Source organism: Dermochelys coriacea, chromosome 8 (assembly GCF_009764565.3).
Source record: "Dermochelys coriacea isolate rDerCor1 chromosome 8, rDerCor1.pri.v4, whole genome shotgun sequence".
Lineage (NCBI taxonomy): Eukaryota > Metazoa > Chordata > Testudines > Dermochelyidae > Dermochelys > Dermochelys coriacea.
Genome location: NC_050075.1, coordinates 24,931,150 through 25,075,328, shown reverse-complemented (window position 1 = coordinate 25,075,328; position 144,179 = coordinate 24,931,150). Strand labels below are relative to the sequence as shown.

General features: G+C 39.5%; 1 protein-coding gene across 4 annotated transcripts; it reads right to left on the bottom strand.

Moving 5' to 3' along the window:
- Positions 1-39,027: 39,027 nt before the first annotated feature.
- Positions 39,028-133,916, bottom strand: GABRG2 (gamma-aminobutyric acid type A receptor subunit gamma2). Of its 4 annotated transcripts, XM_043490870.1 has the most exons (11): positions 133,911-133,916; positions 131,585-131,686; positions 99,565-99,713; positions 97,962-98,029; positions 96,080-96,300; positions 93,284-93,366; positions 92,491-92,628; positions 49,058-49,210; positions 44,694-44,899; positions 42,730-42,753; positions 39,041-41,232 (listed from the first exon to the last, which is right to left on the bottom strand). In XM_043490870.1, exons 2-11 carry the CDS (start codon positions 131,680-131,682, stop codon positions 40,957-40,959), a joined length of 1,416 nt encoding a protein of 471 aa, XP_043346805.1. In that variant the 5' UTR covers positions 131,683-131,686; positions 133,911-133,916; the 3' UTR covers positions 39,041-40,956. The 4 variants fall into 4 exon arrangements, with proteins under 4 accessions (XP_038270553.1, XP_038270554.1, XP_043346806.1 ...); XM_038414625.2 differs by lacking the exon at positions 133,911-133,916 and having other exon boundaries at positions 39,028-41,232; positions 131,585-132,255; XM_038414626.2 differs by lacking the exons at positions 42,730-42,753; positions 133,911-133,916 and having other exon boundaries at positions 39,028-41,232; positions 131,585-132,248.
- Positions 133,917-144,179: the final 10,263 nt, after the last annotated feature.

Genomic DNA, 144,179 nt, shown 5'->3' with positions numbered 1-144,179 from the left:
TCAGATGGCACTGCTGATCAAACACTCCTTTGTGAAAATGTTAATGTAACCTTGCCTGCTATGATAATGAACTCTCTCATCTTGGACCTGACAAGCAGGCTTGGTATGGGATAAGGGGAAGTTTTCTGGCCAACAAGAACAGGTTGTCAGAATGACAAGGGAATGGTCAGAGGTGGGCAGTTGATTCCTAGAGAGAGAATTTACTTATTTTTTCCTCTAACTAAGTTAAGGGCAGCTACCTGTCTTGGCTTTGCCAAGTATATCGATCAGGGATCGGCAGGGTAAGCCTCCTGGTGGGCTGGGCCGGTTTGTTTACCTGCTGCATCCACAGGTTCAGCCAATTGCAGCTCCCACTGGCTGCGGTTCGCCGCTCCAGGCCAATGGGCGCTGCGGGAAGTGACACAGGCCTAAGGATGTGGGAGCTGCAATTGGCCGAACCTGCGGATGCAGCAGGTAAACAAATCAACCGGGCCCTCCAGGGGCCTTACCCTGGCGGGCCATGTGCCAAAGCTTGCCGATCCCTGATATAGATGTTTTATGTTGTTTTGTTTTACTAGCAGGTTGTTGGTAAAAGTTGGGAAATTGAGTCACAAGTCCACCCAATTTAGGCTTCATCAATTTTCGCCTTTATTTATACAATTTCAGATAGAATTAATGTCACTTACAGTGTCTGAACATACATACATACTTCATGCCAGGCAAATAACAGACAGGATAGAACTGGCACTGGGAAGTTCTTCCCCCTTCCTTGATAGGTTTCAGAGTAGCAGCCATGTTAGTCTGTATTCACAAAAAGAAAAGGAGTATTTGTGGCACCTTAGAGACTAACCTTCTCTGTTCCATTGGTCTGGTTCTTCAATCCCATCCTTCAGTTTCTGGTCCGGTGTGTCTCCAGTAGGGGGCCATGTTCACTTAATCTGTAACATAGAACTGTATAAAAAAAGCTAACTAATCTTTATCCAATTGCCTTTTATCACATTAACACTTCGGGTTTTAGATAGCCCGTATATTACGCATGTGCAAGCTGCAATTAATTAACTTCTGCATTTTTCATGCTGGTTTTTGCACTTTGAGTCATGTCATTTTATCACCCTGTCCTGGGTCTCTTTTGTTACAGGCTTGTCTGTGTTTACCTCAAAACTTCCCACACAGAATGATACATTTGCTCTGTCATCAATAATATCATTTTAAGCAGTTTAACAATTCTGCGTAAAAGAAGATTTGGGAAAACCACACTTATGCCATCAAGATCTTTGCCTAAGTGTTACCTCATCTGTACTCATTCACTATTCATAATTACAAATTATTAAAATATATCTATCAAAGCTTTTAATTTTACTATTTAGCAATCCTTCATTTTATATTTCAATGTTATAAGTTAGTATATGTTATCTCTTTTATCTGTTTGGGAAGGGGATTTTGGAGAGCATGCTATGATTCTTTAATGTCAGCATTTCTTATCCTCTTTAAATATGGGTTTTCCATACAAAGTCCAGGTTTGTTTGTGAATCATTAGAAAGAAACTTCATTTGAGTTTTTCTTGTGAATGCATTTTGAGGGGTGTTGCAATTTTAAGGCCTTGATATTTAGTTGCTTCTAATGGTACCACAACAACCATTTTCTCTGTATTTTTAACTAATCTTGTTTTAAAAATTAGTATTGTATCAGGTATTTTCATGCAGATTACCCCCAAAAGAGATGAGAATCCATCAATGCCTAAAGAGAGATACTGAAGGATAAGGAGATTCTGAAACTTAACTCACTATTCCTAGTCTCAGACAGAAGAGGTACAGTATAGTCAGAAACCAGGATCTCCTGCCTAGTCATTAGCATCTATGGATGCAGTCAGACCTAATGGATATGGTTCAGTGGGTGGCAACTCTGCCTAGTGGATGCATTACTCATGGCAACAGCTTCACCTGGTGGATAAATGCAGGGGGAAGTAGGAGAACCTGGGCCCTCCCACTCTACCAGGTTCTGACCTAGGTTCCTGGGAGGCTGGTTTGGCTGCTCACCTGTCGGTGTCTTGTGTCAGCTTCAAGTTAGCTTACCTGGGTTACTTCCTACTTCAGTCTGCACCCCATCTGGCCACTGCCAATCTCTGAGAGGAGTCACCTTCTGGGTTTCCAGCCCCAGTCCTAGTTGCTGTGTGTTGTGGCTCCTCTGCTCACTGACTCAGTGTGGGCTTAGGTCATATTCTCCACTGGAACTCCCAGGGCACATCCTTCTCCCTGGTTTACAAGCTGCTGACTGAGCTGCCTGGCTGGCTTTTAAACCCTGCCTCCAACTCAACCATGCTCAGCATAGGTGGAAGGGTGGGGCCTCCATAGCCCAGAGTTGCTCATTAACCCCCTCCTATCAAGTGAAGGGCTTGTACATCTTGTCACACATGGACACAGGTGTCCTTGTCCAGTAACGTGTATCACCAAAAATGCAGCAAATGAACAAAGGGGAGACACAGAAAGACCAGGTACATTTGTGAGTTGGCATGAAGTGTAGGTGACAAACAGCAGAGAATGAGGAGAGGGATCATCTAGTATCACCTTCTAAAAAGAAAGAATGAATGAAAAAGAGAGACTAGTGAAACAGCATGATCAACAACTTAGCAATATTAATTATGTGACAGCATTATCAACACCTTAGCTATTTTAATTATGTGACAGCTTCCAATCCACCTCTTCAAACAATTGTCTTTGTCATGTTAATTCATGACAATTAATTCAGCATAGCTGTAATATTTGAAGTGTGAATAGATACTGTTTAAAAATGAGTACTTTCAGACTTGATTCCTTGTTCAAGCTGTAGAGTTTAAGGCCAGAAGGGACCACCTGATCATCTAGTCTGACCTCCTGCATATCATGCCACCAACACACCATGCCACCAACACTAAGCCCAGCAACTGTAATTAGACCAAAGTATCACCGCCCATTTATGGATTGTACATATTTAAACAAGGGACTTCTAACAAAATATCTCCCTTTAGCCTCGCTTAACCCCATGTCATGGGACATGCACTTGCAGAGAAAAGGGATGAGTGACTGAGACCTCTATTCCTTTGACTTCCCATTTAAACAAATACACTTTCTCATAACCACCACCAAAGCTGAGGCATACCAGCTGGTATTCAAACTAATGTTAACTGCCACTTGCTAGAAATGCTTCTACTTTGTTATTAAGAACTAGACTTACTGTTCAACTTCTGTAATTTAATTCTCTTCCCTTTGTGATTGCCTGACACAGGGCACATTCCACAGGCAAAATAATTGCTGGTCTGAATTAATTTTATATACCCATGTGTTGGGATGGTGCCAAATTGTTATGAATTGCTGTGATTGATACTAATAAATGTGGAAAGCATGAGTCTGGTATGGCTTGGTATGTCTGAACCTGATCTCTTAGCATTAGATGAATGAAGTGGAAAATTACTAGAGGTGCTGAAACTGCACTGGAATGGTTTATAACGGCTTGATGGGGATGTATGTTTCAACCCCGAACTTTGAATATCAGCTGAGAACGAGTTTACAAAATAAAGAACACATAAAATCATTCGATCAGTGGGCTTGGTGCAAGTTGATCTGGGTCAAAGTGACCAGTTCGGATGGCATCACGCTGACAGCTTCAGTGAATGACTGATGAGAGGGTAAACAATGATTAAGCTTTGGTCTGTCTGTGTCCGCCTTGCAGGCCCTTCGAAAATATTAATTAGGGTATATCAGTTACAAATGCTCACAAAGCATATTTCTGGGACATGTGATTCCTTTGAGAACAAAAGGTATAATTCTAAGCAAAGTAAATTAGTTAGATTAATTCCCCAATTAACATCTGAAGAGGATCATGATGTTGTGAGATAGAAGGCTTGGAGTGGTGTAGGCTCTGCTTTGAGGGATCTTTGTGGGATCCTGGAACCAGAGGGCTCAGAGTAACCAAGACTCTGCTTCGGGGGAACATGGACAGACCAAGTGCCTGAGAGGGGAAGGAAAAGAAGAGAAGGAGTCTCCATCTAGAATTGGTAGATATGCCTGCTTTGTTTACCAATCAGGATACTGCATAGAGCTAACATACTTATTGAGGGTTTATGCTTGGGGAGCTAAGGCTTATAGGAAAAGATGTGTATTATGTAACCTTAATTGCTTGTGTGATTCTTTCTCAAATTAATTACTGTGCATTAATCATATTTGTTTCTGCATTCTCACTGGTACCGGTAACATCTGCCCAGCTGTGGGCCATAAATGATCCATTTCAACACCATGGGATAATAGTCATCTCAAGCAGGGATGACTCAGCAATATCCAGAGGGCAAGGTGGGGGAAAGGGTGGGGGAGTAACTGGGCAGGAATCAAAAGTTGGGAAATCCCTCTAACGCTCCCTTCAACATGGCTACCAGATTTTAACAAAGGACTCCCAAAAGTCCCCTCCAGCATATGACTGCAATTCCTGAAAGGAGATTGGAAACATTCTGTCACTCCCAGGAGACAGCCCATTAAAATGGTAATGTAAATGAAAACTCTCCCAGTAAGTGGATGAAACATTAAGAATTCACTGAATTTTAATCATGTGCTATTGAAGGATGTTCTGAAGGGAAACTGTCAAACCAATTGAGAAGTACTGGAAAATTACTGCAAAAGAAAAACAAATCCACAAATATTCACTGATATTTCTAAGATGACTCTTATAGTTTGCTTGCTTCTTGTTTGTATTTACTTTCCTTTACTATTCTAGGAAAGAAATTTTACTAAAGTGAGTACTTATGAATTGCTAAGTTTAAACTCAAATGCTCAGCTTTTCACTGAAAGTGAATGTGCAATTAAATATTTGATTGTGTATTTTTTTCAGTGTAAGCTGTGTTGGTTATTGACATAAAGCATCCAGTCAGAGATAAGAAATGCTACCACATGACTTATGCTTCTAACCAGCATGGCACACATTTTGAAGTTTGAATATTTGCAATGAACTCTTCATAAATGACCCACAGACCTAGCATTCTTTGCTAAACAAATTGATAAATAATATTAAATAACAAAATAGAGAAAAACACAAGTTGTTTATGGACAATTTGTGAATCTAAAAAGAGCTGACATTGATTAAATTATCCTTTATGATTTATTATTCAAGATGGATCCGCATCAGCCAATCCAGAGAAGCAGAAGCATATTTTTGTGTCCATTCTAACCATGGGATGATGAAAAGCATTTTCCTCTTTAGGGAGACACATTTTCAGCAAAAAAAGTTTAAAAAGGGGCCTAGTATCTGTCAGTTAGGAGTGTTTTAACATGGAGGATAATTACATTGACAGTTATGAAAGTGCTTATGTTTCTTTGCTAAATATAGGCAAGAGCTGTTGAATGGATAGCAGAAAGAAAACCAGAGACTGCCTGTTTGACTTCTTCCTCACAATGGGCAATCATCTTTGTGATGCAGCATATATACTGACACTTAGGCCCTGATCTTGCCTCTGTGTTGCATGCAACTGATCAGCTTCATCCATGTGGGGTTGCATTGAAGTTAACTTGACATTAATGATCCTCCATGGAGACGCAGCTGTCTATCTGTGCATTACACAGCACAGGATTGGGGCTCTGCTTTAGATCTACCCACAACGGACTATTGGGTGAGATTAGAGTAAATCTAGCCGGCAGCATAATAAACTCGAACACCTGGGGAAATGCCTGCGTGAGGGGAGTGTGGGCTGAAGACAAGCCAGGCACATCGAGCAAATCATTGACAAGGGGGTTGAAAAACAGACCCTTCCCTGTTTCTCAGGTTTCAGAGTAGCAGCCGTGTTAGTCTGTATTCACAAAAAGAAAAGGCGTACTTAGAGACTAAAACATTTATTTGAGCATAATCTTTCGTGAGCTATTTCTCTACTTTCTCTATTTTCTCTCTATAAATCTTAGACTTTGTGTAATTAATCTTCTCAAAGAGAGCAAAACTATCTCCCTCTTGGGAAAAGTAGGCAAACGCATCCAATGAAGTGAGCTGTAGCTCACGAAAGCTTATGCTCAAATAAATTTGTTAGTCTCTAAGGTGCCACAAGTACTCCTTTTCTTTTCCCTGTTTCCCAGGATCTCTCTCCTCTACCCTCAGTCCTAACAAATTTCTAACAGATTGTCTTTGACAAAAAAGGGGTAGGAGATGGGCATTGCTTTCTAGAACCACCACTTCTGCAACCAAGCTGAAGTGTCTTATTTTGGGAGACGTTTTAATCTAGATAGATTTGGCAAATCATTTCTTTTTTAGCTATAATGTTTTCTCTATTTCTCTCTATAAATCTTAGACTTTGTGTCATTAATCTTCTCAAAGAGAGCAAAACTATCTCCCTCTTGGGAAAAGTAGGCAAGGAGGTAGGGTGCCTGGAGCATGTCTCTTCTCATCAGGTGTTTCATAAAAGGATTCAGACTAAAGGGAGAAGCCCACCAGCCAAAGAGGGATATGAGTGGTAAGGGTGCTGGGGCAAGAGTGCCTGAGAGCAACACGGTCTCCATTTTGGGAAGAGAACTCCGTTCACGTTACCGGAGTTTTGATTATATGCTTAAATTTGGCCCTTACATAAGACTACATTCAGCAATACTTTTAACTAGCAAAAGAGGAATAGCAAATAGTATTTCTATGATTAAATACTAAATATATTTGCAACTTGATCAAATTATCTTTGCTTTTGAAACTTTACCATCACATTATAAATAAAATGATGATTAAAAGGGATTTGAACTCAACATACTTAAATAGTTTTCTGCTCTAAAATTCTTATAAAACATTTTTAAAAGGTTACTGGCACATGAAAGACAGAGAGCTTACGTGAATGTTAGGCACCATGCCTCAATTTGCTTTGCTTGTGTTTAAGGCTAGTCCTTGGTAAATGAATAAAAAGAGACCTTGAAAAATAACTCTGGAGATTGATTTTGTTATGTTAATCCCAGTCCTTCTAGTATGAGTGATGCAGGTAGAAGAAGGAGTGAATAAGGAATATTTTCCTTTGTGCTGAGAACTCAGGTAAGTATACTTTATTATTGTGTGTTTGTGTTTACATGCAAGGGCATCACTTAAGGCAAGATGATGAAAGTCCAAATTGATTTTTTACACATTAATTTTATCTTCCCCAATGTTTCTTTTTTCCAGAAAAATGTGACACTCTCTCCATCTTATGCTACGACATTTAACTTGCATTCATCATATTGGAAAGTTATGAAGGCAACACTCCAAAACTGCTTTAACTTTTATTGGCAATGCTTATTAGTGATAATTTCTCCATCAGGTACCTTTCTACTATCATGCAACAGCAATAACTTTCAATACCTAACAGCCACTGGGCAGTTGGCCCAAAATGTCCTTCAGTCATTTACAATGACCTGATTTTAAAAGTGCTCTGCAGCTGTAGCCCTCACTGAAGTCAATGAAAGCTGCTCAGCACCTTTGAAAATTAAGGCCAGAATTAGCTAGCTGGCATTTAGCCCATAGTACATTTTCAGCTGTATAAAGGATTTCAGTTTTGCTTCCAAAAAGATTGTCTTTCTATGTGCCTTCTTTTTGGCATGCAGTTCGGTGCAAAGCACCAAGTAGGCTTGTCATGATCCTGCCATTTCTAGAGCTCAGTTATTTGTATTTTGGGGTCATTTCCCTAATGGATTTAGAAGCAATTAATTATGGGGAGAAGGCTTTACTGGACTAGAGTCAGCGTTTAAAGTTTTTCTGACAATACATTTCTGTAGGTCTGTGAACTTTCTGCCCACAAAAGGTGAAAACCTTGACGACTGAAGTCCTATTCGTCTATAGAACAGATGCAGCCAAGGCAATAGTAGTGCTTGCTTCCCCTTACACTGCCCTGCCAATATTCAACAAATTTAATTTGGAAGGCCCACTTCTTGGAGAGATAAGGGTAGTTCAATCTCCAATGCCTTTTTAGTCCTTGATTTTTCTCCTTGGAATCTCAAAGGTCTGAAAGTGCCGGACTCATTCTCACAAGTAGATACAAGAATAGAGAACAGTGCTGTAAATTCATGATAGCAGAGTATACTGAATAGTAAAAGTAATGTTAGGTTACATACTTCTGGAGGGAAACTATCTTAAAAATAACCCAGAAAATTCCAAGCGCTTGGATCTCTAATTCATTAATGCCATTTTATGTTGTTTACCCTATGCAAAATGGCCTTTAAGCAGCTGGAAGATGGCCATTGGAGAGTTCCCACTGTGCAAGAGAACTCTGAGCATGTGGATATCTGGTGGAGGCAGTTTCTGAGCCAATCATCTTGCACGGACATGGCAGGGGAAGGAAAGGGCATGCTGGGGATTTTAAAGGATAATATTTGGATGGAGGAAGAAGGGGTGATATAGCATGATGGAAAAAAACTCTGCTACACTTGATCATCCAATGGCATAATGTCCCTGAGTAATAGAACTGGTCAGAACATTTTTGAAGAAATGAGCTGAAACCCTTCAATGGAAAGTGAATGCATCCGATGAAGTGAGCTGTAGCTCACGAAAGCTTATGCTCAAATAAATTTGTTAGTCTCTAAGGTGCCACAAGTGCTCCTTTCCTTTCTGCGAATACAGACTAACAAGGCTGCTACTCTGAAAAAAGTTTCAACTATATTTACAATGGGAAGGTTTCAGAGATCTCAAGTGGACTATCTGGTTACTTCCAGAGCGCAAGAGAGACCTGAATTGAAAATCTGATCTTTTAACCTGAAAACTGACCTTTTCACAATTCCATTTTGTGAAATGTTTGTTTTTTGTTCTGAAACAAAACATTTCAGAGTTCAACACCTCAAAAGTTTTCAGGAAATGCAATGGTCTTTCTGTGGCCAGTTCTACTGAAAGACCTCTTGCTTGTGGCATAAGTTTATCACTGCCCTTGTGCAGCTGAGAATTTGGGAGTCTCAACCATCTCCTTGTATCCTCCCTACTTCACTTTGTCTGAATCAAGCCCTAAATATTTATCTCTAGTTCTGTTCTTTCTGGGATAGCCAAAAGGCTGACAATGCCTGGATGATTTTCTCTCTTATTCTGGTAAGTGACCTGCCAGAATTTCAGGATTTCCTGTTGGGGAGGATGAAGAAAGGATTCTAAACATGTGGGGAGCACTTCTTTCTCCAAGGAATCACTTTTAGAGTCACCTATTTCTCAGACCTGTTCCTTGAAGACCTTTAGGAGCTCACTCAGAAGGTGTCTCAAAAAATTGTGGTAAAGCACAGTGTTGTTAGTTTGTGAATGTGATGATGATAATTAACACCTGCCAAAGGCCTTAAAATACTCTAAATATTTGACCCTCACAACACTTTGTTGATGGAGGTAAGTACCAATCACAAATAAACTGGAGTAAATAAATAGTCAAAGAGGTAAAATCTTTGTTGAAATTCTATGACTGGGGAGAAGGGGGATCTTAGGAAGAAGCTTATCCCATTGGACTATAGCTACCTGAAATATCCAGATCTTACATGCTGTGTAGTTCCTACAAATGACAGTTACCCCAGAACACACTGCCTCTCACTCCATCTCTCCCCAGTCAAGGAAAAGCCCTGGAATTCCTGAGATTTGAAGGAAGCAGATAGCCAAGGCTAGCTACATATTAACAAACTGTTACCTAGCAGCTCTATGTTCTTCGGGAACCAGTACCCAGCCTGTCTGACTCAATGAAAGACCCACCCACCCCAGCCTCTACTTGAACCAAATCTGCATCAGAAGAAAGACTTATGAAAAGAAATGAAAAGGCAGGGGGAGACACACTTAAACCCTTGGAATAAGGATGACAGAATTAAGGAAACTCCACTAGCCTCATTTGCAGTGAAGATGGGACAAGGCGGCATCTCCATTAGTATACAGACTGGAGAACAAGGCAAGAACCACATGGAACTCTGGGACCAGAAAAGCAGGGAAGCACTGTATGATGGAGGAATCTCTGCTCCAGATGTTAACGAACCCATGCCTGCACACACCCAGCTCAGTAATTATCAGACCAATTCTAGTAATAAATCCTTTATTGGTATCCAAAATAATGATGTTCCCTAATTGCATTGTGAGCTCCCTCCAAGGAACACAGCCTAGAGCCAGGAATGATCAGCTCCCATGTCTAGCCTGAACAAAACAACTTTGGTGTTCTCCCTTGTTTACGCATAAACAAATCTAGTGTTCTCCCTTGAACCATTGTTGTTTCTTTACAAAAACTCCTACCCATGCTCAAGTAAGTGTTCTGATGCCTGGATCCAAAATCTGCAGCAGTTTCATTGGGACTTCATCTTCTCCTGACTGATCATTCTGGGGGCTCTGCCTATCTCCAGCACTCCGGACCTTCAGCTACCACCACTACCTGGGACCCCCAATCTATTAAAGCTTCACAGAGTGGTGAGAACCCAGCTCTTGCTCTCTTTCACTCTCTTTCTAAGTATAGCCTTCAGACTCTGACTTGTGTGATCAGTTATAGTTTTCTAAACCGACTTTTATAATCAAATTTAAGTTAAATTTAATATTATAACAGTTTTGTTTGTTTGGCTTCCCTATGGTTATTACCTGGCAATAAATAACTTTCATGTTTAAGCTGGTTGCTTCTCTCTCTCTCTCTCTCTCTCTCCCCCTCATGGGTGGTTTTTTGTTTTTTTTTTTGGTTTCCTCATTCACTCTTCAGTAACGCTCCTCGTAACTAAGCTAAAAGATCCCTGCAGCACCCAAAAATCCTGTGGGGTTTGCTCATCAAGTAGGTTACTACCAGAACAATTGTAATATGAAAGTGGGGATAGAGACGTGCTGAACCTGGGGCATATGAGGGTGGTAGATTGAAAGTGCTGCTCGACCCAGCCTGCTCCGGCATGCTCTATTCGGGTGCAGTACCAATGGCACATGAGGGTAACAGTTTGGAGGTGCTGTTCGACCCAGCCTGCTGAGTCCAAGGGCATATGAGGGTGACAGCTTGGAAGTGCTGCTGAACCCAGCCTACTGAGGCCAAGTCCTTGAGTGTGCTGATTAACCCAGTCCTCTTGGATGTGTGTGTGTGTGTGTGTTAGTCTGATTCTGTGGCTGGAAAAACCTAGCCCTGGGGAACCTAGGTCCTGCAGGATAGCTCCATTGGGAGGGAACTTGCAGAAGGGAGAAGTAGAGCTCTGTATGAAAACACAAGCAGTACATTGATAGAAGTACAGACCCCTCTCCCCCAGAAGAGTAACCCTAATAAATGAGCATACCACGAAGTAACAGGCAAAGCTGGTAACAAAACCAGCTGGATTTTTGCTGGATGATAGGAAGGATTCTGTATATTCCTAATCTTTTAATCAAAGAGCCAAAAAAGGTTTATTTCAAGATTAAGGATAAAGGTTAAAGACAGTTATTATTTACCAACATAATTTGCCTAGTCAATTGCTAATATAAAGATTCTCTATGGTTGTGAGAAACAAAAGTATGGGGGCCATATGATATATAGTAGACACTACAATATTTCTTATCTGAGTTCAGTGTTTTAAACTTACCTGTTTTTTCCAGGCTTCCCAGCAATAACTGGACATTTTAGCTATTGAGTTAAATAATTTGGGAAGTATCATGAAAAGCCTCAAGTTATTATTATTTTGAGATGTACATATTTACATATTTTTGTACTTCATCTTTTTGCAGAAATATTAGAAATTATTCATAGAAGTTATGTATCACTGGTATGGAATTGAAGAAGAATCTTGTATTTTCCCCCCTTTTTCACTGTGCCCCAGATTCCCAGCTGTGGCTAAGGAACGCACATCACAGCTGAGGTGGAAGTGAGAGAAAGGTGACTTTAACTCTTCTTTACACTTATCTGATCCTAGGCTGGCTGTACACCAGGCTTCTCCCTTAGCACAAAACCAATGGGACTACAAGCAGGCTTAAAACTAAACACATACTTAAATGCTTTGTAGATCAGGGCCTTAATAGTCTACATTACATTAGCTGTTAATGGCCAAGCCAGGCTGTTTTAGCAGCCAGGGATTGCTGGAACACAAGTAATCTCTACCTACATTCCCTTTCCCCTGGCCTCATCTCATCATGCCAGCTGAAGGGAAGGAGGTGGTATAGAAGCCATTATGAATGTGCCAGTGGAAAGCAGGATTCCTGTGTCTGGCTACCCTGGTTTTGGGGGAGGGAAGCTTTGCATTGACAACATGTTGAAAAGGGGCGTGTATGCAGGGTAGAATCTGGGTTTATTCCTTTATCAAGCACTGCTGTTAGGAAAAGGAAATAGCATTGTACTGAAATGGAAACTGTAATACAATGATAATTGTACATAACTTATACACCTTGTAACCTATTTTCGAGGCTCCTTTCCCCCTCGCCCCCATACACTGCACTCTGGTCTTAATAGGCTAATCGTCCTTTCTCAGGCTAGTTGAGTTAATTCATGGGCATCCAACATGCCTTTTTAAATCATTTTGACAGTATAAAAAAGGGCATTCTCCCTGAATTGTACTCAGCTCTTTGATTTATTAAGAGTGTGAAAGTGACTGTCATCTTTCTCTGGGATAATAGCCACTGCACTGATACAGAAGTACAGGCTTGGTAGCAGTAAAATAATGAGTAGTATGTATGGTAGACGTCATTTTCAACAAATAGAATCTCTGTGTCTCTGTAGTAGAGCAAGATACATAGCAAGAAAAATTATTTGTGAATGTTTTGAGGACTTCTAAATGAAATTTTGCTTCCCCCTTTTCTTCTTTGTTCTTCATGAACATTTGAGCGAATGCTATTTTTTTTACATGCATGCTGATCAAAAGAAAATTTTAGCCATGTAGCCAAGATTTGCTTAATGAAAAACTTAAAATAATTTCAATTGGAAGTAGGAGTAGCTTACAAAGTTTAGGTCACCCAGTCAGGGGAAGAAACAATACCATACGAGTTACATGGTCATAATACAAGTACTGAATACTTGAATAGTCAAAATGTGTAGAGTCCTGCTCTACCAGGAACTGTAGTGACAAAAGCAGCAGCATGGCAGGCCTCTACTCAGAGGAGCCAGCGTCCAGCCCAGGCAGCTCCTCCAGCATGACTGTAGGACCCCCAGCTTGGTCCACTGGAGTGAGTAACAGGCTAACCAGCAGCCACTTGCACACACTAGCGTTACCAGGGATAGCTGCTGGTGAACCTGATGTCCACCCCAGTGGGAAGGACAAGGGAGAGTACAAAGAAAAGGAGTACTTGTGGCACCTTAGAGACTAACAAATTTATTAGAGCATAAGCTTTCGTGAGCTACAGCTCACTTCATCGGATGCAGAAGATGACCAGGTTGGGTGTTGGCTCCTGTGAGCGGTGGCCCAACATGCTGTTGCTTTCACCACTTGTGGTTCCTGGTAGAGCCCTTCAACTCCATAGATATCCATTTTATATGCATAGATACCCACGTCTGTAGAAATACATTTTGTGTCTGTGCAGGGCTCTAAAATGTGCAAATTTTGTGCTCTCTAGAGGATGAAATGTGCTTGTCCAAATGAATTAATGGGTGAATGAATTAACAAAAAAACCAGTTTGTTTGATGGTAGGTTGTGAACAGAAAAAGGGCTAAATTAACCAAATAAAGTATTCATTGCAAATTGTTTGCACAGTTCCATTCTTTAATATCACTGTAGTCTATTTGCATGTAACAGTTAAATTAGCAGAGCCTTTTTTTCCCTTTTAACATGTCTAGTTAATGTTGCCTACATCAAGTAAGGACGTTAAAGTAAAGTGAACTAAGACATTTTCACTACATTAATAGCATACTTAAAGTTATCAAGTGAACAATTGTAAAGAATATGCAGTGAGTACACAAAATATACAGTATGTCAAGTTAACTAAGAGAGTTTAGTGAAATAATATAGTGAACAGGACATTCCCTGATACATAAATAGGCAATATGGATATTGTAGTATTACTCTGTTTATACTTACAGTACACCAAACAACATAGTGTTGGTACTGGATAGTCAGACTGAAAGTAAACTGTTTGTTAAAATAGTTGTGTTACTATTCAGGCACAGTGACAACTGATACAATTTAGTTTCTACATCAGGCTGGTATATTATAAGTAAGGGGCTAATCCAGCATGCTATACTAGACATTATCTTTATAGCAATATATAATATAAAGAAGAGTATGATCTAGTATAATTGAAGAAGGAGAGGAAGAATTGTGAGTTATCCTCTTTTACTAACCAGAGCCCAGATCCAGCATTAAAATCAATGGGATTGCTCATGTGTTTAAAATTAAGCACATGCTTAAGTGTCTTGTTCAATAAGGGCTTGGGTATATTTTGAAAACTTCCAGGCTCTTAGCTCTTATCTACAAGTAATAAAATTGCATTTGAGCTCTTTATCCTGTCAACTACAAATGCTTCGGTAGAAAATGTAGCAACTGCATATTTATTAAGAAAACCAGCCATGTATAAGCAGCAGAAGTTTCAGAAGGCCAAAGTGGATGAGAGGTTGTTGTGGCTCAAACTACTTAAGAGAAATCCCTTATTCTTTGTCATGTGATTTTTAAGATGCAACATTTCAAAGCATTTAACTTCCATATTTGGTGGAACAGAGCGAGCCAAGATCTATTCTCCCTGTGGTGAAAGCTATGAAACCCCATTAACTCTGAGAGGAAGGGTTCTCCTGAGGTGGCACTGAGGCTGGGGATAAGGTGAATTGCGTTCAATTCCCTCTGTTGCCTCAGAGTTTGTGCACTACAGCATCTAGCAGGGCCAATCGCGGGGGGGGGGGCAGCGCGGGGGGACAGGAAGGCCATTGGGCCTGGGCCTCAAGCTCAAAGGGGGCCTCAAATTTAGACACTTGTTAATTTTTTGGCATATAAGAAGTTTCACAACTTGTTTTTATGTGCATCCCTATTGGGCCAAAATGTGACATACTCTCTTAGCTTAGAGCTGCAAATTTAAGCAAATAAGAGATGTGATTTGGTAAAAGACATACTTTTTTTGTTGACTGATATAGATTTTGTCATATTAAAGAGTTTAAAATGTTCATAAATATTAATAAAAATATATCGGTTGTGATGGCACAAGATTAGACCATGTGTTGTCATTTTTTATTTTTATTATGGCTAGGGGCCTCAAAAGCTGAAAGTTGCACTGGCCTCTCTGGACCTCTGTGCCTCTAGCACAATGGAGTCTGGATTTCTGTTGCGGCTTCTTGGCCCTTTCCTACCGCTAATGATTTTATGGTAGATGGTTGTAATCAACTCAGACTCTAGAACAGGGATCAGCAACCTTTGGCACATGGCCCGGCAGGGTAAGCCCCCTGGCAGGCCAGGCCGGTTTGTTTACCTGCTGCATCCACGGATTCAGCCGATTGTGGCTCCTACTGGCTGCGGTTCGCTGTTCCAGGTCAATGGGGGCTGCGGGAAGCGGCACAGGCTGAGGGATGTGCTGGCCGCCGCTTCCCGCAGCCCCCATTGGCCTGGAGCAGCAAACCGCAGCCAGTGGGGGCCGCGATCCGCTAAACCTGCAGATGCGACAGGTAAACAAACTGGCCCAGCTCACTAGGGGGCTTACACTGGCTAGCCACATGCCAAAGGTTGCTGATCCCTGCTCTAAAACCCTAAATTCACCTAAATCTATACAAGGTTTGCTACTGTAACCCACACACTTCCTGGGTGTGGTGTTCTGTCCCATCTAGTGGCACCGAGACCACTTAAAGAGAGAGAGAAAAAAATGAATGTGCTCTACAGCCTTGGCTAACAGCCAGTTGGCTTTTACTTCATGCTGTAGAAGCTCATGTACTAAGCTCCCGAGGTCCCAGATTTGATCCCACCCACTAACAATCGGGGTCTATCGGCATTACACTACCAGTTCCTCCTAAATAAAGGCTAATCTCATGGTAAATTGAAGCTCTCATGGATTCTCTGGATTACATGAAACATATGTTTCTTCTTTGTTTTATTTTAACTACATAGTTTCATTCTTTAGTGTCCTGCAATTAGTTAAAAAGAAAACGATAGAATGGACAGCTTTTAATAATAATATTATTCTTCAATTATATAGCCATTGATTCAGGTCTGTTCCCTGTATAAGTGCATGTCTGTAAATGTCTTCTTTGTTTCAGGCATGACTGCACAATACACTATTACTACAATGCTACTAGTGATTCTATAATTAAAGGGGAATTTGTCTCACAATTGAACATGCATGTAATTTTTCAGTCTACATACCAAAATTGTTAGTTTCTGAATTTTCTTTTGTCTACCAAATTTTTATTAAGAAATAGTAAAATATTCTGAGTAGACAATCCTCCAGTCATCTCTTCCACTTACAGTTTGAACTTTTCTCATGGCACTCAGGCTCCGTGCACACCATTATATTTCAGTTTTGCCTATCTACCACCAGCCTCCATTGGGGGTCTGTGTGGTGTACTCCTGGGGGAATGAAAACAAATCCCCCGTCAGATTTCTTTGCTTCTGTTTAAAAAGTGAGGGAGAAGCAAAGGGAAGCAGCCAGGGGTGGGTGGGTGTGGCTTGGAATGCCCAGGGTCTTAGTTTGGGGGGCATTGCCCCCAAACAGATGTGAAGCATGGGGGACACACAGGGTCACATGACACTGCCCCTCCTTTTTCAGAGGGGCAGCTCTGCACTCACAGAAAAAAGGGTGCTGCTCAGCTCTGCTGACTTTGCAGCTGGATGCCACCTTCTATCCTCTTGTTGGTTGAGCTCCCATTCTGTGTGCTGGGAGCCATCCTGGTTTTTGTACAACAGTGAGTGACCAGGGTGGGGCATGGGGACAGGCTGGGGATGAGGGGAAAGGGCAGTGCGGAAGGAAGTGGGTGGGCTGGGGAGGGGATAGACCAGTGGAGATAGAGGAAGAGGGAGCCCAGCATGTGGCATCCCCTTGGTAGCAGTTGAGGCTCCCCTGTTAAGCAGGCCCATCACACCGCTATTACTACCTACATGCCTCTAACTTTCATCCAGATCATACCACACGATCCATTGTCTACAGCCACGCTCTACGATATAACCGCATTTGCTCCAACCCCTCAGACAGAGACAAACACCTACAAGATCTCTATCATGCATTCCTACAACTACAATACCCACCTGCTGAAGTGAAGAAACAGATTGACAGAGCCAGAAGAGTACCCAGAAGTCACCTACTACAGGACAGGCCCAACAAAGAAAACAACAGAACGCCACTAGCCATCACCTTCAGCCCCCAACTAAAACCTCTCCAACGCATCATCAAGGATCTACAACCTATCCTGAAGGACGACCCATCACTCTCACAGATCTTGGGAGACAGACCAGTCCTTGCTTACAGACAGCCCCCCAATCTGAAGCAAATACTCACCAGCAACCACACACCACACAACAGAACCACTAACCCAGGAACCTATCCTTGCAACAAAGCCCGTTGCCAACTCTGTCCACATATCTATTCAGGGGATACCATCATAGGGCCTAATCACATCAGCCACACTATCAGAGGCTCATTCACCTGCGCATGTACCAATGTGATATATGCCATCATGTGCCAGCAATGCCGCTCTGCCATGTACATTGGTCAAACTGGACAAGCTCTACGTAAAAGAATAAATGGACACAAATCAGACGTCAAGAATTATAACATTCAAAAACCAGTTGGAGAACACTTCAATCTCTCCGGTCACTCGATTATAGACCTGAGGGTGGCTATCCTTCAACAAAAAAAGCTTCAAAAACAGACTCCAAGGAGAGACTGCTGAATTGGAATTAATTTGCAAACTGGATACAATTAACTTAGGCTTGAATAGAGACTGGGAGTGGATGAGTCATTACACAAAGTAAAACTATTTCCCCATGTTATTTCCCCCCCCCCCAACTCACCCCCCTCTGTTCCTTAGATGTTCTTGTCAACTGCTGGAAATAGCCTACCTTGCTTGTCACCATGAAAGATTTTCTTCCTTTCCCCCAACTCCTGCTGGTGATGGCTCATCTTAAGTGATCACTCTCCTTACAGTGTGTATGATAAAACCCATTGTTTCATGTTCTCTGTGTGTGTATATAAATCTCCCCACTGTATTTTCCACTGAATGCATCCGATGAAGTGAGCTGTAGCTCACTAAAGCTTATGCTCAAATAAATTTGTTAGTCTCTAAGGTGCCATAAGTACTCCTTTTCTTTTTGCGAATACAGACTAACACAGCTGTTACTCTGAAACCTTTAAATACTCAGATGTGATTGGGGAAGGGGTGAAAGTAAAACCTGTAACACTTTGCTGGATGGTTAAGAGACATCAGCACATCCTTTTTGTTATTCAGTGGTATATTTAAATCCTGATCAATACAAGCTGATGGAATTTGGGAAATGGCACACTGAGCAACTGTGAAGACAGATGTCAATGCAAAAGGGCAGCAGCTCAGTTCAGAAGCCCCTTGACCTAATGAGAAGGCATGTATGTTTGGGTGAGTACCAGCTGCAATTACTCTCCCTTCTAATTTTCTATCCTTTGTATCAGTGCCAGTGCATGAGGAGAAAACCCTGAAATCTCACCAATTCCAAAGCTCATCCTAAATAATTGCATGCATCAGGGAGGGAAAGGCAACTTTTGAGGACAGTGGAACATGCAAAGCAAAATCCAGAAAAGAAGAGGAATGGGGCAGACGACAAATACATAAAACAAGAAATGGGCTCCCTTTGACCCTGTATTGTCTGTGCTCTTTGACTCTTATTTAAAAATTATTTGGAAGTTGTAGTCTGAGGCCTTGCTAGGGAATCTTTCTTTCTTCAAGTAAATCCTTAAGGTGGAAATATTTCTAAAAGATGATTTCTAGATATTCTTTTTTGCCCCCTATTGGCTCTGTTATTGTTTATTTACAAATAAATGCCCAAATGGAATGTGTTCTTCATCTGTAATATAGGGCAATAATCCTACTTATCAGTAGGATGAATGCTGTACTATGTCAAATCTCCACCATGAGTTGTCGTTGGGGACATAAAAATCATCTCAGATTCCACCCATACTTTGTTCAAATCATTCCCAAAATACATTTACACTCCTGAGCCTCATTCAAAGATTCCAATTGGCTTCAATGAGCTTTGGATCAGGCCTTTTATCCATGTGTGCCCCTTTTCTCCTTCAACCCCCACCCCACCCCTTTTCACTTGTATGTTCTACCCTTTACTTGTCAAGTTATTTATTTATGTCCTGTTTCAGAGTAGCAGCCGTATTAGTCTGTATTCGCAAAAAGAAAAGGAGTACTTGTGGCACCTTAGAGACTAACAAATTTATTTGAGCATAAGCTTTCATGATGCATCCGATGAAGTGAGCTGTAGCTCATGAAAGCTTATGCTCAAATAAATTTGTTAGTCTCTAAGGTGCCACAAGTACTCTTTTTCTATTTATGTCCTGATCATGTAACTTGTTCCATGCAGGTGGACCCCTGCACACAGCACCATTGACTTCCCTGGAGTTCTGTATAGGAGCAGGAGTCTCCCCATGACAAGCTTATTGCAGGATTGACACATTAAGGGATTGTTATATTGAGGGGGGTGTTATTTCAAACTGAGTTTGAACATACTGGCTGGTGTGTAGTAGGTAACCTGCAGTAAGAGCATGCACACGCACTACTTCCTGTTTCACTTCTGTTTCAATCCATATAATTGTGTACACATTACAGGGACTTTGTATGGAATAAACATGCAACATTCTGGGTGTGTATCCCATGGTCCTTTGCCTTGCTTTTGGGCAGAGTGCATTCTGGGACTTTTCTCCCAGCGCATTGCAAGATACATACCAGAAGTCATAGAATCATAGAAGATTAGGAAATCTTCTAGTCCAACCCCTGCTCAAAGCAGAACCAACCCTGTCTTTTAGTGTTTCCTGTGAAACACAAAGCACGTAGTGCAATATAATGCAATATAATAATTACAGTGCAAGTTAAAAGGAGAGGTAGCTCTAGGGAGGTTGTTCTAAATGGCAGAGAAAAGAAGCAGCAGGTCAGAAATGAAAACAGGAGAAATGTAGCTGCAGTACTCGGAACACCTGTCTTTATGTGTTGGATCATATTAAAGAAGTTCTGTATTAAAATCACAAATGAGTTTGATTTCCCATAGTTTAAATTCCAAGGTATTACTAATTAAGAGGTCTTTTGGTTTTTGGTACTGTTTCTCTCCTTCTCTGTGTTAAACTTGCAAGCTGCTAATTGTGTTAGTACATCCTAAGACAGTCTGTTCTCAAAGCAATACTTTGTAACAGAAACAGCACACAGAGACTCCCTGCCCTTGTGTTGTATTTATCTTGCTTTGTTAACAATTGTGATTAAAATAGAGATAGAGGATGTATGTGGATGGATGCTTGGTGTGGATAATAAATGAATGATCAGGGAGGTGTCCATCTGCCGAAGAAGGCGTCAAGTGGAAACAATCAGAGGACCCCCAGAGGGCAGACTGGAATCCACCCAACAGCCTCAAGGATGGGAGAACCAAAGAACAAGATAACATCTGGCAGCACAGAGCTGTCAGGAACGTGCTGTCTGCTGATTGATTCAGCAACAGCATGATGAAGCAATTCCCATAGACTGGCATAGGAATAAATTCCTATAAAAATGGACTCTAGAAACTGAGAACTTTGGGGTCTGATTCTGCAAACCAACTTCCAGGAGCATCAGATGTGCATCTGACAAGGTCCTGCTCCCTCCTCGTGTCCAGGCCACCTGGCCAGTGGCTTGGCATGAGCAACTCTAAGGCTAGTAACTATGATAACAATCTTGCAGAACTTGTGTGTATGTATGAATGAATGTGTGAATAAATATGAAATTGAATGGAATGTTATAACTATAACTAACTGCTTACTATGATTCTTTCTTTATTCACAATAAATGTGGCAGTTTGCCTTTTCCCCTTTAATAAGATCTTGCTGGTTTTTATTTTATTGGTATAACATATGCTGCAAGGTTGTACAGTAACTAATATTTGTTTATTCCACAGGGTATTTATAGACTTTGTGGCTTCCTTTAATTGCCTGAACCCCTGTACTGACTGTATGTAAAGGGCATGACAGAAACCTGTGCTAGAAATTAAGGATGAGTCACAAACCCATGATTTCAGCATTTGCCAGGATTCATCTGTGAGTGTTTGCAGAAATTTGAGACAACACAGCCCTATTGATAACCCATTAAGATCTTCGCTCCAGAGAAACAACAAGCAATTGATTCAAAACTTGCTCTGCTTTTAGCTGATGCTTCTGGGTATCAACAAGGCCCCACAGAAGCATACTGTAAAATGGAGTAACAATAAAACATATATTTTATTTGGAAAAAGAATATTTAAAAGGAGAAAAGAGAAAAATGCAGGATTGAGAACGCTAATCTTCCCAACACCATTCTCCTATTGGTGTGGCTACATTAATATGTCGACTCACAACAGATAATATTGCACTGTGTCTTGCAAACTTGAAGGTCACTTTAAGATTGAGCATATGGGGAACAAACAATTCTGGTTAGGTTACGTATGGAATGCCCGTGACCTCTCCTAGTTTTTCACTAAAGGACCACTTGGCAAAATGCAAGGGGAAAAAAAAACCAGTTAACTCAGCCAACCTTTCATAGCTATTGCATTTTGGCATGGGGTATGACAGCAGAGCCATGAAAATGAATGCCAGCAAGAACCTGGAATGGGTAACTTGGCTGTTGCAACCAATTAAGGAATTCACTAAGCTCACATTGAAATGCTTTGTAAAATGTAAAAGTCAAGGAGTGCCAGCAGAGTCAGTACATTTATAACATCCCATCTCCATTGAAAAGAAGCATCATCTTGAGTGCTGCTGGGCAATCCTAAAGGAAATCTGAATAATTTCCAACTCATAGCTTTATCTTTTTTCATCAGTGCCAGCAAAGAGTAAGCCTGAGATGAAACTGAGCCAAATACTAATGTGGCCTCTTTCAGCTCTGAGTTGCTCAAGTACCAGCAGTCTCAAGAAACCAGAGTGACATCACCTGTTCACCTCCAAATTACTTAAGCAAAATACAACTTGCTGGATTTCCCTCAGTGTTCCTGATCTCAATACAGTTCCTTACCACATCACCAATGGGTTTTGTTCAAGAAAACATTTCTTAAAAAACAACTCCAGCATATGGTGTCATAAAAGGATATACAATGTGAGTTCAGACAGAAGTCCAGTATAGAGAGAATAGACTCTCTATATTTTTAAACAAACACAAATAGCTTTTTAAAAAAAATATTAGTCTCTAAAAACTAAACTGAGTTGCCTTCAATTGGCGTACCAAAGATCCCACATTTTTACTTCATGTAAATGAAGCAAAAATGTAGCCTCTTGAGCTGCACTCTTAACCTTCACTTAGTGCCTTTAGAAAAAGAGTACAAGAGACTAACAAATTTATTTGAGCATAAGCTTTCGTGAGCTACAGCTCACTTCATCGGATGCATTCAGTGAAAATACAGTGGGCAGATTTATATACACACACACACAGAGAACATGAAACAATGGGTTTTATCATACACACTGTAAGGAGAGTGATCACTTAAGATGAGCCATCACCAGCAGGAGTTGGGGGAAAGGAGGAAAACCTTTCATGGTGACAAGCAAGGTGGGCCATTTCCAGCAGTTAACAAGAACATCTGAGGAACAGTGGGGGGTGGGGTGGGGGGGGGGGAGAAATAACATGGGGAAATAGTTTTACTTTGTGTAATGACTCATCCACTCCCAGTCTCTATTCAAGCCTAAGTTAATTGTATCCAGTTTGCAAATTAATTCCAATTCAGCAGTCTCTCCCTGGAGTCTGTTTTTGAAGGTTTTTTGTTGAAGGATAGCCACTCTCAGGTCTGTAATCAAGTGACCGGAGAGATTGAAGTGTTCTCCGACTGGTTTTTGAATGTTATAATTCTTGACGTCTGATTTGTGTCCATTTATTCTTTTACGTAGAGCCTGTCCAGTTTGACCAATGTACATGGCAGAGGGGCATTGCTGGCACATGATGGCATATATCACATTGGTAGATGCGCAGGTGAATGAGCCTCTGATAGTGTGGCTGATGTGATTAGGCCCTATGATGGTATCCCCTGAATAGATATATGGACAGAGTTGGCAACGGGCTTTGTTGCAAGAATAGGTTCCTGGGTTAGTGATTCTGTTTTGTGGTGTGTGATTGCTGGTGAGTATTTGCTTTAGGCTGGGCGGCTGTCTGTAAGCAAGAACTGTCCTGTCTTCCAAGATCTGTGAGAGTGATGGGTCGTCCTTCAGGATAGGTTGTAGATCCTTGACAATGCGTTGGAGAGGTTTTAGCTGGGGGCTGAAGCTGATGGAAGTGGCGTTCTGTTATTTTCTTTGTTGGGCCTGTCCTGTAGTAAGTGACTTCTGGGTACTCTTCTGGCTCTGTCAATCTGTTTCTTCGCTTCAGCAGGTGGGTATTGTAGTTGTAAGAATGCATGATAGAGATCTTGTAGGTGTTTGTCTCTGTCTGAGGGGTTGGAGCAAATGCGGTTATATCGTAGAGCGTGGTTGTAGACAATGGATCGTGTGGTATGATCTGGATGAAAGCTAGAGGCATGTAGGTAGGAATAGGGGTCAGTAGGTTTCTGATATAGGGTGGTGTTTATGTGACCATCACTTATTAGCACCGTAGTGTCCAGGAAGTAGATCTCTTGTGTGGACTGGTCCAGGCTGAGGTTGATGGTGGGATGGAAATTGTTGAAATCATGGTGGAATTCCTCAAGGGCTTCTTTTCCATTGGTCCTGATGATGAAGATGTCATCAATATAGTGCAAGTAGAGTAGGGGCATTAGGAGACGAGAGCTGAGGAAGCGTTGTTCTAAGTCAGCCATAAAAATGTTGGCATACTGTGTGGCCATGCGGGTACTCATCGCAGTGCCGCTGATTTATAGGTATACATTGTCCCCAAATGTGAAATAGTTTTGGATGAGGACAAAGTCACAAACTGCAGCGAGAGACTGCTGAATTGGAATTCATTTGCAAACTGGATACAATTAACTTAGGCTTGAATAGAGACTGGGAGTGGATGAGTCATTACACAAAGTAAAACTATTTCCCCATGTTATTTGTCCCCCCCACCCTACTCCCCACTGTTCCTCAGACGTTCTTGTTAACTGCTGGAAATGGCCCACCTTGCTTGTCACCATGAAAGGTTTTCCTCCTTCCCCTCCCCCCCCCGCTGGTGATGGCTCATCGTAAGTGATCACTCTCCTTACAGTGTGTATGATAAACCCATTGTTTCATGTTCTCTGTGTGTATATATAAATCTCCACACTGTATTTTCCACCGAATGCATCCGATGAAGTAAACTGTAGCTCACGAAAGCTTATGCTCAAATAAATTTGTTAGTCTCTAAGGTGCCACAAGTACTCCTTTTCTTTTTGCGAATACAGACTAACACGGCTGCTACTCTGAAACCTGTCATTCGTGCCTTTAGTATCCCATTCAGCATGACCAACATTTTAGCTGCTCTGCTTGAGATTTATACACAAAAGACAGCACTTTTTAGAAACCAATATTCTCCACACTTGCTAATTAATGTATCAAGTTAATATCCACCCAGAAACTGAAAGCTACTTCCTTGTACTGATGATTGTTATCATTTCCACAACTTCAAGGCACTGCCTCTGTGATGAAGAGAATATCTTTGCATTAGCCAGAAATATTATTCCAGTTGTTCAATACTAACCCTCCACTTAGACCAGTTATTTACATAGATTTTTAATGTTCTTAGTGGGGGAAAAAAAGATTTCTTATTGTATTGGAAGAGGAAAAACCTGAATGCTCTTTCCCCAGTGCATTGAGTGCTTGTCGAAATGTTCCAGGTTTATTTTATTTGCTTTTATTTGTACACAGAACAGAGAAATCATGGAGGCAAATAAGGCAGTTTCTCCACATAACCATCAGTGCCACTAATGTGTTTCCACCTCACCTAAAGAGAATACCATGTTAGCAGTGACCAGGGTAGCCCAGTCCCCATCCCATTCAATCCTCAGCCTCCCTGAAACTTCCATCAAGGGTGTCAATTTGTGTAAATGTGAGAGCAGACTTGGGGAGAATAGGACTGATAACACCCACACATTTTCACATGCTGTGGGCCACCAAACAGATCTAACAGTTTTGAGAGCTACTGTTAGTGTCAATTTGCATCTGTGACCCAGAGGCAGAATGTTCTGTATGCTACTATCCTTAACTCAGCCATTCTCCTATCTCGGATAATTGTCACAATGTTTAAGATCCTAATAAGAAAAGGAGTACTTGTGGCACCTTAGAGACTAACAAATTTATTAGAGCATAAGCTTTCGTGAGCTACAGCTCACTTCATCGGATGCATTTGGTGGAAAAAAACAGAGGAGAGATTTATATACACACACACACACACAGAACATGAAACAATGGGTTTATCATACACACTGATGATAAACCCATTGTTTCATGTTCTCTGTGTGTGTGTATATAAATCTCTCCTCTGTTTTTTTCCACCAAATGCATCCGATGAAGTGAGCTGTAGCTCACGAAAGCTTATGCTCTAATAAATTTGTTAGTCTCTAAGGTGCCACAAGTACTCCTTTTCTTTTTGCGAATACAGATTAACACGGCTGCTACTCTGAAACCTAAGATCCTAATACGTTTCTATCCACAATTGGGTCTACCTGTTTTCTCCTCTTCTCTCTCCCCTACCCCCCTCCCCTGCTAGAATAGCTTTAACATCAAGAGAATAGAAATTAACTGAGGTTGCTTGATTTAATATCACTCTTAAAAGCTTTAGGGCCTTGATCACTTTGAGTGATACTTTATTTGGTGTGTAGTCCCAATGAACTGAAAGGAACATGTGTAGTATTCAGCACAGGTAGCATATTCTCTCCTTTAATTACCAACTGATCATTTGTTCAACGGCATTTGTATGAAACATTAACTTTCTTTGAATAAGGGTGAAATTCTTCATATATTTTTAATTAAACTGAAAGACTTCCAGGTTTACATAACATGGTGTTTTTTTTCCTTTCTATTTTGTATATCTTTGCCTATTCTTTTTAACAGTTTAAATGAGTTCTTATTCTTAGCCAGAAAACCTGCACGGCTTCTCTTTTCTATCTCTGAGCAATTTGTTGTTCTCCACAGTCTGATCCTCCCTGTCAGTTTTCTTGACTCTATTTTCTGTGCACAAAGAGAAAAACATGCACTTCAGTCTAGATGACTTTCATTTTAGATTAGGGAAAACAGCAATACAAAGTGAGAACAAATATAAAATCTTCATGAGAGAGAAAGCAGAATATCTGTACAATCGGTAATATAAAACACTCTGTAAATTCTTTCATCTCTAATCTTTTTGGAGCCCTGTCACTAGTGGAAAGGCAGTTGGAGAGACTTTTCATTTTATGGTGTAGGCAGAATCATTGTGTAGATAAGGTCCAGGACTGGGATTGAGTAGATCTAGGTTCCTTTCTCTGGCACGGGCTTCATGTGTGTCCTGAGGCACATCATAGACATTCTCTGTGTTTCCGTTTCTCATCTGTAAAATGAGAAGATTAATACTTCCTTTGTTTCTCTTGTCTATTTTGATTTTTGCTCTCCAACAATACCTGCACAGCAAAAGAAGAAATGTCTGCCTGATATCATTCAACTATTACAACATGTGCCTTAAGTTGTTATAATAACAGCCCAAATTCAGCAAAGCACTTAAGCATATACTTAAGTTTAGTCAAGTGCTTAAATCCCATTGACATCAATGAGACTAAATTACCATTACTGAATAAGGATGGTTTCAGAGTAGCAGCCGTGTTAGTCTGTATTCGCAAAAAGAAAAGGAGTACTTGTGGCACCTTAGAGACTAACAAATTTATTAGAGCATAAGCTTTCGTGAGCTACAGCTCACTTCATCGGATGCATCCGATGAAGTGAGCTGTAGCTCACGAAAGCTTATGCTCTAATAAATTTGTTAGTGAATAAGGATGCTTTCCTGAATCAGTGCCCCAAGATTGCAGGGCATTTAATACCTTACAGGGGAGTATCACATATACAAAATAAAACTGTGGTAGATATAACATGATAAGAATATGAAATGTCCATAGCAAAATGTAAACACTAGATTTGTCTCCAAATTAAGGTAGAGCTGAAGATGAGGTGAGAACAAGGATATTTTCATTTGTTTATATTTATTTTGTGTTGCCAGCCCAAAACTTTAAACACAAATGAACTTTACCTTTTTGATGTTGCATAGACATATGCTGCTGTTCAGGAGATAGTTTCAATAGTTTGAAATTCCTTTTGTAAGCAGGGGAATAGTCCTGCTCTTGTGGGGAACTTTCCTGGCTTCTGCACTACCCCGGTGAACTGGGATAGCGAAAGGATCTGAGTCCTCGCTCCCATTTCCTTTACCCAGTGGCCTCCCTGCCCTTGAGGATTCCCCTTCCACTCTCCTGTCTGGCAGAGTCCTCGTAACCCCAACAAGGATTCCTGGGGGACTCGACACCCAACCCTGCTGTGGTCACCTAGGACAGGGGCTAGGGTGTCCCCACTCTGGGGTACTCTCTCTGCACTGGGCACTTCTCTGACCCACTGACCATTACATACAAGTTAAAGCAAATGCAAGTTATTTAATCAACAATTAATTTTAAAAAGAATAAGGAAAATGGGAAAGGTTAAAGGAAACACATCAATCCGCTCTGTGGCAGGGAACATCACAAACAGTGTCTCTGGAATGTCAGGCAGTTCACAGTCTGTTCCTTGTAAGTCCCAGGCCTTCTTCTCAGGCCCTGGCTGTGCTGCAGGGATGCTGTGGGTTGGACACTCGCTCTGGTGGTGGCCACACGCTCTCAGGCTCTAAGTGGTAGGACCCTTCTTCCCAGTGTCGCCCCCGCCCTGTCGGGATTACAATCCAAGCCTGGCCTGCAGAGCCTCTTGGCTGAGGCATCTCCCTGTGCTGGGCCTGCTGCCCAGGGTACCCCTCGGCCTCCCCAGCTGCTCACAGCACACAGCTCCAGCCCCAGCTGCACCACTCCGTCTCTGCACTGCTGCTGCTCTGCCTCCAGCTCCCTGGGCTGCTTCTTTGGCCCCTCTGGCTCTGGTTTCTACAGCTCTGCTCCCAGGACAGTTCTGCTCTGCAGGCTGCTTCTGTGACTCTGCTCCCAACACTGACCTGCCTCGTGGGCTGGTTTTCTGGCCCCTCTGGCTCTGGTTGCTGCAGCTCTCCTCCCAGGGCAAGTCTGCTCTCTCTGGGCTGTGCCTCTGGCTTTGGGGCTGCAGCTCTGCTCCCAGAACAGGGTCTGCTCTCTCTGGGCTGCTTTTCTGGTCCCTCCGAATCTGACACTGCTCTGCCCCCAAGCTCAGCTTGGTCCCCTGCTTTCTCCTCACCTCGGCCCCACTCTGTCTCTGCACTGCTGCTGCTGCTCTGCCTCCAGTTCCCTGGGCTGCTTCTCTGGCCCCCCTGGCTCTGGTTGCCACAGCTCTGCTCCCAGCACTGACCTGCTTCCTGGGCTGTTTTTCTGGCTCCTCTGGCTCTGGGTGCTGCAGCTCTCCTCCTAGGGCAAGTCTGCTCTCTCTGGGCTGTGCCTCTGGCTTTGGGGCTGCAGCTCTGCTCTCTCTGGGCTGTTTTTCTGGTCCCTCTGATCTGGCCCAGCTCAGTTTAGGCCCCCACTTTCTCCTCAGCTCAGCCCCACTCTGCCTGACCCAGGCAATTCCAGCTCACACGGAGGACGGGACCCCCTGGCCTCCTGACTCCCTGCCCGTCCTGTCATTCAGGCTGACCTGGAGCATTGGCCTCTCCTCATTGTTCCTGGGGGCTGTCACTCTCAGGGTCCTGATTTTCCATAGACCCTTCCCCTTTTAGTACTGGGAGCTAGCCAACCAAAAACCCCACTGAATGTTAGTAAGGGGGCAACAGTCCCCTTACACTTTCATCAACATTGTTCAAAAATTCCCACCAGAACCTGCTATTTTGACTGAAGGGCTACCTGACATACAGATAAATGCATCCGATGAAGTGAGTTGTAGCTCACGAAAGCTTATGCTCAAATAAATTTTAGTCTCTAAGGTGCCACAAATACTCCTTTTCTTATTACAGATAATAATGTTCACATTTTTGTTTGATGACTTGATGTTATCTCCTGTGTTCCTTGTACATTTCAAGGTAAATAATTTATTGTGAAACTGATTTTGTTCTCAGCAAAGAGGTATAAGTCTCACTTCATTTTAGCTCAGTTTCACACTGGCAAAAAATGTGCTTTTTGTATGAAAATTCTATGTTCGCTGTTCTCTTTGAACTGGGTCAGTTTTTCACTTTGTGGATCTGACCACTGACGTCAGGGGATCAGGCATTTGCACTCTGCATAGAGTTTATTCACTTAATGTGGAAGACTGCACAAGCCCCTCTGCCTTATTTAATCCTTCATTGCTCCTGCTGGGTGAGGGGGCTATGAGCAGAACACCTGCACAGGGGGCTCTCTCAGTCGGTAGGTAGTATTGCTACTTCAGCAGGATTCCTAAAAGTAGCAAGATGTCTAACTAATGTCTACAGAGATACTGTAGATAAGGAGATATCCAAGAGAACATACTCAGTGCCCTGAGCATCAGCACTGTGCTCTCCGCTGCATCTCCACCCTCGAGAATTCCAAAATCAGGAGTCAGGCCCCTAAAAATTATGAAATTGTCTTAAAAACCAGAAAAAAATAGTTATTTTTAAAAAATGTGTCTGCTGGTTTTCAAAGCTTTGGGATTCATATTTCTAGTTTTTCTCCATAGCCTTGTTGTCTAGAGTAACAGTTCTATAAACCCTGCACTAGCCTGGAAGGGGTTAAGGAGCTATTTTGGGCTGGCGTGATCCTGCCTCTCTGCACCTGTATATCATGCCAGGACTGGAGGGGGAGTTAAAAGGAGGGAGTCCTCGTAAGGGAACAGGCTATTGAGCTTTTCCAGCCTGAAGACAGGGCTGACAGCCTACAGAGTCCCTGTCCTCTCAGAAGAAGGGTGCAGTTCCCCTAAAAAGGACAAAGAGACTGAGACTTGCACTGGAGACCCAGTGAAAGCTGAAGTGGACAGTGATACTGAAGCCAGAGCCCCATATGCTGGCAAGAGCTGCCTGCAGATTCTTGCCCCCCCACACCTGCTTTCCTTTCCCTTATACCCTTATTTCATTTCATTTGCTGTGTGCTATGTTGTTGTTACCCCTGGAGCCACAAGAAGGCAAGAAATAGCCGAGAGGTCTTGGCCACAGGGCTAAGTGCCGGGCTGCTAGAAAGACACCTCCCTCTTGCAGCACCTGCTAGGGTGTGAGTAATCAGAATCACATGTGAGTGCTCCCCAAGTAGCCCCTAAAGGAGATACCCTATCACAGACTGATCAAGACAGCTACAAACTTGCTTTTTTAGAATATGAATGTTGAGATTCTGATGCGATAACATGACTGCAAGACAAGAGCTGAGACTTGGAAGAAAAAGACCAAATATTATGAAGTTCACAATAACATTTTGAGGGTTAGTTCACATTTGCGAGATTATATATGTGTGATAAAACTGAACAAATAAAAATTAGAGATAAAAGCTACCCACTTGTACTAAACTAGCTTCTAGAGCTGAGGCATGGGAATCTCTCAGTATATATCATGGGATTCTGTTAATTTAGATTTAAAAATAAAACTATTTTCTAATCATAGGAGAAAGGGGTTCAGGAACTGGAACTAGTTTGCTAACCCTAAAAAAGTAGTTTGTAAAATCTTGTACTCCATTACTTTACTTATCCCTTAGGACTGCATCTTTTATAAACATGTTTCTTTCACCTGCTCTTCTAATTACTCTTCCGTATCTAATACACAATTACTGTTTTCCTCAGGGATACAGCGTTGGAATAACAAGAAGGAAGGATTCCATTTATTTTAAAGTATATTTTGAAAAATTACTGAGTATCTCTAGAAAACTTGTCCCTACTGTACCTATAACAAAATATATTATGTATGAATTTTTATGTTATAAATTGGATGGCTTTTGAGTGGTTAGCAGTATTGTCTCATTTACATATGGATTATTGTCTCATTTACATCTGGATTAAATAGCCATATACATGTTAATGAGTTTTTTATTGATATAACTAGAGAATCAATTCAGTCCATTTTTATTTTTTGAAGTGTTCAGGGAACACAAATATTTGCTGGGCAACCGGACTGTGTCAGCCCATTCAATGGAACTGTAATAAATAATTTACACATAGTAGAATTACTTAATTGTACTACCACTAGAAAGGATGTAAGTAACTTCTGTTCTTTAAGGACAAGTGACACTCTGAGTTGGTGAAGGGTATCTAAGAACATGGCTTTTAGATATTCTGTGTCTCAAATAGCAATGTTAATTACCGAATTAATTTAAATTCTTCTTTTTTAATAATTTCTAACATACTACTTCCTAGTTTTATGTTTCAGAGTAGCAGCCATGTTAGTCTGTATTCGCAAAAAGAAAAGGAGTACTTGTGGCACCTTAGAGACTAACAAATTTATTTGAGCGTAAGCTTTCGTGATGCATCCGATGAAGTGAGCTGTAGCTCACGAAAGCTTATGCTCAAATACATTTGTTAGTCTCTAAGGTGCCACAAGTACTCCTTTTCTTTTTGCTAGTTTTATGTGTCATCATTCTTTCTGATATTTTAACACTGGATAAAATGTAGGCATCTGTGAAAAATTAACCATGTCACATTATATTGCTCTTTTGTAACTGATGAAGTGACAAGAGGAATCTTCCATGAATTTCAGACTACTAAAGCCTGAATACATCCTTTCTATAGGAAAGACAATCCCTTACCTAATACTATTACTTAGAACATATAGGGCTAAATCCTTGTAGAGAGTTTTGCCACTGACTCTAATAGCCATTACATTGGCTTTATGTAGACAACACCTTGTATATCTTAACTACTTAATCCCTACAACAGCCCTGTGAGGTAAACATATATTATTGTTTTTCCCATTTTTAAAGAAAGGAAAACTGATAGATAGGAAAGGTTAAGCCCAAGGTCACATAGTGAGTGAGAACTTCATCACTTCTAGCTCATTCCTCCTATGTGTTCCTTCCTCAGAATGCTCCATCACAGGAGCTCCCAAATATGTATCTTGTAGGGTTGGGGTGAATTTTGAGAACTTTCAGAGGGGCAACTGCACCTGTACCCCCCCTTTTAGGGTCATGGTCCCAGCCAGCATCACTCTTGGGCAGAGACCTGCATCGCTCTCCTTATAACTGGGATTTCTCCAGGCTGCACAGTTCCCTGCCACACTGTGTAATCCCAGCAAGCCAGACTGCCTAGACAGGCCAGCGTCTTTGTGCTTTGTCCACTGAATGCATCCGATGAAGTGAGCTGTAGCTCACGAAAGCTTATGCTCAAATAAATTTGTTAGTCTCTAAGGTGCCACAAGTACTCCTTTTCTTTGTGCTTTGCTTTCTCCTCAGAGGCTATAAACAGAGTAATTGCCCACAGTTATACTTTACCACACTGCCATTTCTAAGCAAGCACATGTACTCTTAAAGTGAAAGCATTACTGAGAAAATATACTAAAAACAATAAAAGAACCTACATGCATGCTAATAATCTTATCAGAGATCACCCCTGCTCCCGCCAACTTCAGAAGGAGTCAGTTCGTCAAACCCCCACCGAGGAGTTCTTCTGTGGTTACAAGTTCATAAAGCTTTTTCTCAGAACAATCACTGCTATGGATATATCAATCTCTCCTTTATATGTCTTGAGTGTTTGATCTTCAGAGTCTGGGGCTAGGAAGTCAGCAGACAATGGTTCTCTTTTCAGGGCATAACTTTGTTTGCAAAAGGTCATTCTTGTCTAGCATGTTGTTTCAAATAGTCTTTTCAAGTTCATAACACTTCCCAGGATTTACATTGGTCACATCTCCCCTCTAGAGAAGTTCCACACAATCCTACAGTGATATATAAATTTTGTATTTTTAATACAATGGACTCCAAAGCTACTTAACCTTAATTTAATAAGGTTTTTCAAGGACATTGCAGGAAATAGCTCAATCTGTCACATACCCCATACACTCCCTGGTGGATGAGACAATGCAAGAATATAAAGCGTCAGACTCACAACTACTGACATGTTTGGGCAGAGCTATTCAATCGCTGTTTCTTGGGACTCCTCTCTCACATAAGAGAATGGCTGTGCTGCTGTTGGTTTTTCTACTGCACCTGCTCCTAAACCCTCCCCCTCTACATGTCCCTTCCTACAGATATTACTATGAGAGACAGATTGGTAGAAGCAGGATCAATTTCTGTTGTGCCACCACTATATATTTTCATGCTGTAAACACTACCCATCATAAAATCTGTGAGAGGTGGTGCGAACCTGGGCCATGGCTGCACTGGGGCAGGAGTTCATCGCCAAGGCAGCTACTCCCAGTGCAAAGGATAGACCGTCTCCAAGATCAAATAGTTGAAGTCAACAGTCTACAAGCAAGCCACAATCTGAACATTGATCCAGCGCAGGGATCGGCAAGCTTTGGCACACAGCCTGCCAGGATAAGCTCCTTGGTGCGCTGGGCCGGTTTGTTTACCTACTGCATCTGCAGGTTCGGCTGATCACAGCTCCCATTGGCCATGGTTCACCGCTCCAGGCAAATACGGGCTGCAGGAAGTACTGCGAGCCAAGGAATATGCTGGCCGCCACTTCCTGCAGCCCCCATTGGCCTGGGACGGCGAACTATGGCCAGTTGAAGCTGCGATTGGCCGAACCTGCGGATGCAGCAGGTAAACAAACTGGCTTGACCCGCCAGAGGGTTTACCCTGGCGGGCCGTGTGTCAAAGGTTGCCAATCCCTGATCTAGAGCATTCAGAAAATATTTATGAATATTGGAAATATTCTTAGAAACCAGGATCATTTCACAAATGATCCACAAATAATAATAAAATTATATACAGATAAATTGCTGGATTATTTGTTAGCAATAAATAATTCAATTACTTTTCCACAGCTCTAGAATGTTTGGACATTATTTATTTATTTGCTTGGGTATATTGTTCTGTTCTTGTCAGCGTCTTACCACCGGTGGATCTGAGTATCTTAGATAGCGTAGGTGCCAGTAAGTCAGTATGTGTAGCACCTAAGAAATAATTCAGTAAGACAGTGAACAGGTCCTTCTGGTGGTGAGCCTGGCTTCTAAAAAGAATTGCATCACAGTTAGGAAGAAGCATTTCTCCAGTATCTAAATGCCTGCACAGTCAGTTAAAAAGAACTCATAAAACTACCTGTGATAGTGCCATTTAGTGATTCTCAATAATATTAGCAAAAAAGAAAAGGAGTACTTGTGGCACCTTAGAGACTAAAAAATTTATTTGAGCATAAGCTTTTGTGAGCTACAGAAGTGAGCTGTAGCTCATGAAAGCTTACGCTCAAATAAATTTGTTAGTCTTTAAGGTGCCACAAGTACTCCTTTTCTTTTTTGCGAATACAGACTAACACGGCTGCTACTCTGAAATTAATAATATTAGAAATTTCTTTTGGGTCTTCATTCAATCATATTGTTGGAGCAATGTTTTGGCTTTGTGTTTGTTTCTTTATGCAGGATTCAGGGTATATTTGATATTTTCCTTTGTTTAATAGGAATTCAGGGACCAAATTTATGCAAGCATATACATTCACAATTATCTATAGAGAATGGGGGCGGGGGACTTTTTATTGCCCATATCCATTTCCTAAGCAGATATCTGGATTATATTGTTCTGCATACTTATTCAGAAACAACTGCAGAGCTGATATTGCTTTAATACCCTGAGGAGACTGTCAGATCCCATCCTCCCAACTTCTTCTATTTATATAATCAGAGTGTAGGAATAATGTTGTGTTACTGTTCCATACATTTTTAACAAAATTATTAGTATACTCCTCACTACCAGTTGTCAAGATCCTATATTTCTATCATTTGTAAGGTAAGCTTATGCCTAGCTAGTCTGCATCCAAGATTCCCTGATATTCTGAAGCCCCTTAAGAACCCTCCAGGGTACATTCTGCTTATGTGTGTATATTCCCTAAAGAATAGTTGAAGCTTCATGAGAAACTCTGAAAAATTATTGAAACTAGAGAATATGGGGGGGGAAATATTCACAGATTGGTTCACAAAGTTTAAAATAAATTCACTGTGGCCACACTCAAACTCCTTTGGTTTTGCTTTCTGTAGACATTCAGGTGGTATGAGCATTCATGGAAAGGAAATGTCAGGCTTCAAGCCCAGTGAGGATCACTACTGTAGTAGGGAAAAGGAGGTGTGGCCATAAATAAAGATGGGACATCACTACATCAGGCCAATCTAGGATGTTTACTGCTGGTATAAATTAAGCCAGCCTCATATCTGCCCTAACACAGTGCGGAAATAGCCTGCCTTGCTCAGAGCTGACACCAGGATCAAAAGAGTACAAAGCCACTAGTGCACATATGTGCCCCGACCTATGCTGTAGCTCCATCAGTGATAGTCTAGGACAGTGGTGGGCAACCTGCGGGCCATGGGCCGCATGCGGCCCATTAGGGCAAGCTGCTGGTGGGCCGGCAGACCATTAGTTTACATTTGCATGGCCGCTTGCAACTCCCAGTGGCTGTGGTTCACCGTTCTTGGCCAATGGAAGCTGCAGGCAGCCATGCAAATGTAAATAAACAGTCTGGGGGCCCACAGCGGCTTGCCCTGATGGGCCACGTGTGGTCCACAGGCCACAAGTTTCCTATCACTGCCCTAGGATCTAGTCCACTAGCTCCTAATAGTTCACCTATTATTTCTCAAAACTTATTTCATAGTATTGTTTCAAGGGATAAAATTAAGTTATTATTATAATTGTTGTTAAGTGCAGAAGATTCAGTATAGCTGTAAGGAACAACAAGAGTTGCCACTGGAGTTGTATTGGTTGTGTATGACTGTTGGGGGTGGGAAAGTGGACTCAGTAAAATGCATATTTCATTGCCATTGTCATATGCATATATCATTGCCACAAGAAACCTCATTCTGGCAGCAGATTAAAGAAGTACAGCTTTTAATAGAATAGCCAATAGGAAACTGAGAACTAGTAAGGCCTCTGATAGACTTTTGAGATTAACAAAATGGAAAAGGCTGGTGGATTTGTTAAACTCTTTCCATTCTAGCCTTAGCCCTCCATGGCTGTAAGTGTGTAGAGAAGCACTGAAAATAATATAAAAACCTAAGGGACCTTGTGGAGTGTTCTTTTCAGTCAAGCTTGCAGGTTGTTTCTCAGATAAAAGAGACATCCTGACATAATGTGAAGAGTGCTGACTTTGCAAGACTTCTTTCACACTATAAAGGAGCCCTTAATGAACAAACCTCTCTGCATTTCAAGAAGCTAGTTTATAACCCATCTAAGTTAATATTTTTATGGGGAAACCTGCAATTAGTAACCAGTAACCAGATAGATGGATTATTTCATGTATGTTCATCATATGAATGTTAGGAATGAAATAACAAAGGATCAGCATTTTTCCCTGTGAATCAATTAAGGTGATTTGTTTTCTGAAGCTCTACCTCATCCTCCAAAGAAAAAGATGGCATTGATCGTTCATCTTACAGATCTCATCTCTAAACTGTAAAGAAAAACAGAGTGGTAGTAGGATAAAACTAGGTCTTATCAGATATAGATTTCATTATGCTAGCAGCACAAAGCATGTGCCTGGTGTGAAGATCAATACTTTTAATGTGCTTTAATAGTGAGTGAATTAAAGCTTTGTGAATTAACTCTTTCTTTCTTTGATAATAGATATTAATTTTATATAAGGCGAAATGAGAGATGCTTTTGCACTCTTGCTGTCCTCAGATTTTTTTTCTATAAAAGAAGCAATCTTATTTACTTTTCTGAAGAAATTCACACTTGTAAGCAGAACTATAGCACAGTGTTCACACATTAGTACTCAAGATGCCTGAAAGCACATGAACTTTCTCTTCTACAAGAGAAATCACTGCGATTAAAATTAAAAAAAAACAACAACCCTCAATGATGTGTCAGCTGGGAATTCAGAGCTTTTCATGCATGGAATTCTCTATATATGCTGAATATGAGCACCCAAAGTGGTTATCATTGGGAACGTTGCTTTTAACTTTTATGGGAGGAGGATCAGGCCAATAACTGACATAATGATACTTATTAATCTGTGAAGGCTTCCATGAGATTTAATTAATCATTGTTTGAAAAGCAGTTTGAAATCTTGTATTAAGGATAATACAGATATTTTAAAATATTATTGTTTCTCCTAGGCTTTGGTTAGCACTGGTCTGGTTTGTGCTTCTTGCATTTGCTTTATTCTCATTACAAATGCATCTATATAGTTGGATTCTGCCCTCTCTGAGTGAGGATTCTTCATGAAATGGTTTGTAAAATCCGTTATTTATTTACCATGGGTGACACCACCATCCACTCAGTCACACCGGCCCGTAACTTGGTTTCATTTATCACTTGGTCCTATCACTAGACTGGCATATTCAGGCCACTTATAAATGTTGCTGATTTTTTTTACATATTGCTTCTAAATCTGGCCTTTCTTCCATTGCCACAGAGCTTAAATCCTTGCCCCTGCTTTCATCATTTCATATCTTAACTACTGCCACCTCCACATTCCTGTTCTCAACTATTGCTACCTTGTTCCTCACCAGCCTATTCAGGATGCTGCTGAGGGAGAATTAATGTGAGCAGGTGGTAAAGATGGTGGGTAATGAGATCGGAGAGACAGGTGGGATGAGTGAGCCCAAAGCAAGGACAATTTTGAACTGAATTTTCATTTATCATTAATAATGGTAAAAACATAAGTTCAGTCACTCTGTCTGTGGTCAGCTGCCCATCTGGGTATAAGAATAATGCTCCTTTTGTCTGCCTTTTCTACTGAAATTTCAAGTTTTTTAGGACAAGTTCTCATGCTATTCATCTGTAAGTAACTGGCACAATAGGGCCTTATCTTGGCTGGGGGCTCTAGGCATTATCGGAATACAAATAACAAAGAAATAATAATTTTTGGCCATGCTCTTACCTACCATATGGACATCCTTAGACGTGTCCCAATGCAACAGTGGCAGCCTGTACCATATTGGACTTGAATGTATTTTAGCAAGTGTATTCAGTCAACAGGCAAAGCGCTTCCCTGGAATACAGCTGGCTATTTTCTGTTGCAGCAGATCTCTGTGGAGAGCAGAAAAACCCACATTGAGTCCTTTGAAATGTCACTTTGCTTGTTGCTTCATGTTTGCTTTGGTAGCCTAACATTACAACACAAAGGTTATCTTTGAGTCTGTATTGAATAAGCAGCAGAGCACATGTTCAGAGGAACAGGTCTATTCCTGCTCACTCTGAGACAGATTCTATTTCCCTTACTACCGCTGACTAGTATTTTACTCTGTGAATCGTCCTAGTGAAACTAATCAGGTTGCTTGAGGAGTAAGTTAGTACTCAGCCCAATTAAGGCTACCAGAATCCTGGCTGTTAGGCAGTGTTTGAGATGGTGGTTGTTTTTTTCCCCCCTTCCTGTAGCTATACATGCTGAGATAAGGATACTCAAATCTCATGCTTCAGGTGTAATATGGTTACCACAAGGTCCTGAAAGGAATATTTTCTTCACTTGTATCACTGTACACTCTTGAAGGCTTGATGCATTATTGAAATGGGAATGTATTAGCTTTTATTTAAAATATTTATTGTCTACTACTGGAAAAAGGATGTCAGGCTTGATGATGGTGAGTGATCTGCTCTGGTATAGTAAATCCTAAATCATAATAGTTTTATTTTGGTCAATATTTGGCCTGATTTGCTCCTGCCATGCACCTTGTATAGTCATACTTTCAGATGGAGAATCAAACTAATATCCTTTTTTAGACCAATACATCCATTCCACTGGTTCTCAAGAGTGGGGTGAACCTAAAGTGGTGATCTACTTTAAGGCCTTGATCCTGCAAACACGTCTTCAAAAGCCCATTTTCTCATTTTGAGTCAAAGAGCCTATTCACATACTTAAAGTTAAGCACATGTATAAATGCTTTCTGGATTGGGAGCTAAATCATTATTATTTCACAATCTAGGCAGTTTAAAAATAAAGCCTTCTCAAGAGCAAACCGTAATACTGTTCTAATATGCTTTAAGCTACTTTTAACAAAGTAACCACAAGGATACTGGAGAGTGGAGTGCAGCAATTTTATTGAAAAAGTCCACTAGTGTGTGCAGTTCCTTTATTAAAAGGTTGTCAAATACATTGGACAAGGAACAATTGATGATCAAGTATTAGTTATACCTTTCTATACATGTTTATTTCCAAAACTATACAAACAGTGGAAAACTGTCTTTATGTCTCCATATAATCTAATAGTAATTGTATAATAACATACATATACATTTCTCATTGCAAACTCCAAACCCATTTTCCTAGAGTTGACATTTTACATCTTTGACAATAAAAAAAAAATGTCAGTAATATTTACATGTGCTTAACATTGCATAATTGAGCATCATACAGGTTCTGAAAACCACTGGCTAAATGAGTTTCAAGATTCACCCAGGTGGGTTAAATAGTTTTTAATACACATAAGCTATGCACATATGATTTATTAGCAAAGACACTCTTCATTTCCTTTTATTGTTTCAAGGTTACCTGTAAATTGTGTGCTAGCCAGGATTAGAGTCTGTATTTTTGGAAAGGTACACACAGAACAAAAAGCAGTACTGACTGATATTGCTGTTCAGAAACATGAATGGGTGGTGAATGATAGGTGTATACATAGTGCAAAGTATAATGAACCAAAATGAACCTGAAGTTTACCTAGAGAATAAATATTTGTTGTGGTTGCTAAGAATCAAAGCTGTTTCTAATCCTTCTGATTAATTCAAATTGATTGTGTATTATTATTATTATTATTTATTTATTAGTGTATTTGTATTACTGTAGCACTTAGGTGCTCTACTCATGGGCCAGGACCCCAGTGTGCTAGGTGCTGTTCAAACACACAACAAAAAGATGGTGTCTGCTCCAAGGGGCTTACAATCTATTTTCCCAAAAACCCTATGTGAGAAGAATAATCAAAGTTCAGGCTCAATATGGGAAAAGATTCATTAAAAACGTATGTATTAAAAGACTACAGTTGATCTTGCAATATATAATAATTGCAAATTCAGCTGAGACAAAACAATGTTTTCATTGGAAAATGAGAGCTAAAACAGCAGCAAACACATGCAGTTACTTTATAAACTAAGTATTATATTGGTCATACAGATTGTTCTGTCGACATGTTATTTGTTTCAATCCTTAACGCTTCTCTAAAGTCTTACATGAAAGTGTTGTTGTCTGCTTGAATCTTCCATGCATGAGGGAGCGGGGCAATTTTTCCAAGGAAAAAAAATTATCCACATTTCAGTTACAATAGCACAGCCAGAGACACAAAATAAAAGACAATACTTTATGGTACCTTTGCTTCATTTATTTTGGCCAAAAGAGATGCATGCACTAGAGACTTTAAGTACTACAAGGTATTGAAATATTTACAGCATTGTACATGTGTTCTTAACGGGATGGCATAGCGAAATGTCTATTTTTATTTGAGAGGGAAAGTTACTTTGCTAGCCTACTAACATTTATTTGAAGTGAAAGGTGAAAGATGACTCTTCCAAAAAGAAAAGCCTACAGAGGACAAAGATATAGCATATTTATAGTAGATGCTAACAAAGTGTACAGTACTTTACCTTGAAATTCTAGCCTCAGTCACTCATGATTGAAATGACAATATCCAATCATTAATGAAAGTTGGCATGTTTCCCTCCCTTTTCCCCAATACTGCTCTATTTGTTTCTATTCTAGCTGGTAGAGCTGCATGTTACTTGCTTTATTTTTTGTTTCAAATCACTTAAACATATTGAATGGAATTATTTAAATCACAATAATTATATGATAGTTTTAGACGAATGATATGATTGATATTTATTGGGTTATGGCACTAGAGAATTCAGACCACTATAAAGCATGTCATAAATACTTTAAGTGGACTTCAAAAGGAAACCATCTCTCTAAGAAATTCAGTGAGTAAGGCTCATATCACCTATTTCCTTTCTGATTTTAAAGGTAAAGGTAGGATACCCAGTACACCAGGTTAAACAAACAGAAGGCAGTTGGAAAGAAGATTCGGGCATAGGAGTCCATTTTGGCAACACGGATGTGTATTCTTCCATGCCGCCACGCCCCTGTTCGGCAATCCTCAAAGCAGCAGAAAAAACTTGCACAGTCCTTGCCATCGAGACACTCATACCCATACTCTTCATCCCTTTCTTGGAGGTGTGTGGCATTGTTCATTTGAATAGTAGCTGATCTTGGTCGGATATCAATTGTAGGTGCCTGTGATGAATGAGGGACAAAATATGGGATCAGGAAGAAAGAGATTGTTACACTCTTCATAACAAAACTTGATTTAGACTAATGATCAATCTTTGCAAAGGATGGTTCGACTTAGGGGTAAATAGGGACTTGCTAAAGAATAGGAGCTCTAATAGTAAATCCTTATTTTTAAACTATTAAAAGAACATTTTCATATATATAGCTTAAATTCTGAGATAAGCAATGCAGATTACTATTACATATTAATAAATATGAGTAGGTAGGTTTAATGCCAAATAAATTAAAGTTTAGAGGTTAAAGGAAACATTCAGGAATTCAAATTAATGGCAATTTGGATTGCTTTTGCCTTTTATATAGTAGTTGCATGATATATGAAGACAATTATTGGTGTTGCACATGAAAGGAATTGCAGTAATCAACTGGAAATGCAGGATTTTCTTTAATAAAAGTGTGACCATGCTTAGGCATTGGCAAATAACTGTAATTTGCTGAAAAGAGCGAAGAGAATGTTAACTGGTTCTTCTGAATCAAGGGGTTTGAATCGTCTATGTAACAGTCTCCAAGTTTGCTTTTATTAATCCATACAGCTCGGCATCTACCATTGTTCACCATCTGGAAGCCTCTACATGTCCAACACTGTATACAGTAGCTGTACATGTATGTACATTTGCTATAAATTGAATTAATTAGGCATTTTCAACTATTTTGAGCAATTGGTGAACATAGCATTGCATAATGCATGCCACCCAAACTTTTGGCTGACACCTGGCCAATTTTTTTAATGATTCTAGAAAATTATGACATGTCAATTTCCACAGAATATGTCAATTCTATTCGCTTCAGCTTAAATATTCTTCTTTTTTCCCCCCTCAGACTCAATCTCTGCATTTCTGAATGAAGATCAGAGTCAGATGTAGTATACAGCTATCTATATTTGCTATTTTGGATAACAGCAGCATGTGGATCCAGTGACAGTATTAGAAAATGTATGCATTTAAAACCCTTTCAAAACTCTGACGTTAGACATAAGAACACCATACAGGTAATCAATGATGACAGTGAATTTTGAAGAGTTCATCATTAGAAGAGATTTTGGTTTTGTTTATTTAAATTAGACCACAAAGGTTAAAGGGGGTCAGAGTTGAGTTCTAAAAGGGTACATTACTGGTGCTTAGTGTGGCTGGTGGTATTGGATCCCATGGGTAATTGATAAAGAGAGAAATACAGATGCTTTAAACACATTAGGCTCTCTTAGCTCATGCGATCCAAAAATGTTGGGCTCTCTTGAACTTCAAGTTCAAAACCGTGAGTGAGTCAGGGTTCGGGCTGCTGAATCAACTCTACAAATTTGTTTAGAAATCTGTAGCCATTCTACTTATTTAGGATATTGTCTGAGTAGAATGCTTAAATGTCTAATTAAAAAAAAATCTCATTTAAGCTCTAATAGTTAAATTCAGCAGTCGCATGCAGTAAATTTCCATTCCAAAAACTTTATACCTTGAAGGAAAACATCCGAAGAAGCTTTTGTTTTGCAGACAGAAAAGAGAATCAAAATTTTTAAAATAAAGAAAGAAAGAAGAGGAAGAAAGAGAAAAAAAAATATAAATTAAAGATACTTTTTTAAAAATATAGCAGGTAAAAAAAGAAGTAAATTATAAACAGGAAAGGGGAACAGCCTTTTAAATAAGAAACTCTGTTATACTACGGACAAGAAAATATTTCTCTCATCTCAGTGACATGTAATTAAAGTGGACAAAGCCACAAAATAGGGAACCTGGTTTCAATCTTTTCATTGTTCAGGGGAATTAAGAGCTGTCATTTGGGTCATTCTATTTTAAAACTAAGGGCTAGCTGCAAAGTTTGGATTTACATTTCGGGGCCAAAGTCTCTGCTATTGGAAATTGGCCCTTCAACTCTCCACCCTAATGTTCAGGGTTTCTTTGAGCCTTGATTTAGTATCAGGCCCATCCCTACTTCTGATCTGAGGAAAGAAAACATAATCTTCTGTTGGACTGAAGAAAAGAAATGTCCCCAAGTGCCCACAAACCTTACTGTTTACATGACTTCTGTTTGGTTATTTATCTAGGACAAACAAATTCATGTTTTGTTTTGTTCTTTTTGGTAAATCAGCAAACCATTGACAAGCTTTTAATTAATGTAACAAAATTATTTACAATAAGATAAAACTGTGCATTACAATGACAAAAATGTTAATCTTTATTTGCTCTCCTGTGTATTTGTCCTCCTATGCATAAGTGCCTAAAGGATTAAAGTAGTGTTCAGAGCCATGTTATTCTGTATCCACAAAAAGAAAAGGAGTACTTGTGGCACCTTTAGGAGTACTCTTTTTCTTTTTTCTAAAGGATTTAGGCGCTCAAGTCCAATTGACTTAGGTACATTTGAAAATTTCCATTGATGTACTCCACGTACCGTGAGTGTGTGTAGAGGGAATGCAGAGGAAAAACTTCAAATGCATTTTCTTTCTTTTTGTATTTTGTCTTTTTTGGTTCCCTCCCTCCCCCACACACTTAGATTCTTTTGCTCTAGAAGAACAGAGTTTTGCTTCAGCATGGAAGGGTAAGGTACCAACCTCACTGAAACCAAACAGTCTGCAAATACTGCACTGACAACAGGGGATTTCCAGTGGCCTTCACTGCAGCTGTTATAAAGGCTGTTATCATATACTTGTTATTGCTAGCAGGTAACGCTATATGTTTTAATAGAATCACATTCTGAGGTACGAAATAAAAAAGGGATTCAGGAGAGAGAGTACAGTAAGGAAAATAAAACAAGGAAAGAATAGAAAGGAAAGAGAGACAGGGATTTGCAAAAAATACATTTTGTGCTTTGAAAATAAAAATGAAACACTCAAGTGCTCTGTATTCTTTACATTGCCTTTGTCATTCCCCATGAAGTAATGGTACATAAACAGGTATTTTTCCCTACATAAATGAATCTAACGGAGAAAATTCCCATTGTGACCAAGAAGTTTTGATAATCATGCAACAAGATGGGGACAGCAATAAAAAACAGAATAGCTGAATTTTTAAATCTGCCTTGTGCAGTAAAGAAAAGATAATCATTTCAGCGTACAAACAGAAAATCACTGTATAAGGTCACAAGATACTGGCAGAGCTAAGACAGAGAAATTGATTCTCATGTCAGTGACTCTATTTACCATAACATGAAGGCATGGTTTTGGTAATAGTTGTAACTTTGGTTAGATGGAGCCTGCCACTAAGAAATCAATCTCTAGGCGCCCAGACAACTGTACTATATCAACTATTCATTCCCCAGGGTTGACTGAGTTTGTATTCCCATTTACGTCTATGAACGGTTTACAGCTATAGCACAATATAATGAAAAGACAAACACAAAGTAGGATTTAAATGCTCTCTCAGAAAACATAACTGAGATCTATATAGAGAAGTTTTCAGTCTTGACAGTAAAACAATACATACTGGGTTTTTCTTCTTTTTGTCTTTATCCTTGCTTGGTTTTCTGTTGCTGACAAAGTAGTGCAGGGTCCCATACTCCACCAGTGCAGAAAAAACAAAAATAAAACAAACTGACACAAAAAGATCCATTGCTGTCACATAAGAGACCTTGGGAAGAGATTTACGAGCAATTGTACTGAGGGTGGTCATTGTCAGAACAGTTGTAATACCTGGTAAGGAGACAGAATTGAACAAAAAAATGTTACTATTTAAGGTGACAAAGAAACTCTGTCACTTGCCACATGCTGACTGGTTTTGAAGGATGCCCTGGAGTCCTGACATACAGTGAGAGTGTTAAAAAGCAGCATGCTAAGCATGAGAGACTTGTGTATTCAGTGAGAGACTCCAGGTACTCACAGGAAATACGAATTACAATGCATTGTTTCCTACAAAGGGACTCCCCTGCTGTAGCACCTGAAGAATATTAGGAAAAAAGATAACTTTTCAGCAGAGGTAGCCAAACTCAACTGGGAGAAAAAAAGATCATCCTCAAAAATTTTGTCCATCTTTAGAACTGAACTTTTTGAAGGTTCTTTATGTTGAAATAAGTTTCCTTCATTTTCCGTTTCTGGGCAGTGCTGAAATACCCAAAGAAAAGTATTAGAAGCTATTACAAGAAATTGAAATGCCTAAAATCTCTCAAGAAAGTATTATGAAAAAAAAAATAGTGGAAAAAAAGGGGGGGCTAGAATCTTAAATGTCAACAAAAAGCCAAGATCTTTATTTAATGTCTCAGATGAATATCTTATATGAATGAGTTTGATGTTCATTAAATGAGGGATTAAGGATGCCATCTAAAACTCCCACTCATTTCATTGGGGTTTGCATCTGTTCTTCATAGCAATGACCAACTGACCACAGTCAAATATGTAGGGAAACTTGCACCTCACTATCCACTGTAATTCTGACAATTCCCCTTAATTGTAACTAATCCACCGTCTGTGGGACTATTTTATAATTTTAAAGTTTTTGATGCAAAATCAGAATTTCCATAGGGCCTAATTCAGAGCCCACTGAAATCAGCGCAAAGACTCCCATAGTCTATGATGGGTTTTGGATCAGGCCCATAAAGACTTAACAGAAAAACAAACCCCACAAATTAATCCTCATAAAATGCTTTTATGGATTGAAAATACAAAAAAAAAAAAAAAAGGAGAGTTAAGGGAAATTACCATTTTTCTCTAATTACAAAAGCTAAAATTATAATAAATAATTGTCAGCTTGAACCTTCACACCTGCCTACATTCTTATATTTTGAGTTTACATTATGAATACCTATATATTTTGAGTACAGAAAACTGCTCATCCACGCACAAGAATTGAAAGCCAACACTGATCACCAAATAGAGACTGAATTTGTATGTATGTGAAGTGACTTCTCCTGTATAATGTTGAAGGTGAACATCAATGATGGTTTCCCACAATTGAAATAACTCCGAAACCCACATACAAACTGACAGAATCTCTGCTGATCCTTGTATGACATTAAGAACCTCTGTGTTCACACCCAGCACACGATTGAAATAATCTTTGTACAAAATGTGTCTTGTGAGGTATCATTAAAAAACTAACAAGACACAGATCATTAATGTTCTTCTGTGATGTATGTATGCGGTGGGGTATTAAGAGTTCTGGATGTATGTATGCTAGAATTATGACTAAAGTGTGTAATCCTGGAAGGTCAGGGGGAGTTGTTAAACAGATCTATGTCCCATTGTTAATAAATTTGTTTTGCTTTGTAAAAACAAAACAAAACATAACTCCGTGCTGTGTTTAATTGGAAGGGTGTACTTACCTCAGGTAAATTAATAAATTGTGTCCATTTATTCTTTGACAAATGGTGGACACAAATCAGACGTCAAGAATTATAACATTCAAAAACCAGTCGGAGAACACTTCAGTCTCTCCGGTCACTCGATTACAGACCTGAGAGTAGGTATCCTTCAACAAAAAAACTTCAAAAACAGACTCCAACGAGAGACTGCTGAATTGGAATTAATTTGCAAACTGGATACAATTAACTTAGGCTTGAATAGAAACTGGGAGTGGATGGGTCATTACACAAAGTAAAACTATTTCCCCATGTTATTTCTCCTCCCCCACCCCCCACCCCCTACTGTTCTTCAGACGTTCTTGTTAACTGCTGGAAATGGCCCAACTTGATTATCACCATAAAAGGTTTTCCTCCTCCCCCCCCCATTCCTGCTGGTAATAGCTCATCTTAAGTATCACTCTCCTTACAGCGTGTATGATAAAACCTGTTGTTTCATGTTCTCTGTGTGTGTATATAAATCTCCCCACTGTATTTTCCACTGAATGCATCCGATGAAGTGAGCTGTAGCTCACGAAAGCTTATGCTCAAATAAATTTGTTAGTCTCTAAGGTGCAACAAGTACTCCTTTTCTTTTTGTTCCTGTGAAGTTTCCCTCCTACTTTTGCCAGACCCAGAGGTTTGGAGATTCTTAGAAGGTTGGTCTGAATTTTTGGGGGGTTTACTTGAAAGAAACCCAAACTTGGGCCTTTAGAAGTTTGCCCATCACTAGTATAAAATCATGTGATAAAAACTGCCATGATAAAAACTGCCATTCACATGCCTGCCTTCAAAGGTGATATGTCCCATTCTGTAGGTGAAGTAAACCCCAGGGATGAAGTTCATCCCTGAGGGAAACTTGCAAAGCATAGACAGACTGCTGGAAGTACACAGAACCCTGCTGAAATCAATGGAGCAGGCTGGCTGTGCATTGTAAATTGCAGGATCACATCCTTAAAGTCTAATTTAAGACCTTAACAGAGGTCTTATATGGTGTATAGGCCTTATGTGTGCCATCTGCAGAGGGCTGTCTGAAGATGGGTGATGTTCAGAAACAATAACTTTGACAACAGCTGAATATTTTTTGTGGGAGCAGTGGGGACAGGAGAGGTCACATAAGCTAACAGTCAGGTATTAAAACACATAATCATACAGAAGTAAGTATGGAATTAAAATACACACAACTGAGATACCAAAACATGGTGAACAATAACTCTTTAGATACAGACAAAAACAAACCTTATAACTAAGCACCACCACTTCTTAATAGAGGTAAAAGAACAGCTGATTTTTGGTGCTTTTGAGACATACGTATGAGATTTGGTAAAAAGAAAGAATGTCCAGATAGCAATATAATAAAAATAGGTTTATCTTTTAGAGCAATAAATTTCTCTCATGCATGTATGTTCTTTACTGAACCAGATGTTCATACAAGAAAACTGGGAGTTAGGCTATTGTGCAGTTATCAAAAGAAAAAGGGATGGAATCCATTTTTCTAAAGGGAACATACATCTTTTTGCAATAATACATTGTTTCTGCTACCATTCTTATTAAGCAGAGAAAGGAGGGTAAATATCCATTTTCTTCATGAATACACATGCACTACAATGGCGAGTACAGATGTGACAGGGAGATCTTGCAGCACCCTTAGAGACACCTCAGCAGAGAAAACTCAGGTCTTCACACATGATACATACACCTCTGCCATGCATGTATCTTTGTTCACGGTATTACATGGATAACTGGCCAGATTAACTCTTCCTTGGCATTGACTATATTGACAGCATTGGATGTTTTTGTGTAAAAGCCAAGCTGCTCAAATATCAGAAAAATGTTCCCCAACATTGTTATGGCAAAAAAAGGATGAATTTCCAACTAGCTCTTCAAAATATGCAAGATCTTGAGTATATAATGGAATCCAGGTGCTCTTGAAACTCACTGCAGTGCAGGCTTCCACTGCAATTATTTGAAGTATGCAGTCCCTTTGCAGGACCCAATATAGTAAAAGGGGGAAGAGGAAGAGATGCAAATGTTGCTTGACTCACATTATATCTTGACAAGAGACATACATTCCAGTTGCCATCTAAGCCCTGGTCTACACTGGGGAGGGGGGAAACTGATCTAAGTTACGCAACTTCAGCTACATGAATAACATAGCTGAAGTCGACGTACTTCGATCTACTCACTGCGGTGTCTTCACTGTGGTGAGTCAACTGCTGATGCTCTCCCGTCGACTCCGCCTATGCCTCTCGCTCTGATGGAGTACCAGAATTGACAGGAGAGCGGTCTGCGGTCGATTTATCGTGTTTAGACTTGACACAATAAATCGACCCCTGCTGAATCAATCGCTGCCCGCAAATCCAGCGGGTAGTATAGACAAGCCCTACGTGACAAATGCAGTTCTTTCACATGTGATGCACAGAGAACTATACTAGACCTGCAGGCAGATCTCCCCTATACTGGAGCTCTGCTAGATACATAAATCATATCATACATGCTGGAAGACACAGCAACTCACCCAGAGATGTTCTGGCTGGAACTGCATCCTTGTTAATCCAGAAGGAGACCCAGGACAGCACTACAATGAGTGTGCAGGGGATATAGGTCTGAATAGTGAAATAACCCATTCTTCTGCTCAGGTCAAAGTAAACTGACATGACTACGTAGTCCCCTGTAAAACAAAGAAATACATAGAATAGCATTTAAAAACCCTTTAGATTTACCATCTGTTACCTAGGTATATACATACTGAGTTGTGTTCAGCATGTTTGGATAGGTGTTCTAGAAACAGGTACACACACACATTCTGTAGAGCTGTGAGTTTGGTTTCCTGCTGTTCTTTATTAACTGAACACTGTTCACTTCTGGGGTATGGAAGGAAACATCCCCCATGACCCCACATGTATGATGAACTCCAACCTTCAAGAGGAACAACTGACTACACAGTACAAGTTGCTCCCTCCCCTACTGTTTTATTCCCCTCAACCTACTCTCCTTTCAGCTGGATTTATTAACCAATCTGCAAATCCCTAGCGTAGTGCTCCATGTATCCTAGCACCTGTCTCACTAGTGGTCCAGCATGTCTCCAATCACTGTATTCTAATGAGCAAAGTGTTTGTGCTCTCAATTGTGCTTTAAAGTGCTTTTCACAACTATACTAGTGCAAAAAATTTGGCAGGAGAAGATGGCCCTGGGTCCAATAAAGGCTCCATTCCAATTTGTGGAAATCTGTGTAAAGAGAAGCCCAGGACTAGAATAGCAGGGAGGATTGTTAATCTATATTGAGGTACATTTGCAGAGCTGTAGGAGGGAAGGTCGACCAAAACTTACTCTTGCTCAAGTCAGCGTAGTTTGTTGTTCATTTTGAATACTAAATTTACAGGCATATTAAAATTAAAAACCTGTTCTTAATCTTCATTAGAATAATCCCTAATAAACTCTAAACATGAAAGAGTTTAGAGGTAGCCTTTCTAGGAGCAGTGTTTTTTGCAATAGAAATGTCTCCATCCTACTCATTCCTCACTGCCCATACTAACCAGATTGACTATAACTGTTATTATAGTCTTTATCAACTAAAGCCACAGAAACCTCCTTACTACCATTAGAATACTGAAAAAACTAATATAATAAATATCTGGTATATACTGAGGAGTCATGGCTAAATGCTAAGGATCCGTTTTATTACTTTTTTTTATTACCCTAATTCTCATATCATTTCATGGACAGGCTAAAGTTAAATATTTAAAACATACATGGTTAAAGAGAGCTATAAAATCAAAACCCATATAATTGTATTATCAATTATTCTTATCTCCTGTGAGTCTAATTGGCCACTTTGGGAAAGATGGTTATTTTTGTCAATTTGAATTTCTGTATTTATTCACTTTAACATATGCTATTAACAGCCCTGGCATTTCTAAATTGGCTATCTCCCTGCCATGCTATGGTAGAGATTACACTACGCATTAGCTGCTGTATTTCAAAGGAAACATCCTTTAAGAGGAAGCTCTTTTCATGTTTAAAGTTATAATTTTTTTTAAAATGAGGCTAAAATCAGAAGAGGAATGAGAGGTAAAACAAAGACCAAAAAGTCTGACAAGGAACAGATACACAACAAGGGTTCATAATAGAACTAACGGAAAACCAGTTTTCCATGTGCCTAGATAACGCATCAGAATATTAGAGTCCAAAGATACATCTCCAAGGACATACATAGATCATAGATCCTATGAATGTTGAAAATTGTATTTATATTATATAAAATTACAACAGTCCACTGCATGGTTTCTTGTTTCTTTCCCTGAAATTGCTGGGCTTGAGCCAGTATGTTGGAATGGATGGGCTGGTATGTCACTAATGATTAACCCCACATTTTATCCTAGTTTAGAACTGATCTCTTTTGGCCCAGAGCTCCAGAAGCTGCAGCACTCTCAGCTCCAAGCACTTTTTACTCATAAGAATAGGAAATGGCATGGCTAACTCATGCAAACACCTTTTTTGTAGACCTTCTAGGACAAAATCCAGACCTCAAAATCCATCCTGACAAGATGGGCACATTAACTTCACCAACCCAGGTAGCAGAACTGCTGTGAAGTCCCTGTGCAAAGCATATTCAATAGGATTTTATGCAACATGCCCCCGACTCTCACCCCTTACCCCAACTTACTGGATGGGGGAGTGAGGAATGACAGGAGAATATACTGTTACCTATATTTCCCCAGCTTGCCCAGGTCCTACCCTGTGTGCTGAGAACCCCCCCTATACAGCTGTCCACATCCAGTCTTCTATTGTGATACTACTATCTGGGAGCTAGAAGGATGGGGCTTTGTTTGCCCCTTAAGGCAAATATCAATTATTACTTTATTATTATTTTATAATATAGTGCATTTAATGGACATATTTTCTTATTTCTTTAATTAAAAAATAAAATTATGTCATCCCTCCATCCTCCTCTTCCCCCGCCCCCCCCCCAAAAAAAAGTATATAAGGACACTCAAGAAGTCAATAAACTAGTTGAAGTCTTGACCCACTGAGCACCATTCAAACATCACTCTGATGTCAACAGTTCCTCTCCATGAACAATTTATTTCTAGGGAAACATGAGTTCACTTTCATCTGGCACTTGCTATACATACTGGAGACTCTCCAGGGGGCTAATGTTTTGTATTTAATTTATCAAGAGTTTTTGATGCTTTTTCTGCTGCTGGATTCCTGAACTGGAAATATTGGTAAATGACACATTTCAGTCAACATGTTCCCTTGAATCAGACACTGATCTAAGCTTTTAGATTTTGTTCTCCCTTCACAAACAGCTTTTTCTCTTTCCTGCACTAAGGATCTTGATTAGTGTCCCTGAATGCATCAGCTTGTGGCAACATCTGCATAGTTCCCAGGTCTCACTGCCAAGTTCTGGGTGAGATTGGGGGAAAAAATCCTTAAGGGCCGAAGCAGCTGCACTCATAAAGGTAAAATGCGAGCTAAAGTCAATGAGAATTCTACCTGAAAAAGTGCTGCCAGACTACATCTCCAATGGTAAAGAGTGTTTATATCCATGCAGCTGCTTTGAGGTATTTGTGGGGAGATGATGATGAAGGACTATCTACCACCCAGGGCACTGGCTTGGCATTCAGGAAAGCTGGGTTCAATTTCGAGCTCAGCTATAGATTTCTTGTAGAAAATGCTGGCCCTGTTGAAGTCAAGATGAGTTTTGCCATTGGCTTCAATAGGGCCAGGATTCCACCCTTTTAAGTGAAACCCATTTATTCTAATCTATCTTGCCTCTGTTGTCTATTTGTAAAAAGAGGATAATACTTCTCTACCTCACAGTGGTGCTGTGAGGATGAAATCCATTAATGATCACACACTACAGTGGGTGGTGATCGTTCATATAAGTAGCTAGTTAGGGAGACCCTCTGCTGTATATTTATATAGGACCAAGCTTTGCGACATATAGACAGCAAAGTGTTCTTTACACTGTAAAGATATCAGTAGTATCAAGGATCACTTTTTAATAGCAGTCACTGTGACCCCACACTGCTAAAGTCCTCTGTTTGAGATGATAGGCTTGTTTCTCCTCTCACACCATTTTCACACTAAGATATCATTCTATTGACTCCTCTGGAGTTATTCTTTATTTCCAGATGTGTAAAAGTGTGAGAGGAGGACAATGCAGGGTATCTTAGCGATAAAAAATAATGTCTACACTTCATCCAAAGTGCCACTGACTCCCAGTCCAGTATTCTGCTCCATATATAATTCCGTAAATTAAATATATATTTGCCTATTTTATCTTGAACAAGGAGTGAAATTGTATATACTGATAAAGAGAGCCCAAACTGGGCAAACATATACATTGCAACTAAAATATTTCTCAGTGAAAACTCTGAGATAATTGGTCCCATAGCATGAAAAAGAAAATAACTGTTCACTTCAAGAATGTTCACTTCAACTGTTTACTTATATTTATAAACAGTTTCTTGATTGATATTCATTGGTAGTTGTTAAAAGCCAGGATGCAGTCATTTGAGATATTGCTAACACAACCATATTTGCAACCATGTATGAACACTCGACAACATATCTTATATATCAAATGCTAATTCACTTCAATTATTTTAATAAGTAGCTCTCATATTTTGGGCAATAAAATTATGCTTGCCTTTTGTTCAACCCTAGATCCAAAGTGCAGGCTAATTACATACCTGTGTTGAAAGTGTAGTCAAAGGAAACAATAAAATATTCTTTTTATGCAGCTTCTTTCAGAGTACCATATTATTGTGACACTAGAAGGGCCATTAATTAGCCTTCATGACTGTTAGCTATACATTGTATCCCCATTTCAGAAGAAATTCTTCAAATGCTACCTCCAAACTACTCTTTCACAATTGTCTCATTTTCCATCCAGCGTATGTTTGGCTTTATTTTTAGATTTCTAAAATACACCTGGAAGATTCTGTCTGAGCACAGGTATATGATATGAAAAATAATTGCACAACTTGCAGATATTTCAGCTATCCAGATTTCTAATGTTTCTCTCCCCACACTCCTTTTACTTGAAACTGAAACCAAAGGAAAAAATAAAACATGATTTAAACTTTTTAAATGTATGTTTGTTATGGAAACATGGAGATATAGTTAGGAATAACATTTTATTTCAAATAAATAGGAACAAAAGAATGCATGATTTAGAATGTGTGGAGATCACAAATTTTTCAATTAGTATGGGCTATAAATGCTAAAAGTTAATCACTAGGAAATATTTCTGCAAGAATACATGTTTTTGACCACGGGAGGGCACTGTCACCTCAGAAAGGAAACAGGCAAAAACCATAAGTCTGTCAATGGAAAACAGAATCTTAAAGTTATCAATGACTACTCCTTAAAATGATTTGCATAAACACAGCAATGGCATGACACATTCTGTAAGTATATTGACACTGATGCTCCCCCAAAAGAATGTACTACAGCTCTAAGACAACCCAAATCCTATGTGATAGAAATGTTACTAAAGTAATGATGCCATCATAATATCAGTAATTGAATATAAACTCCATGTAAATTGTTAATGGGAATATTGTTGTCCTGTGTTGGCAGACCTTACCTTCATTTTCCCCATAAATAACTAAGTTAATGGGCAATAGGTCCATCAGTAGTTATTAGCCAAGATGAGCAGGGAAATAATCCCATGTTCCAGTTATCCCTAAACTTCCAACTGCCAGAAGCAGGGAACTGATCACTCAAAATTGCCCTGTTCTGTTCATTCCCTCTGAAGCATCTGGCATTGGCCAGTGTCAGAGGACAGGATTCTGGGCTAGATGGACAATTGATCTGACCCATATGGCCATTCTTATGATCTTAATAGATACATTCTTGATCTGTCTCTTTTATTGTTATCACTACCAAAAAAGTCTACCTCCAGCATACAAAGATTCCATTTCATACAGGGTTTAAAGAATTAACTGATTAGGCAAAATACTGGGGCTTAATGGAAAAGGCATATTTTGTTAGTTTTAGGATATATTATATGAAAATACCATCACTATCTGAAGGGTTGGCTTTCAAGGTAAAGAAACAAGTGTTAAGTGACTACAAAGTTCCCTTAAGGGTGGCTTGGAACACAATTTAAAAGGCTGTGGAGCCCCAGTCGTGGAGCCCATTGTACTAGGTGATGTACAAACACCAAACAAAAAGAGAGCTACTGTCCCCAGGAGCTTACAAGGTAAGTAAAAGACATGTGTAGACTTCAGTAGGTGGAAAAATTAGTGTAAACTCTTTGGGACATGGATCCTCCATTTTTCTCAGTGTTGGTACAGTGCCTTACGTAATCAGACCGGGGTTTTCAAAGACATTGAAGGGAGTTAGCTGCCCAAATCCCATTGAATTCCAAAGCGAGTTGGGTGCAAATCTCCCATAGGTTCTTGAAAATCCTATATTAGTGCCATTGTATTGACTGGAAAAGTTTGGTGCCATTGTGATATAAATATTCAATATTATAACTAGCAATTATTGGGAAAGATTGTGGAGGGAATGCAAATTCCCCCCTTACTCTATGGAGTCAGTATGCCAGACTGCCACTTCCAACTCATTGGGGAGTAGAAGGATCATCACAGCTGCTATAACTTCCCTTCTCACAGGAGCATATGGGGTGGGGATGCAGCTTTGATTCCACCATCCCAACAGACCTTGAAGCATAACTACACTGGTGCATGGGGGAGAGTCTGCTGTGCTAGATGCAGGTTCAGTGCAGTTAGTACCTTCTCTAGAGCACTGGGAAGACTGGGAGGTAAGTTGTGTCTCCTTAAGTCACAATATCCACTCTCTCCCAAGCTGTTTCAGGGTCAATGTAACAATGAGCTGCCCCCTGTTAAGGGCTAGATTGCAAAGTGCCAGTCTAACCCATTATTACTAATGACATAAATCTGGTAAGATCTGATGTATCTGCCCTGATGTTTCTTCACTTCATTATTAATTATTACATTTAAAAAAAAATTGAAAACCAGAGACTCTCCTACTTATTTTCCAAGACCTATATATGTTTTTTTGCAGGAGTTTGCTATATTTATGGGGAAGCTGGTGGGAACTCCATAGTTAAGGTACTACTGAAAAATGCAGTTAAAGAGACATGGTGGTTTTGCAAGAAAAATAAAATAGTTATTTTCCAAACTCACACAATTTATGAAAGGGATGTAGATTTAATATCTGTGAAAAATGTAAATGATTCCACTGAATAAGTTAAAGTTTAGAAGCTGTTCAAAATCACCCATTTCTGATTTTTATAAGTTTTATAAAGTTCTTAGTTTAATACCTTTAAAGAGGTGAAGTGTCAAATTTACCACATGAAGAGATATTGATAGTATCTTGTCTAATGTAGCATGGTTTTGTTTGCATTTTTCACCATTTCTGCCAAAGCATTTGATGATAAATGCACAGGATGATGGATGGATTTTAATATAAATGGGACAATGAAGCTACAATGAAGGTGATATATAATGCATTTAACCAGGGCCACTGCCAGGATTTAAAGAGCCCAGGAAAAAGAGCCCACCAGCTGTTCCATCTGCACCCCGCCACTAAGTGGCAGACCCTCCCATCAACCTTAGAGCCCCATCCTACCCTTACTTTTGTTTCTGTCCCTCACAATAACTTTAATTCTGCCCCTCAGTCAAAAATGACTATTTTACTTACTAGTTCCAGGCTTCACTATATTTGTTCATTCATTCATTTTTCAACCACACAAGAACTAAACAGCTTAAAAAAGAATTAAAACATTCATCTGCTGAAAAAAATAACATTCCCTTTCCTTACAGTTGTACTGCTGCCAAACTTCAATAAAAGACCAAACAGATTTCTGTTTTGGAGAACATTAATATTTTGGGGGAGGAGGGGGAAATCTGCTGCAGCACCGAAGATAGTTGCTTAAAACAAAATAAAATCCCTCAGAACCTCTGGAATCCTACAACTGAATGTTCAGTATTTGGTGTGTCTGTCTGTTATGTAAGGGACAAGGCAACCCGTGATTATCATTGATGCTGCATGGCATCTGTACTGAGTGAGTTCCATCCCTGTCCATTTCAAAGCCATGATTATAGTTTGATTATGTAATGAAGTAAAACAACATTAAGCTTTGCAGTGTAGTCCATTTATAGAAGTTATCTCTGGGATTCAGCTATCCACAAGCCTGGTTTTCAATGTACATTCCAAAAGATGAATGAATCCTAATTACATTCTACAACATGAAGAGAGAGATAGGTTGGGGCGGGAGGAGGGGGGCTTGTTTTAAAACAAATTCTGTGTGTGTGTGTGTCTGACAACAAACACATTCTGATCATGGGGAAAAAACTGGTTTGTGATTGTGTGTGTAATGACAACCCCAGCAGATGAAACTATTGTAAAATTAGAAGAATCATATGGCTATCCAAAGAAATGAAATAACTGTACTACTAGCTACCAGTCTGACAATTCATGGAGTTTGTTCAGTCCTTGGCCACTCATTTCGTCTTGGATTTTGACATCTCATTTCATTTCACAGATGGTGTTCCAATGTCATTTAGTTTCTAATTATAGGAGGGACCACTGTAATGATGCCAGACTATAGCTAAATGTCTTTCAGTTTCATTAATGGAACTCTCCCTTCTCCACTTTGAATCTATGGGAACAAACTCAACCATAAGAATTCACTGTGACCTGAAAATGTTGGCATGTGTGGGGGTTCTCATTGTGGGTTGTGTGCATGTGTGTGTTTTAAATAGTCCATATTTGAACACTAAACATTTGAAGAAATCTTGACGGTGGGTGGCTTTGTATAGTCCAAACTATTTTCAAATGCAATTCTGTGAGTACTTTTTCCTTCCTGTTTGAGATGTAATTAAAAACAAACTAACTCTTTTATTTTGAAAAGCAGCAAAGCAACTGAGCTGGCATTAGCAAGCACTTTCCAGCAAAAACAGGAGGATTTTTCATGTGCAGGATTAATGTGCATGTGTGGCAGTGGCATTGATATAATAGATTGTAACCACTCTAAAGGAACCATTCTGTGTAAATAATCTGCAAATTAAAGAACCTTCTGCTTGCTCTGCCTTCCCCCTTCCCACTAAGCTTAAATGTAGGATGAGAGCTCTGTATTTCACTTCTGAGGTGTTCAGATTGGTTAGAGTATTTCTTTTCTCATTAACTTCGGGGACCCAGAGTGATAAATTAAATAATGAAGCAAATAGCTTAGCAAATTTAAAATAAATGCACATGTATATGACTAACATCTGCAGTTACAGCAGCTAGAATAAAAATAATATGGACAGATTTTCAAAACAGCTCAGCATGTAAAGTGTGGAGTTCTTTTGCAAATCTGGCCAGACATGTCACATTGGGTCCTCAGCACTTTTGAAAAACTGGCCCCTATTTAGATGCCTAAATAAAAGCTGTGCTCTGTAAACCTGGCCTGAGGATGGGTGCTGAACACTTGAAAATCTGGCCTTAGATTTATTTTTGACATTTGGACCAAAAGAGTTATCATTGTAAGTGTGAACGCTCCAAGAGATAACGCAATTGTGAATGTGCGTAAGGAAGAAATATTGTCCGATGATATAATCTTGCATAGGTAGAAGCTCTGAGGTGGAGTTCCAACCTTGCTGCTGTTACAGGGAGGTGACATGGCTGGATGGACTGTGGTGGTCCTGTATGGATGTTTCAATGTTTATGAATTTATTTACTGTCCTTGTAGGTTTAGATTAGATAATATGCTAGGATTATGGAACTGCATGGGATGGAATTTGTAAAGATGTTATTAATTTTGTCATGATAAAAACATAACTGTTTCTTTGGATAGACAGTGACAAGGAAAGAAATAACCTAAAATGGTGGATTTTTAAAAAAAAATTGGTCGGGAGGGTGGTGGATGAAGACAAATTATTAAGAAATGGTATTATGGGGGAGGTTTTGCATTTATGGATTTCCTAGACAAGAATGTATTTTCAGGAAATATTTGAATGACAAGAGGGAGGGAATCCACTGCACTAAGGGTATGGAGATTATTCTGAGTATAGCAGGATGCTTCAAAGAAGGCATGGAGGTAGGAATGACAGAGCAGGAGAAGACTTGGTACTTCCACAGTGGAAAGGGTCTAGTTCTTGCATCTGAGAATGGCAAATGGGGAGGCTTCTTAAACATACATTTCCCCATGCACTTCCTTCCTCATTCTTGCCCAAAACCTCAGGAGAAGGTGCTGTAAAATAAATATAATGCTGATCTCCATAATAGGAGAAATCAAATTCGCTTTTGCTCCAACTAACAAACTACTTGCATCTAGTGTCAGCAAAGCTCCCAAAAACCAGCATTACTGTTGAATGAACAGAATTTTGTGCATGCCATGAGCACCGATGTGACCATTGGTGAGTGGTATAGTTCATATAATATGGCCTCATGGATTCTCTTTAAAATCTTTGTGGATTGTCTGTGATATGGCAAAGGTCAGTGTGAAATTCCTCTGAAAGCCTTTCATTCTGGGAGAGGAGAGAAATTCAAGGGTACTGGGTATTAATTTTTCATTATTATATTTCTAGTTATTTTCAGAGCCAAGAAACAGCATTATATAACTCCCATTGCCATAATAAAACTGGATTTTTTTCTGTTTTTCCCTCAACAGGGTGGAGTATATGAAATGCAGGGAAGTCAAGTTCTATGGGAGGCTACAGATTTTACAGATTCAGTCTGAACCCTTAGCAGGAAGTACCGCTAGAACACCAGCATCGTGCTACCACAGAATGCACACAGAAATCACTCGAATGATGGTATTATAAATAAATAGCCAGGAAAATTTTGGGATGCAAGGAGAAACATAAGATGCTTTATTGCTTGAGTGCCTGCATTTTTTAAAAAATAACCTCAATTTCATTTATTTTTGGCTTCCTTTAAATATTTTAAAAGATTGCATCAGTGTTTCACTGGAATTTTTGTTTTAAACCCCCAGGAAACCAATCTAAGCTACCAAGAAAAGACTAAAACTCACCCGGGTATGAGATCCTGGAGGGCAAATCATCAAGGAGCAAAAGTATTTCAGATCAAAACCAACTTTCTCCAAAGCTGAGCTTGATCAGCTCCCAACTGTCAGGCACTTCAGAGAGCCAGGGCAGATCAGTGATAAAAGGAGATGAATTTTAGCACAAGTACAAGAACCAAACAAAGCTAGAGAGAATGAAAAGTGGATTGGTTTCTTGCGGGGGGTGGGGGAGAAATGTAGGACAAATACCACAAGGAGGCAGTGTGCACTAATGAATAGGGCTCTGGACCAGAGTTCAAGAGTGCTGAGTGCTAATCCCATCTCTGCCACTGACTAGCTCTGTGACATTGAGCAAGTCACTTCATTACTCTGTTCCTTCACTGGCCCCATTGTTACTTCAGAATATAAGCTCTTTGGAGGAATGAGGAATGGAGGAATCTATTATGTGCTTGTACACTGCCTGATAGATTGGGGCCCTAAATTATATGGTATTTTTCACTGAAAAAAGTTTCAGCTGCAAAATTTTGCCCAGCTCTCATGAGGAGGAGATTGTTTTTCTGGCTGCCAGGACTAAGAGCAAGGGTGGAGGCTGTCTGTACTTTCTGCATTTGCTTTTGTGTCAGCGTTCTAGGGAAATACTCATTAGTGAATTACATCCATTAGTGGTATGTGCTGAAGAATTGTGAAGCACCCACTAGGACATCTTTTAAGTGTGTAGATTAGTCTTCATTAGACATAGAAATAAGCTCCCATGAGGGAAAGAAAGATAACAAATTACAGTCTAAACAGCTTAGAGGCCGGTAGTTTTGTCTGTCAGTATCTTCCTCAGCACAGTTATGTCTAACAACTAAGGTACAGATGCAAGCTCGAATATCAGATGCAACAATCTTTTCCCTGTTCCAGCCAAAACCAGGTATTTTTATTAACCCATGTCTGCCTTTTTGTCTATAGAGTCTCACTTGAGCATACGGAACAAAGGTGTCAGATAATCATGATAAAGGTGCAGTCACTAAAAAGAAATTGGCTGCAGTGATTTTTGTGGATCCTCATCTCCTGGGCATTGCATGTCTTTGTAACAGAAAGACATGGTGGAAGGGTCAGGGAGAAAGGAATGATAATACATCTACTTCCCTCTCAATGATTTATTGGTTTTCTGGGTAATATCAGAGACCACAAGACTGAAGGAGTGAGCAAAGCAATCAATAATATAGTGGCCTTCAGAACCATTATGTAAGAACTACAGGGCTTGAACCTGGGAGATTGTGGGCCTCTGACATCTCTGCATCACCTAGGCTTAGGCTAGGCTCCCACAGGTGGACCCTATGAGGCTGGGCTCAGCAGGAAGTAGCACCTAACAGGACCTGAGTGGCAGCCTCTCACAGCCTACTGATTGGCCGATACCAGTACTTAAACCAGGAAGCCATGAAGTAGAGCTGTCTGAGCAACAACACAGATTGCCTGCCTGTCTCTGCTCCAGACCATGCTTGTGATAGATCCTAGGCTTTGGCTTTTGATCCTGGTTTATCCTCAACTTCACTATTTGACTGCTGTCTGTAACCTGGCACCTGACTCCAATCTATTGATAACCTGATCCTGCCTGCCTCCTGAGGCCTGATTCGTGGTTTGCTCTCTTGCCTGACTCAGACTGTGACTTCCCAGTACCTGACTGGTCTGACTTCTGCTGTGACCATGAGGTATGACCACCCACATCCCAGTTGTGACACATTAAATGACTTCAGCTATTGGACCCATTGTTAGAGACAAGGAAAATAGCCTAAAATTTCCATATTCTAGCCACATACAAAAGGTTGTCCAATATGTACTGGGAAATGTGGACTTTTTCGAGGTGATCATGTTGTGATTTTTTTGATGAAAAATTTTACCCTTTGCAACTGTCAGAGTATATGAAAGTTCATAACATGTCACAATAACTTTTTGTCTGCCTGAGAATTAACCTTGGAGAATAGGTCAAGTTATTTTCAATAAATAAATGTTGTGAACAGGTTCAAGAAAGCTAGAGAGAAAAATTGAATTAGTCCAAACAAAAATGGCCTACTGATATAAGTCAAGGACTATGGTGAGAGCATTCTTAGTAAACAAGAAAATGTGGGGATGAAGTTACCTATACCAAGTTTGGCCTTATGGAAATGGATTTACTTGGTGGACAAAATAATGAGGATAAAATATGCCACCCACTTTTACTCCTTAAAAAGAGACTTTTTAAAATATCATCTTCTTTCCCCATGTCATCCCCCAACCTGACAGCATTGCGACTCACGTTGACTCTTCTCAGCTTCCTTGACTTCAGGTCAGAAGGAGCAGATCAGGCTAAGGGATTTTCTTTCTAAGAGGAAGGCCAGCTGGCCTTGCTCTTGTTTAAGGACTTTGTTTTCACCTGTGAGTGATGAATGTCATCACATTATCATGACATCTAGTTCTCAACCCATCAGTAGGAATATTTAGTTGCCCGCACTGCAGAGAAACATAAGATCCTGTATTGTTCTCCCTTCCCACATTTTATTGCTTTCTGCCTTGTTCCATCTTTTCTGCTAATCCTATCTCTCATTCCCTTAGCTTTTCATCAAATCCTGAAATCAACTATACTGCATTCATCCAAACCTCCCAGTCTAAAGAAGATGTCCTTGACCAGAATGTGAAACAAGGTCCAATCAGCAGGTGTCATAGTAAACTTTCCAAAGCAGCCTAATAACTAACTAGCAGCCCAATGTTCCAAAAACAGCAGCAAAAGCGGCATTTCATCCATCTTTTTTATCCTGTCTCACCTTTTGTCTGTCTGTTTCTTAAAAACAGGATAAATGAATGCCCTCCACACATCAGGACTGAGAGTAAAATTAACATGCTCCTTTTCATCAAAGAAAGGTTATTAATGAAAATAGGAAACTTTAATATTTTAATTCCAAAAGGATAAAAACTTTAACTGGGTCCAAATAAAGTATGTGTTGCATAATCACCCAACCACAGTTTCAATATAATTGCTGGTTTTAATTTCCTGAGTTTTTTTTCTGTGTGCTTAACCAATCAACTTTCAACTTGAATGAGTGTTTGTGTGTGTTGACCAAATAACCAAGTAAATCCAAGATCTCTGTAAAAATAAATAAATAAATAAACATGAAACTATCACTGCTTAATGTTGGACAGTGCAGCCCATAGAGATAGTGCTTGCTTATGTTTATATAGAAATGTGTTGAAATGTAAGTAGGCTCAAAAATCTATTTCCTAAAAATAGGCTTGACAATAGTTAAATGACGCCAGGTAAAATTAGTGCAGTAAAGTGAGACAACTCAGAGGCAAGTTAGAGATATATTAGGATATAACCCCAGGTCATGCTGTAAACATGTTCTGGTACTAAGTGGTTTTTACAAATGTTTTTGCATTTTCGTAAACATTAACAATTTACCTATCTATGTTGATTCAGTTATTGATTACCCCCAATACATTATTTCATGTTATCATGCAAGTACAAGTTAAGCAAATGGCCATCACAATATAACCATAGACTGCACAAACTATTTTATATTAAAGGGTTTTTAAAAATGTTATCATTCATTGAGTCATTCACAGTCCTCCAATAAATTAAATTATCTGTAACTGCCCTGGAGGCTCGACCCTTAAAGAATTCAATTTGGTTTTACTCTTCATTTTTTTAAATTACTAATTGGGAACACATACATTGAAAGTTACAATATATAGTTTAGTTTATAGTATAGTTTATAAACTCTTTCTCCTCTTGGGCATTTAAGAGCACTATCGATAGAACATTTCTGGTGCTGTGACTCTAGACAATGATAAAGCTGATCTACTTGCCAAGGAAGGTGCACTAAACAGAGTGCCACAGGAATTTACATGATCTGACCAGGCATCTCCTATAAAATTCCAAGTGGGAACACTGAGTTGAGGTCAGGGAAAGAAAGCACAAGCTACTTTGATGCCACTGCTTTCACTTCTGCAGGTGGGAGTCTCTTAGACAGAGCTGGTATGACCCTTATCAAAGATGACCCCAAAAAGGATTTGGTCCAGGCCTACCTGAATGATCCAAAGGTATCCATTATGTCCAAGATCCTGTTAAATATCCTATTACAGATAACAACATGAAACAAAATCCAGTACTGCAAACAATGTAATTTAAAATTCAGACTTAGCATTAAAAAAACAGACAAAATTAATCAGGATGTTGCCTTGGTTCTGGTGGTGTCACTGAGCACAGAACTTAGTGGTGGGTAAAGAGCAACAAGAGAGCTGGCAGCAACCCCCGTGAGGGATCAACTACTCCAGTGAGCTGTCAAAGACAGCTAAACATGAATGACCTCTGTACAGCTGGGGGAACTGGGACTGTGCTTCACACGGGGATCTCCGAGACACAATATCTCTCAGGGCTACTTCTGGGTGGATGCAGCTTATACGTGACTCCTTGCTGAGGGCTGTGTCTAATTTACACCACCTTAAACAACTTTTCAGATTATGTCCTCCTCCAATCCCCAACGAATCTCAGTTATACTCCATGTCTCTCTGCTCACTTCTGTGCTACTGCTGCACCATGACTCAATACAGTGCCGCTGCAGCAGTCTGTAGCAGTTTGTGACTATCGGCATGAATTGATCACACATGGGCAGTTCACTGTATCAGTCTATGAGCTCCACTCTGTCAATTATCTTGTTATATGATTGTAAGGTGTATGTGCGTGTGTGTGTACTGGAGTTGGGAGAAGAAGGGGACCATGTTCCTTTTCTCTGTTTGTACAGCAATGAGCATTTGTCAATGTTCACGGAATAATATCAATGCTGGTGTTCTCTGCTCTTACTCTCACTCCCGATATGCAGCCAAGTGCAGTCTGTATAATATGTATCACTGAACTCCACACTGTGTCCTTCCTACAGTCTAGCCAAAGGCAGTGGTGCAAGTAGAAATCATTTCTTGCTGGTTCTGCACTCATGGGACGGACACAAGGAAGGGCACGTGACCTCCCCACGTGACCCTCCATGTAACTCCTCCCAGCCCTGCCTCCAGCCCAGGGCCCCCAAACAGATACAGTTGTAAAATGATGCTTTAAGCCCCCCGGTGCCACTTGAACTTCCAGGTGTCATTGAGGATTCAGCAGCACCCCAAATTGAAAAAGTCTTAAATGAAAGGAGGATAGGAAGGACAATCACCCCACTTTCCCTTAACACACTATCAGTGCCTCCCTTACATCCAAATTAAGCTTCTTCCAGCTTGCCTGTATCCAAGAGTTGCTCTCTATCAGGCACTAGGAAAGCAAAGATACTGCGCCATCTGGGTTTGATGGAAAAGAAGCATAGAACTTGTACATCTTGATAGAACTACAGCCCAAATTGTTTTATTATTTTCCTCAGCATGACATACAGGAGGGGCAAGCAAAATCAGCCTGGCAGAACATGCATGAGAACTGTCTCCGGACAGATAAACAATTGATCAAAATGACATTCACTGATCACTTGGGGCCAAATCCTGTTCCCATTGAGATCAAAAGGAGTTTTGCTGTTGAGTTCAATGGGAACAGGTGTTAACATTTGGAGAGGAAAGAACAAAACCACTCAAGTAAGGGCTATGTTGCTAATACCACAGGTATCAAAGGCTGCTGCCTCGTGAGAAAGTCAGCAGACATCTGATCTTTGTCTATTGCAAGGGAGAAATCAGCAATCAATGGGGCTAGAACAGTCTCTGTACCATATCCAACTCATAAGTCCATCTGCAAAGGATCAAGGAAATATGAAGGCTCGAGATTACCTTAAAGTCCTCAATCCCTTGGTTAGAATGTATATGTTCATAGTCCAGAGGCAGAGCAAGAAAGATGTCAGAGCAGGAAAGAGGCAAAATGGAGATGTTTCCAAGCCAGGGCCTTTTGGCTTCTGCCAAGTGCCAACTAAAGGGAAATCCGTTCTTACTGTGAAAGATGGTGTTTGGAGTCACATGGGCAAGTTACATGTCCATCACCCCTACCCATATTCTAGTTAGAACGTTCACAAAAAGTCCATTAAGTGCAGACAGGCATTTTCCAGGGTCTATTGTGAAGTGTTCCTTAATGGGCTATTCAACTTGACTTGTCCCTTCATGTGCTGGCTAAATACCCTGTGGGCATTACCACAGGAGCAAACATGTAGTAAACATAGCTAATATTCATAACTTCAGATACCAAGATGAATATACATAATCATAAGTACCAGCTATTTCACCTACATGACTATTCCCAAAAGAGATTCTGAAAAAATCACACCACGTACCTGAGACCCTATGTGCCAGCATCTGGCCCCACTGGAGTTTTGTTATCTGTTATGTAACAACAGAGATGGAGCCAGTGACATGACTCTGTTTAGCTTAAAAAAGCAAGGTTAATTTTTAGCTGTTCAGGTGTGACTGCACCTTTAGTCTGTGAGGGCATATTTGCTGGCACACATTCAGGTTAATGGGCTTCAGTGTTCCTTTGCAGTTAACTTTTTAATGTTCATAAATCTGGTATGTGCTGAGGTGGTTTAAAACATAACACAGGTTTTTAGGTTTGCAAATTTGTGAACCTCTGCCTCTTTGAGATTTTTATTATTGTTATTATTAATTATTATTAATTATTTGCTGGTCATGATGTGGGAGGGTATCCTCTCCACCCTCTGCTCATGAGGTTATGTACGTGTCTTGTAGCACTCTTCTGAACACCAGTTGGAAGGCATTTTTTTTTTCAATAAGTGTGGACTGATTCTTTTCTCTCAGAAGGCATGTAATTTTTTCAGGTTCACACTGATTAACACAGAAAACAATTGGGGCTATTAAACTTTCTTCAAATTCCATAGAAAATTAAGTTCAGCTATATTTTCCAGTACAGTGATGAAATGGGTGTTTGTATATACAAACATCAACATGCTTAACTACTCACTTTCCCCCCAAACATGTAGTATTTCAGTCTGTTTATATGGAATATGGGGAGTTGGGTGAGGAGCCATTTCAGCATATGTATGACTTATTAAAATACAAATTTTAAGTAGAACTGTATCTAAACTGCATTATGGTATTTACCCAAGCATTGCATTTCAATGGGAGATTCAACTTCCTTTATAGGAATCAGAACAGACTTCTGAAACTCTTACCACAAAAATGGTCCATAGACATGCAAGTAGTAAGAGTTCCAGGAGTCTGTTAGACTAGTATCACTGCAAAGAAGAATTCTGTGTACACTGGGGACAACACCTGATACCTGTCAGACTGCAGAACTGGGCTGAAATCAGAATCCAAACATTCTCTGGTCACTGCAAGCAGAGGCATTCCTCTACTGATTTGGAGTTGATGTGTTGCAGTATGAATGTCATGGATAATTCAGACCAGTGGGAAGAAACAGAATAAAAAACACTGTTTAAACACCTTCTGTCCCCCCCTCTCCACCTCTCCCCTCTTGAGCACTCCTGACCAATTTAACAGCACGATACATATGCTAACAAACTGAAACAAAGGATTTTTGCTGTTAAAGCCATATAAAGAATGAAAGCCCTCCCTAGCCATGTTCTGCTCCTTTAAGGAGCAGAGCGCAGCCCCAAGTCTTTCTGGTATCCCGTACCCCCTAAAAATCTCTTGTCAGTACTGCGTACTGGAGAGTACCTCATTACTTGCACTACTGGCCAAATGCAGCTTCTGTCCAAGATTCTCAGTGCCGGTACTGCTTATTTCTGGACACTGTCATTATCTCTCTTTTGCCTAGAGCGAGTGTAGTACTCCACAGGGTGGAAGGAATGTTTAATATTTTCAAGAGATGGATGCTGCTGGAGAATGACGATCAGGAAACAATGCATGGGTTCTGTTTCCAGCTGACACTGGCTATATAAGGTGTCCATGGACCCTATAAGGATGCTTCCAAAGTGAGCTAGGAAAACAAATTGCTGATATTCTGTTTGTCTGCCTCTATGCCCATTCTAGTGCAAAATTATGCAACATTTTGTACTGGAACCCCAAATCCACCACAGGAAAGTGTCATTGACATACAGTCTTGCATACTGGTGAGGAGCTAATGTGGCTCAGTGGCTGGGCGGGGGGATTTGGCATTTGGGAGGCAAAGACTCTGCTCCCAGGTCACAGTGTGAACCTGATCAAGTCATTTAATCTCTAAAATGAAGATAATGATTCCCACCCACATTGTGTAAAGTGCTTTGGAATTTATGGGTGAAAAGTAATATACAAGTTTTATGCATTTTTATTATTGCAATATTTCTAAATATTTTCTGAATAATAGAACCTCTGTATATAAATATCAACTGAATATAAATATTAAGCTATTTTCCTATCCCTAATATAGCTATCAGACCAAATCCTCCTCTGGTGTAAAACCATTGCAGGCATTGGCTAAGGATATTGCATGTTTCACACAGTAAAATGTACTATAATCTCATGAAAGTTTGAAAATTCAGTGAAAAGGCTAACAAGCAAAAATCAAGGAACAGGCATGTCAAAATTTGATTGGAACTATTTTGATTGAGGTAGATGTTAAAACAATATTTTCAAAAACCAATTCTAAAATGTACAACTTACCTAAAGGAGATGCATACAACCTTAGTAAAGAGTAGCAAGAAGTATACAGACAATGGGGACAGATTTTATGTTGTATCAGAACTCTGCTTAGATGCTTGCACAGCTTCCTGATTCTGAGAGCCTGCCATGGCCAGACTGCCACTGCCATAAGGTCCTCAATGAGTCTTATGCCAGAGCAGAATTGGTGTAGTGGCAATCCACCATCACCCCTCCCCAACACACGCACTACACTGGAAGGGAGGTTTGGCAGAGGTGTAGGACCAATTAACAACATAGAAGTGCCAGCAGGGAGTTTCCCTACATGGTGGGGAATTCTTTCCTGGTGATTTGTCTGTGGATTATGATCCCTGTATGCCACCTGAGTGGCACAAAGTGGCCAAAACTGGGCTGGAGAATCTGGACCACTATGCGGACTGTCATGTAGCAAACCTTTCAGAAGCTGGATTGTGTCAGAAAGTATATTTTCCCACCACAACTGTATCAAAAAGCTAGGGTATAAATATAAACTTTGGAAATAAAAACAACTGGGCAAAAATATGCCTCCAGATATGTTTCTTTCTCACTCATAAAATGAAAGCCCCAACAATCTCAAGACGCATTGTCTTCATCTGAAGATCTTGCCTTTTCAGCCTTAATTATGTGCTGAACACAGACAAGAAAAGAGGGGGAAAATAGCATATGTACATTTTTAAAGAATTTGCTAGTGCTTATTTCTGCATTGGATTACATGCAACCATGCACAAATATGTCCATATACCAGTGAGAACCTTTTATTTTATTCATAAAATAGAACTTTTAACTATGAATGATATAATATTGCTGTCCATTTCAGCAGTAATATAATTCTTATTATTAGTTATATTTGTATTGGGTTAGTGCCTTGAGTGCCTAGGCCTTCTAGGTACTCTTCAAACAAAAACCAAAAAACACAGTCCCCCGCCCAAAGGCCTTACGAGTAATAGTAGTAGTGGTAGCTTTTGCTCTGTCTCTTTTGTCCATCTAAGCTGTGGAAAGTGCTGAAATGTGTACTTGCATCATTCCCATCACTGCAGTATCTGACTGCCTACAGTTAAAGCTGAAATTCAACTTCCATTATAACTCCATTTTTTCAGTTACTCTTAACTCTTTCTTTCAAATAAAACCATTTGGGGCTGAAATGTCCCCTTTTAGTCTCTGCTCAGAGGTGAATTATTCTGAAAAATGTGAAATGTGTCCAGGCATTGTGTGTGTGAGTGACAGTGTGGCTAGACCCTTTAAAGGTCAGAGGCCTGGAGGTGACAGCCCCATCCTGCCTGCCACACCTGGGATGAGGTCTTGCATTAATTAGCAGAACCAGCTGGGTATGGAGGAGCTGAGTCTCCTATAAAGAGCAGCAGGACCCTGAAGAAAAGGGTGTGCAAATGCAAATGCTAGGAAGCTGCAGCGAGAGGGAGAGATACCTGTAGGGATGACAGTCGGACCAGGGAAGTTGCTATAGTAAGGCAGGGCTGGGTGCAGCCTACTAGGGTAGGAAGGACCTAGAGAATTCAGAGGAGTTTGGCTGTGTCCAGCTTAAGGTTGGGAGGAAGACTGTTGTGTTAATTTTGAACTTTAAATTAATACAACCGCTTCTAAGGAGGGCTGTCATGAAAGTCTCTGTGGAATTTATTTAAAACACCTCTTGAAAGGTGAGAAATCAAGGCAGACCATCCGCAGAAAAAACTTTGGCCATTATGGGTCACTTGCCATTGGGTTGGCTACCTCCTGAGTGGCTTTCCCTGAAGGAACCTTGCTTACTCTTTACAGCCTCCTGCTGCTTTTTGTAGAAGTTCCACCATGCCCAGCTAGTTCTACTAATTAACCCCACACCTCATCCCAGGTGTGGCAAGAAGAGCTAATTGAAGGGCACTAGCCAGCTCTAGGACTCCAGCCCTTAAAAACCAGGCCACCCTCTCATAGTGTGCTTATGTACATATGTTACATAAGTTCTAATTAGAAATTTTGCACAACCAACTCCACAGCAGTTAGACCACTGTTGTTCAGATTAGGAAGTATTGCATTCTGCACATCTGAGGAGCGGAGGGACTCCCCGGTGGCTCATGGGCCCAAATGGTGCATGGATGGGCCAAGATTAGATGATGCTATTTAGTTAGTTAGCTAGCTACACAGGAAGAGCAGGTTGCACCCTTGAAAGGGTACAGTAGTGTGCATGCTGTCCCATGCATCAAGTTGATCTGGGAGACTTTTTGCCGTAAAGCAGGACTGTGCCCACCAGGGACAATCTAGCCCTGATTTTTGTAAAACATATGGGCAATAGGATTTTGTTAGCTTATTTGCTAAATATAACCTTCAGAACATTGGGGTAAACTGAAGATGAGGTTTTTGTTTTTGTTTCTGATAATTAAAAAGCAGCTTCAAAAGTTGGGGATGCTGTGAAAAAAATAGCTTACACTAAATCTGCAAAGACTTCACAAACTTCAAAACCTGACTAAGATTTTAAGAAGCCTAGTGTATTATATGCTGTAAAATAAAGGGAGCATGTGTTTCCCTAGAGGACATTAGACACAAAAGAAAGAGCATAGAGATTGAATCCTAGAACTCTCACCTCTTCCACTGAATGGCCTCAGTAATACATTTCACTTACATAACACCTTACACAAGTCCAAGAGAAAAATTGGGATCTCTAGTTAGCTGAGCCTTGTAGAATGTATATGATATAGGGAAATATCTTTCTTCCCCATTTACAGATGGGAAAACAAAAGGTTAGAAAGGGAAAGTTATGTGAACCTATGTGAGACCATTCATCAGCATCAAAACTAAGATCAGAGCTCGAGTCTAATAATTTAGGCCAACACATAACCCATAAGACTGCTATAGTTTCCAGATAGTCACTTAAACACTATAGATTGTATTTGTAAATTGGGGATGGTAATTAACTGGTGTTTATATAATGCCTTTTCATCTGTAGATCTCAAAGCACATTAAGGTGCTATAGCAGACTCCCCGGGATCTTGGAATTAAGTGTTTTCAGACTTCTACCACTTTTAAAGATATAACACTTGGACTCATAGTTCTGACCTTCTATAATTATTTAGGCATGTTTACAAATAAAGAAAAAAAAACCTAATACACTTGTATTTTAAAGTGAAATGTCTCAATAAGATGGACTCTCCCTCGAAAATACCACTGCGGACTCCAGCTGAGATACAAATAAATGCCATTACTCATTCTCATTCATCAATCTGCCTAAGGATGATGCCTCCTCTATCTGTAGATTCCAAAGTAATCCTGGTTTGTTGAGCATTTTGTCTTGCAGGAGCCAGTTGCAAACTTTAAGCAATGTGCAAATTAATCTTGCTCACAATCACAACTGACATTTAACAGCACAAGCAAAAACTGCCAAAAGGAGGTGCTGCAGAACAGTCCACTGTACGATTGGTGAGGAAACTGAATAAAGGAAACTATCAAGTTTAGCTTTAACAAAACAGTTATTTATGTGCCAGGAAAGGAGACAATAAATGTACTTGAGTATATTTTTAGCCTACTTGAGCTTTTTAGAAGGATATTGTTGCCAGGTGGAGAGTGAGCAGCTTTGGAAGAAAGAGAGAGAGAGTGAAGTTTTGAAGGAAAGAGAGGGAGAGAGAGAGGACATGTCAAACCCAGAATCCCTACAGATTTTACATAAAAAAATAAAGTTTTTTGGATCTGGGGAAAGAATTGGAGCAAGAAAAATGGGCCCTACTATGGGAGAACAAGAAGGGATGATTGCACATAGTAAGGACACAGTCAGAAAGAGCTGGTTGGGGGAAGGAAGGAAGTATGAACAGGGTCTAAAATGTACAAAGTAGTAGAGACAGATTGAGCCAGAGACAGTGAGATAGACCTGAGACCTTGACACAGCAAATCCTAAGGAAAGAATGGAGAGAGAGTGTGTTTTGCTCAGGGATAATTTCTCAAAAGCTGAAGAAACATCAATATTTTATATTCAGTATTATCATTTAAGGCTGAATAGATCAGTTTAGGATGTGAAAAGTCCCCATGAGACTACAGATACCATCTTGGACTTACTGTTTCTGAGGACTCAGAGTTATATTAGAAAATGAAGAGCTTCCAAACAAATACAGGCATTCACTCTTCAAAATAAGACTCTTCAAAAATTCCAGGGGAATGTTCAGAGTCATGCAAAGTGTGGTCATACGGGAACTTATGGCTTACATTACAATGTGAAAATGATGGCATTAGATTTGTTTTCAGGACACAAATTGTATCCTAAAAGAAACATACATGTTGAGGTTCATGTGAACCCAAAACTCAAAGAGAAACTTGGGCACCCGAAATCATAGGCATATCCTAAAAAGAAAAAAGAAAAGGAGTACTTGTGGCACCTTAGAGACTAACAAATTTATTAGAGCATAAGCTTTCGTGAGCTACAGCTCACTTCATCGGATGCATTTCGATGGAAATGCATCCGATGAAGTGAGCTGTAGCTCACGAAAGCTTATGCTCTAATAAATTTGTTAGTCTCTAAGGTGCCACAAGTACTCCTTTTCTTTTTGCGAATACAGACTAACACGGCTGCTACTCTGAAACCTAAAAAGAAATATTCCATTGTGAATGCGAATACTGACTGGAATAAAAAACAGCTTTAAAATGTTTTACTTTGGGAAGCTTTAAACAGCTTTAAAGCTTTTAAACAGCTTTAGTCATTGAGAAATTGCTGAGATTTTCCTTACTGAATTGGAATAGGTGAAGCAAGAGGCAGAAGGAAAATCCAACATAAATCCCAAACATGACAAATAGAAGAAGATAAAGAGACAAGTACAACTATCAGCACAAGCATTATAGTCAATGCCAGGATCATGCTGCGTCATATAATCCAAGTCCAGCCAGATAACACAAAGGTTATGCCTCCCCCCATTTCATGTAGGTCATACCACAATTTTGGTCTATTGATCCTAGGACTCGTGGCAGCTGAGCTCACAGAACTGTTGCAAGATTCTCACTCACTTCATCGAGCTTTGGATCAGACTTTTACTTACTTATTGAGCTCAGTCCTAACTTGGTAGTGTTTTACACACACTTTGCATAGCTCTGAATGGCAACAAAGGTATATGGCAGTGGAGAATCAGGTCCAATGTCTTTCTTATCCAAGATGTTATGCATTAAGACAAAGTTAAAAAAATCAACCAACCAACAAAAAAGCCCATAAAATACAACACTTGAGGCACAATTTTGCAATCACTGGTACATGTGGGCACAGAATTGTGAATGCAGTTATTTGTGCTCCAGTACAGATACTAACTATTGAACTACCAAACATAGGTCAGGAACTAAAATTAAGGGCCTAAAAGTCAATAGAAAAGATAGTGTGATGTAAAGATGAAGTCACTAGAACATCTACATTGCAATGTTTTATACCAAGATGTCAGTACTTTTGTGGCAGAGAAAAAGTAGGGGTATTGTTATGCTGTCATAACCCAAGTTAAAAACCCTTCCTACAGTGAAGTGAGTATTTCTGTACCTTTTAAAGTATAAAAAGAGGAGGCATTGACAATGTGGGGAGAAGGACTGTTTAAATCAATACATATTTCCTCCTAGAATATTAACCATTTTAAGAAGTAAATTCTCTCTCTTCATTCCATTATTAACATAAACACAATCACATGGACTTTATAATCACAGAGTATAATGAGCAGCCTGGTGCTATCTGCATCGCATAGTGTGTTGAAGAGATCTGCACTGAGCCTGACCCAACTCCTCTTTGAATGAGTGGAAGGACTAATGTTGCCTTCAAGAGGAGGTGGGTGGAGCCATAAGATGTGGATGTTCTTATTTGGGATGGTGGAGAGAAGCTGCATGTCGGTCTCAGTACTCCCTATCGAATGAAGTAGCTCTGTAACCACTGTCAGTCAAATAGACTTTGACTTTCAAATAGAACTCTCAGGTGTTTTGTTTCTGAGGGGGTCCCTTCCAATGAGGTGGGGCTAGCTGCCATCTCTTGAATAAACATAATGCACTTTTGCCAATCCAGCAGCCTTGCTCCAAGACAGCAAGATCTGAAAACCCTGCTATAGAGTAACTCTTATGGTCTCCTGTTTGCTGAACTGGAGTGGAAGTGTCAGCTCACTCTCTCCTTCTTTCTCCCCTCCTGCTGAATATCTTCAGTGCAATGCTGTGGACTGAGAGATGACATTCAGAAAATCCATTGAATCCCTCTGCTTATAAATGTGAGGGCTGTGCACCCCCCATTCACTGTTTCAGTTCACTAGAGCACTTGCAGACCTTATTAGGGAGCTCAGTGCTTATGATTTCTGGTGCCCAAGTTTCACTGTGAGTTTTGGGTTCATATGAAGCTCAAAATGTAAGTTTTAACTTAATTTTATCTTATTAAAACAAAATTTAGCAAAAGCCATGCAAACCTAGGTAAGCTTCGCCCAAAATGATACTTGCAGTGCTCTTCTCTTTGGGTCTTCTGTGGGGCTCATTATTGGCATAGGGGTTAACCCACACAGATTCAGATTGGGGCCGAGGTGAATTTCATCTGGTTCAGGGTTTCACCAGAGAAGGAATTATGACTCAGAGAGAGAGAGAGAGACAGCCTCTCTAGCTGCTCACTTTTTTCTGGATGAGGAGGAAACTACTCCACCTCTTTTGTTGGAAAAGTCTACTCCTCCCTGTGCACCCAGCCAATTATTTTAGCCAACAAGAAGAGGGGACAGAGCTAGAGCTCCATGCACTTCTTGACTTCTCTGACTGCTCTGCACCTACTTCCTCCAAGTAGGGCCTATTAGGTGAATAGCCCCTGATATTCTCAATTCAACCAGAGTGACTACCTGAGCAGAGCAGTGCAGGGAAATAAAAGGGAGCCTTACTCATTATTATCCTAGGCACAGATAAATACAGCCTGAGACAATCTGGCCCTTAGTAAGAGGGCAGAGGTTAGGTCTGCCTGTCAATGAAGAATTCTATAGTAGAAACTTTTGGAGATTGGTCAAAAAAGGGACCCATTTTTCATGAAATTTTTCACAAAAAATTGTCCTTTTCCCCTCCAAAAAAATTTGAAATTATTCAGTCAGCTCTAGCACCTTTTATTTTATCCATTAATTCCAAACTATGAAAATTAACTTCCAAATATGTCTCTGACTTATTGAATTTAATAGTATTTTCCACTGTAAAGTCCTTATGGATTTTAGGATGAGTTTTTTCCTTTCCTCACAAATAGTACAGGAGCTGCTAAACATAATTTTATAAGGTCTTCCACAGATCTCCAAGGCCTTGCCTTCTTTCTTAGGCATCATTAAGGACAGACAACGAAGACTTTTCCTATCCCCATAGCTCAGATACTATAGTGATGAGGGACATATAACCACATAAATGGAGACTGATATTGGTATGAAGGATAATAGAGACGATTCTCTTGGAAAATGGTTTCATTTATTCATCAGGTGTATGCGAACACCACAATGGAGTATTGGCTGCTACTTCTAAACTTACTGAATCAGCAGCAAGGGCAGAAAAAGCTGATTTAGCTAAAATATGAGCTGAGCCTAATGGGAAATTCCAATAACCTCCAAGAGGCCTCTTTTGGTTTCAACTGGAATGTCAGCATCTTTAGAAACCATAAGTCCCTGAAATCAATACCACAATAAACATGTTGTTTTCTGTTAAAAGTTAGTTACACCAACTGGACCAGTTAAAATGTTCAATTGAAACTTCAGAATCATTTCTTAAAACTGTGCCTATGAAGCCTGTTTGAAGTTCTGTAAAATTGTGGTTAAGGCCACCTGTCTCCTTTGGTTCCTGCTATTCATACTTGTGGTGGTTGATGGCTTGCAGAATAAACAGAATAGCTGGTGCTATTTCATGTCTGAGTTAACATTTCTACCTTGTTTGATGAACAAAATGGGAGTGGTGTTGGGAATGAGGGACAATTCACATTTTGGAAACTTGTACCCCAGATGTTGATTTCCCAATGCTAAATATGGAGATACATTACCAATTCCAAGCAGGTATGGACCTATGTTTTGCAGGACCCTATATGAGGCAAATGAGTCTCATCATCCCCTCTCATTCTACACACCTATGAAACTCAGCCTGTCTCCTCCTTCCTGCTATAAACCTTTCATGTATGGTGGTTCAGCCGCTCCTAGTGACTCCCTAAATGGACTGGGAAGCTAGGAGCTGGAGCTGGTGCCAAACTGCATTCTTGCAAAAATCACTTTTTGCTGTAATTTGCAGCAGTAGAGTAAGGCAGAAACACAGAGAGGGAATCAGGGATGATGCTTGTCCTGGCAAGTTGGATATGTGCATTGTAATACAGAATCTATGGAAGTGCAGGGTCCTATATAGGCACATAAATTGCATTGAGCTAAACTGCCACTGTGTTCATGTTATTCATTTTCTACAGATAAAGCTGTCAGTGTGACTAAACAGATTAGGATGCATAAAACAGTCACCCAAGTTCGTTCATGTTTATCTTTCTGTGGAAGACACTATTGTACTAGGCCTGAGGTTGAGATGATTGGTTGGATGTAGGAATAATACACTGGCTATTCGCTTGCAGCTGGAGTCCGTTACTCATAGCCTCTAAGTGAGGCAAAATCAGTCATGATGTTGAGTCAGTTGTTATAGCTGAGCAGGGTACATAAAAAACAAACAAAGCAATTAAAACCCCACTGATAGCTTATCATACACTATATGGAGGTATTTGTTTAGCAGGAGCCCAGGAATTTCCTGGCAGGGATGTGAAAATGCTTCTTTATTACTGATTGCCATGTCTTTAGACAAGTTGATGTTCTTATAAGGACAAAGGAAGCAAACTTCCTTCAACAAGCTGTCTGTCCAGCAGCACGTTTCTTTTTAGCCTCCAGTGGCACCATTCTCTAAGAAGTATTTACCATTAATTCACACACTGCACACTGGAGAGTGAAGTAGGAGCCAAGAGAGTCAGCAGTTCATGTAAAGCACCACAGTAAAATGAAACAAAAGACAAGTAAACAATTCAAAATGTCTACAGCTGAGAAGCTAGCAATTGCACTTAGAGAGTTAAAGGATTTAATTGGGCAAGAACAATCTTGGAGGCATATGTGTTTATTATTTAGGGCACATATACACCAGAGGCAAATCCAAATTTATTTGAAATGAGCAATCCCTCCATGATGAACAGCATCCACATCAAGCTATCAGTGCCTTCACACATTCCTTCTAATGCTAATTTTTAACCAAGCAATTTAGGTTTGTTATTTAGGGCACATATACACCAGAGGCAAATCCAAATTTATTTGAAATGAGCAATCCCTCCATGATGAACAGCATCCACATCAAGCTATCAGTGCCTTCACACATTCCTTCTAATGCTAATTTTTAACCAAGCAATTTAGGTTTGTTAAAGTCTGATTCAAATATATTACTCCTGCTGCAAGAGGAACAGGAAGGAGTTGAGGAAGGAAGGCGGGGGGGAGAGAGAAGTAATCATGGCTGAAATAATTATACAGTTAGTCAGTTGTTATGTTTGGACACATGGAGTTTCCAGAAATAAAGCATGAGTAGGGAAGAAATCCAAGAATCAGTGCAATGTGGATCAGCATGCCATTTACCTAGCCTACTACATGACTCCATAACTGCATAATAGTCTTAATTTCAAGAGTTCAGGATATCAGAGTAGATTTACATCCTACTTCTGTTGCAGAATTGTTTAATGTATCAAGTTGTTTAGACATGGAATTTGCTAGGTGCTGAAAATTCTAAATAGCCTTTCAGGCAACTCACCAGAATATAGCACTTATTCCTATATAATTTTTAATATGCCCTTCTATTCTATAGAAAAATCTTCTAAAATAGAACTTAATATACAGACTCAGAGTAGCTCAAAAGTAATTATGAATCTACATTTTCTTTAGCCACTAAGCCATTGCGTATAATCTTTTTGAACTAATGATTTCCCATCACAATTCATTTTAATTAGATCCATCTCCAAAGGCAACAACAAAATTATAGTGATTTTCTCTTGTGATACTACAACAGTTTCCATGACAATCAATCATTCATATGAATATTATGATTTTACTGCAAACAGGAAGGGAAAAAAAGAAGAAAAAGGAAAAAAAGAACTGGGCTGAATAGGGAAACTTTCATTTTATATGCATAATGTGTCTCAAAGATTCATCAGTACTTACAAAGCTGTATTCACAACTGTGCTAAGAACAACATGATTGTTTTTGTGATGTCTATAAGTAGTTTGCTTTGTGGAAAATGCTTCTGAAGATGGGATCAGACTAAGGATTTGCTATTTTTATCCTTAGAAAGGAAAACAGTCAAGAGGCCTTTTTTCTTTCTTTCTTTTTACAAGTTTAAATATCATACTTTATATGATCAAATTATTTTTCCTACTATTTTAAATAGGTGAGTGATTCTTTTCCTTGAAGTCACTGTTCTCTCATATCAGAAACAGTCCTATATTTATATTTATTACTAAACCAATTCTTGCATTCAGCATCTGTGCTTTTCTAATTAGTTCTGCATGAGAAGCAACTGAGATGTTTATAAAATCTGGCAGCTCCTTCACTCTGATTGCTTGTATATTAATCTCTTTTATCCCTACCTGTCCTTCCTAAAGCTGTAGTAAACCATGCTTGCAGGGCACATACATAGAAAGGCAAACTTGAACCCAAAGAGCATCTGCTCAATAGGGCACTTGTACTATCTGAGGGTAAGAGTGCTTTCATGACTTAGCTACACTTCCCGCCGGGGAAGTCATCTTTTTACTTTGTTGGGATGATTCAGGCAGCATTACAGCCATGAATAGGCAAGACTAATGAAGGAATAAGATGGCTGAATTATGGTCACTGAAATTTCAACACCCATGTCATTACTGAAACCTTTAACCTTCTCTAAAGAGAGAAAATCTTTATCAAAGAGCCTTTCAACTCTGCTTATAGCCACAGTCAGCAGCAAGCAAACTTGAGGCAGAAAATGGAAGTGTAAAGTTCTCAGTATCTTTATCAATACAATCTTGAATAGAAAAGTACATCTTTCAAAGTATAGGAGTTCAAAATATATATTTCCATAAGAACACAGGATTTTCCCCATCAGTTCAGACCTTTAGTCCACAAAGTCTAAATTTCCACTGTAAAAAGTTAGTTACAAAGTTAGGAAGTCTTTTTGCTCTGAATAATTTTATGCATTAACAATGAAACTCTGATAGCCCTTCAAACTCAGTTACAATTCAATTACAACAGCAGTATGTGGCTATCTTTTATAATTCAGCCTTCTTGGCTCTGTGCTCCCAGCACTTTGCATTGAGCTGTTTTCCAATAGTCCAGTTCATTGCAGACAACAAAATTATGGAATCGTAGCATTCACTGATGCAACTATCATGGTCACATTAGCCCCAAAGTTCCCACTGAGAGTTATTATTACTGAAAGAATGACATTTATTTTTCTCCAACCAGCATGGCAGGACTGCATCACAAACTTTGCTGCTCCATGTCCAAAAATAATAGGCCTCAATTAATTATATTTCCTGGATGCCCTGGCTGTCCTGTTGGATTTCACAAACGTGTGTATTAGAAGCTTTTGTTCCCTAACATGGAGTTTGACCTTCACCGCTGAAGTCAATATGAGTTTTGTTATTGACTTTACTTGCCACGGGATCAGATCCGTGGTGATTATAACAACTTCAGATTATAGTACAGAATGTCTTGGTGAATGGTTTTTTCACACTGTTGGTCATGAGGTGCTGCTCACCTGCCTAAGGCACCTGTCAGAAATAAGCAGATTTGAATTAAACTGTCTTTGATTATTCCTCCTGGCCAGACCCCAGAAGGTCATATTGGGCAGTTGATTCTCCTCCCCAAGGCCTGTCGTCTGCAAAGTCCCAAGAGGCTTAATCATGTCTTATCTGCTCTTCTATATATGTATGAGACTTCTAAGGGTATTTGTGAAATGTTATGGACTTCAGTACTAGCAATGAACCAGTGACACCTTGTTTTACAGCATCTTCTTGTCAAATACAGAATGTTGTCACACAGCTTTCATAACACATGAAAGCCTTTATCTTGCACAACTGAGGAACAGAAGACTGGCAAATCTCCAACCAAGCCAAGACAAAGGTGATTAAAGGTTAGAGGGAAGAGGGAACATTCTGAAGAACAGCATCCACTGAGGATGTCTCCTCTCCACTCATCAGGGTGCGTGGACTCTTGGGCTCCTGATGGATTCTTTGTAGCATCTAAACACCATAATAGTAGCAAAAGCCAAAATATCTTTAGCCATTTTTCCTAGTGAAGAGGCATCAAAGGAATGAGCTTCTCTACCATCTGTACATTGGGTTGAAACTGAACTTTTTGGAAGGATGGTGTAGCAGAAAGGGCACTAAACTGGGGCTCAGAAGAACCTGGTTTCATTCCTGGATCAGCTACGGATGTCTTCTCTTAATTTGAGCTAATCACTTAATTTACCCCGTGCATCAGTTTCTGATTTGTAACAATGGAGATAATAGTTCGTAAACTCAACAGGTGTGTCATAAGACTAAATCCATTAATGAAGTTAAGGCACTCCGATATTACAGTAATGAGGGGTGTATAAGTATCTAGACTGATAGGTCTTCTTGGATGTATATGTGACATCCTGGCACTCCAATATTCACCACTGTCATGTAATTGGAATATGTTTTGTACAAAGTATGCCTTGTGAGGTATCATTCTAAAAGTCTTGATCTGCTAGACAGTAATAGCTCATTGGATTGTATGTGCTATCATCGTATGTGAAGTTATGAAGTTTGGCTATGTCCTTGTTACTGAAACATGTTGTGAGGTTGGAAACATTCACAAGCACCCTTTCAGGTTTTAAGGGACTGCAGAAGACTTTTTTACGGCCTAGCCAGGGAACTTCTGTTTTCTCGAGCCGAGAGGTTACTGTGGGACATAGATAACTGCTTCATTATTGTGGGATAGAGATAGTTCTTGAAGGACACAGCTGCTTTGTTATTGAAGGATATAGATAGTTCTTGAAGGACACAGCTGCTTTGCATGGCCCTTCACCAGGTAGTGGAAAGCCCCCCTTTGAGAAAAACCTAATTCTATATTCATGAGCTGTTTTTGTGTAGTGCTTATTAATGCTGACTGTCTGCCCCACCATTGGACTCCATCCCAGGAGGACCTCCGGTGTGCTGGGTTCTCCGCCTCCATGACTGCAACGCTTGGAGTCCCCGTTGCAGGTGGGTCACTAACCTTCAATAAAGCCAATAACTCACAGCTGTGTGTAAGCCTCGTTTTTCTCAGAGTACTCCTGCCAGGCCTGTGGTGCTTCGAGCACCTTGGCCCAGAACATAGGTACAACAGTAAAAAGGCCAAACAATGATAATAGCTTATTGAGGAAACGCACACACGCACAAGGATGATGGTTCCTCATTCTCCCCACAACACACCTGGAAACACTTGAGGGCAAGGACTAAACTGTGGGAAGTGATGGTCCTGGCTAGAGGTATTTTTAGCTTGCGTATGAAAACCTGGGAAAGCCAAGGCAGATTGTGCCTTAAGAATATGCCAGCCTGTTTATCACTCAGGGTGAGAATTTGCTAATCCATATCTAGTGTGTTAAGTTCAGTTTGTGGTTTTGTTTATTTACTAAGGTAATTTGCTTTGATCTGTTTGCCATCACTTATAATCACTTAAAATCTATCTTTTGTACTTCATAAGCTTGTTTGTGTTCTAAAACCAGTGTGTGGAAATAATAACTTGGGGGCATATCTCTCTCCACATTGAGGGAAGGGGTGAATTTTATGAGTTTACGCTGTACAGTTCCATGTGCAGCACAAGACTGCATCATTTTGGGTTTACACTCCAGGGTGTGTGTTAGCAACTGGGAGGTGCCTTAACTGAGCTTTCCCATGCAGAGCTGATCTCAGCATCTGTGTGTGAAGCTGCAGCTGGGTATATCCCTATCTGTGTGTATAGTATTAGGAGACAGAAAAAAATCAGGCAAAAAACGTAAGCATGTGTAAATTGGTTCATCCATGCAGTTGAGTAAATACATTTATAAATGACTCATTTGTCACACAATTAACCAATTTGGATGACCAAAGGTGGGACATGCAACAGATATATATTTTTGCTCTCACTTCCACCTTTACTTTCTGAACAGATGACCCTCATCTAGAGCTATACAAATTATCCATAGTAAACAAATATTCCTGAACAGATTATAATTTCTACAGATGTATTCATTCATAATTGTTTGATTAATAGTTGCATGACTAAATTTGAACTTCTGGACTATTCAGGAAATGGTTGCTATGCAGATTCACTGATAGAGTTTGCTATTGTAGGATTGGTCACATAAATCACATGGTATTGTTTCTATTCTCTGTTTGGGGGTTCTCAATTTTATAAATAGGAAAAGTCCTGTTTATGTTCACAGATTTATCCAGAACTTTATAACTGTTGTGAAACAATAAAAAAAACCCAAATATTTTGTGTGAATAATAAAAAAGTCTTTACTGAAGAGTGCATCCAGTGTGAATTCACCCACAAGTATTATTGTATTATTGGCAGTTTTGCATTCTACAGTGTGACAAAGCTCTGTCCTTGTCTCCGTGGGTCCTGCGTTTTTCTGGCAGATTTCACTAGCCTCAGAGGCTCACTGTGACTCTCCACGTAGCCCTTCTCTCTCTAGAGGCAAGTGTCACAGCCTGTTGAGCCATTTTCATCATAAGCCAGCAAGGGAGGTAAGGAGAAGCTACCCTTCCTTGCACAGTCTCTGTTGTCTTCCAGTCTCAGTGATTAATTGGGGGCAAAGGGGAGGAGCCCGGGCCTGCCCTCTACTCCAGGCTCCATCCAGCCCAGGGACCCTAATAGTATCAGCTATGGTAGCTGACTTTTTAGAAATAGGATGCATACAATTCCATGGGCCACTTCCCCACAGCAGCCCCCACTTCCTCAAGATCCACTTCACCCTTACCTCAGGGCCTCCTTCCTTGTGCCTGATATGGTGTGTACTACTCAGTCTCTCCAACAACACAACTTCTTCCTACAGCTCCTGACATGCACACCCACCTGACTAACTGGGAGGCTTTTAACTACTTTCAGCCAGCCCCTGATTGGCTTCAGGTGTCCCAATCAACCTAGCTGTCCTCCCTGCCTTCTGGAAAGATCTTATTTGACCGTAGGGTGTCTTAATTGACCTGGAGCAGCTGCCATTTGCTTAACCTAGTAACAGGGATTTGGTTAGCCTATAGCTAATATATCTGTCTCCCATTACTTTACTATAGCCATTTGGCCTTGCCCAGTCACAGCAGATATTATTACGAATAAAATTTTTTCACTTGAATCTTCATAAATCAATGAATACAAGGAGGGTCTTGCATGCTATCAATGAACAGGTTTTGTTATAAAAATATTCACTAGTATTGTTTATATTCACTCAGCTCTACCCTAAGGATTACTTTCATAGGCAGCAAGACAAGGAAAACTCCTGGCTGATTCTCTCTGTATCTTCTGGAGTATTGCATCTAGTTCTGGACACTACATTTCAGTAAAGATGAGGACAAATTGGAGCTGGTCCAGAGGAGAACAACAAAAATTATTAAAGGTCAAAACATGAGCTATCAGGAAAGATTGAAAAAAATGGGTTTGTTTAGTTTGGAGAAGAAAAAAATGGAGGGTGGACATAACAGTTTTCAAGTACATAAAAGGTTGTTACAAGGAGTAGGGTGAAAAATTGTTCTTGTTAATTTCTGAGAGTAGGACAAGAAGCAATGGGCTTAAATTTCAGCAAAGGAGGTTTAGGTTGGGCATTAGGAAAAACTTCCTAACTGTCAGGATAGTTAAGCACTGGAACAAATTGCCTAAAGAGGTTGTGGAATCTCCATCATTGGAGGTTTTGGTTTTTTTAAGGACAGGCTAGACAAACACCTATCAGGAATGGTCTAGTTATTAATTAGTCCTACCTTGAGTGCAGTGGACTGGACTTGATGACTTATTGAGGTCCCTTCCAGTCCTACACTTCTGTGATTCCTTAGGAGTATTCAGCCAGAAATATTTAAATTGACAGAGAATGTAAGAGTTACTGTACCATTGGGGTGCTGAATATCGAGATTTGGGGTTTCAATCTGTCTTTTCTGCCTGCTGCTTTAAATGTTCCATTGTCCTACAGAGAAGATGTTCTTTTGGCTCTTGTGTCTGAAGTCATCATTTAGTATTGCTTTAAAAAAAAAGCAAACAAGGGTTGCGAAATAAATATCCCCCTAAAGCATTAAGAAGGGACCAATAACGATCCCAAAGATAATCTCAGACACACTGGTTGTCCACTGCCTTGCACCTGTGCAATGTGATGTTTAGGTGAGTGCTGCCTACTGCTAAATCAGAATACAAGTATTTAGCACCTATTCACTAGCTAAATTCTTCAGCTTTGGCCATGGACCACTTGTTACTGCTCAGGAGGGATTATGTGCATAAGTGGTTTTAAAACCCCCTCCTCCTTACCACCCCCAGTCCTGTGGCTGCTGTTCACTGGGCTGGACCATCAATGCAATTTAGAGCAATTTAAGGGTTACGCTAACTTACATTGTCTGCCTGAGGCATTGCTAGGTACAGGGACATTTCAGCCATAACCCTTTGGCCCTGTACTAGGCTGGCTTCTAAACAATCTCAGGATTGTGCTACGTAGAGGAGAACCTCCTGCAGCCATGGAAGCCAGTTTTAGGGTAGCCTTGAACTAGAAGAGCAGTTTGAAATCTGGCCTAATGCAGGAGAGAATTGGGCTATGTAATTCACCTTTATACTTTCCTGATCCTGGGTTGGCTGTGCCAGCCATGGTCATGTCCCATCATAAGTTAGAACAGACTTAGGCTGCTCTAACGTTCACTGGCTGCTAGTGGCCGAAAACACTGTTATGGTAGTTGGGGATAGCCAGCCCATAGCGAGGCATTGGACATGCCCCTGTCCCCTAAACATGCCACTATTAAATTAAATACTGCTGATCACCACATGAAGCTGCCATAGAATTGCAGTCTCATGTCTGCTGGAGGACATCAGACTACTCCCTGGTAAATATGATGATCATGTGGATAAGAAATATCTCTGTGAAGCGGCGGCCAGTACATCCCTCGGCCCGTGCCGCTTCCCGCAGCCGCGATTGACCGCACTTGCAGATGTAGCAGGCAAACAAACCAGCCCACCCCACCAGGGGCTTTTCCTGAACAAGCGGCATCCCAAGTTTGGGAAACACTGCACTGTGTGATGGTTTTCTGAGTTTACATGAGCATCTCCATTTCTCACAGAGACCTCTAAATATGACATACAAAGTATATGTGTCAAGACCATAGTTCAACTTAAAGCAGAATCATGGGAGAAGACTGATGGCTGTTAGGTGCTCTCCAGGACCGAGGAGGATTGACTGCCTACCAACTGTTCACTTCATTACAATGGTGCATCAAGATCAAATATAAGAGAATATAAATATGTTCTGTTTACCAGAACAATACCTCTGACCAAATTTACTCGTGCAAGCAAAGAAGGCTGCATGGGGAGAGAGGTTAGTTTCCTACTTGAGTACAAAACATCAATACAGGTTGACCAAGATTTTGTGAGATGGACTGAGGTTCATGGACTGAGGTTCATGGACTGCATGAAACCTCACGCCCAAGCTCAGTTCAATATGAATATTTCATACAGCTGTGTGGTAATGGCCTATGGACACGTGAAGTATTTTATTGTAAAGAATGTGAACTAAATCACTGCTGTTCCAACAACACAGATCTCAGGAAACAAAAACATGATTCTCAATGACATTCTGCCCATTTGCTCAACTCCACAGCACAGACAGCTCACTTCACCCATGGCTAAAACATAGTTACCTCTGGTGTCGTGCTATAGGTGCCAGCCACTCTGTACCAGCATCACAATAGCTTTTCAGTAGGGGAAAAAATAGTGCATCCAACTGAAACTACAGGGGAATATTTGCAGGCAGAATGCAATTATTTCCACTTAAGAATCTGATGCTGAAGAGCTGTCTCCTGCTGCACAGTGAAATCATTTGGCAAATGAATTAACTGCCTGAAAGCTTCCAAATGTTCCAGGTGTATCCACACAGAATGCACTGGCTGTGTCTCTGACTGTTACTGTGCTACTGAGTGTCTACTAATCTATTCATGTCAGTGGCGTATTCGTAGACAACAGCAACCGCAGCTTAGCACCTTTAGAGTTAATATTTCTTCTTTACATGAAAAAAATCCTGGTTGTCATCAGAGGCTAGAACCCATTTGCTCAGTCATCACTTGATTTTTTGGTTCCATGTGACTTTCCAGGTAAATTAGAGATGATTTGAAAAGTTCACTATTTATGGGAACAGGTTCACAACTCAGGATGACTCATTGCATTTAAAAGGACATGATAGATTGGCTTGTGATATTCTAGTCATTTTTTTTCTTTTGTAGATGGCAATATTCTAGGGCCAGATTTCCAAATTTGGGCTCTCCCAATTGTGTGCTGATAGGTGTGTGTGTGTGTGTGTGTCTCTAACATGCTGGTTGTGTGCATGCACAGCTAGCTACCTAACATGCATGCAGTCATTTAGGCAGGGCTGTCAGGTCTTACACATCTTATGTAACACTTATTGTGATACCCAGGCCCCATTGGTTGTTCACTACTCTGTGTCAGCAGCTCCTGTGAGGCCTGAGGCACTCACCATACCTACCACATTGTTGTCATAATCTGTATTTAAAACTTGTCATGTAAGATATCATATCAAAATTCTTAACATACTTGTCCTGAAAATCGTGTGGTGTATGTATGGCATGGGTACAAAAAGTTATAATTATGTTCTTTAAATGTGTTGGGCAACAATACATAAGCCCAGTCTAGCGTAGATAAAAGAATGTGAATTTGCTTATCTCATCAGGCAGAGATAATGGAAGTACACTTACGCATAAGGTAACAAAGCTCTCAAGATAACAAGCAGTGGGAAAGACAGCAGCAGAGAGAAACTTTGTATGGGCTTACTTTTCAAACAATACATTTCAAAGGTTTGCTGAAGGACAAAAAGGAGGGGAGAGAACCCTATAGTTATCCTTCACCTAAAGAAGGAGTGGCCAACCTGTGGCTCTGGAGCCACATGCAGCTCTTCAGAAGTTAATATGCGGCGTCTTGTATAGGCACCAACTCCGGGGCTGGAGCTACAGACGCCAACTTTCCAATGTGCCGGGGGGTGTTCACTGCTCAGCCAAAGACCCTGCCCGCACTCCACTCCACTCCACTCTACCCCTTCCCACTCCCTCCCTTGAGCCTGCCATGCCCTCGCTCCTCCCCCTCTCCCACCGGAGCCTCTTGCATGCCACAAAACAGCTGATCAGGAAGTGTGGAGGTGGGGGGGAGGAGGCGCTAATCAGTGGGGCTGCCGGTGGCGAGAGGTGCTGGGAGCAGGGCGGGGGAGCTGATGTGGAGGTGGGGCTGCTGATGTATTACTGTGGCTCTTTGGCAGTGTACATTAGTAATTTCTGGCTCCTTCTCAAGCTCAGATTGGCCACCCCGATCTAAAGAGTCAAGGAAACCAAGGGCTTTGAGCTCTGTCTGTTGTGTCCTGGGTAAAGGTCTAACCAGCCATGCTGGAAGAAAGTCCATGGTGAGAAAAACTCCTTTGAACAAATACTCTTCTTTGTTAAGTTGAGTTTTAGTCTTAGAAACATATTTTTACTTTGTGTTTGTTTGTAACCATTTCTATCCTTATTGTTTATACTTGGTATCACCGAAACCTATGTCCTTTTGTTAATAAATTTGTTTTACTTTTACCATAAACTAACACGGGGGTTGACTGAAGTGGAGCGTTTGTCAACTCCAGCTAATAAGCTGCTGTGTACTGTCTCTTCAAAGGAGCAGCAAACTTGACTAAGTTTTCTAGGTTGTCAAGGTTCCTTCCCCACTCTGAACTCTAGGGTACAGATGAGGGGACCTGCATGAAAACCTCCTAAGCTTACTTTTACCATCTTAGGTTAAAACTTCCCCAAGGTACAAACTATTTTACCCTTTGCCCTTGGACTTCCACTGCCACCACCAAACGTTTAGCTGGTTACTGTGAAAGAATTGTTTGGAAACATCTTTCCTCCCAAAATCCTCACCAAAACCTTGCACCCCCCTGCCTGGGGAAGGCTTGATAAAAATCCTCACCATTTTGCATAGGTGACCACAGACCCAAACCCTTGGATCTTAAGAACAGTGAAAAAAGCATTCAGTTTCTTAAAAGAAGAATTTTAATAGAAGAAACAGTAAAAAGAATCACCTCTGTAAAATCAGGATGATAAATACCTTACAGGATAATTAGATTCAAAACACAGAGAATCCCTCTAGGCAAAACCTTAAGTTACAAAAAGACACAAAGACAGGAATATCCATTCCATTCAGCACAACTTATTTCCTCAGCCATTTAAAGAAATCATAATCTAACGCATATTTAGCTAGATTACTTACTAAATTCTAAGACTCCATTCCTGTTCTGTCACCGGCAAAAGCATCACACAAACAGACACAGACCCATTGTTTTCCCCCCCCTCCAGCTTTGAAAGTATCTTGTCTCCTCATTGGTCATTGTGGTCAGGTGTCAGCGAGGTTATCCTAGCTTCTTAACCCTTTACAGGTGCAAGAGTTTTTCCTCTGGCCAGGAGGGATTTTAAAGGTGTTTACCCTTCCCTTTATATTTATGACAGGTACTACAGTAAGAGGGTCTGGCATGGCAGAGAAAGAGGTTTCTGGGAGATAAAACATGGCTGGAAGAGTTGTTGAGGTTCCCCTGCAAAGAGTAACTGGGCAGTGGAAGCCAGTGTATGAATCTGCATGCTTCTATTCTGGCTGTTGGCGTCAGGGCTGTGAGCCACAACAGCGTAGCTGTTAAGGCACCTAGAACTACAAAGCAGGTGTTGACTGAACCCCTTAATGGCCTGGGTGGACCCTAGAGCATCATCTGCATTCATCTATGTAATGGATTCATCTGCAGTGTCGTGCTTTCTCACAGCCCAGCTAAGAGCTCGCACATTCAGCTGGGGTTGGCAGGAAGTGAGGTATCTTCTCTGGGTCACAGGGGGCCACCATGGCACCAAGTTTTAGGGAACCTTTCTGCTTAGTCTGCTCCTACTGTTGGAGCCAGGCCAGCAGGAGGCAGTCGTGATTCTGGCTAAGAGGCAGGGTTGGACAGAGTAGGAAATGTGCTAAAATGAAAGTAAAGCAGATTTGGGGAGGCTGCTCCAGACTCCCACTGCCCTAGAACAACTCCCTCAGTGTCTTCCACATCCAACTCTCAGACTGTGCCAGTTCCTCCAGCCACCCAGAAACTCTCTAGGTTCTCTCCCCTCCAGGCCATAGCTATTCCTCAATAACCTGAACCCTATTGGCTCCTCCAACACACCAAGTTGCTCCCAGTTGCCACTGTTCTAGGGGACCATGAAGTAGTAATCAGTGACCGTTTATCGGTACAGAGAAATGTCACACATGGAGCTACACAAAATTTGGCAGCTATGGTAAGGCCTTGTCTACTTTAGGGAGTTTTTGCAAAAAAATTCCCAATGATTGTGCCACTGATCTATGCTATGGATCCACTACTAGGATTGCCACTAGTGGAGGTGAATAGAGTTCTAGGGACCAAACAGGCCAAGCGTGTGCCCAAATGCCTGACTTGTGCACACACATTGGGGATTTCTTCATATAAGTTAGCTATATGCAAATGTATCCATGAATGCTTGAAAGTCTGACTTTTAAACTCAGTTGAGGAATAAGCTGCATGAAATAAACACATAGGGAACAAAGGCATTGAATTTTGGACCCTGGGTAGAACAGCAGGAAGTATAGCTTGGTTGCATTGCTGATGTGTAAGTGTGGACCGTGGCTACAAATGGAATGCATTTAAAAGTACACTGAGGCCTGGTCTACACTGGGGGGAGAGAGGAGAGGGAGATCGATCTAAGTTATGCAACTTCAGCAACATGAATAACATAGCTAAAGTTAATGTATTTAGATCGACTTACCATGGTGTCTTCACTGTGGTGAGTCAACTGCTGCTGCTCCCCCGTCTACTCTGCCTGCACCTCTTGCAGAGGTGGAGTACAGGAGTCGACGGGAGAGCGCTCAGGGGTCAATTTATCGCACCTAGACTAGATGTCATAAATCAACCCCTGCTGGATTGATCACTGCCTGCTGATCTGGCAGGTAGTGTAGACATACCCTGAGTAGAAATGAATCTTATGCACCTTTTCGCAACAGAAATTCTCAGCCTGATAATAAGGCACTTAGCTATATGCCATTATCTTTGGCCTTCTGGCTCATGCAGTAGCAGTCATACTGATGTAGGAGCAGGACTCCTATGCTAATTTTGTTTATACAGGCGACCCTGTCCACCTGCACTGGGTTGAATCAAGGCTAGACTCAGTTTTCATGCAAATAGCTCTAGCAATAAAAAACGGAGAAAAGAAAATAGCGAGAACATATGATAAACACTACAGGAAGGGGATGCCTATGAACACGTTTTTTAAAGTTGTCTTTGCAGTCCCAGCAGGCCTTTAAGAGAAGCGCAGCAGGACTAAATTGCTTTGGAAAGCATTTTTTGTCACTGATCTAGTGTTGGTGAAAGTAGGTTTTTATTGACTTTAAATGAACAATTAATATTGATTACTTTATTCATTTAAGTAAATGAAAAAGGGCAATGTGCATCAGTATATTAATAAAAATATGAACTTTAAATTTTATTGGTTCTCTCAGAGCACTACCATGGTTTCTCAGACCAAATTAATGGTCCCACAGGAAGAGGTTTTTGTTTTGTGAGAATGCATCATTTCTTTCAATGAGCACTCTCTTAACATTACAAGATATATCATCAAATGCTTTGATTCACAAATGCAGAAAGCAGTGGAACAATGGAACTGAAGCTTGTAGTATGTTCAAATTGTATTACTTTCCCCTTCCAGCCAAATATTCTCCATTAGAGAATGGAAAAAACAAGGAAAGGGAAACAGCAAATAAAAGAAATGCAAGTCAAGTCTGAGTGATGTCAATGTGAGATTTGCTGCAGACTTTAACAGAAGCAGGAACCATCCACTTATTCATTGTTGCCTTTTGTGGATGTGCCTGTTTTAGGGGCATGACTGAGGAGAGATGCTTGCTGATTATATTTTTGCTTTGGGCATGAGTGACTCAACCATGCCTTACACAATGCAAGTTATTAGTAGACATGTTCCCCCACTCTCCCCTTGCCCTTCTTTGACCTTTCATCGGCCAGGAATGGTGAAAGGTCAAACATTTCCTTAATGAGATGACAAAATATTTTCTACAGCAAGGATGGCAGAAAGTGCTTTAAGACAAATGTGACCACAAGCTAAGAAGCATCAGTCCTTTCTTCCTACCCAGAAGGCTAAATATGTCAGTGGTTAATATCCACTTTCTCGGGAACTGGGAACCTGAAAAATCCTGAACTGCATTGTTTGAACTGTGTATAATGTACAAGTAGGCAGCTTTCAGCACTAGCATACCTCCTTTTGATTATGCTGGCAATGCGACCCTTTTATTAATAATTGTCATTAATTATTGTAACAAGCCCACAGATCTCTTTGAACTTGTGGAATAAAATTTGATATAATCAAAAGAAACCTCTTTCATTTCAGCATTCCTTTTGAAAGTAAGAAAAAATTACAAAGAAATGTACATGCAAGAATATTAGTATGCAATACCCTGCTGGACCCTTAATAACTTCCACCAATCTCCAAATGGCTAATTCTTTCCTCCACCAATGCTAGAATGTGTGTGTTTCTGACCTGACTTAAGTGGCATGCACTTTCCTGCCTAGTTAATGGAATAATATTTAAAACGGTGACCTTCTTACTTTATTATTTTGAAGTCTATTACACATACTGAAGGATGATAACACAGATAGAAATATGGAGCAGAACTATCTGAGACACACCGTATCTAGTTCATAGTAGCTTTTAATAATTCAGAGCTAGCCCTGAGTAAGGGGCAGCGTGCAGCTATGTTGCTGCAGCAGGGACTTGTAACTTGGCGTGACAATTCTCTCCCTGGCTACCACCTTGTTTTGAGGGGAGGAGGGACATCAAGTATGGCCCGATAGCAGTTTATTATCCTCTGCACAACAGCTCAGCTACATAGCCTAGTGTCCTTAGGGGATCCAGTCAAGGCTCCACTTATTCTCTGCTCCTCATCAACCGGCATTGGAGGGGGGACTGTGACCTCCCAGAGCCTGCTCTCTCCTTCCTGTACTGCTGAGGGTGCAGGGCAAGCTTGTGCAAGAGACAGCATTTCATTTTTCAGGATACATGAAGATCTGGTAACTCTTAAGGAGTTAAAATCAATTTGTTCTACTAATTGCCAGTGCTGAGCTCCATACATCATCTACCTTTAACATAAAATAATTTGAATGTAAACAGATTATTAAAAAATTGCTTATTTTACCTGAGGTTGTCTTCACCACTTCAGTAGAATTTCTCAGTCCAATAAAAGAAAACTGGTAGAGCCTCCAAGATCTGGTGTCTCCTACTTCCACCGAACTGCGTTTCCACTGGTAAATAATTTCTTCCCTGGGGTAGCCATCTTCAAGACAATTCCAAATACATCTTCATAATCTTTTATTTTTTTTTATTTTAATTTAAAAATTTACTTTGTAGGAAACAGCTTCATTTTCTATTTATCCAGAAAAATATGGAGCAACATAGTTGAGGGAGCAAGGGTATGTTAGTTACCTTTCAATTCATTTAATATTGTATTTAATTTTCCAAAAGTGCATTTTTGAATGCCTCCTCTTCTCCCTCCCTCCCTTCCCCCCCACCAACTTGAGACATCTAGGACACAATCTGGCGCTTCTAAAGTCATTGTCAAATCTATAGTCTGATTTCAAAGACGTCAATCCACATGCCAACAATAGTCAATGGAGTGACAAAGATCCAGATCACATTTATTAATAAAACCTAACTCTCGTGGCAAGCATAATTAAGCATTATGAATATCTGTGTATTCTCATCTATGCTATGTGTCTCAGAGCACATAACATTTTCAAGTATCATTATTTATTATACTATATCTGTGAACATATACAATGTGTACACTTTTACAAAATAAATTCCAGATCCTCCCTGATCCAAATCCAATTGAAGACAACAGATTATGTTGATTTACCCTAGCTAAGAATCTGGCCCTAAGTATGTCAATGCAAATGAAGGTGTAATAGGTAATTTAGCACACTACTTACAGCTTGAAAACTCCAGAGGACAGGAATGTTCATCCATTGGGAAGTTGTGCAACTGCAACTGACACTCAGCATCTATTGTCAACCTAAAAGAGAAGAGATGACAAAGGTTTAGTATCAGAATATACAGCGCATGCCATAGTAATTTCTACTGAAAAGTAGTGTGGCACACATACCAAGATTCTTATCAACATGCCCCTAGCATATAAAATATACAACACACACATAAGCACTGTATACAATGGGTATAATTAAAACCTGATGATGTATTTATTTGCCTATTCAAAGTGTAAGAATATATGATGGTTATTGCATGTATCTGAGCAATGAATATTGTGTTTTTCTTTTTAATTACACTCCATATCCACAATGCATCTATTCATCCCTTGCAAAAAAAGAGAATGTGAAATGTGGCGTGTTTTAAAGGATTTACTGAAGTGAGTCTGAGACGGCAACATTACTTATGAGTAGCAATGCCATGAGTGAGTTATGCAAGTCATTTCAAATGGGTGCCAGCAAAACCTCTATATCATAGCATGTCATTATATTTATATAGATATATTTTATAAGAAAAAGTCTATTTTAGAAATTCTTTTGAGAGTTAAAAAATCTCTATTTCACATTTAACCTCTTCAACATTGCCAGTTGTACATATGTCTCCACTATAGGGCATGCACTGCATGGTACTTGCATTGGAGAGAATTATTCAGTAGGAAAGGAGAGAAGTCTTTGAAAAGCAGTGGGAGCAAGGAGAGAGTAGCAGAACACAGTGCTACTACTAGATTCTTCTGTGAAAGCTGCAATTTCCATCCCACCCTTATGAAACCCTTGGTGATGGCATTCTCTATTGGCTGGTACATGTCCAAGAACCACTCTCCAAAACCATATCGCACCCTGGTTCCTGCATTCATGCTTTCTCTATCTCACACTTTGATGATCAGAATGGTGGATGTAGGAAGCATCTGCCTTCCTGAGCAACTGAATCAAATGCACACTCTCCCCACAGCAATGATAGAGGAATTATCCCGATGCCCTTGAAGTCAATGGGAGTTTTGCCTGCAATGGGAGCAGGGTTGGGCATTTAGTAATTCTTTGCTGAGACTACTGCCTTTCTTTTCCTCCCACATTTCATCCCTCGTCAATCCGACTTCAAGATCACCGGATATATACCAAGAAGGCAAAGCAATCTGCTCATCAGATAATGATATACTTATCTCTAAATATGACTTTTTCATTGGTGTCCTTGTTTAAAACTGTTTGAATTTACCACATGGTTCATAAATTCAGTGACAGTTTGGATTTGTTTTCTGTTGTGAGGATGTTTTAATATCACTCACTAGCATGAGTCCAGTTAGCTCTTTCAGGCTTACAGAAAAGCTTAAGTCTGTGTTAGTAATTTTGCCGCAAGGGCCAAGGTTGTCTAGAACATAGTCATACAAATGCCAAGATTCTCACTATTTTCATTAAAAAAATCACTTAAGATTTATTAGTGAATATAGTGCTCATGAAAGCGAGTGACCAACAGTAGTGGCTAGAGCCTGGCATAATTCCGGCAAGCTTCAACACACAAGCCTTTACCAATATACCATATTTTGTCACTTCCAATACTCTTGTAATATGGGATCTCTCAAATTGTGTGCTCAATTTCTGAGGCACATTTGGGATGAGATGATCACATTTAGCTCAAGCCAAGGTTTATTATTAGAATTTGAATGTTACTGGCGCTGAACATGATATTTAATAGAACTACTGACTACAAGTTAATGTCAGATCACTAAAGAGAGAAACTGAGTGTTTTGAGGAGAAAAGTAGTGAGGTCTGAAGAGAGAAGAGAGCATGGTTTGAGATATTAAGACCTATTTAACATTTCAAAAGCAGATGTAGGATGTGATTTATCAGACTGACTTTGATTCACGTTGGATTTAAATTCCAATCATTTTCTTATCTCTTCTTCAAAATGTGATGCATAATGAATGTAAAATTGAATTACAAGAGTTATTTTGTAGTTCAGACATTTCTTCCAACATCAAAAAAGATTCCTAACCAATGAAGAATGAAGACAATTTTTAGAAACCAAAAGGGAGCTATATGAACGGATAGATATGTACACAATCCTAATAAAACTTTGATGAATATAAACAATAGGTTTTGGATCAGATCCTAAGTGACTGATATTACCTCACCCATTTTGTCTGTATTTCCACAAGGATTTCCAGAAATTAAACATTTTTCACCTGGGAACTTTATCCAGCTCCACTGACGTCAAAAGGAGCATGAAATGGACTTGAATGAGAACAGGAAACTTTGATGCGAATTGGTCATAAATACTGATTAATTCAATCAATGATTTTAAAATCCTCTAATTTAATAGCTAGGAGAAAAAATGATAAGAATGGCAAAACAACTGGTAAGCAATAAATTGTAAACACAATGTTCTTCATGGAGAAGATTGTGATACCTTATGTTGAATAGTTACTTACTCCTCATGTAGTTCTATTTACTTTAGTGAGATTCCTTGTGGAATAGGATATTAAAATCTGGATGAAAATGAGACACTTAAACTATGGCAATATCCAGCCTTCTAAATAGACAAAGTACAAATAATCTATCCATTTCACATTTTCCAGGACATTTTAAAATTACAATCAGGCAAGTTATGTTACATTATGCATTCCAGTTATGTTTAAACCTCTCCTATGATTAGAAACTTATAAGATATTTCCTATTCACATTACAATTGCATAAAATGTACTTCTTTGCTTTTCCATGAGGAACCAAATTTAAATTCAAGTGTAATACCTTAGTGTATATAGCACTCTGCCATCATTCCAGATCCTGAGCATCCTATTGGGCGTTGTTATCCAATGAGCATCAGCCTTCTTGGAGTTTCGGAAAAACGTATCTGGTATCCAGATCTTCCCAACCATGTTACTGTTCAACCGGAGCACTTTTATTGTGCTGTTGAATTTCAGACGTCTGTCATACCAGGTTTGGGCAAAAAATATATCGATTGTATATTCCTGTTCATTAACCAGAAATAGTAGTGAAAACATTGTGCATGGTAGTGTCAGAGTTGCATTTTTAAAAGCATTTCTCTGAAAAACCTGAAAAAGTATTTGCAGTCACTATGAGAGGGATTGATGCTAAAGCTGGTTGAAAAACTTCTGATAAATTTTGCGATTTTTATTTTCAAAAATAAGGTTTGATGCTGTTTTTTCCCCATTATTCACCCAAAGCTAACTGATAGCGACTGGTTGTATCTTTTACAAGTCAGTGTGTCCCTCCTACTCTCTAACCAGTCTTAGCTGGGAGAGGTGTGTGTTTGATCAGTTTGGTAGGGGATACACAATCCCAAGGGTCCTGTGAGGAGGCATGGAAAGAAGGGGAAGGCTTAGCTAAGCTGGAACCTCCCCCTTCTCTTTCCCTGCCCTGGCACTCAGAATGCACATGGAGATCATGTCTAATCAGGGAGTGGGGTCAGTGGAAGAGAGAGATTTCTCTGCCTCCTCATGCCTCCCGTTGGCCAGTCTGTGGAAGGAAGGGAGACTTGATTGTCCCTTTTGCTTGTCCCCTTGCTGCATATGAAGCTCTTAGGGAGTACAGCAGCCATTCTGCAGCCCTTAGAGGTATAGTTTCAACTGTGTTTCCAAGAGGCTGTGGTTCTGGCCAGTCACTAGTTTGGGGCATGAGGAAAGTATTTGTTTCATATGGCAAGATTGGCAAGGTGTTTTGCTCCTTCCTTGAAGCATCCTGGGAGGTCCAATTCTAGGTTAGTTAGGAGAGAAATTTAAAAGCTTTATGTTAATAGATATGTTAATGTTATGTAATGTAATATGTTTATGTTAATGTAATTTTGTTGCAATTTGCATTCCCTGTGAAGATAAAAGGGGCCAGCTACCACAGGTAAATGTAAGAGATCCAGTAGAAAACTGGCAGACCCTATCAGTGTGCAGACCTTAAGTCTTCCCTATCTAACCTTTCATGTACACCTTCATTCCACCTCATGGGGAGACGATTCAGAGGTGTACTGAATCCTAGGGATCAGGCTGAAGGGGGCCACCTCTAACTATGGGATATTTGACATCAGGTCATTTAAAACCATACTGGATCAAAGTAAATGACTGGTATTTCTTGTGAAAGGCCTATCACCCTCCAAAAATTAAAAGTTAATTAAATTGCAGATCCATCTCTCCACCTCTGTTTCATTCTACTGTGTGTCATGATCAATGTCTGTATTTCTATACCAAACAATGCCTCTAACACAAGTGTTATGATGTACATATTACACAGGCTGTTTCTGGCTGTGAGATGACAAGAATACTAAAGTGATGGTCCCTCCTCATCCAAATTAACATGTTCTGGACTGGATCTTGCAAGCCCTTCTATGATTAAATAAGGGACCACAACATGGTTGTACAAGTATGAGCTAGAAACCATGTAATAATGTTTTAAACACACTCATACCAGTTTCTGATTTACAGAAAACCTCCACTTCCACTTACAACCATGCCCTACTCTTCTCCATGAGATTGATATAAGACTTAAAATAAAATACTTACAGTGCAGTGTCAAAAATAATGGAAGCATAATTGCACTGCAACTATAAAGGAATGATTGCATACATCAAACCGAATATACTGATCATTAAAAGTGTAGCAAAGTGTTAAAAACAGTTACCTACCATATTGATAGCATTCACTGGACCGATGCTATTTACATACATGTCAGTGTGAATTACTGTTGGTTTCACTGCAAGAAAAACAATAAGAATTGCTGATACAAATCAAGGTCAAAATCCACTACATAAAAAACACGCTTAAGGTTATTATTTTGGAGTGTCTATTGTGTGTGTTTGGGCGGTGGGAGGTGTGAGTGTGAGTGTAAGTGAGAAACACACATTTCCAAACAGTAAATATGGTAAAAAATAAATTTTACAGCAATATATCTAGTTCCTCAATAGACAAAGATACTTCAGAGGCAGATTCTGATCACATTTATACTGGTGTAAATGAGGAATAATTATGGGACTCAAAGGCAATACACGGATGTGAGTGAGATCAGAACTATGCTATGCCCATGTGTTGTTATCGATGTAGGGGACTCCGTTTCTCAAAAACAAATTTTTATCAAATGCAACTTCTTGAGAAAACAAACACTTTTTTCAGAGTCCTCTTACACTGTGTTTCATCACTCATTTGAAATATTGTTCTCCCACTTTGACCATATTAATTCCAGACACCCCTAATTAAAACAAAATCAATCTTCCCAGATTATTTTTATGGATGTTCCACTCCTTTTATTCCCTAAAGTCTGGGATTGGGAGAACAAGCCTTACAACTACTCTGGTTCTATGTGTTTCATTGGGAATTCTCTGCTAATTTTACAATGTGTACATAAGTATTATCAGTGGGTGTTACCCACATAAACACTCATGTTAACTTTCTTTGTGGAGTATAGGTAAAAATTGTTATTCTTGGTTTTAAACTTCTTCAGACTTGCTTGAGTTAGCCTATTTCATGGAGCTTCCTGCCCCTACTTCCTTTTGTTTTTCTAGTCCATGACTTCTCTCTGTTCCTTTCCACAATCTCATTATTATTATTATACGAGACCCTTCACTTCTGTAGTTTTTATGATCTGGGATAGGCTTCATATGTTGCCTCACTTCTTTAACTACTCCATTGCTTTTCTAAGTTCATCTGAAAACTCATTCAAGTGAGAGCCTCAGCTGATGAAAATGGATATAAACCTTCAATGATGCTATGCTCATTACTTCATCTTAGGGTCTTCTAATCCATATCGTCTCCCTTTTCTATACTCCTTTCTATCCTCTCCATCTACTGCTATGTATTATTTGTAACTTTGTGACTGTATAATTTAACTATATAAAGCATTTAGTGATACTCCTCAGCATTTACAAAACTGAATGCTTAAAGTTAAACTCCTAACTCCATGTTTAGGCACAAAATAGAAGTGGCCTGATTTTCAAAGTAGTTGAGTTTCTGGTTTCAGCAATTTCGATGGAATTTGTGGGTGCTCAGAACTATTACAAATCAGGCCATTTTGGTGCCTTGATATGGATTTATTGGCCCATCCTTATACACAAGCCTGATTTACACATCTTGGCCAAAGTGTTTATGATAAATATTATAAAAAATGAAGTGATATTGTATTATATTTTGTTTTCATACCTTTTGTGTGGATTATGTTTCCAATACATATATTGCAATGTGAGGATTCTTTTCCTCCAGCCCGCATTTCAATTAAAAATAGATTAGAAAACACACCTCCTATGTCAGGTCTCAGTTTGTTGTCATATCCCTCCAGCAAGCCATTTAAAATCAGGGTGACATCACTCTCGTGGACTTTGGGAGTCAAAACCCATGTTTTGTTGGATGTATAATCTTCATAGTCATCATCTCCCTTTTGGCTAGAACTGTGAGGGAAAGAAAATTGAAGAGCAAGAAAGTCTTGAATGTTGGAATTACATCCATACACAGCCCTTTTTGAAAACATGCTATATGAATAATCCTGTTCTAATAGCACTGCAGTACTTCACAGAATATTACAAAATGTTGCCCGTTTTATGACAGAGATATTGCAGTCAGGATGTTGCATATTACCTAAGGTTAAAGCTAACTTTAGTGAACTTTCCTTTGGTATAATAGAGATCATGTCCTGTGTATTCTATGGTACATCAATGCTTCTGTCCTTTAAGACATCTGTTTCTTCTCCTCTTGACTCAGATGGGACATATTATAGAACACAAGAACATATAAAAAAACCCTCTCATCGTCACTTAGTTTATGCAACACTCCAGTAGAATAACATTTTATATGGACACCAGGTACTTACATTATTTCCCTTTGAGATGATAACTTGACATATCCTATTAATGACAGGACCCAATAATTACATGAATTCAGACAAACTGTGTAGCCTCACTGCACTATGATGAGCATGAATTTGTTGCACAACTGGAAAGTTCAACACAAATAGTTTGGGACTTGGTTTTCATTTTCACTTTTACTCACCAGAGGCCAACCAAAAATAAAATAGAAAAAAAAATGCAGATTGGCTATCACCAAACTAGGACTCAAAGAAATCCAGTAACCCAACCCTCATACTATAGAAAGGGCAAGTCAGATGCTGAGAACTGTAAATCACAGCCTATGTTTTCTTTAAAATGCCTGGTTATAATACCAAATAAAGTTATACTTCTCTGGCACAATGTTAGCAGATACTATGCAAGCTCTTTCACACAGTTCTGCCAATGCTCCTCTATCCTGAGCTGCTGCAAGATTCTTCCTGTTCCATCCTTCAGATCGCTCTTGATTTGAGACTTTTATTGGTGCTGAAAACATTCTAAATTACATGGTAGGGTTGGGGTGTTCACAAATAGGAACTAAAAGGAGGTCATCACACTTTTTGCTTGAGAACACAGTCTCATATCCATAATGTGCAAATTATAGCCACACCTGTAAGAGCCACTAGTGGGGGAGGGGTAGAGGAACTCTATCTGTTGGATCATCAGCTATGCTGAACTCATGCTTGGAGAGGCAACCCTGGTGCAAATAAGTGTGGACACGGGATCCCCAGTGACCACTCTACTGGTCCAGAACTGCAGTGAGCTAAGAGCTCAATCTTTCATCCTTAGATCACCATGTCTCTGCTTCTGGCCCACTCTGGAAAACCGTTCTGTAGAGGGAAGAAATGCTGGGTGGCAATAAGCCAACTATGCTTACTTTATGCCACAGGGGATTCCAGCAGCACAAATGAGATTTAAACAGGGCTGAAGATCTGGCTCAGTTTCTCTTCCATTCCCAGTACAATATCATGGGAAGAAGCCCTAATGAAGCTGCTTGCTTTTCCTGGTTATGATCATGCAAGGTTTTTAATGTCTGAGAGAAACTGAATGCCCTGCCCTTGAAGTCAATGGGATTTAAAGGCATTTGACATCTCTCAGGAAGCAATGCAGGACTGGACTTCAGAGTGGAAGATGGGACTATTTGGTGATACCACCAGAACCATACATACCAGAGGAGATAAGGCTGGGACAAGGTCAGCACTGCCTTCCCTGTACAGAAGCTAGCACTCAGAAGCTGATACTGGAGATAGTACATGCTATACCCTTTAAACATGTTTAGTAATTCCATTGCTGTGTGCACTCCCCCAAGTATCCCTCTGTAATTCTTAGGCATCATGTGCCACCAGCCACCACTGGTCACATACTACATAACCCTCTTCCACCCAGCCTCAGGGAGATGCACATAATTGAGACTTTAATGTTTATTGGCAATCAAAAGGACAATTTTTAATTGGCACTCTGCTGCATAACTCTGCTATGTAGAGACAAACTGGCATGGATAATTAAATTGGTGAGGGAAGCTGGTTTATTCAGCTGTCTGGAGTTTCAAACATTTAATTGCATTTCAAAGGGACAAATCTCAGGCAATATACACCCTCCTGTATGGCACAAGAATCAATCTAATCTATATTGCAAACATGGGATTGGATTATATGTTTTTTAATCTGTATGAAATGCATAGAAAACCCAAATTAATTTATCAAAGCCATGTGTCTTTGATGTAATCAATTAAAAGTTTTTTCAGAGATCCTTAGAAGCAGAATTTTCTATTTCTACATGAAAAAGAAACTCTAAATACAACATCTCTTCATTCATAGAACACATTCCTGAATACAAAGGAGGTGAACAAGGTTAAAACTTGAGCTGCTGATTACAATGGTTAGAATGACAGAGAGAATCAGCATTCTTATTTGGCCTAAAAGGATAAAACTGAAGACATAGTCCAGGAAAGAATTTACAGTCTGGATTCACAGTTTTACATTGTCTGCTTCGTATTGCTCTTGTGACACTAAATTGCCATAAACCCAATTTAACTGACCAGGAAATCCAAGTTTATTACAGATGTGTTGCATCATCAGATCAGTGCAAGGCAGTCAGAGTGAGATGGTGAATCTAGCTCCAGGTTGTCAGTGGACAATGAGTCTTCAGTAACTGTATTCTTGTCTGAACTAATAGTCATTCTTTTATGGGTAAATCTAGCAGAAGATTAGGCCAAGTAGAAGTTTTTGTTTAAACTTGTTTATTTTTAATGTTACTCTTTGATGCCCTTCTTTTACATTTTTAGAATTTATATTTTTGATTAAGAGAATATAGTGTGACAAAGCTCTGTGCTTGTCTCCATGGGTCCCACGTTTCCTGACAGATTTTGCTAGCTCAGAGGCTCACTGTGACCCTCCACGTAACCCTTCTCTTTCTAGAGACAAGGGTCACAGTCTGCTGAGCCATTTTCATCATAAGCCAGCAAGGGAGGTGAGGAGAAGCTATCCTCCTTTGCACAGTCTCTGTTGTCTCCCAGTCTCAGTGATTAATCAGGGGGTGGGGGATGATAAGGGGAGAGCCCAGGCCCACCCTCTACTCCAGGCTCCAGCCAAGGGACCCTAATAGTATCAGCTATGGTAGCTGACCTTTTAGAAACATGACACATACAATTCCCTGGGCTACTTCCCCCAGAGGCCCCCACTTCCTCAAGCTCCACTTCACCCTTACCTTAGGGCCTCCTTCCTTATGCCTGATATGGTGTGACCTGCTCAATCTCTCCAACAGCACAGCTTCCTCCCACAGCTCCTGACATCCACACCCACCTGACTAACTGGAGGCTTTTAACTAGTTTCAGCCAGTCCCTGATTGGCTTCCGGTGTCCCAATCAACCTAGCTGTCCTCCCTGCCTGCTGGAAAGTTTTTAATTGGCCCCAGGTGTCTTAATTGACCTGCAGCAGCTGCCATTTAACTTATCCTGGTACCAGGGATTTGTTTACCTTGGAGCTAATATATCTTTCTCCCACTACTTTTCTATAGCCATCTGGCCTTGCCCCGTCACAATAGATATATTTTAAAATATCCACATAAAAGCTAGTTTATATAAAAGCAAATATAACCTGGTAAATATTGCCTGTGATTTAATAGCAGATTTTTTTAAAAATGCATTTACTAGACAAACAGTGATGAAAGTTTAATATTAGGTGTGCTCTGGGTATATAAGAAAGCAACTATTAAACCATAAATCATGACCCTGACGCATGGGGCTGGTCATGCTCTGATCGATGCTGGATGCAAATCCGGGACAAAAATGCCCGCCACTGTAGATGTTAGTTTTCTGATCAGAAAGCTTGCTATGTAAAAATGGCATCTCCTCATACAACAGAGCTGCACCTTGTGTCACTGGGAGCCAAAAATCAAGTTTTTGCTACCTTAGACAGGAAGCATTCATTTTTGCAGAGTCCACAGTTATAAGATAGTGAGCTACAATGCATCCTGCTTATACATCTACTATAGAAACATTCAGCAAAACCATGCCAATTCATGGATATAATACAGTTTGGCCCACCAAATATTATTACTGGTGATGATGCACTAGCCAAAAGTTAGTGTTTCAGGCCTCAAGATACATTTTAAGGACTAATATGTAGAAAAGAGTTCTGTCTTTTTATTTGTAAATTAAGCAAATGTGGTATAAAAATCCTACAAAGAACAATAAACCTGGGAACCCGATGATGCTATTTTTAGAGTGACTTTTCAGAATAGAGCCTGGCTTTAAATTGAATAAATTCTCATATAGCAATATTTCCACAATCATATCAGTATTTTTTCAGAGATCTAAAGTACATGCCAAGGAGAAATTCTCTCCTAGCTCTAAAATGAGTTTGCTTCATTGTGTTTCTATCTTATTTAAATAATGTATCACTTCCAACTTCTATCTCTAAAGATCATTGTAGGGGAAAAAAGAACAATTTTAACAGCTGTCTCTTGTTTATTCAATGTTGAGTAGAAATTACAAATTTGTAAAAATTCCCTTTGGCAGTACATGCAAAAATAATGTTTAAAACTCTTTTTCCTTATGTGTTTTATACATTTACAATCTATTGGTTTGAATTCTTTAATTTGTTTAAGATTAAAGTATGCCCAATACTGCTAATCTCTCAATTATATTCAGATATAAAGGACATATATAGCATTTTATAAGACCATGTCTATTACATTGATAGAAAAAGAAAATATAGTGCAGAGCCAAATGTATAAGGAAAATAAAAACTTTCAAAAGTGAAGAACTGGAACACAGTAGAGGATGCAACAGGAGCTAGAAAATTAGAGGAGCAATAAGACTTCTTGAAATATCATGCATAGTTATTTATCTAATTAGGCTGGAAGCTCTTCTGGTCTGTGTTTGTACAGAGCCTAGCACAATGACCCAATTTTGATTGGAGCCTCTAGGTGCTAATGTAATACAACTATATTATTAACTATTCTGATATGCTCTTTTAAAAAATATTTAAGTAGAGAACATCTCCCCACAAAACCAACGTTTTCTGTTCCCAATTGACAGTTCCTGAGTGGTGATGAGCACCCATAGCTTTCGTTGACTTCATGGGGAGTTGCAATTATTCAGCACCTTGCAGGATCAGGCCAAATAATATTAAAGGATGGGAGAGTATAGGACTTTTCAGATTTTTTTTAGAAGTCTACAGACAACTTTGTTGATTGGCATCCCACTAGTACTAAAGATTCCATCTCATCCTTCATGATAAATTGCAGGAGTGGGACAGTGATCTGTTTGCTTTCTAGGGAGATGGTGTCTATTAAACCTTCATCAGCTGCCACTTCTGACCAATCCCAAACCTAAAAGGAAGTCAAAGGCTTCAGGAGTGATTAATGAAGGGACAATCAGTCTGATACCTAATAAAAGTTATGTTCCTAAAGCCCCATTCATATTCTTAAAACCCTCTGAGCCCATATTATCAGAAACAGACTGTGCTATCTTCCAAGTGTTTTCAGCATCATGAAACAAAACTGGTAAAACTCTCCTATCGAGATTTGGAAACACTTAAGAAATTATCTTTTTTATGCTTCTGAATACTAGAGGACTTCAGATGTAATATTGAAACAAGTAAGCAAATGTACATTCCTATCTTGCTAATGTGCATTAAAGCATACTTTTTAAGAAATTAATTTGTTTTAGTCATTTTGACACAATGATATGCCCATGTTATCCTGTTAACAGTCTGGAAGAATAAAATAAATTAATTCAAGCCATTTTATTAGATGTATTTGTTCTACTGATTTGAGGTAGAACTTCCTGAGTTCTAATCCCTGCTGTAAAACAACTCCGTCTCTAGTAACGGATAAGTCAATTAATGTCTCTACATCAGTTTTCCCATCTGAAAAATCCAAATAGTAATGCCATCATAGGTCAGACTCTGATCTCCTAGATTAATATTTAATAGAACTTCAATTTCAATGGGAGTACTTCTGCAGTAAAGTACTATTTAGTGTGACTAAAGGAGTTATAATCAGGCCCTTAGAAACTGATCCTGAAAACAGGTATGTTCCTATATAACCTGCCATGCTCAAAGAGTTACTTATGTGCATGTTTGCATGATCCTGTTTGCATTTCAGTGGAACTCCTCACTTGACTCAAGCTACTGACATGCATGTTTGCAAAGTACTTTGAAAATGAAAATTGCTAAACACTAATTATTTATTAAATTACATCAGAGAATGCATGAATTTAGATCCAAAGACACCTCATCTGGGGGTGACAAAATAAGACTGGGAATCAGGAGATTTTAATTGTATTTATTTAGATGTATTTAAATGTGTCTGTCTAAAGTTCAAGGCACACATAGATGAGTCCACAAATGCATACAAAATTAAGAGTCAATTCCCAGTGTTTCAGATTTTGGACTTTGGGTTACATAGCCTTTTTTGCAAAAAGAAAAGGAGTACTTGTGGCACCTTAGAGACTAACAAATTTATTAGAGCATAAGCTTTTGTGAGTTACAGCTCACTTCATCGGATGCATTTGATGCATCAAATGCATCCGATGAAGTGAGCTGTAACTCACGAAAGCTTATGCTCTAATAAATTTGTTAGTCTCTAAGGTGCCACAAGTACTCCTTTTCTTTTTGCGAATACAGACTAACACGGCTGCTACTCTGAAACATAGCGTTTTTTGTCTCAGCTTTCCCAACTCTAAAATGTGGATGGTAATACCAATCCTACCGCAGACTGGACTTAGTATTTAATTTATAATGTTCATTAAGCTCTTCAGATGGATGGCATTATAGAAGTGCAAGTCTTATTCAAGTTGTTAACTATTATGGGCCAGATCCTTAGGCTGTATGCTGATTTCATAGAATCATAGGGTTAGACAAGACTGCAAAGATCATCTAGTCTAACCCCCTGCCAAGATATAGGATTTATTGTGGCTAACCATCCAAGACAGGTGGCTATCCAGCCTCCTTTTCAAAATCTCCAGTGAAGGAGCTACTACAACTTCCCTAACAAGTCTGGTCCATTGTACTACTGTTCTTACAGTTAGGAAGTTTTTCCTGAGATTTAATCTAAATCTGCTGTAAATGATGTAGTTTGAATCCATTATCTCTTGTCCTGCACTCTGTTGTAAGAGAACAACTTTTCTCCATCTCTTTTATGGCAGCTTTTCAAGTATTTGAAGACCACTATCATTTCCCCCCCTTAATCGCCTCTTTTCAAATTTAAACGTACCCAGTTCCTTCAGACTTTCCCCATGTAGCTTGCATTCTATTCCTTTGATCATCTTTGTTGCTTGCCTCTGGATCCTTTCCAGTTTCTCTACATTCATTGACCAAAATTAGACACAGTACTCCAGCTGAGCCCTAACCAGTGCTGAGTACCATGGTACTATCACGTCTCATGATTTGCATGCTGCCAGGGTTCCCTCCCCACTCTGAGCTCTAGGGTACAGACATGGGGACCCGCATGAAAGACTCCCTAAGCTTATTTCTACCAGCTTAGGTTAAAAACTCCCTGTCATAAATATAAAGGGAAGGGTAAACACCTTTAAAATCCCTCCTGGCCAGAGGAAAAACCTTTCATCTGTAAAGGATTAAGAAGCTAGGATAACCTCGCTGGCACCTGACCAAAATGACCAATGAGGAGACAAGATACTTTCAAAGCTGGAGGGGGGGGGAAACAATGGGTCTGTGTCTGTCTGTGTGATGCTTTTGCCGGTGACAGAACCTTAGAGTCTTAGAATTTAGTAAGTAATCTAGCTAGATATACATTAGATTCTGTTTGTTTAAATGGCTGAGAAAATAAGCTGTGCTGAATGGAATGGATATTCCTGTTTTTGTGTCTTTTTGTAACTTAAGGTTTTGCCTAGAGGGATTCTTTATGTTTTGAATCTAATTACCCTGTAAGGTATTTACCATTCTGATTTTACAGAGGTGATTCTTTTTACTTTTTCTTCTATTAAAATTCTTCTTTTAAGAAACTGAATGCTTTTTTCATTGTTCTTAAGATCCAAAGGTTTGGGTCTGTGTTCACCTATGCAAATTGGTGAGGATTTTTATCAAACCTTTCCCAGGAAAGGGGGTATAAGATTTGGGAGGATTTTGGGGGGAAAGACGTTTCCAAATGGACTCTTTCCTAATAATAATACCACCAGTTAGGCGTTTGGTGGTGGCAGCGAAAGTCCAAGGGCAAAAGATAAAATAGTTTGTACCTTGGGGAAGTTTAACCTAAGATGGTAAAAGTAAGCTTAGGAGGTTTTCATGCAGATCCCCACATTTGTACCCTAGAGTTCAGAGTGGGGAAGGAACCTTGACATGGTGGCAGAGCGGTGGGATTAACTTGAAATCATTTTGAGATCAATTTGAGATTTTTTGAATCAGAAGCACAGATTTTAAAAGGGAATTTTTGTTCCTTTGGGCTGCTGGAAAGCAGGTTTCCAACTGAAAGTTAGAGGTTTTTTCCTCTGCTTTGGGGCCAGAGCAGAGACAAAAGGGAATTGTCTTTTGTGAGCTGGAGTTTTCTCTACCTAAAGGCCGGGTAGTTAACCTCCTGCAGGGAAATTCACAAGTCTTCACTGACCTGAAGTTGTTTTTTACCTAAGAGCAACTAGAGGGGTTTTCTTTCTATTTGCCTGGAGACAAAGGTGTTAGTTTTGGGTTTTTTTTAGGATTTTGATTTTTTGAACAAGCAGCACAGATCTTAAAAAGGAAACTTTTTTTTTCCTTTGGGCTGCTGAAAAACAGGTTTTTGACTGAAAGCAGTTAGGGTTTTTTTTCCCCTCGGCTTTGGGCCAGAGCAGAGAAAAAAGGGGATTGTCTTTTGTGAGCTGGAGTTTTCTCTACTTAAAGGCAGGGTAGTTAATCTCCTGCAGGGAAATTCACAAGTCTTCATAGACCTGAAGTTTTTTGTTCTTTTTTCTTCTCCTAAGAGCAACTAGAGGGGTTTTCTGCCTATTTGCCTGGAGACAAAGGTGTTAGGGATTTTTTTTAGGATTTCTCTGTAGGCTGACAATCACTATCAGAGAACATAGGTATCCGGACAGCATAGCAAAATTTTACAATTCAGTTTTTTTGTTTTGTTTTCTTTCTAACTCTCAGGTGTAAAGTTAGTTAATAACAGAGAGGTTAGGATGACAGACTCCATGGTTCAACAAAAGCTGGAATTAGCCAAATTTTAGGCTGAGGAAAAACAAAAGGAATATGAAAGACAGATAGAACTCATACGGAAAGAAATGGAGGCAAGGGAAAAAGAAAGGGAGGCTGCCCACAGGAGGGATATGGAGGCAAGGGAAAAAGAAATGGAGGCAAGGGAAAAAGAGAGGAAGCATACACTGGAGATGGAGAAGGCAAAGGCTCAGCAGAATATACCAACAAACCCTAGCAATCCTTCTCCAGGTACTTCCCATACCAGAAAGTTCCCCATTTACAAGGCAGGCGATGATACCGAGGCCTTCTTAGAAAACTTCGAAAGGGCCTGCCTTGGGTACAGCATCTCTACAGACCAATACATGGTAGAGCTGAGGCCACAGCTCAGTGGACCCTTAGCTGAGGTGGCGGCTGAAATGCCTGAGGAACAAATGAACCAGTATGAACTGTTTAAAACCAAGGTGAGAGTCAGAATGGGGCTAACACCTGAGCATTCCCATTGGCGGTTCAGAGCCCTTAGGTGGAAACCAGACATGTCATTTACCTGACATGCCTACCACCTGAAACATTGGGATGCCTGGATATCAGGAGCAAGTGTTAAATCTCCAGCAGATTTGCCCTGCCTAATGCAAATGGAACAGTTCTTAGAGGGTATTCCTGAGGAAATAGAAAGATACATCCTAGATGGGAAGCCCAAAACTGTAATTGAGGTGGGGGAGATTGGAGCCAAATGGGTAGAAGTGGCAGAGAAGAAAAAAACTGGTCAAGGTGGGAGCAGATACCAGAAAGGACAACCTCAGACCACACCCTACTCCCGAGGGCAGCCCAAGGCCCCACCTACCCCCCAAGGAACCCTCCAGCTACCTTATCGTCCCGTTCTCCAGCAACCCACCTTGCCCCAGTGACCCGACAGCTGGATGATGTTTTAAATGTAATGAGCCGGGGCATGTAAAGGCCAACTGCCCCAAGAACCTCAACAGATTACAGTTCATTGCACCGGAATCACACCAGAGGTCCTCAGGCCCAGATAACTCCCAGATACCCTCGAAGCGGAGGGAAACTGTGAGTGTGGGCGAGAAGAAGGTCAGCGTGTTGAGGGACACCAGAGCACAAGTGTCAGCTATCCATGCTTCCTTAGTGGACCCCAATTTAATCAACCCAGAGATCCAAGTGATGATTTAACCCTTCAAGTCCAATTCTTGCAATTTGCCTACAGCCAAGTTGCCTGTCCAGTACAAGGGCTGGTCAGGAACGTGGAATTTTGCAGTCTATGAGGATTATCCCATCCCCATGCTGTTGGGGGAAGACTTGGCCAATCATGTGAAGTGAGCCAAGAAGGTGGGAATGGTCACCCGCAGCCAGGATAAACCAGCCATCACGCCTAGCTCTGTTCTGAAAACTTCTACCAGGACCTGGTCAGAGGTGATGGACCCGGACCCCAGGCCAATGTCTGCAACAGCAGTAGTGGATCCAGTCCCAGAGACCCAGACAGAGCCAGTCCCAGAACTGGAACCGGCGGAACAACCAGCACCAGACCCATTGCCAGTACTGAATCCAGTACTTGCAACCCAAACCTCAGAGGGCCCCACCAAACCTGAACCGGCAGCAGCCGATAACCCTACACAAGAGGCTTAGTCGGAGCCTGAACCCCAACATAGTGCACCAGCGGAGAGTGGGTCACAGTCAATGGAAATAGCCCCATCCCCTACATCGCTTCCAGAGGGACCAAGCAGAGGTCCACAATCCAAGGAGGAACTGATGTCTCCAGCATCAAGGGAACAGTTCCAGACCGAACAGGAAGCAGATTAAAGCCTCCAGAGAGCTTGGATGGCAGCACGGAGCAACCCACCGCCTCTCAGCTCTTCTAATCGATCCAGGTTTGTTGTAGAAAGAGGACTTTTGTACAAGGAAACTCTTTCTGGTGGACACCAGGAAGACTGGCATCCTCAGAGACAGTTGGTAGTTCCAACTAAGTACCGGGTGAAGCTCTTGAGCTTAGCCCACAATCATCCTAGTGGCCATGCTGGGGTGAACAGGACCAAAGACCGGTTGGGGAGGTCATTCCACTGGGAGGGAATGAGCAAGGAAGTTTCTACCTATGTCTGGTCTTGTGAGGTATGCCAAAGAGTGGGAAAACCTCAAGAACAGGTCAAAGCCCCTCTCCAGCTACTCCCCATCGTTGAAGTTCCATTTCAGCGAGTAGTTGTGGATATTCTGGGTCCTTTTCCGAAAAAGACACCCAGAGGAAAGCAGTACATACTGACTTTCATGGATTTTGCCACCCGATGGCCGGAAGCAGTAGCTCTAAGCAACACCAGGGCTAAAAGTGTGTGCCAGGCACTAGCAGACATCCACAATATTCAGACCGGGGGCCAGACACTCAGCTGGTGTAAATCTGCATAACTTCAATGTCTTCTGCTGAGATATAATGATTTAGACCAGCTGAAGATCTGTCCCTTGATTCTTTGGCCATGTCAAAGTTTCCCATTAAAATAAACTTCAAACAGGAGTTGATCTCCCCTTGAGGAAACTGTCAGCTACATACATTACTTTTTGCAAACAGAGTGGTCATATTGTGCCTCAACAAAAACCAGAATCAGTCCTGGACAGTCACCGACTAATTAGTTCAAATCTACTAGAATATATTTTGTTTGGTTGGTGGTGGTTGTTGTTTGTTCACAATCTAATCTTTTATACCAAAGAGGCCATAAGAGCCATAGAACCTGAAGCAGGCAGTTAATCTACTCACACATACCGTAAATCTTCCACTAAATGCACTGCTGTTTTCTCTCTCACACTGAAGGATTGCTGTCTTCCTTCATAATACTGTTTAACTTAATGAATGCAAGTAAACACAATCAAGCTAAACTCATTCTAATACGTTAAAAAAATTATCTCAATCTGTCTGTCATACATTATTCATAATGATAATGTGCTCATTCAGAGGGAAGGACATTTTCCAAGTTCCCATTGCAGACACAGTAAGGCATGAGACACTGTGGAGACTGGAGTATTTGCAAGAGTTTACAGTATCTCTGGAGATATAGACACATTTGTATCATTGCTGGTTGATTGCAGATCATATTCTATGTAAATCTAACTCAATTAAAATGAAATATATGTTTACATAAAATCATGGGTCAAAAAATTCTATCTTTCTATCTTAGATACATAGATAGCCACCACTGCCACATTGAGTCTCCCACAATCTTTAAGTCTTAGGCTAGTGCTTTAACCACTGGACAATGTTTCCTGCACTACCCTAATTCTTTATTATTTTTACCAACACTATTTCTACAGTCATGTCTTGAGGGTCCAACCCAGTTGTCATTTGTAACTATACAGTCATGTAACAAAAAGATGTTCCCAGTCCCAAAGAGCTAACTCAGTATGTAGCTCCATTGAAATCAGTGGAACTACTTGCAGAATACAGACAGGCCAATGCTCAAAACACTTTGAAGGTGTAGTAATGTTAGTCTTAGGTGTGATTTTTTTTTACAGCATTTTTATTCTGGCAAAAGCCACAAGGTAGAAGCAGTTAAACCTGCAAAAAAGTGCTTTCACCAGCATAGCTTGTTTTATTCAAGGAACTGGTATGAGCTATAGTAGCAGAAGCACTTTTTTTTCCCTCCTGGTACAAGCTGTGTCCATATAAGAAGAGTTTGCTGGTAAAACTACATAGGACTTAGGTACTAATGATTGTCAGTAAAGGTATCATAGTCTGTCTGCAAATGAGATCTATTTAGGCAGCAACATGGAAGGGTATAATGAAATGGCTGATCTGATTTACAATTCAAGTACTCCAGTTTTACCGTGGTATAATTCTCTTGAAATAAAAATCAGATCCCTAAAACACAGTATATGTATTTTTTCTAATTCTTCCCCCTTTGGAAGAATAACTATGAATCTGTGAATGGCTTTTTTATTATTGCTTGGTCTGTGATCACATTCCCCCATAAGAATGTGACATCCCGCAATCACAACACATTACACTACACACAGCAAATACTGTAGTTCCTTTAGTCCATGAATTTTTAACCAACAACAGTTACATACTCCAATCAGTCATGCTAGCATAGAAATCAATTAATCTTTCCAGAAGCAACTAGCTAATTCCCAAGGTAACACACATTCATATGAAACCCGCACTGTTTCTTCTAGGAAAAGCAGGGTATGAACTTAAAACAAACAAGCCATTACTGTCTCGGGGGAAAAAATATTCTCAAATCTTTTAAATCTAACAACTGATTATTGGGAAAGAAGTTAATGTCTGTTCCTTTACTGCTACCGAGATAAAAGGGTGATGAGCAAATTGGTTCATAGAATCCTAAAATCATAAAAATTTAAGAGGGAAAAGATGGTGCATATAGTTCAACATCTCTGCCAAAGTACAACTGTTCTCTATGGTATATTTTCCAGGGATATGACACCCAGTGAGCAAAGTGTCATAGCCTGAACCATTCAAATCATTTAAATATTCAACAAAAATAATATTGAACTTTGCAAATTTATAATTAAATAATCAGATTGAAACTCAAGATGTCCAACAGTAGTAAATGCTGTTGAAACAGACAAAAGATAAATTACTAGAGGTCCCCTAATTGTAATTCAATGCAAAGAACTATGAACAATTGTCAGAAGAAAATGTTAAGGGAAACAAAAACGATGGGGGAATTTCTGTCTTATTTGTCTGTCTATATATTTTGTCTGTCTGTTAAATTGTGCTCATCAGCTGTTAGCTGGTCCTGTCATTGCTCTTTCTTCAGATATGGATATCCACAACAAGCCTCAAACTGTTTCACTTCATTTAAACATTTATATGATTATAGCATATGAAGCAATCCTTGATTTAATTGTGTTGACTACTACAAGATTTATTACATTTAACATTGCAATTTTACCATAGTCTGCAGGGATCTTAAAGCAGCCACATTGTATTTCCTTGATATTGCATTGTCCTCATCTGAATTAATAAATTCATATTTTTTAGAAAATCACGTTCAAGAGTAAGAAAAATTAAACTTCAGAGTTATACATATAACTGGGGTTGTTCTGTTAGATATGGATTTTATTTGGCTCCTAAATATGATTTATCTCCTAATGTTAAAAGACAGAAGGAGCTTTTAGTTAAATCACTGAACTAATAAATAATGACAGGTTTCAGAGTAGCAGCCGTGTTAGTCTGTATTCGCAGACTAACATCTGATGCATCCGATGAAGTGAGCTGTAGCTCATGAAAGCTAATGCTCTAATAAATTTGTTAGTCTCTAAGGTGCCACAAGTACTCCTTTTCTTTTTGCTAATAAATAATGTGACTCTTCTGGGGTGGATTAAGACAGTATTGATACCCTGAGGTGTTCAAAAATTATAAAGTGTGCCCTCAAAAACTCATAAGATTGACTTAAAATGCATGAGACTTCCAAAATATATTTGGCGTTTTTTTTTTTTAAATTTACCTTCCAGTTTTCAAGCTTTGGAGGCCCACATTTTCAAGCTTTTCTCTACCATGAAGATTTTAACTTTTCATTACCATGAAGATTATAAACTCACTTATGACTCATGATTTATGTCATCCTATGGCTTGAGACACTGGAACTTTAAATAGAAAACAACAAATATTGCAAGACTCACAATTTAATAATAGATACATAGATTCTAAGACCAGAAGGTGCCATTGTGATCATCTAGTCTGACGTCCTGTATAACACAGGCCATAGAACTTCCCCTAAATAATTCCTTGAGAATATCTTTTTTTTCCTTTTAAATCCTATCTTGATTTAAAAATGATCAGTGAATGAAGAATCCACCACCACCACCACCAATAGTAAATTGTTCCAATGGTTAATTACTCTTTCTGTTAAAAATTTACTCCTTATTTCCTGTCTGAGAACAGCAACATTATTTACAATTAAATGGGGCTCAAACCCACAACATTCACTGAATAATCTTCCTGAAACTAAAGAGAGTTAGAGGAACCCAGAGGGTTTTCATAGCAGAAGACTCTTAAATCAAGAAAGGAGCCTGGAAGCCTCTTCAGAGATGGGTCCTCGTTTCAAATATACAAGGGTCATGGTTAAGACAGCTTTGCTTGTTTACAGTGAGTATCCCTATGGTTTTCTCCTGAATATGGCAATGTCTGTCAATTCACAACTATAAAGATAGATCATGCTTTGGGTTCTACATGTCTTTTGACAGTCATTCAGCCTCACTGGCACTAAACACCGGTCTCTAGCCTAACACCACTGTTGTTAAATCTCTTCAGTGACTCCTGCTAAAATATTGCATGACATTCAAGACTTTATTAGTCATTATAAAGCTGTTACTCACAAAGGACTGGTTTATCTTTCAGTCACTGGGTCCACCCCCAAGACATTTTCTCAGATAAGCAACTTCTTCTTAACCACATGATAAATGTAAGTCCCTAAGTAGCTGGGATTTAACCAGCTATGCTCCACATATGTGGATTCAACTGTGGTTCAAAATGCAGAATTCAGTTTTGTTTGCTTTCTATAATAGTTCCTGGGATTACTTTTTATAAATCCTCTTGGAAATACATGTGAAAAGTGCTGTGTCAATACATATTGCATTTTATTGTAAACTTTGGTTTGTTGTGTATTCACTGAGATGGAAAGGAGACATAAAGAGAGCTGAATGGCTCAAAGGATTGCACTGGGTTTTGGTGCCTTTCATATCTATGCCATTGGTTCAACTCTAGTCCAGACTGGTAGTGACTGAAAGTAATGACGGATAGTGAAATGTGCTGGTGGCTTCTGGCCAGTTCCTCAGTTGTCACCACATTACTGGGAATGGACACCATTGTTGGCAATCTCAGCAGAGAGGTCAAAGGTTAAATGGGAACATAGCATGAAATGCAGCATCCCATCCAAAAGAGGTATCACCAGCAGAAAGCTGAGGCGCACTCAGAAAGTTGAGGGAGTTGATGCTGAAGACTGTGATAAATAAAGGGCTTTCAATCTCCAGTTCTGTCAAGATGAACTTATAGATGTAGCCAACGTTAAATTATCTTGCAATGCAGGACTCCCTGACAGAGCTGCTTCAATAAAAGCTATGCTAGCAGGCGAGAAATGTTTACAGCATGTAGGGAATGGGGTAACTACGAGGAGAGATTTAAATATTCAATGAACTGCAATAACAGTTGTACCTTTACAGAATGTGATGGATTCGTAAAAGTGAACAAGTGATTCATACAAGCACCCACAATATCAGATTATTTCAATTTATCATAGGTATTCAAACTGAGCTGAACATTTTATAAGAAAGTTCTCATATTCTATTTCCTGGAAATTATATAATCTACCCACCTTCCTCAGTTTTGTTTTGTTTTGTTTTTCTAGTGTGCTTATCTAAGTTGCAAAAACACAAGAGCAGCCTCTTTTGCAATATGCCACCAGGTTTGATTCCCATTTGGCCAGAAAAAGGAAGAATAGAGTCATAGAGTTTAAAGCCGGACAGGACCACTAGATCATCTAGTCTGAGCTCCTGGATATCACAGGTCACCACTATCACCCTTCACCCGCACACTAAACCCAACAACCAAATAGAGGTAGTATGGAATGTATGTACGTATGGAAATGAACAAGAGGAGAAATAAGTGTTGGTAACCTTTTCACTCTAAATTCTTACTTTATTCCAAATTGTTTGCCTATTCCTAAGCATATAGTCATGACCCTAAAAAAATTATGATCCTCAAATTGGTATTTCCAGTTTTTGAGCTCAACATTTTCAGAAGTGGTGTTTAATTTTGAATGCCCCTAATTCTGTGTGCCAAATTGGAGATACCTTCAGCCTGACTGTCACAGTTCCCATTGCTGAGCTTTCATGGTGTGAGATTTTGTGGATCATCCAGATCAGGAATGGGTTCTGTCACCACCTGCCCTGTAACCTGGGGTGCATTAATACTGTACTTCTCTGGCTCAGATTCCCGACATCCCTAGTCTGTCCACAAGCACAAGGTCTCATGCTGGCTTCCACCAACCTAGTTATTCCTTGCAGGGTGACACCAACAGCCCTTCTGGTCCTGAGTCTCCCCAAATCCATCCTTCCTGAGTTCTTTCCTACCAGACACTTGGAATTTTCTCCTCTGGTTCATCATCGCCAAAGTTGTGAAACCAGTCACCCAAATACCAGCTTACTCTGTCCCCTAACTCCACACAGTTTGCACAAAAGAGACCTGCTTGGGGTAAAAATAATTCTATTTAATAGAAAAATCACAGATTCAGATATGAACTAGTAAGGAAAAGCAAGCATATACAAGTTACCCAGAAAATAAATATAATGACGAAACCTCAGGCTTTATATTTCCATATTAGATAAAATCCCTTTTCTAATACAAACTACCTATCGCCTTTGAACAATTTCCCAGTGGACCTCCAACCATAGGCAGATCCAGCAAGGCTAAAAATTTCAGTGCACACATTTGGGCTTGGGCTGGAGCCCAGGCTTGGAAATCTGACCAGGCCATGGGGATCTCAAAGCCCGGGCTCCAGCCTAAGCCCAAATGTCTACATTGGAATTTTTAGCCCTATAGCCCAAGTCCGATGAGCCCCTTATCAATTAACCCAGGACACTCAGTGGCATGGGTTTTTTTATTGCAGCATAGACATACTCAAACATGCCTCATTCCAAGCCCTGGCCTATGACCCTTCCTAGGATAATCACTACTTGTTGCATAGACTCCAACCAAACATTCTTTCATGTTTAGAATCTCATTTTGGGGCTATAAATGTGATGTTTAAAATGAGTAAAACCACAAAAGTAATCTAAATATTAAAATGTAAATGCCTTCTGTGTGTGAATTTCATACATTCTCATCTTCCATGCCTCACGGGCTGGCAATACTGACCAGAGCATAAGTTATTGGAATGGGACTCAGGAGACCTGTGTGCTTACCCTGGCTCTTCCACTTATTTGCTGTTTTATAACACATTGTGATCTGTGGATGACAAGCACTGTGATAATTATAATAAATTACTGGAAGGACAGTTGAGAAGGAAAAAATCTTCCTTGTCCTGCTGATTTCACAATGGATCAGTTACCCAAGTTAATTAGCCAAATACATAGGTGCTGAGTTTTTCTTTTCCCCTGTGGTGCTCCATCCCCGGTCTGCCCTGAGGCCCCATCCCCACTCCACCCCCGCTCCTGAGGCCTAAGAACCCTGTGAGGTATGTGGTAAGAGGTTCAGTTATTGGCAGGTTAACAAAAACAGTTTTCCATAGGAGGAAAAAAATACTATCTGCATATTCTGTGTAAAGCAATGTTTTTTAAAAAATTCTTATAAACTGAGGATTATTTATATTTCTTGGGTGCTATCATGATAGTTGACTGAACCAGGTAACATAGGCCAAACTGGAATGATAGTAGAATGCAATCATAGGACCCAGGGGCTAGCCCTACACAAAGATCACGTAGCAGTCAGAGGAGACAAGGTCTCCTCATCTCCTTACATGGTTGCATTTGTATGTTCCCATTGTGGCTTGGGTGCAAGGGGAAGAGAGCAGGGGATGCACACCCAACACTCCCTCCATGGGAAAGTGAACTGGTCAGGATGGAGCCAAGACTACAGCCTCCTTATACACTGGACAGTGAAGCTGGCCATGTCCAAGGAGGGAAGCACCTTTAAAAGGGAAGAAGTAACTTACTTCAGAGCACAGGAATAATTGTCTGTAAGTATGAATCACAATTCCATCCCAGTGCTCCTCTTTGGATGTTGCTCCTACATGACATCTCATACTGAAGGCTGAGCCTAAAAGCTCAAGCAAGCTCCAGATGAGAAAGGATCCTGAGGTATGATTTAAAAAGCAGTTCAGAGAGGGTTTGTTTGTTTATTTTTGTCTCATTTCTTGTTCCTTTCAGCTCATGGGAGGATTTTGATTGAAATACTTCTCTGAAGAAGGATGTTTTGAGGAGGGATCTGAGTGAAGAGAGAAGGCTGTTTGGTGCATCATGATGCACGTAAGTCATCATGATGTTAACTCATTCACAAAAGTTCAAATGAACTAAGACTGAGCTATTTGAATTCTTTTTTAAAATACATTTGATTTCACAACTTTTTGAATACACAGTATGTAGTAACTCGTGTGCCTATAAACCAATTTATATCATGTATGGCATGGCCCTGTTTGCACTCATGTTTAAGGAAACAGAATGTGCAGAGGCAGATGTGGAGTTTAGTCCTGATCACAATGATGATGTGTGATACTTTAAGACGACAAATGGTATTTAAGTGACTTTGTGTTGATGAGTGGGAAAATATGCTTTACAAATATATGCATGTGTAGACACTTATTTCTTGTTTACTCTAATAACATTGCCTGTGTTGTGCTTATCATGGATCTCTGATGTACTTGGTTGCTTGGTATCGATGATGACCTAATAGAAAAGGATGTCACTCACTGATCTCACAATGACTGTGTGGACAGTAAGCCCTTTATGACATCTGAATAAGGACCATCCGTGCACTTTACATAAATGCAGATATGATTACTCAGGGCCAAATTCTCCCCACCTGTATTCTGACAAAGTAGCACCTTATTCTGCAAATAGCTTGAAAGGCTATACAAGGAAGGAGCCATCTTTCCCTCCCCTTTCCCTTTCCTGGCATGCATAAGGGTCAGCCTGCAAGTGGGGAGCTCAATATCATCAAAATAATAGAATCATAGACTTTAAGATCAGATGGGACCATTATGATCACCTAGTGCGACTTCCTGCACAACGCAGGCCACAGAATTTCACCCATCCACTCCTGTTACAACACCCTAACCTATATCTGAATTATTGAAGTCTTCAAATCATGGTTTAAAGACTTCAAGGTGCAGAGAATCCTCCAGCAAGTGACCTGTGTCCCACACTGCAGAGGAAGACGAAAACCCCCAGGGCCTCTGCCAATGTGCCCTGGAGGAAAATCCCTTCCCGACCCCAATTATGACGATCAGCTAAACCTTGAGCATGTGGGCAAGACTCACCAGCCAGACAACCAGGAAAGAATTCGCTGTACTAACTCAGATCCCACCCCATCTATCATCCCATCACAGGCCATTGGGCATATTTACTAATAGTCAAAGATCAAGTAATTCCCAAAATTAGGCTATCCCATAATACCATCCCCTCCATAAACTTATCAAGCTTAGATCTGATACTTGGATGCTCTGTACTGAGAGCAACTTTCCCATAGGAGAGTGGTAGTGGCTGAGATTAGGCAGAGCAATGGTTTCACCCTTTCTGAGAGTGGATCCTTATGCTGAGAAAAAGCTGCATGGCTCAAAGCGGTATAGCAGACCGTGCTCCCTCCTACAAACCAAGGCAATGAGGGAGCTTCCAGGATGCTCATTCTGCCTCCAAATTACCAGTGTTCTCCTCGGGGCAGATCTGCAGTGACACTTCCTGTGTATTTGGTCAGTTGAACTATATTTTTCAAATAAATTATACAGCGGACACATTTAAAATTATTCACTGAACTTTACAAATACTATTTAGTAGGCCTCCCTACTTGTAGAGCACTTTGCAATAGAGATATCAAGGTTGATATTAAGAAACTCTTTTTACAAGCCTGTAGGACTCTCAATAAATCACAATTAACTCAAGTGATTTAACACAAAACAAATTAACTAGATTTTAAAAAGTCACAATTAATCATGGTTTTAATTGCACTGTTAAACAATAATATAATACCAAGTTAAATTTGTTATAAATATTTCTGGATGTTTTTCTACATTTTCAAATATTGTTTCAAATAATGTTCTATTTGGAATGTTCCCCTTTAAAGCTTGCAGTAGTTGTACCTAATATGATATCTGAGTCACTGCTGAACTGTCTTTCCCTACTGGTAAACATGACAAGGGAAGGAAGGAGCAAGAAGTAGAGTGGAAAGCAGTGCTTCCAAGACTTCACACTATCCTTCTTGGCCTAATGACAGTACAACCCTGAAGGAAACTCTAATGATCTCACTCCATTATTGAAGAGGTGAATGCAAACCTAATACGAGGTCAGACAGATATAATTTTGTTATTTATTCACTTCTTCAGATGCAGAACAAATATTCACCTATCATCCACAGTGATGAAGAAGGCAGGTTTCCTAGACAGCCACAGAGGGACTGGCCCTGTTATACAGCTAATGATAGAACTCAGAGAGCCCCCATTTTGGGCACCACAAATGGCAACCACACACCTGAATCATGGATGGTCAGAGATTCAAATCTAGACTAGGTAGTGATGAAGAGTTGTTAGCATATGATACTACTAGCCTATCTTGAATTAGTTCAACATAAGCTTTCCTATTAAAAATAACAAAATGCCATATTCTTTGTTAACTGACAAACACACTGACAGTCTCATCAGAGAGGACAAAAAATAATGATTTCTGTTCCATCCCCCACAAAAAAAGTAACCCCCCCAAAAAACCCACCCTGATTCTTGTCCACAATGCCCCAGTCAATGGAAATGAAAATCACAGTTCAGGTGTTTATAGATAAATGAATATGGTACCCATGAATTCACCTGTTCATGTCTGGATTTTTAAATAGAATACAGTTTTTTTCTGTTTTTCATAAACCCAGCAGAGAAGCCTTATCTTACATCCGAAACATTATCTTCTTCCCTCCTTTTCTGTCACTCTTAAAACATCACCATCCTCTCCATCACTCAGACCCACAACTTAGGGTTTTATTTTTGATTCCTCCCTCTCCATAGTCCCAGAGATCCAGGTCATTTCCAAACCTGCCACTTCTTCCTTCTCAACATCTCCAAGATACATCCTTTGGTCTCCATCCCCACAGGCAGATCTCTCATTTGAAGCATTATTATAATCCTCCTTGATTGCTGCAATGTCCTGCTCTCTGGCCTCACAAACACACACATTTCCTGACTTCACTCCATACAAAATGCTGTTGCTAACCTCATGTTCCTTGCCCACAGGTCTGATCATGTAACTCCCCGCCTGAATCCGTTCATTGGCTTCCTGTTCAATAAAGTATCAAAATGTAGGCTTCTTGTCACCAAATACAAAGCTCTGCATAATGCTTCCCTTCTCAAATAACCTCCATTCCTTCTTCCTTTCAGCTTTCTATGCATGTCACAGTCTCCCCAGGTTCATCCGCAAGTAGGGTGACCTGATGTCCCTACTTATATATATAGGGACAGTCCCGATATTTGGAGCTTTTTTTATATGTGCTCCTCTTACCCCTCACCCCCGTCCCAATTTTTCACACTTGCTATCTGGTCACCCTATCCGCAAGGCCCTTACTTTGTATACATTTAAGTCTCTCTTAAAAACTCACTACTGCTGTCTGCAAGTTGACTTGTATATACACTGTCTGTTGTATTTCCTGTTCCCCTGACCTCTGCCTACTTGTTAGTCTTTAGATTGTGAGCTCCTTAAAGCAGGGGCTATCCTTCTTAACTCTTTGGAAAGCACATTCTATAAATAATAATAATAATAATAATTAATAATAGCAGTGGCCATTGGAAAGATCCACTAGTAAACTGTGCTGTTGACCGTGACAGTCAATGCAGTGTGACATGCACCTAAGGCCCCCTTCCCCCCACAACCCCAGAGTTGTCTTACAATAGTGCTGCCACCCTGCCCTTCAGGATACCTCTCCCCACTCAAACTAGCCTTTCCCTGCACATAGAATCAGATCCAACTGGGCATTGTTGCAAGTTCTGAGCCTACAAGTGGTACACCTCCAACACCATCACCATCATATGCAGGTGGCTACTGACTACCAGCTGGTGGCCATACTACTTCTCACCATTTTTGTAGAACAGGGGAACACCAGGTTGTGTCAGAGTTGGAGAGGGACAAAAAAGAACAAGGTGGAGAGATAGAACTATGAGTACATTTAATAGAGAGATATAATAAGTATGTCAAAGAGAGAGTGAGAGCTAAAGAGGGAAGTGAAAAGGCGGGAGAAGATTAGAGGAAAAGGAAGGTGAGAAGAGAATGAACAATTGCGTCCCACCAGCACCAACATCTCCTCCAGACCCAGATACTTTTTCCCCCTCCCTTTTGTTGCACTGCTTCTGCAAGTTACCATGTACAGGAAGGGATTTGGACCTTTATCATTTCTTTCTTTTTAGAAGATAGCACCTCTTTTTCTAAAGAGCACCTGAAAATGAATTACCTCTCTTTTTCATGATGGGAACCCACAGAAGTACAAAAATGGAAATAACTTATGTTTACTTTGACTTACACACTTATTTTGACACATCTCTTGTCAGATGTGTGCAGCACAGTGAATCAGGGCCCTAAAAGTACAACAGTAAGTGTTTATTATAAAATGTTGATTACTTCTTAATGAGGTGTTCTTATATATATATATCACTATATACATATATAAAACCCGCCATTAATTATGCTCTGTCTCTCTCTCATTGTTTGCAAGATTTTATAAGGAACATTTTGCTAAAGGATCGGTCAACTGGAAATGCAATTTAGTAGTTAATCCTCAATCTGCCAGGGTGCACAGACATCCATTTATTTCTGAAGATATCCTGATGCAGATTAACAAAAGCCTCATATGACCAGAACATGCTATTTATATTCCAAAAATATAACATTGAATCATTTTTGAGAAAAAAAATCATGTTCTGAGTTTCTACTGATTCCTAAGAAACACTGCACTATTTCAGAGGGGTTATTTAGGGTAAGCATGAGTTGCCCTTTAAAATGTGTTTCTCTACATAGGTTTACAGTACCACAGATATTTCTTTTGTAAAGCATGGAAAGTTCATAAAGGTTAAGATGATAAATTGCTCAGCGAATTGCCAGCCTTTCAACTCAAGGATTTGTGCTGAAGTCCAAGATGAGGTCCAATAAAAAAAAATCACAACTTCGTACAAGACTAGCAATTTCATATGAACAGGCCTACGATAAGCATAAAAAATATATCTTCCCCCTCCAATATTCATTTCAAATGTTCCCAGTTCTCCTTGTCTTTCTTAAGGGGTTTCTTCTCCCTTCCATGTGTTTGAATAGAGTCCTTAGTTTTATACTGTCCATATATAAAAGAGATTATGCCTTATTTAAAAGTAATATTTACTTTTCTCAGATAAAGGCCAGATTTTCACAGTTAGGCATGTACTTTCATTTGGACATGCCTAACTTATGTCCAAATAGCCACTATATATATGCCTTCAAAACACCTAAGTGGCTATGTACATATGGAAATATCAAATTTGCGCATACAAGCATTGGCTATTTACTCATATATATAATTTACTTATTATTTTGATATTAAAAGGTTCCTATTTCAAGTTCTATTCACCTTTGCCATCTCTTTGAAAATACACATCACAGAACAGAAACAATTCCAACAGAGACCCCTATAAAACCTCAGGTAAGTGTGATAATCACCTATGTTTTTGTAAAGTTGGTTAATTTCTATTATGCTTCTGCTATCACTGCCTTACTTGATTTGATCTTGAGAAACTGACAAGTTTGTTTATTTATTTGGTACATTTTTAAAAGATAATCAAGGGTGCCCAGATACTCTCTTCTTATGCTTTCTAAAAAAAACAAATAAATAAATGATCAGTGATATATGATGATCCGTCTTCTATTTTTACCACACTCCCAAGTTATAGACTCTAGTGACAAATGGTTTACAACCTACCAACACCACCTCTGTTTTCTTTGTTTACTTTCTCCACCAGTTAGAACACGCTTGTGTTCTTGAGCAGAAATCTTTAAAAATGGCCCCAAATGCTGTTTTCTCCTGTATTACTTATATTTCTATATTTTCAGAATTGGTCAAAACATGGTAGGCTTTATATAGCTAGCTAATCACTCTCCACTCAAAGGAAAAGATTTTTCTTACTGATTTAGCATCTTACTGCTTACTATAGAGTTCTGAAAAGTCAACAATATTATTTTCGCATTTTCAAAGAAGACAGACCCTCCAGCTTCTGGCTAATTGTATTTTGATTTGAACAATAAATCTGAGGCAAGTTATTTCTGGACATCATTGGTGAAATCCTGGGCCTACTGACAAAGCTCCTATTCACTTCAGTGGAGCCAGAAGTTCACCTAAATGAGTAATTAAATTTAGAGGGTTTTAAAATTGGTGTAACTTACATCTTCTGACACCACCAATGTACATGTTACCCCCAATTTAGACCCCCCTGGACTTACTTAAACTCCATTATATTTAGTTCGTTACTTATGTCATGATACAGCAAAAAATGGAATCTCACGCTGAACATTAAGCATGTAATTAATCCCATTGACTTCAAAATCTGTCCCATTAACTTTAAAATTGTGTGTGTGATTCTAAATGTGTCTAAGGACTGATCCACTACAGCATGGAAGCATACACTTAACTTTATGTCTCATTGACTTATAGTTAAGAATATAATAAATAATAACAATAATAAATAACAATTAATAATATTTATCTCTTATATAGTCATATTCAAAGAATTTTATAAAGGAGGTCAGTATCATTATCCTCATTTTACATATGTACTGAGAGGGGAAAGTGGCCCAATTGCACCCGGCAGGTCAGTGGCAGAACTAGGAATATAATCCAGGTTTCCCAAGTTCCAGTGCTTTGCTGGACCAGGTTCTTAGTTACATTTAGATTCACATGTACAACTTGTAATTTATTGCTCCAGTTCACACCTTATATCACATCTGAATTTGTCGCAGTGAATCTGACATGCTGTAACACATGTGCCAAGGGGCCAGAACAAAGGAGCACAGTAAGAAAAACAAGTTACAGAGTGTTGTTGGAAGTATCTTATCTTACACCTTCTTGTGCATTCTTCTGGGTCTTCAGCATATAAATTACAAGAATTTTGACTCTTATATCCCCCCTCCCCTCAGCAAGTGGATGTAATTAGATGTAAGGAAATATAAATAAGTATAAATGAGCAATTTTATACTACTTTACAAATCACTTCTGAATTAGAACCCATGAGCACAATTCCTGTTCCCTGGAAAGTCAATGGGAGGTTTCCCATTAATGTCTTTGGGGATAAGACTGAACCTGTTTGAATATTTTGTTTAGAAATAAGCATGCATCTTTCTTTATTAAGGTCACATATTGTTCACTGTCCACATTTGACAGGTTTCAGAGTAGCAGCCGTGTTAGTCTGTATTCGCAAAAAGAAAAGGAGTACTTGTGGCACCTTAGAGACTAACAAATTTATTTGAGCATAAGCTTTCGTGAGCTACAGCTCACTTCATTGGATGCATATTTGCAACTTTCACTCAGAGAATGCAAGTTCTGCACTTTAGTGGAGAAATTCTCTCATCTCCAGAGGGTAAAACAAGACTTATGCATTGCTTAAGTCCCATTTAAGAACTACTTTGTTAGCAAAAGTGGAATTTAAGTAGATGATAGGCACTAGGCTGGCCTTCTGTCCAGGAGTGAATGTGCCAAATCATTTCTCTGACCTAGAAACTGAGAACTTTCTACAATGAGTGAAAGAAAGAAAGGAATATTTAAGTATGTTAAAAAAATAAGTTGAGGAAAATGCTTTGTCCAATGTAATGTATTATGATTACATATTTTCATCCATCTATAGTGTATCTTAATGTTATTTCCATGTTCCCATTTATGAAAACACCTCTAGCTAAAATAAATTATACTATATTGTCCAAACTCTCCTCTGTTATACCTGTGAGATCCCACTGACTTCAATGGGTATAGCACCAGTGTGAGGAGAGAACTGGGTCCATGGTATCCATTGCAGATTTTCAGTCACCCAGTGGATAAGGATGTTCAGTTCTCGTTAGAAATGAATGGGAACTGAGCAATCAATTCCCACTATCTGTGTTCAAAGGAACTGGTAATGTAATAAATGTCCATAAAATATGCTGCACTGTCTAGTCTACCTGACATGAAAATTGAATGATCTTAAATAAAGCCCAGGTGAACAATTTTATATATTTATTTTCAAATGGCAACTCCACAGTCCTTCATCGTCCATCCTGCTAGGAATAGCTACTCAAGCACTCTCTACTGCCACTCTCACTTTTGACCATGGACTGTTGGTCTGTCTGTCTGGAGCAGCTGTTGTGTAAGAATTATGAGAGCATCTCCAGAGAGCTATGATCATTCTCTATTTTGTGAGACAGTGGTTCTTACTACAGAGAGAGAACAGAGAAATTCAGATTGCAGCAGACTCTAGTTAATGTGTTAAATAATGTTTACTAAAGGAATAATTGGACAGTTAAATACAAACTCTTGTTGCTTTAATACAGAGCACAATACACTGTCTATCTAAGAACTGAGGATTCTCATCACCATAATACCTGTGCACATAGGTAGAGATATGAAATGATAGCAATATGAAACAAAAGCAAAGAAATAAAGCCCAAGGAGTGCATATATAGTACTCTAGTTGATGTGCTACATGTCTTCCTATGTGACCAATTTGCAGAAGATATGAGTTTGTTACAGCCCTATCTTTAGCTTAAGCTGTATCAGCTCTGGAGGCCACCAGCCCTTGTTTGCTGGACACGGAGGCATAAGCGGGGACTTGTCTAGCATTTAATTGCTGTGGGACTCACACACTTGGGATGAGCATTCTATGCCCAGAAGTATGTGAATTCCTACCTCTATCCACTCCATTGAGAACCCTCTTCTATCCACTGAATGCAAGTCTGAGAATTGTGAGAAGAATATCTCTGTATGTCTTAACTGCTGGGATGGAGTATAAGCAGAAAAGGGACCAAAGTAACACAGATCCCTCTACACCAGAATCAACAGTTAAAGATGAACTAACAAACTATCACCAAAATTGACACAAACTAGAACCCTTGCCAGAAGTCTCAGCAGAAGGGCCAAGGAAGAATGGGCATGAAGAGCTAAACAACACTTGAACTCAGGTATGCTCGAACTCTAGAATACTTGTTGGATGGGGAAGCTCACACTTACTCTCCCTCTGCTGTACCAACTCTGGACAGTCAGAACCCTAAGCTTCACAATAATCTAAACAATCATCATACTAAAAAGCTACATTGTTTAACAAAAAAAAATCAATTTTCCTGTAGCCATTTACAACATGAAATTTCTTACACTTCAGTTTTCTATGTTAGTAAGATTCATCCTGTGCCTTGTCATGGGGCCATAGCTTGATATCCTGCTCCTGCTGAGTAGCACCTTACTCCATGAATGGTCCCACTGACTTCAGTAGGACCTTTGATTAATAAAGTGCTCATTGGTATTTGAGAGAGTATCAGAATCTAACACATAATCAGAACAGCTCTGTGAATACTGCAAAACCAAAGTTCAGCAATATTTACTCAGTTTCTGAATGACTGTTCAGTTCCACAATAGTCACACCCATTTTTACTTGCTATATTCTCACTTTTCATGTGTTTTTGTTTATATTAATGTTTGAGAAACATGTTCATATGAATATCCATATTCACATGTAAACAAGAGTATTTCTGTACCAACGCATGATGAATATTTGTTGTTCATTATTTGCTACTAAGCATTTGTTATTTTCCTGCTTTAGCCATCCAGATACAGAGCAGAAATATTACCATGTAATGAGGTGAGCAATCTGACACCACAAATAAAAAAAAAGTGACTATTCAAAGTCCAGCATTTCACAAACGACCAATACGCTGAGATTTGTTCACATGAACAATTTCTACAACAACTAAGAATAGTGACAATTCAAAAGCTGCTCATGAACAATATGCAAACAGAATAAGGGTCTAAATTAGTGAGCAAACTTATTCACAGACAATAGCTGCAGTAATTCGATATACATTGGCTTGTAGTTGCATGTGCAAGGAGTTTAATTAAATGTTTGTGCTCATCACTATGGTGTCTCTCTGGAACAAATATGTAATTATTGTAGGAACATCAAATATATCATCATTTGTTAATCCATTTAACTTTCTAGAGCTACAGTCAGTTAATTTTGGTGAAAATAGCAGTTCTATTTGATATCAAGTATTGACATTTTTAAAAATTTACAAAAACAAATATTTTAATGCACAAATTTGATATGAAATATGAACACTGAGCCTGATTCTTGTCTCACTTTCCAGTAGTGAAAGTAACTCTACTTAAGTCAATGGTGTTCCACGCCTGTGAAACAGGTGTACATGAGAGGACAAACTGAATATGAAATACAATTATGAATGTCATGAAACTGTATACAAGCATATCTTAACACGTTAGTGTGTAGGGTCATAAGAATGTGCTTTGTAGAAGTGCAAAACAAATCTAAACTAATAGATGTTGTTAAACTGTAGTGGTAAAGTAGTCCAGTGTTGTAACATAACATTTGTTTTGAGACAATGAATGAACTCCTGGTCCCATTGAAGTTAATGGGACTGGAATTTCATCCAATAACTTTAACTTACTTTATTATTCTAAAAGTCTCTCTTAAACCTTTTAAATGCCCACAAAGTGCAACAAGTGAAATTTCAATTCACACAACTTGTTTTATGCAGCTATTTGCATTCATAGTAAGAAATACCCTCATGAGAAAATTTTTAGCTATATTTTCTGTGTACTTAATTATTTTGGGCCAGATCCTGCAAATACTTACTTATTTAACTTTACATTTCCACAGTAATCAATGAAGTCATGTGCTTTACATTCAGAACTTATTTAAATTCTTAGCTGAACTGAGATATAATCTCCAAGTGGTTCAGAACAACAGCTACATAAAGCAATGACAGACAAAAAAAAAAGTCCAATGAGTTGTTAATGTCACTAGAATGTCATACAAATACTTAGACACTTAGACATACCTTATTATGAATAACTGCTACTGAGGACTATGTCTCCACGTACTTCCAAGACTAATGTTTTAATATGAACATTGTCTCCACAATAGAAGTAAAGAACTTTCTTAAACTTTATTTAGAATTAAAGTTACTCTTTTATGCTGACAGATTTTAATGAAGTGATTATTACTTTTATTTTTCAAATACGAATGTAATAAAATATCAAAGTTAAGATGTCTCTGTTATTTACTCTCTAGAATACGAGATCAGTGAGGGGACGGGGACCATATTGAATACCAACTGGTTATTAGCAAAACACAGCACTTTTTGGTGGGTCTTCAGATGTAATTTTAAATCATGAATTCACATCTCAAAGAGTTTTATTTAGTCTTTTAAAAGTTCATTAGGAAATTCATCTCCAAGAATATGGGTTCAGAAAATCCACCAGCAAGAACAAAGGAATGGGGAAAAGGGAATTAAAACAAAATTTCTGGTTTTATTTTACTTGAAGAAAGATGATAACATAGTCTGGAACCCTGTGTGTATGTAAACTGTGCACATTTTCCAGTAAAGAAGAAGAAAGACACACATGGAAAGATATAAACACGGACACGGTCACCTCAAAAGAAGGCCTCAACATTTATTCAGGGTGTTTCTTAATTTTAAATGCTGTAAAGGTTCATTTTCATTGCTTTATTCATGGTAATAGTAAAACATTCCTTAAGAAATCAAAGAAACATTACACATCCTTACAAACAAACAAAATGCTTTTCCTCATGGGCTCATGATGCTTCACATCACTATTACACCTTTGCTCTATTTCTATTACTTTCCATCTGGGATTGTGTGAAGCTCAGTCTTACAGCAAACATTTTTTGTTTGTTTGTTTTCCTACACAGAGAAAACCAACCGCTTTTCTGCCTAGGAAAGAAAAACCCAACCATTGGAACTGCTCAGTCTGATTTCTATTTAAAATCATGATAGCCTGCTTTCAATATGGCAGTACATGGGGGGTGGGGGTTAAAAAGAGAAAGTACATGTGAAACAGAAGCCCATCTGTTTTTCAATATTATTAAAAATATAAAGGGGAAGGGATACTATCTGCATTAATACATGAAAGAAAGGAGCCCTTATGTGACTGTGGGGAATATTCTATCAGCCCATGAATGACCAGGTACTTTGCAATGCAATGATACTTTGTCACCTAATCTGTTAAATGCACAGTCCACAGTTTTTACAAGAATGCCTGGTTCAGCATAATGCTTTGCAATGCAGCAATACTGATCCCCCTTTATATCCTCTCTATACACACACTCCCCCTCTTTTCCCATCTATTACTAAGATATTTGTTTTCTATTTCCATTTATGTATGCAACAGACACACACAGCAAGCATAGGTCTTCTGTACTGTACACGTCAGTATCTATGTGTGAGGAATACACCCGTTATCATGCCAGTGTAAACATTTGCCTAACATGAATGATTATATGGATAACATACACCCTGATACTACATCCCACTGCTGACTGCCTTGGCTCCAAATACCATCAATAACAGAAATGCAGATCTGTCCTGGCTTCCTTAAGCCAGAGAGATTTCCATACGAAAGTGGATCTCTGTCCTTGGTCCTGATTCCTTGCACTGCTTTTGTTACCTTGGTACTGAAGAAGTGTAAATACAGGGTCTTGGAGACATACAAGCCCAAGCACAGCCATGATGTGACTGCTTAGGAGGAAGCAAGGATGAATACAGTGACAATCTGCTCACAAAACACGGCTATATTATAACTCCATGCACTGTAGCAAACCTTAAACCAAAGAGAAAAGGCTCCCTTAACATGGCATCAAATTCCACAGAAAAATCAGGCATGTACCACCCTTCACTTAGCCTCCCCATTCCTCTCGATGCAAGAATTGTAAAGCCAATAAAACATAACAAGATCCCAGCAGCAAAGGAGATCGATGGAGGCAATGTTGCTCTCTAAACCTTCAGCATTCACACAACAGCTCTGTGCATTTGAAAATTGTATCTTCATCCCCCCCCACACACACACAACCCTCAGCAAACAAGCAGAAAAGCACATCTTACCACTGGATGAGGGAGAGAAGCACAAGTGCCCACACCATCATTTTGAGAGAAAATGCAGGATTCAAGCTCCCCAGGTTTGTTGGATTTGGAGGACTCATCTCTCTCCCCCCCCCTTTCCTCTTGGTTGCAGATGGATCCGTCCCTTTCCTTCTTTATTTTTATTTTGTTGGTGGTTCCCACCCCACCCGACCCCCCTACGAGGTCCGGTCAGTGGGATGAAACATTGCATCCAACTGCAGGAATTAATATTCAGAGGGGGCAGAAATTAGATCTGCCCAAGCCTTTTGCAGCTACAATAAAAAAAAGTCAGTTTAGGCAGCTTCCAAATCTAGAGAAATAATATAACTGGGAGGAAAAGGATGGGAGAGAGGGAGAATACACACAACAAAAGCAGGCAAGGTAAGGAGAAGCACACTCACACACAAGCACATACTAACACAGACACCGGTACACAGACAACACAATCCATCAGCACAGGAGAAAGGGAAAGGAGGGGGAGTAAAAGGGGGGGGGGAAGAATAAAGCAATGGAGCTTCTGCCTGAATGCAGATTAACTCTGAGGTCAAAGTGGAAATGATGCACACTGCTGCAGCACAGATTAACACATGCGTGGTGTCAGCCGAGGTGCTTTTTAACCTTTGATTATACATATGCAGGCAGCCCGGGTTTTCATTTTGGAGGCAAGAAGGATCTGGCAAGTACAGAAAGGAAGGTTGAAAGAAAAAGCGTCCCCTATGATGCAGAGCATCTTCATTGCTTTTAACAGCCTGTAAATCATTATTGGAAAGGATAAAAAATAGAAAGGATGGACGGTGGGGGGAGTGAAAGAGGGGAGGGATGGTTGTTGCTAAGTAACTCGGGAAATGGGGAAGGCAGCATTGGTAGAGTTGCTATGAATGAGATGGTTTCGTGTGTGATAGAATTAGGGAGAATTCGCAAGGATCTGATCTCCTCTCCCCCTAATAAAATCAGACTAGACAGATGCAGGAAATGCCCTAAAAAAAGGCGTGAAGAACAATGAGTGTGTGTAAAAGCTGGACCTTGCCAGATCCTGCCAATTTGTGTCCCCAACCTCCCAAATTCCACTGCCCAAAGAGACAATAAGTCTAGATACTTTTTCGCCACACACACAAATTGAGACCACAACATATCCCAGTGCAAGAATGCCATGAAAATCCCGATCTAGCACCTGGATTCTGCCAGATCCTACCAAGTTTTGGCCCCAGATTCCACTGCCTAAACAGAGAACAAGTCTTGATGCCCTTATTGGATACACAACAAGAACAAAAATCAGGATAATTCCATTTCTTAGACGGAGAACAAGTTGAGATGTTCCTCATGAAGCAAAAACTTCTGGATCTTAATTCCAGCCAAGATACTTAGATCTGGCATCTGGATCCTGCTGGAAAATGCCAATTTCGAGAGCCCGCCCCCCAATCCCACTGCTAAATAGAGAATAAATCTAGCTAATCCAAGTGTACCTAAAATTACAGATATTGACACATTTTGGTGTAACAAAGCCTCAAAAACCCAGATCCAACCCCTGGAAGCCAATTTTGCTTCTAACTCCCCCAAATATGACTACATAAATAAAGAACGAGTTTAGCCACTCTGAGTGCATAAAAATATCCTGACTCCGATGTAGCCTCAGGCTATGGTGCCTCAAAAACTTATATCTAACACCTAGATCCTATGTTTATCATTGATTTACAAATTATGGTTATGATTCCTAAAACCACTGTAACTTGATGACTTCAGTGGAAATACTCCTGATTTATACTAAAATAAGTGAGATCATGTTTAGGCCCTACACCTATAAGAATCATTTCACCCACCAGTGTCCTGCAGCCAGTTCTGAGATGAAATGCTGCAAATTATGCTATCAAATCTGTCAGTATCTCAATACGTATATATTATACATATTTATATTTGAAACCCAATTCACAGTGCCTTTGTTCCTCTCTGGTAGAATAAAGGATTGTAAACTGGCCAAATCTGGCCCATGAGGAATATCCCTAGCATTAAAGCGTTCCCAGACTGCTGTTGAACTACTGCAATGGACCTCTGGTATGCTAGATCCTGGGCCAGAGCACAGCTGCATTCCATCTACTCAGCTGTCAGTACAGCCTTTTGGGAATTCTGCCTTTGAGAGTAATTTAGAGCAGCCCTTAGGTTGAGAGCCAAACTGGCCTCTGGTTGTCCTAGGAAACCAGGGGATATAAAGGCGGTGTTCAGCCATCATTGTCCTACCCATTGGCTGCTACGCTGAATAGAGCTCAGCCACACCTATGAATGTGGCCCATCACATTTATAAGGCACCCCTCACCTTTTTTTCCCCAGTGTCAATTAACAGACTGTTCAATGGGAAACAGTGAGGCCAGCAGAGAATTCCCCTATTGGAGGACAAAACCCCAGCTGGTGTAAATGACCTGCTGCAACTCTGCCTCACCTTTCCAGAAGAGAGGGCATGTTCGGCAATTGAGGAGCAGTGCTATACTAATCCTCCACTGGCTTACAGTCCATTAAGGATCCTATGTAAGTTGCACAATTTAGAGCAGCCTGGCAGCAGCTGTGTCTTGTCAGAGACAGGACTGGCCCTTAGAATCAGGGAAGTATAACTGTGTCCCTGACACTTCCCCGCACCTTCTATCCTGCCCAAGCAAACCTCTAGTGCATGAATGAAACTTACCCTTCAATGGCTATTACCCCAATGGATAGTACATTAGTTTTACATTTCATCCATATTGTGGCACAATATTACAATACTTTTGATGGCTCTAATAGCATAACATGCATTAAAAATGTATCAAGTCTATTTTTTAAAATAAATTTGTAACTTTGGGGTGGCTATATACTTTGAGTGATTTTAGGGACAATTTTTTTACCCCAACTCCACCTGGTTTTGTGCCTGGGCGTCCATGAAGGCACAACTAATTAGCAGCAAATTCCCCCCTCTTCTCCATTCCTGGAGTCCCCAGCTGAGGTCACTCAGACATGAAAGTACTTGACCACAACCATTAATCAATATCTGGGTATGAAAGCAGTAGAAAATGTGGGGGCACATAATTATGAAAGAAAAACTGTTCCTGCAATTAAGGAGATGCTAGCTATTGAGTACCTGGCCTTTCACATGTTTTTAGTGCTCTAGTTTCTGGTTGTATAGACAACTTTTTCTGCAAACAGGTTGTTTATTTGGTCCCGGTAACAGGTAATGTAGCATCTGCTGCTAGCTAATTCTAGGAGGCTATTTGCCGTTTATATTCATATTGCCGAAGGAAATGTGGCCTTCTTCTGTTGCTGGCAGATGTGCTGGAAGTAGACTGTGAAGTTTTAATAAGATCTTATTAAATTAACATGAAGGACCAAATTCACAGCCAGGCTGTGATTTAGTCTAATTTTGTGTATTTTTTTTCCGCAAGCTCCAGTATGTATGAGAAATTAACGCCACCCTCCCACCCCATATGAACATGGCATTGAACTTTTCAATTGAACATATGATGACTGCACATTTTTTATGACTGCATTTATGTATATCTTCTGAAAATGAAGATGTAATAATTACACAGGTAGGTAACTATGATAAAAAAATTGTTCATTCAGACTTAGACCAAAAGTACAATTTTTAAAGTGCCTTAGTGATCTATGAACCTAAGTCCCATTTTCCAAAATGCTAATGCAGATTAGGTGCCTAACTCCCAATGCGTCAGAATCCTTCCAGATTCTATAAACCTATACAAATATCTAGTAATTGCATGATATTTTCCAAGAAAGTTTAATTGTTATTATTATTATTTAATTTTATTATTACTTTCCTCTGAGAATCTCAAAGCAAATGAAACAGTTGGGAAAATATAATTACCCCTATTTTATATAGGGGAAAATGGCATAGAGGGGTTAAATGACTTTACAAATGACACAGAGCATATAGCAGTATGCAAATTGGGAATAGAATCCATGTCTTTTGTTTCCCCCAATAACTAAAATTCACTGCTCATGAGTGGGATAAACTAATATCAAAATACAGAAACAGCATAATTGAAATTAAACTTCTAACTTATCTTAAAATCATATGATATTTTATAAAAACAAATTCAAAGCAAAGAAGAGAGGGTTTCAAAATATCGATAGTTGTTTGTTTTTGTGTATGTGTGTGCTCTGATGAGTTTGACCGTGAAGAAACTTCAGAATTGGACTTGTCAGAATAAGAGACTGGAAAGTGGAGCCCACAATCAGATCTATGGGTCTAGTCTCCTTTCAGTCCATATTCAAAACACTGATTAGCTTTCAGAGGAGCTATGTGAACTGTGAACATGTGAACTGAATAGAAAATATATCCAGTGGAGCGAGATTAAAATCTCAGTTCTGAGATGATTATCCACTTCTTAATGGACAGGATTTCTAGGTCCTGCAAAAAGCTCATTAGATCAATTCTTCCTGAACACCACTGCAACTGTCAGGATTTATACATTTATATTCATACCGATTGCTGGGTCATATGTTGCAAATTACTACATTTTATATATAAATTAAGTGAACACTGAAACAAAGACACAAAATATTGCATTAATTTATTTACTTTGATTTTGATGTAAATTAAAAAAAATGTTAATTGTTGACTAAATTCCCCTACCATCCTTGGAGTGCTCAAGTATTTAATGTTACGATCTCCTAACAGATACATACTCTTATCCAAAATTGCTGATTTTACCATTAACATCTAACATCTCCCCATCCCACAAGTCTCCAGATAAAGACTCTAGAGAGATCTTCCTAATAACTGGGAGAAAAGATAGACTTTGCAACATGTCTGGAAGGTCTGGTTATATGGGACTAAGGGAAGAAGCACATTCTAAAGTGGTGGGGTCATCACACAGAATGCCCTACCAGCAACAGCCAGCTCCAGCCTAATAATGGGGTGATTTTGAAACCAATTTCATCTACTGCTAAGGACTGCAAGTGTAACAACATGATTTGCCCCACCTCAGGGGGAGCTCTAAAAGACATGGTGTCTATATTAGACATTACTAACAACTACATTGCACTCTGTTAAAGGGTGGGATGGTACTGTACATTCATCTCTATATCTGGAAGGTTTGGTTGGCTGATGGAGTAGTTCCAGCTCTTCCCTGTCTTATCTGGAGAAGCTAGTGTCTCTACTTAAACTAGCTTAGTTCAGTCCTTGCACCGAAAGTATCACCAGCCCCTGGTTGAGGCTCCGTACATGATTTTATCACAGTTTAGCTCATCATGAACTAAGTTGAACATTGTTAATAACAGGGAAATAAAACATTGTGTAAAGGAAACACCAAGTAACAAATTCAGGAAATTAAAAATGAATTATAAGACTTGAATTCTTAGAGCTTTCCATGGACATTTTTTGTCTTTGAAATACTGTTTTAAATAATTATTTTATGGTATTTGATGATTACAGTGATCGCAATAGATTATTTAATCATTCTTGAAGTAACTTAGGAATCAGCACTTCCTAATGGAGTGACATGTCTGCCAACACATTCTACACCTCCCAGATGCTAAAAGTGAGCACTGTCAATTTGGACTTCAAATGATTTAGTAATGTTTTAAAGCACCATGTATATAACAGTGCAAACTCTCCAGTCAGTTATTTAACCCAGCTAATGGTCAGTTTGTTACTGTATTAAGTCCACTCACTTTTGCTGTAGTGTACATTAAAGGTCAGGCTGGCTAGGAGGTGGAGGACAGAGTCATGCATTATTTTTTCACTTTTTCAGTTCATTTTTTTCCATTTTCTTTGTGGAATTGTGGTGTTTAATCTTTTTATGCTTTTGGAAAATTAAATATGTAAGGAGTTTTATGGCTTACTATAACAAAAATGGGATGCTTTTTTTGGGATGCTAAAATGGGATGCCCATTCTACACTTCTGTAATATTAGTCTTGTTCCCAATTGAAGAATAAAAATGCAAGTTCACATTAACCAAGAAAACTTTCTAGTCATTACCTTCTCTATCCTGCTTCTCTATTCTATCGTAAAGCAAGCAAGGGAGCATCACCAGATATTTAGTTTCTGCAGAAATGCAAGAAAAATGTTATGGCCTCAAATATCTGGAAAGCTGTTATTTAATTCAGGAAGAAGGCATTATTTTATCACCCTTTTCACCATCTTTAAAGACAACATTGTTTCTTTCCAGAGAAAGTAAAATTTATAATTTTCCAATTTAGATTGCAATTCAGGAAAACATTTAGGTACACACTTACATTTAAAACCATGTTTAACTTCAGTGGACTTTAATGTGATTTAAACATGTGCATGAGTGGTATCTTGAGTAAGGATGCTTTTCTAAATCAGGACCTTAATTAGCAGACAAGGATGCAGACTCATGTAGATTAAGATGGTGAAACAAAGGCTAGTGTTCATAGTAAAATTACTCAATCCAAAATGTCAGTGTTTATCGTTGAGCTACCATTATTTTCCTAGTGAGAACAAGCCATATGTTATTAAGTTGCTTCTATGCCACATATATGGATTTATCTCATAGCACTCTAAACTTAGATCTAGCAGCACTAGGAAATAACTATTTTTGTTCTTTCATGGGTCCCCTAATATTCCTGTTTCTCACCTCTGTAACATGTTGACACACCCTCTTATATCTGAAAACCAACTATATGGACTCTTGTGGTCATCATCTTTCTGGTGCAGAAAGAACCCCAGTGCAACTCCCTTCAAACCCTATCAGCCTATGTTGAGCATCAAGTAGACCAGAAGGGTCACTTAAGTGTGATTTAAGAAACATCACAAAGAATTGAGCAAATTGGATCCAGTCATGTTTGCAGGATTGGGATGTGAGGCCATTAATGGAGCTATGACAATTTACACTGACTGAGAATCTGCCCTCTAGTGTCTATGAGTATAATACTGTAGGGATAACCACTGAGATTCACACTTATTGTTTTACATTTGTCTGAGAACCAGTTGCTTTCAGATATGTTCATTTAAAGTCAACTTAAATAAAAGTTTACAAAGATAATGAATTTATGCATAAAATACAATTAAATTAAATGAGCAATTACTTGTAATTCTATTAAATTAAAAATAAATTGAAGTTCATTATTGTTATTATTTATAATGCTTAATATCTGTTGCAAATCTTCAGATATCAAGCTAATTCCAAATTAAAACTGTTAAATGGGATGAATAGAATTTTGTGGTAATTTTATAAAAAAAATATTGCAATTTTCAGTGAAATTTGAAATGTTGAGAAAAATTTTCACTGAAATGCAAAAAAAAGTCAACCTGTTCTAATTAAAATAGTGTGTAATGGGAGGTATAGGCTGCAAGCAGAGTCTGTCAGGCATCTCTCCCTCTAGTAGTGGGATGTGCAAGAAATTGCAGAATTTGGTTATTTTGTTGGTAATTCATAGAGCTGAATTATTTTTTCCAGGAAAATTTTCAGGATTTTCAAAAAAATTCCTGTCCCATATTGGGACAAAAGATCAAAAATTTGAATAGATTCAGGTTAATGAAAATATTTCAGTTTGATAATTTTGAAAACTGTGTTTTTACATTTTTAATTTATTTAGTAAAATTCGCTTACATTTCTAAACAAAAAGCAGATGAGTGATAAAGCCAGAGGTATAATCCAAAATCCCAGTCCTGTGCCTATCTACTGAGCCACACCTCCCCTTCAATAACAGCTCTGATGTTCAACACCTCAAAAAAGAACCTCCAGCATTTTGCAGGATCATATTCTGTGTAAGGCATGTAAACAGAGCTGAGATCAGTGATGAAGTATCCTGAATCATGGTCATTCTGAAATGTTCTAGTATGCATTAGTTAAGACCTTGCTTTCAATGTTGGGATAACATGAAATAGTGATTAAACAATTTTTGGAATAACATTAAGAAAAACCTTCCCATTCCCCATTAGTTATCTCAAAGGACTGACAAAAATGTATACCCACACATTTAATAAATCAAAGGGTAGTGAAAATAATTGATGACAATTTAAAAGTTTGCTTAAAAAACACTCAGAGGCCTGATTAAATTTTTGTAGACCATCTTAGGGGGGAAATAATGGGGTGAGCAGCAAATATTAGAAGCCAAGGGAAAGTAGGAGTATTGCTTAACAGATCAAAAGAAAACGGACAGAAAGAAGTGATTACCAAGGACGTTACGAAAAGTCTGTGACTTCTTTTCATCTGTATCTCTGAAAGTCTCTTTTAGTTTTCTAGCTTTAAAGTCCATAGTTAACAAACTATTTTTAGCAAAATGTTCCAAACATAAACTTGCATCTTCTTATATTTCATAATTTTTGGTCTTGTACCACATACAATATGCTTCAGACCTATGGGTGTTTTTTGGAATCTCTTCAAATAGACAACATTGCAGGATTCACAGTCCTGTAACGCTACTTATGTTTCTATTCCTATTCCTTTTTCTTTTATTTTTTTTCTATTTTAAACAACAGAAGCATCTTCCTCAATTCCAATCGACCTTTATGCCTATGAATGAGTAAAACAAGTTCATATGGGCCATAAAATAATGAAATACAAAGGAGATCTTCTCAACAACATTATTTGTTCAAATTATGCCAGGTATTTCTCATCCATAATAAGTCCAGGATAGACACCTTAACATATTTAACGCTGCATTCATAAAAAAAAGAACACTCCATTAGAGAAGTAGATCACATGATGGAGTGGACCATCCTAATTCCCCAAGGCAACCTACTGCAATACCACTGGGGAAAAACCACTGACTGCACACTCCTAGTTATCACCTACCACCTTACACTGGAACCCATCAGACAAAACCCATACATGATGGAGTACCACATCCTGAAAGAATCCCTCGACCTTGCAAAGCTCATCACCAGAAGGAAGCTCCCCACAGACCAGGACACATCAGCTCAAAGCGGCACCAGGCCTTGCCATAAAAACAGATGCAAAACCTGCAGCCAAATGTCTACTGCTATGGAGACCCCACACCTTTCAAGATGCATGCTTATCACAATTTGTGGTGTACCTCATTCAAATATCAAATGCCCCACTAACAACTATGTGGGTGAAACTAGACAATCACTACACTCTTGACATGGATAAATGATAAATGACAAAAATATCCTATTGCCCATGTATAAACGCTTTTCACACAACAACCATTCCATATCTGACCTTTCAATCCTCATTCTCAAAGTAAATCTACATACAACACCTTCAAAAGATGAGCCTGGGAGCTTAAACTCATAACTGCTATAGACATCAAAAATCATGGAGTGGATAGAGAAACTGGTTTAATGTCTCATTAAAACAATCAGTAACCCACTAATTTTCCTTTGTCCCATGACTGCAGAGTTGTCTATTGCCCACTTCATTTTGAATCGTTTCTAACAACATGTAGTCAATTCCTTATGCTTAACAATCTGTTCCACCTTTTAGTTAGCTATGACACTCTGATTACCTTTCCCAACCTGAAGAAGAGCTGACATTTTTTACCTTTTTCATTTGTCAGATATTGGTTTATTTTCTCTATGGTTATTAAGGAAAACAAGACAAGACACTAATGTATTGTGCATTTTCATTTTTGTCAGAAGGGTCATTATGGGAGCTGGTCAGAATTTTTGTTGAAACAGTTTTTCAATTACACAGATTGTTTTCATGAAATCACTTAGATTTCAAATAACATTCCCGCAGAAAGAAATATTTTGAAATAAAAAAATCATTTTGGAAACCTCTCATTTTTTGAAAATGTAGAAATTTTGTTTCACAATATTGAAATTTCATTTTAATTTTTATATTTCTCCTTTATTGTTTATTTTACATTATTTTATGACATGTCAGTAGTAGTAGTAGTAGTGCATAATATGCGTAATATGACTTGTTAACACCAAGCACCTGGTCAGTTACACCACTACTATTTTGTAGTGGGCATCAATGAAACAACAAGAATCCTGTCAGTTTCAATCAGCAGCTGCCAGGGTATCCAGGGTTCCCAGCTCCACAGTAGTTTACTAGGTTTACAGCTGGAGATCTAGGGCAGCATATTTCTTTTCAGAAACACCATTTTTCAGTGTTTCCAAATGAAATATTACCATACGTTTTCAAGTTAGGACTTTTGATCCTGATTCAGGATGAAAAATATTTCTGAAAACTTACAAATTTGGGCAGAACTAAAATTTGGTTTCCCAGGACCTGTAGTAAACAATGATGTCAGGATGTATCTAGGAATAAAGGTGAATGTCAGTTACCTACTTCCCTATTCAAGTGCTAATTTAGAACAAAATTAAAAAGTAACCAGGGTTTCAGAGATATTGAGTACTCATAAAATTGTGTGATACTTAAGTTCAGGCACTCAAGTGTGGGGGGCTGTTACAGGCTGACACAAGAGCTATGGCTGTTTATTCTGTTCCAGGGTCTGACCAGACCCAGTCAATACCTATGACTGGAGGAATAGAAAAGAGACAGGAAACCACCTATGCATATTCTCCCTTCTACCTCAAGTGCATTTCCTCATGAGCGTCCTGGAATCTTTTGTTTTCTGGTAATATTAAATCATGTTATTAGCATTCTGTTTTCTGAGCTGGACATAGCCTTACATAGAAATGTGTCCATAGCATGTAGTATCTGGGGGGAGAGAGAGCTCAGTGGTTTGAGTATTATGGGGGGAGGGATCGCTCAGTGGTTTGAGCATAGGCCTGCTAAACCCAGGGTTGTGAGTTTAATCCTTAAGGGGACCATTTAGGGATCTGGGGCAAAAATAAGGGATGGTACTTGGTCCTGCTGTGAAGGCAGGGGACTGAACTCGATGACCTCTCAAGGTCCCTTCTAGATCTATGAGATAGATAGATTGGTGACTGCATATGATCTGAGTGTCACTGCTCAGGATAGCTTTTAAATAAGTCTCAACATTTCCAGAGCTTCCTCATTCACTGTTTGATTGGTCTGTTAAAATGTATGATAACAAATATGGTTTTAGATTTCTTTAGTCTCAGAGTGAAAACTGAGGAAATGTAACATTATTCTTAGAAAAAAAATAGGCATGCTGGAAATAGGAATAAGAGCAGATGGTACAAGTTAACATCTTTAGAGATTATATTACATAAGGTGGTAGGAGGCTTTTTTTTTAAACAAAGTTGTTATTTACCTCTTAAGTAATAGAAATATTCAGCAGATGCTCTGATAACCAAAGCTCATTTATAATGTGGAAGCCAATAGGTATGCTCTGAAGCCTTAATATGCAGTAGTTATTCTCTATCCTTATACATGTGTGAAAACTGAAAATCTTACTACTAAGTAAAGTGTTTTCTATATTAAACAGGTATTTAAGCTTAAGATCTAATTCACAGGGACACCAGCAGTAATTCTATTCATTGTGGGTCTTCTGTCCATTTCTCCTTTTGTTTGAATTCGAGAGAGAATTTATTGACTGCCTAATTATTTCACATAGGGCACAATGCTCTTAATTCATGAATTATGAGTTTGATACAGACACAATAATATCCATCATCACCGAGGGTCTTTCCAGATAAAAGAGCACCTACTATGATTTTTGGCAGTAAGCTCTCACTATCATGCCTCTTGCTTTGATTTAGGAGCACTGTTACACTGACTTCTGCAGTACTGTCACAGATCTATATGTTGGATACAGGTAACAGTTCTTACTATATTGAGTGGAAAGGAAAACAAAATAGACTCTATACTTTGCAAACTATGAAAAGTAAACAAAAGTGATGATAATGATTAGAGGTACTATGTAAATGGATCAGATCTTCAGCTGGAATAAAAGGTCTTATGTCTATTGACATCATGTGTTTTACTACAGCAAATGCAAGTTTATGCATTTAGTAATTAAGAATGTAGGTCATATTTACAAGATGAGAGAAAGTATCCTGGAATGCAATGACCCTGAAAGAAACTTAGGAGTAATGTTAGGAACCCAAGTGAACATGAGCTTGTAGTGCAATGTTGTAGCTAAGAGGATGAATGTGATCCTTGGACATATAAGCAGGGGAATATCAAGTAGGAGTAAGGAGGAGATATTTCCTCTGTATATGACATTAGTGGCACAATTACTGTAATACTGTAACCAGTTCTGGTGTCCACACTTCAAAAAGGACGTTGAAAACTTGGAAAAGGTTCAGAAAAGAGCTACAGAAAAATGTTGAGGTCAGAATAACATGATTTATGGTGAGAGACTTATGAAATTCAATCTATTTAGTTTATCCTAGAAGTAGGTAAGGAGTGACAAAGGTAATTTAGGGTGCTCTGAAATCAGACTAGTGTAGTATTTGATTTAACTTAACCCATTTGAACTTGTTTGCCCTGACGCTGGATTATTTTTATATTTATAACAGATATAAAATAATCATGGAGCTGAAGCAGTGCAAAACTGGAGTAACGCATTATGATTATTGAACATTATAATATTAGAAACATTATGGTTATTGAACATTTTCATCAGGAAAGAAACACAAACAAACTAAAAAAACAAAGCCTGCAGAAGAGAGGTAATACAAAGTTTTTTTAAAAAAAATCAAATAACCAGGCCCTTTCCTGAAAACCTAATTAATCTAATTCAGGGAGAGAGCAAATCAGCATTGGCCTAACTCTACTCCTATTG

What these genes read in the sequence shown, in the direction of transcription:
- GABRG2 (XM_043490870.1), bottom strand. Translation starts at nt 131,682, where the DNA reads ATGAGTCCTCCAAATCCAACAAACCTGGGGAGCTTGAATCCTGCATTT. An exon ending in ACTGAGACCTGACATAGGAG is followed by an intron (nt 98,030 to 99,564) that starts GTGTGTTTTCTA and finishes TTTTTCTTGCAG; the next exon opens with TGAAACCAACAGTAATTCAC. An exon ending in TTCGGATGTTTTCCTTCAAG is followed by an intron (nt 41,233 to 42,729) that starts GTATAAAGTTTT and finishes CATTCATCACAG; the next exon opens with GCACCTACAATTGATATCCG.